Source organism: Mercenaria mercenaria, chromosome 1 (assembly GCF_021730395.1).
Source record: "Mercenaria mercenaria strain notata chromosome 1, MADL_Memer_1, whole genome shotgun sequence".
NCBI classification, from domain to species: domain Eukaryota; kingdom Metazoa; phylum Mollusca; class Bivalvia; order Venerida; family Veneridae; genus Mercenaria; species Mercenaria mercenaria.
In genome coordinates, this window is record NC_069361.1 from 110,215,789 (window position 1) to 110,359,967 (window position 144,179).

At 35.3% G+C, this 144,179-nt stretch overlaps 7 protein-coding genes across 8 annotated transcripts in view; 4 read left to right on the forward strand and 3 right to left on the reverse strand.

The window, feature by feature from the left end:
* The window catches only part of LOC123526752 (uncharacterized), a 2,768-nt gene extending 1,445 nt beyond the window's left edge, over positions 1-1,323 (forward strand). The window contains exons 3-4 of the mRNA XM_053520359.1: positions 43-157; positions 506-1,323. Of these exons, the coding sequence (XP_053376334.1) occupies positions 43-157; positions 506-764 (374 nt within the window). The 3' untranslated portion in view covers positions 765-1,323. The remainder of the gene's footprint in view (positions 1-42; positions 158-505) is intronic.
* Positions 1,324-15,060: 13,737 nt separating this feature from the next.
* LOC123526741 (uncharacterized) lies at positions 15,061-34,713 on the forward strand. The gene is made up of 11 exons (XM_045305993.2): positions 15,061-15,177; positions 19,349-19,523; positions 20,290-21,027; positions 22,236-22,530; positions 22,713-22,823; positions 23,007-23,213; positions 24,122-24,246; positions 25,045-25,171; positions 25,959-26,179; positions 29,183-29,355; positions 30,317-34,713. Exons 3-11 carry the CDS (start codon positions 20,806-20,808, stop codon positions 30,495-30,497), a joined length of 1,662 nt encoding a protein of 553 aa, XP_045161928.2. The 5' UTR covers positions 15,061-15,177; positions 19,349-19,523; positions 20,290-20,805; the 3' UTR covers positions 30,498-34,713.
* Positions 34,714-50,631: 15,918 nt separating this feature from the next.
* On the forward strand, positions 50,632-81,912 carry LOC123526716 (uncharacterized). Its single transcript, XM_045305967.2, has 10 exons — positions 50,632-50,753; positions 58,561-59,185; positions 60,282-60,576; positions 60,769-60,879; positions 61,046-61,252; positions 67,602-67,726; positions 68,260-68,386; positions 69,483-69,703; positions 78,576-78,748; positions 79,665-81,912. Exons 2-10 carry the CDS (start codon positions 58,565-58,567, stop codon positions 79,843-79,845), a joined length of 2,061 nt encoding a protein of 686 aa, XP_045161902.2. The 5' UTR covers positions 50,632-50,753; positions 58,561-58,564; the 3' UTR covers positions 79,846-81,912.
* Positions 81,894-87,243, reverse strand: LOC123526724 (proton-coupled folate transporter-like). Of its 2 annotated transcripts, none has more exons than XM_045305982.2 (4): positions 85,943-87,243; positions 85,675-85,758; positions 84,386-84,487; positions 81,894-84,028 (listed from the first exon to the last, which is right to left on the reverse strand). In XM_045305982.2, exons 1-4 carry the CDS (start codon positions 87,093-87,095, stop codon positions 84,021-84,023), a joined length of 1,347 nt encoding a protein of 448 aa, XP_045161917.2. In that variant the 5' UTR covers positions 87,096-87,243; the 3' UTR covers positions 81,894-84,020. The 2 variants fall into 2 exon arrangements, with proteins under 2 accessions (XP_045161917.2, XP_045161910.2); XM_045305975.2 differs by having other exon boundaries at positions 84,331-84,487; positions 85,943-87,236.
* A 7,968-nt stretch (positions 87,244-95,211) lies between these two features.
* On the reverse strand, positions 95,212-99,147 carry LOC123545306 (solute carrier family 46 member 3-like). Its single transcript, XM_045331640.2, has 4 exons — positions 97,697-99,147; positions 97,220-97,303; positions 96,567-96,723; positions 95,212-96,163 (listed from the first exon to the last, which is right to left on the reverse strand). Exons 1-4 carry the CDS (start codon positions 98,895-98,897, stop codon positions 96,103-96,105), a joined length of 1,503 nt encoding a protein of 500 aa, XP_045187575.2. The 5' UTR covers positions 98,898-99,147; the 3' UTR covers positions 95,212-96,102.
* A 30,373-nt stretch (positions 99,148-129,520) lies between these two features.
* On the forward strand, positions 129,521-137,668 carry LOC123535618 (ABC transporter F family member 4-like). The gene is made up of 3 exons (XM_053520401.1): positions 129,521-129,660; positions 133,381-136,804; positions 137,466-137,668. The coding sequence occupies exons 1-2, from the start codon at positions 129,618-129,620 to the stop codon at positions 136,173-136,175; spliced, it is 2,838 nt and encodes a 945-aa protein (XP_053376376.1). The 5' UTR covers positions 129,521-129,617; the 3' UTR covers positions 136,176-136,804; positions 137,466-137,668.
* Positions 137,669-141,293: 3,625 nt separating this feature from the next.
* LOC123563636 (immunoglobulin superfamily containing leucine-rich repeat protein-like) lies at positions 141,294-143,480 on the reverse strand. The gene is made up of 4 exons (XM_053529006.1): positions 143,189-143,480; positions 142,540-142,947; positions 142,044-142,135; positions 141,294-141,350 (listed from the first exon to the last, which is right to left on the reverse strand). Exons 1-4 carry the CDS (start codon positions 143,403-143,405, stop codon positions 141,294-141,296), a joined length of 774 nt encoding a protein of 257 aa, XP_053384981.1. The 5' UTR covers positions 143,406-143,480.
* Between the last annotated feature and the right edge of the window lie 699 nt (positions 143,481-144,179).

Here is a 144,179-nt window from a genome sequence, read left to right on the forward strand (position 1 = left end):
AAAATTCTGTATTGATAGCTTTATATTATTATATATTTTCAGCGGGGGACTATGGTGACACGGAATATGAAGCTGAAATTCAAGCCGTTAGCCAAACAGTGGCTGTGTATGCTAACAACGTGAACAGAACGGACTGCAGGGCTCAGCTACTTTATCAGTATAATATCTAAATATTGAAGTTATAAAACATTACTACGTAAATGTAGATAATAATATGTAATATGAGAAACACACTAAATTTTTCAACAAAACTGACTGTAAATTCAAATAAGAAATAAAAAAAATCCTTCGTTTCTATGAAATATTGTGTCTGAAGTATTGATAAAAGCAAACCAAGAAAAAACATTCACCTCATATCCAAATGAAAAATACAAAAATACTCATTAGTGAAGTAAACCGTATGCGCTTCATATTCGATTTTAGTTATACTTGATTATAGCTGAGATGGCATGTGAATTAAGAAAATAATGTAATATTTCTGACCTCAACAATATTCTCTTTGTAGGTATAATGGAGCAACTAATACCAGTACAAGCAAAGTAAATGTTTGGATTGCCAATCATTATCTCAAAGTGGCGAATGATAACGGTCTCTGTGAAAGGAATTGTAACAAATGTCTGTATGGTCTCAACGGGCAGTACACTCCTGGAAGTATCAATCAAGACATTCATGTTGCAGCCAATAGAGTGGTAGCTGGAAGTTACAGAAATGGATATGGACTCTGTTTTATGAAAATGAGCTGGGTGGGTGGCCCAGAGGTGTAATATTGTTTTGTAACATAGACTGTACGATTATTGTTTGAATTTGAGAGCTAATTTCATCATACTAAACTGTTTTCTTGCTTTTTTGCATGCCCAGAATCGGTGTAAAAAATCAAATGTTTTATGCAAGAATTCTGCATTATTATCATTTACTGGTTTCGTATGACATTAAGATTTACTGCAGTAACAGCTGCCAAACTTACAAATATCAGACCACAAAAATAGTCACTAAGAAGTATGTTAAAAAATAGAGCATATAGGCACTAAACTTAGGCACCCGTTTATTGTAATTGGCTTGTGCTTACTTTTTAGCTGATAACTAGATATAACCATCCAAGTCTACATGTGTATTTTCAAATCTAGAAAAAATTTACAAGTTTAGATATTTTTTATATAAAAATTAGACATTACTAGTAGGTTCATGAGAAAATATATTTAATAATTGACATTTTTCGTGTATTGAACTCGAAATTCATCTTGTATTGTACATGTACAGCTACCTGTATTTTATAATGTCATAGACCGATACTCTTTGTTCATGCCCTCTGAACTTACTCTGTTTTTTTTTATAGTATGCTTTTTAAAAAGCAAAAACCCTCATGCCATCGTTAAAATGGTGAATTATTAGGAATGTGTACATGTGATTTATGTCTTTAAGTATTTCATTATGACTGTTTCTCTATTATGTTGATAGCATATTTAGACTTTAACATTTAAAAGAAATTGTACCAAAGTATAGTGGTAAAATGACAAACATATCTGTTGATTGGTTTCCTCTCTCAGAAACTTCGTTAAGCTGATCCCCTGTAATTCCTCACGCACGCACACACGAACGCACGCACGTTATAAGATCACATATTACATATTTGCTGGCCTGCTGGCCCGATAAATGTGTATAAATCGGATGTACAGTGTAAAGCGAAACACAATGACATAAGCTGAGGAAATAGGCGATAAACGTTGTCAGTGAACGGAAACTACATCACAGATGTTTCGTGAGGTCACAGATATGAAACTTTCAGCAGGTAATCAAATATGTTGAAATTCATATACAGTGTTTAATAGAATCATAGCGTTTATTTCAAATACACCGGACTGTACGTAGTGTCAAAATTAACATGGTCGCATGTTTGTTTGTTTGTTTTGGGTTTAACGCCATTTTTCAACTGTATTTCAGTCATGTAACGGCGGGGACATGGTCGCATGCAACATCTGTAAAAACTTTTAATTATTTTGTCTGTAGAAAACAGAAACAGAGAGAAATGTGTGTTATTTTTAGCTCACCTGAGCACGAAGTGCTCAAAGGTGAGCTTTTGTGATCGCGTTGTGTCCGTCGTCGTCGTCGTCCGTCCGTAGTCGTGAACAATTTGACTGTTAACACTCTAGAGGTCACAATTTTGGTCCAATCTTAATGAAACTTGGTCAGAATGTTTCCCTCAATAAAATCTTGGATGAGTTTGATACTTGGTCATCTGGGGTCAAAAACTAGGTCACCAGGTTAAATCAAAGGAAAAGCTTGTTAACACACTAGAGGTCACAATTTTGGCCCAATCGTAATGAAACTTGGTCAAAGTGTTCCCCTCAATTAAATCTTGGAAAAGTTTGATATCGGGTTATTTGGCTTCAGAAACTAGGTCACCAGGTCAAATCCAATGAAAAGCTTGTGAACACACTAGAGGTCACAATTTTGACCCAATCTTATTGAAACTTGATCAGAATGTTACTCTCACTTAAATCTTGAAGGAATTTGATACTCGGTCATCTGGTGTCAAAAACTAGGTCACCAGATCAAATCAAAGAAAAAGCTTGTTAACACTCTAGAGGTCACAATTTTGGCCCAATCTTAATGAAACTTGGTCAGAATGTTCTCACAATTAAATCTTGGATGTATTCGATTTTGGGTCATCTGGGGTCAAAAACTAGGTCACCAGGTCAAATCAAAGGAAAAGCTTTTTAACACTCTAGAGGGCATAATATTTGCCCAATCTTACTGAAACTTGTTCAGAATGTTACCCTCAATAAAATCTTAGATAAATTTGATATTGGGTCATCTGGGGTCAAAAACTAGGCCACCAAGTCAAATCAAAGGAAATGCCTCTTAACAAAGTAGAGGCCACATTTAAGACTGTATCTTCATGAATCATGGTCAGAATATTTTTCTTGATGGTCTCAACTTCCATTTTGAATCTGGGTCATGTAGGATCAAAAACTAGGTCACCAGGTCAAATCAAAGAAAAAGCTAGTTAAAACTGTAGAGGACACATTTATGACCATATCTTAATGAAACTTGGTCAGAATGTTAATCCTAATGATCTATAAGTCAAGTTTTAATCTGGGTCAGTTGAGGTTAAAAACTAGGTTACTTGGTCAAATCAAAGGAAAAGTTTGTTAACACTCTAGAGGCCACATTTATAAATTTATCTTCATGAAACTTAGTCAGAATGTTAATCTTGGTGATCTTTAGGTCAAATTCGAATCTGGGTCACGTGGGGTCAAAAACTAGGTCACCGGGTCAAATCAGAGGAAAAGCTAGTTAACACTTTAGAGACAACATTTATGACCATATCTTAATGAACCTTGGACAGTATGTTAATTTTGAAGATCTTTAGGTCAATAGGTCAGGTGAGCAATACAGGGCCTTCATGGCCCTCTTGTTAATTATTTATACTCTGTTTTTTTCACTCGAACTGATTAAATGTCCAAGGTGAGTATGTCTATATGAATTTATACAGTGGCAACATTTAAGTCTATAGTCAACACTTTATTGTATCCTTGGCAAATCATAATTCCATGAGTAGACCTTTCTAACGTAAACGTAAATCGGAAACGGATTACTGAATCCGTAAATGTTATTTGCAAATAATGGTCTAAGGGAGATACTTTTGCATTACTATTGGATGAAATTGTCTCCCCTAGACCACAAATTAGCCTAAAATTTTACGGATTCAGTATTCCGTTTCGTAATTACGTTTACGTTAGAAAGGTCTAATAGCCAGGTTATACTCGTGAAATGGAAAACATCAAAAATGAAGAATATCACCATAACTGACGTCACTGTAGAGAAAAGGACTGCATTTACCTCCTGACTATAAGCCTCTCCTCAGATCTGACCAGATCACATAAACAATAGTCATATTTCAGTGAAGAAGACAGTGAGACATTGTAAGTAAACAACGAAACAAAAGCACATACCTTTTCAACATATTTGTTGTATGCTGAATTCAAAAAAGTATGTTGACCATCTGGTAAATGTCTCTGAAAAGGACAGACGTGGGCAAAACATTTTTTACTCATTATTTTTAGAGATACTTTCAAAAATACGTTCATATTAAGAATATAACTCATGCCCTTCTATTCAAAATAAGTTATAAAGATAATCGAAATTGTACTTTTTTGCAAAACTTGCAGAGAAAGTATACAATATCTTTTGGGGACTGTCCAGTGGTTTCTGATTTCTTGACAAATCTTTTTACAAAACAGTAAGTAAAATTGTCACGCAAAAAAAATTCTTTGGAAAACAGAAACAAATGAAAAAGAACTCAACTTTGTTCTTATTATTGTAAAATGAATGATAAGAAATTGACAGTCATAGATCAGCTTTGACAAACAGGCTTGACCTTTGATAATCATTACAATTTTGAAAAGAATTGGGGTTGAGATGACTCACATGAAACAAACTTTTTATTATTGTTTTCTACATATTAAAAACAGAGCACTGAAACGAAAGAACCTTTATTTATAAGAATTATAGATTTATCTGGCATAAAATTAACTTTGTATGAGTGAGAGCGCGTGTGTTTGTCTTTCTTAATTAATTAAGTAATTTATAAAGTAATATGGCAAAACTTTGATACCTATTTCTATACGGCACAAACTCATTTGCTTTTGTATTTTATTTCATATATGTTGTCTTTGTTTTATATGCTAAATATCATAGAACATCACATAGTAACATAGTTAATGTTGTTATTGGATATCAAAAATTCTTGAATATTAATTGCATTGGATGTAAATGCATGTAAGTGAGTTTGTAAAATCTTTATGTATCGAGAAAGTGAATAAAAGGGGTAACCCCTTTTGGGGGGCCTCAAAAAAGGTACATAACTCCGTAAATATCAATCTATTTAAAAGCAAAACGTATACTTTCGGGGTTCAAAAGGGAAGTTTTAAGACAAAGTGGCTACATACCAATCAAACAAGAACCAAAAATATCGACACACTGCTGTTAAAAGTGTATGCATATATTCGAGAGGCTAGGGAAGTCCCGCACATTTATAATTGTAGATTAGGCTCTTTACTTAGATGTATGGATCTGAAATATCTTATAAAGATATGCATTTCGGTGCGTACTTCCTTTGTTTCATAGATATGACCATGTGCATTATGCACGTTGGGGGAACTGTTAGTCTGACCGATGCACATCAGCAACCTTCAGAAGTTTTGCATGAATTAAAAAATGAAACTTTTTGGTAAAGAGGTCAAACACCAAAATGCATTATTATTCATCATTATTTGTTGAATTTACAATTTAGGGGACGACTTCCTTACATGAGGAGATTTCAACATCCAAGCAAAGTTTAGAATCCACATTGGTTAGGAGCAAGTGATACGATGACCTTTACCACTCGGCCACAGACGAGTTCCTTACATGAGGAGATTTCTACATCCAAGCAAAGTTTAGAATCCACATTGGTTAGGAGCAAGTGATTCGGTGAGCTTTACCACTCGGCCACAGACGAGTTCCTCACATGAGGAGATTTCTACATCCAAGCAAAGTTTAGAATCCACATTGGTTAGGAGCAAGTGATTCGGTGAGCTTTACCACTCGGCCACAGACGAGTTCCTCACATGAGGAGATTTCTACATCCAAGCAAAGTTTAGAATCCACATTGGTTAGGAGCAAGTGATTCGGTGACCTTTACCACTCGGCTACAGACGAGTTCCTCACATGAGGAGATTTCTACATCCAAGCGAAGTTTGAATCCACTTTGGTTAGGAGCAAGTGATTCGGAGTCAGCGACCTTTACTACTCGACCACAGAGGTCCTGCCAGATTTAATCAATTATAATCAATTAGAACCTGATCAAAGCCAGGAATGGTTGAATTCAACGGATAAAAATGTTGAAGAATAATTGGTATATTACGAGAACCCCTACAGCTTTGACTAGATGGTCTCTATCCTAATCCTTAAATCTCACATAAGCCTAATGACCAAGTGTATGTACAATTGCAACTTAGACAGACACGACACGATGAAACATATAAGAACAGACCAACAAGCTGTAATATCAATACTAAACAGTTTTGAAATATTATATGATAATATTATATGACTGATCCAAGTTGACAGTTTGTTGACTGTAGCGACTAAAGACATCACCCCTGGCATCAAAGAAAAACCTCTGCAGTTTGGCCTGGAACAAGATAAAACATGTACCGAAAGTTCGGCTACGTGATAAATTAAAAAAACAATCATTGTGCATCACTGATAAAACATCAAAATGAGTACCTGAAAAGAGCAAATATCAAAAGCAGACCAAAATATCATATCGTGAAGTGACCGCGTGTAAGGCAGGAAGGGCTGAATATATAAAAAAAAAAGATATTAAAGCATGAATTGCTGCCAGTTCAAATTGCATTTCTTCAAACATGGAAGGACATTGAGATTATTGACAAGGAAATGCTGCATACTTTGCGGATGTCTAAAAATATGCTGTGCTGATTTATAAATTATGTTAATACAGTTTATAACAAACAAGAGGGCCACACCGTAACAGTGTAAACATGTTTGACCTAGTGACCCAGTTTTTGACACAACATGACCCAGTTTCAAACTCGTCCGAGGTTTCAAGGAGATAAACATTCTGCCATATTTTCATGAAGATTGGAGCTAGAATGTTAACAAGATTTTTCTTCGATTTGGCCTAGTGACCATGCTTTTTTTATCCATCCGGGTTTAATTTTTTAAACTCATGGAGACAAATATTCTGACCAATTTTCATTAACATTGGACCAAAAAAACTCGAGAAGATTGGAACAAAAACAAGCTTTTCCTTTGATTATACCAAGCGACCTAGTTTTTATCTTTCTATAATCCAGATTCAAAATCATACAAGGCTTTATGATGGCAAACATTTTGACCAAGTTTTATTAATATTTAATAAAAATTGTTGCCTCTAGACTGTAAACAAGCCTTTTCTTTGATTTGACCTGGTGACCTAGTGTTTGACCCGAGTAACCCAGATGAAAACTTATCCGAGAGTTTATTATGACAAATTTTCTTACCAAGTTTCATGCACACTAAATGAAAAATGTAGCCCCTATTGCACACACAAGATTCATTTTTGTTTGACCAGGTGACCTAGTTTTTGACTTAACCCATATTCGGACTTTATCTAGATTTCATCAAGAAGATCATTCTGATCAAATTTACAAAAATAAAATTAATTGAAAAATGAAGTCCCTTTTTACACACACAGTTTTAATTTGACCGGGTGACCTAGTTTTTGGCCCTAGATAACCTATATTCAAACTTGACCTACTAATCAAACAAGCATTCTGACCAAGTCCTATGAGTTCTAAACTTAGAATGTGTTCTCTAGAGTGTTAACAAGATTTTCCTTTGATCTAGCCTAGTGACCTTATTTTTAACCCCGCCTAACCCAGATTCAAACATAGCCTAGAGATCAACAAGATGAACACTCTGAATAAGTTTCATGAAAACAGGGTCATAAATGTGGCCTCTAGAGTAGTAACAAGCTTTTCCTTTGATTTGACCGAGTGACTTAGTTTTTAACCTTTCATGACCCAGGTTCAAAGCTGACTGAGACGTCATCACGGCAAACATTCTGACTAATGCTCATTGGTTTCAAACCTAAAATGTAAACTCTAGAGTGTTAATCAGATTTTTCTTTGATCTAATCTAGTGACCTAGTTTTTAACTACATACAACCTAGTTTCTAACTTGACCTAGAAATTATCAAGACAAACATTCTGACTAAGTTTCATGAAGATTGGTTTACAACTGTGACCTCTAGAGTGTTAACAAGGCAAATGTTGACGGACGACGCACGACGGACGCCGGACGCCGGATAATGACCGGTCTTAATAGCTTACCTTGAGCACTTCGTGCTCTGGTGAACTAAATCAACAACAAACAAGAGGACCAAATGGTCCTAGGTTGCTCGCCAGCTGGAACAAGGTACTTCTTTGATTTGACCGGTTGACCTATTTTTGGACCCAAGATGACCAATATCTAAATATGACCTAGATTTCATCAAAATAATCAGCAGGGTCAAATTGCATGAATATCCAGTCCAAAGTGCAGCCCCTAAAAACAATAATTAGATTTCTCGGAAGCACAGAGTACCAAAAACACAGCCCCAGAGTCACGCATTTGCATAATAGGCCCAGAACAAAAAGAAGCTGTAATAGAAAACTATTTCAGACGGGTTGCTTCAAACATCCAACAAGTACATATGCTATATTATGCTAAATATTGATGGAGGGGAAGGAAATGGTAAAGGGTGAAATGGGGTCGGGGAGGGGGGGGGGACCCGAAGGGGAAAGTTGAACAAGGACGAATATACAAGGGAATTTCATGTTCTTTAAAAACAGTCGTACTTCAACTTAAACCACAATAGCGCAGACACTCATGTACCAAAGATAAATACACAACTACATTCAACTAAATAACATAGGAAAACGAATAAGCAACACATAAGGAAACAGTAGGGCACCGTTATAGACTCACAAGCATATAAACACACCCACACAAGTAGGAAAAAACAATCAAGTACCGTCTTAGGATTCGGCTGCCAAAACAAAGGAGAGCCACGAAAATTTACTAAAAGTAAAGGGGAAGGGGATGCAAAAAGTAGCGTAAATACAAGGGAAAGGAGAGGGCAATAAGGGGAGTGAGGCGGAGGAAAAACGCTTACAACAAACAAGAAAACATACGCAACAGACAATACAAGACAGACAAAACAACTAGTTGAAAATAAGGGCACCGCCTTGGAACGGTCAGTTACCTATATAAAGGAAACTGGGGATTTAAACGCGTTTAGGGCATGCCAACCTCGCACTTACCCTATTTTCAACAAGTTAAACAACACAATGTAAATAAAATCCCCGCTGAGAAAGGCTCTAACATAAGTGCAAAATTAAAAGATAAGAAAAGCAAAACATAAAATTAAGGTAAATTTAAGTTATAATTACACCAATGTACTCAACAACTTGTCTGAAGTCAGAGCAACAAGAGCCTAACTTTTAAGGGCACGACTAAGAAAACTGTAAGACAAAAATCAACTCCCTCCGTCCGTTGTATGTAGGATTTAGGAGGAAAGCATCATGGAGTCCTACACTTTATTAGTCATCGCACCATCAAATAGGAAAGCGTAGCAATTAACTGTAGAGGGGTCAATCACTAAACATGCACTGTGCTTCATGATTTTCGCATCGCATCGTATCCTCTTTTGATTAATTTTTTAACCACTTTTACAAATATTTGATTAAAAAGGGGTTATATTAAATTTTCCGAATTTTATAAACTACATCTCCATAGTATTCCGGGTGTGTAAGTGTTTTAAGGGTCGTATTGTATTTTTCCGACGATCTGTAGTAAAATTTGCTAAAAGCTTTCCGTAGCTTATGATAACGGTAAAACAAAGACAAATATCAAACAGGGAATGCCACGTACCAAACTCGTAGCCTCCCCAAAACGAAACCTACAGCACGCAGACGTGCACACCACAAACACACACACACATACACAAACACGCGCACGCACACAAAGCCAACACACGAGGACAAGACGAACAAATAAAGGAACAGACACACATACACGCGCACACACACAAAGCCTACACAAGAGGACAAAACGAACAAACAAAGGAACACAGTGGGGCACCGCCTTGGAACGGAACCCTGTTTTAACAATTTCTTGGTGATATGAAGAGTTCTGTTACTAAAATCATCTATCTTTGAGCAATCAAGATGGGGAAAGTTGACAATTCAACACTTAAATCGTCCCTTTTATCATATATTTTCGTTTCTAGATTATTATTCACAATTCTTAAATTTAAATCCAGAAATGACGCTTCTAAATCTGAAGTATTAGCCTTGTTAAGCTGTAACTCTTTAGGGGAAATATATTTCACCATTTCTGAAAAATATTGGTTGTCCTTATTTAAAATATCATCAAGATACCCTGAGGTTCCATCAAAAGCTTCAATAATTTCAAATTGTGTCTCAGTGGATAAACTAAGCATGAAATCTCGTTCATAACAGTACAAGAATAAATCAGCAATGAGGATGCGCGCAGTTGGTTCCCATCAGGATACCAACTTGTCTGTAAGTTGTATTGCCAAATTTGATACATATATTATCTAGTAGAAACTTTAGAGCTTCACAAACCTGATCACACCTCCATAGGCTGTATCTCTTAAATGCACTGTTAGAAAAGAATGCTCTAGTTTCATTGCAAACCAGATAATTAACGTTTTCTCTTGAAAATGTTTTCTCAATTAAAGCAACTAGTTTGTCTTTAATAAGATTATGTGGTAAATTAGTATAAAGAGTAGAAAAATCATAAGTACTTACTTTCGAACATTTGATGTGTTTGTTTTTTAGCTTTTTGATAACATCTCCAGAGTTCTTGATGGACCAAAACAGATTAACACCCGAGTTCTCATAAACCTTGGAGCAATACTTCTGTACGTGGTCTTTAAGACTACACAGGGTATTTCTTTTATTTGACCGGTTGACCTAGTTTTTAAATAAAGATTACCCATATTTGAACCTGAGATTTCACCCAGACAGACAATCTGATAAAATGTAATGAATATCCAGTCCAAAATGCAGACACTAAAACAAACACAATGTATTTCTTTGATTTAATCGGGTTACCTAGTTTTTGATCCAAAATGGCCCATATTTGAACCTGCCCTAGATTCCATCAAAAGAAACATTTTGATCAAATTTAATGAATATCTTGCTTAAAATGCAACTACTTTTGCATAGGCAAGTTATTTCTTTGATTTGACCAGGCGACCTAGTTTTTGACCCAGCATAACCCATATTTGAACTCGACCTAACTTTCATCAAGACAAATATTCTGATCAAATTTCATGAAGATCCACTGTAAATGCAGCCCGTATTGCATACACAATGTTATTCTTTGATTTGACCCGCTGATTTCGGGGTAATTGTGATACTATAACATGTTTGTATTGAAAATATCTAAATTTCTTCGGCCATTTACTTTTCCAACATTCTGACCCATAACAAATTATTTGCCAGATGGACAATATTTTTTTTTAAACTGGCTTAACCGGAACCAATCAGATTGCTAGCAAAATGCTGGAATTTACCATATCTAGTAAAATGTGTACTAGACTTTTTTAAAAAAAAAACACGTCTTGCGTAGGGATTTTATTTATAGTTTTGGAATGTCTTGGATAGATATACCGAGCATTATTTTCTTGCTAATCCAGATTAACGTTTTATGTCATGCGGGCGAGTCAAGGAATCATAACTCGAAGAATAACTTCTTTGCCTGTGATCTAAACCGAATTTGTACTTTATTAAGATTGTAGTATTTAGTGAGTGTGCCTCAGAATTACATTAACAACTTTACCATCGTGTGATACAACTTTTTTGAAATCATAAAGTATACTCAACAACTTTTCTAACTCCGCGCTTGTTTTTTTTTTTTTTTTTTTTTTTTTTTTTGTTTGTTTTTTTTTACCTCTGACAGATTTTCACAGCAGTTTAGTACTGCGGCAAGCAGTAGGGATTAAACACTTTTCAATTGGTAGAATGTTTTCTTTTCTAATATCGGATACTGTTCACTCTTATTCTACAAGGGCCAGTATGTACAACTTTGTTCTACCTTAATCATTTGGGAAAGAAAATATAGCTTTCAGTTTTAGTGCAATAAAAGATTGGAATTCACTACCAGACGATCTGAAGAAATTAACTAAATTTAATCAATTCAAACTTTCTGTGAAGAAACATCTTTTAGATTTAGCTGTGAGAAACAGTGTGCATTGTTGACATGGTCCAATACATAGTTTTGAGTTTTAATCACATTAGCTAGTTAATTGTGTTTAGGGTCTACAAATATATTATAGAAACAGTTTTAGTTTCATAGCTTCCAAATCCCAAAGTTTTTTTTAATTTTTGTCTCTGATGTGTTTAAATATGTTTTCATTATAGTAAGCATATTTAGCCAAGGACCCCATTTGAAATAAGTTTTCCAGCTTTCATGGGTCATCCTAGGTTACTACACACTGCTATAATATATACATGTTGCTTCCAATTTGAACTATCTTATTCTAATTAACATTTGTTTCTATAATATAAAGGTACACATAGTATTAATAAGCCTACCTGTGATACAAATTACACTGTGATCTTAGTTAACTAAATAATATGTGTTTTACCTATGTGAAACTATAACGTTTTAATTACCCAACATCAGGATATTTTAGCTTTGAAAATGGTACAGATTGTTTTAATGTGTGATAAATGTTATTCGTAACTTGTATATGTGTGTTTTAACCTGAATAAACATCTATCTATCTATCTACTATTTTGAAAGCTTGCATTAGTAGACTATAAGATATGTTCTGCAAAGGAGATTTGGCGAGATTTGGCGAGATTTTGCGCATAATTGTCTGTGTAAATCTTATCATAATTTTGTTGCATATTGATTCTTACTGCCGTCAAATGACACACATGAGCACAAAAAATCTGCTGTCATTTTAGATTTACTGTGACGTTTTATTTAACAGTAACCTAATTGTAACAGTTCGATTAAATGAATTTACTTCCGATTGTTATTGTTGTTATGTGATATATTATAAACACTCGTCATTAAACGTTGAGTCAAAATTTCATTAAAATCTGTCAAAATTTGGCAGAGATAATAATATTAAAAACATTTATGGCGAGTAAGAAAATTTGCTAATTTCATTCTCTTATTCGGTACTGCAGCGGCGTCCTTGTTCTTATAATATGGTGCCTCATATATTAACGGCATGTGTTAGCTGTTTTCCTTTGAAGACGTGCTAAATATGATTTAAGACAAACTTTCAATGTTTTTTTGCATGCCCTGGTAGATTTAGTGCCAAATGACACGAGGGAGAGATGTGCTGTAATGTAGGTAGACGAATGTCCTTTAGGCTGGGCATATAGATAGAAGTTTTTGTACTATTGGTCCAAAACTTTGGAATGAACTACCGTTGGAACTACGCAAAAGTAAATCACTTGACACATTCAAAAAAATCTTAAGACACTGTATTTTAGAGAGTTTCGCGACATTGTTTTAATTTTTTTGATAACTGTTTATTATGCGAAAACAGCAGGTGATAGTTCTTACATTTTTGTAAATGGGTTTTACATTTCAACATTTGTACTTCAAAGGTTTGTTTAATAAAACGCACTTGTTGGTACGGGTTCTATGGGTAGGATAGTGTGTAGTATTTGTTCCTTAAAAAGTATATGATGGCACCATTAACCTGAGGGTTTGAACCTCTACATGCAACCCGTCAAGGTGTACCATGTGATGCTTTAAGCACTGGTATAGGGGTAAAATGACCTCAAGGGAAGGGATGTGGTCAGGACTGTTTGTTACAATAAGGCTGTTATTATTATTGTTGTCATTATGAATATTATTATCATTATTATTATTATTACTATTATTATTATTATTATTATTATTATGTACAACGCCTTTGAATATGTCATTGTATAAATACAATGTATAGGTTTTAAATCAAATTATTCAGTTTCAGTTTTCATATATTCAGAGATTAAAACTTTCTCCTTGCCCATCATGCCAAACAAGTATTAAAATACTGAGAGCGCTCCATGTCTATAAAGAAACTATATCAACTTGTATAATTTATTTCTTCCGGGTTTGTGAAACATTTACCTCAACCTTGGTATACGCTTTTGATTGACATGTAGTCTTTAGTTCTATTCATATACTCGAAACCATCAATGACTTGTTAAACTAAAGAATGTGCGTTTGTGGATATTCTTATTGGTTATTGTTTATTTAAGGTCATTTGCGCACAGCTATTGATCGTTACTTCTAACAGATAATGAAACTAAACTTTTTCGTAGTAACAGAAAATGATAATTGATTACTAATAAATGTTAAAACTAAAATTTCGTTAGGACTTTATTTTGATTTTGTTTGCTTTTAGGCACAAAGACGACATAAGTTTAATGCTGTTATATATTTTTCAAAAGAACTTGATTACTGAAGGCTATATTATCTAATAACACAAAAGGGTTGACCGATTCGCTTCTTTGTAATACAGTAACGATAACTACCTAGTACATGAATTCTTCACCCTCCACAACCCTGTTCCATGTGTGATTTATTTTCGATCTCTTCAGATCGTTCAGCACGACATTTGTGTTGTGTTAGTGTACCAATTAGTTTGTTTCCAAAACTCCCGTTTTATAGAGCTTTGGGTATTTTTTATCACCCCTTGGATATGGCGCCTGCTTTTAATTGTTTTCCTTTGACAGTTTCTGTGATAGGCAGGGTCCATAACCAGATATCCCCTCTCTAAATTTCAGATTGTTTAGTTCATTGTTTTCTCGCTTAGGGCAAATCCATTGTTCTATCTTGGGATCACACGGCGCTATTCATGGAATTGCACTATGTGCATCATTGAAGGTTCCATGTGCATCGCCGTGTGAATACATCCGCGAATGTCTCTAAATCAAATTTTAGTACATATAACTGCTCAAAACGGAACTAGAGCGCGAGGACAGTAGCTTGCATTTCCACTACCATCCTTAAATACTTATGTAATTGCATCTATTTTTAAAATCTTGAATTAGCATTAAGACTTCATTTTGCTTTAAAGCTTTCAAACATAAAGAAAACGTAGATTCTAAGTTCTTATTCATTTCTTTTCGTTATTCGCTAATGGTTTCTCTAATTGTATTATGCTTTGAAAGCGAAAAGCATGGATCCTGACCAAACTGCGCGGATGCGCAGGCTGGTCTGGACCCATGCTGGTCGCAAAGCTACTATGTTGGTTTTCGCATAACGCGGCTCAAATTTTTTCAACTATCATAACGATACAGAGAAATAACGGACACAGCAAAGGTCAAATATAGACCTTACAAAGGCACACTTCTGCTCCAAACGGCGCACAAACGGTCGACAACACTATATATCTCTGGATGTCATTTTGTCTATCAAAAAATAGAGTTCACATATTTCAGACAATTTACAGTAGGAGCTTTTTCAATATATTTTATCAAACGGGGAATTCGATACCACAAAATAATTGATAATATCGTCAATTTTGAGATATATCATCTTACAGCGAGTGTGATCGGTGTCGTTTTAGTTTATTATTTGGTTTATTCTGTACCCGTTTAAAGCGTGAGTATTTTTTCAATATTTACATTAAAAAGGATCATTTAAATTTAACAATTGCAATTTCCTAAAAGTCTTCGTGGCCATCGTCAAAATGTATTTGTGTTAATTGGCCAAAGGCATTGATTTCTTGATTTGCCCAAATAAAACTGTACATGAACTATATAAGAAATTACGTCATTCTTTTGTATAGTTAGTTATCAAACAAGAATCGTAGATTTTGCAATATGTCTAGCATCGTTATTATGACCCACTTCGAAGAAGGAGGGGTATATTGTTTTGCAGATGTCGGTCGGTAGGTCGGTAGGTCTGCCGGTCGGTCGGTCTTTCGGTATGTACATCAATTGGTTTCCGGATGATAACTCAAGAACGCTTGAGCCTAGGATCATGGAAGTTGATAGAAAGGTTGGTTATGACCAGCAGATGACCCCGATTGATTTTGAGGTAAGTCAGTCAGTCAGTCATAGGTCAAGGTCACAGTGACCTGGAACAGTTAAACGGTTTCTGGATGATAACTCAAGACTGACTGAGCCTAGGATAATGAAAGTTCATAAGGAGATTGATCATGACCAGCAGATAACCTCTACTGATTTTGAGGCCTTTAGGTTAAAGTTTAAGGTCACAGTGACCCGGAACAGTTAAAAGGTTTCCGGATGATAACTCAAGAACGCTTGCGCCTAGGATCATGAATCTTGATAGGAAGGTTGGTCATGACCAGCAGATGATCCCTATTGATTTTGAGGTCAGTAGGTCAAAAGTCAAGGTCAAAATGACCCGGAACAGTTAAACCGTTTCCGGACAATAACTTGAGAATGCTTCGGCCTAGGATCACGAAACTTAATAGGAAGGACCAGCATATGACCCCTATTGATTTTGAGGTCAGTAGGTCAAAGTTCAAGGTCAAAGTGACCCAGAACAGTTAAACAGTTTCCGAACAATGACTTGAGAATGCTTGGGCTTAGGATCAAGAAACTTAATAGGGAGGTTGATCATGACCAGCAAATGACCCCTATTGATCTTGAGGTCAGTTAGTCATAGGTCAAGGTCACAGTGACCTGGAACAGTTAAACGGTCTCTGGATGATAACTCAAGAATGCTTGGGTCTAGGATGATGAAACTTGATAGGGAGATTGGTCATGACCAGCAGATGACCCCTATTGATTTTGAGGCCATTAGGTCAAAGGTCAAAGTCACGGGCGACCCGGAACAGTTAAACAATTTCCGGATGATAACTCAAGAATGCTTGGGACTAGGATCATGAAAGTTGATAGGGAAGTTGATCATGACTAGCAGATGACCCCTATTGATTTTGAGGTCAGTAGGTCAAAGGTCAACGTCAAAGTGACCCAGTATAGTTATACCGTTTCCGGACGATAACTTGAGAATGCTTTGGCTTAGGATCAAGAAACTTAATAGGGAGGTTTATCATTACCAGCAAATGACCCCTATTGATTTTGAGGTCAGTAGGTCAAAGGTCAAGGTCACATTGACCCAGAATAGTAGAATTTTTGTGTACAGTGACCAAATAATTTCTGTTCCGTGTGCAATTACTGAATGCATCAAGGGGGCCATTTCGTGTTCTACGAGCTGTTGTTTCAGTGTCGATTTATATAAACTGATTTTGTTTGTTTATTAAATGCTCCTCGGACAAAGTTTGTTATTATGAGAATTTGAGACGCCTTAAAATTCAAATGATGGGGATTGAAACCCATCTCCCGATTCTGTTAAGCAATTAGAACTAGGGAAGTAATGTCCCTTTTACTCAAGAGTATGTCAGTTGATTCTCCATGCAGTCTAATTGATTAGCACACGATAACATCTAATAACGTTACACTGTGTTTGTGGAGCCCATATTATATAAACATATTCCATTTAAACAATAGAAAAAGGCACTGACGGTATCGATTTCTAGTTTGGCGCTAAAAGTAAACATTGGTTCTAGTGTAACTGATTAAAGAACGTAGCATTCCCTTTTGTATTGAATAATCACCCTTGTTCAACTTTCTCTTTACCCCCTCCCCCTTTACCACCCCTTACCCCTTCCTTCCCCGTTTTTCTTTTTTTACATTTTGCATCAAATTAAAATGTGCTTGTTGGATTTGTGAAGCAACCCGTCTATAACATTTTCCGTTACAGCTTCTTTTTGTTGTGGGCCTACTTTGCAAATGCATGGCTCTGAGGCTGTGTTTGTGGTGCTCTGTGCTTCCGAGAAATCTACTCTTACCTATTATCTTTTATTTGGAGTTATAGGAAATACAATCTATGTGAGAACACTTTGTGATAATGTACACATATAACATTAACATAGCTATGTATTTATGTATTAATGAGAAGAATATGAACTTATAGTTTACTACTTAAAATAGTTGGAATTTTATGTTTCCACACTTCAAATAAAAAGTATCAATATTTGTTTTTCAGTCATTTAATTTGAGAAATGATTTATGGCAAGAGCATTTTTCACACTATTTATACACGATGGGCGCTTATACGTCGGGCAAAATTATTTCGAACGACGTATAACCACCGGGTGTATAAATATAGTTAAACCAAGCTTTTGCTACAAATCATTTCGATTCTAATAGGTCTTTTATTGTAAAATTATGATTAAATATGATAAAACTGTTTCTCCGCATTGCACCAGATGGTAGGTCGTCACGTTTCTTTGTTTATACACGGCAGAGTGGAAATGGTAATACGTCTTGTGGAAGTGTTCGATTTGCGAATTATCCTTCAAAGCGAATAACCAACTCAGTATATGTATTAATTAATCAAGACAGTTGTGCAATGTGACATTTCGTTTTAAATATGCTGTAAAGTGAAATATTTTATCAAATGCCAAGGTTTTACTTCTACATGCATACATATAAATATCGCGTCGACGTGACGTCAACATACTATTATTGTGATGATTTAAGCATTGCTAGTTTACTTCTGACACTTTTAAGATTTTCTTCTGTATAAACAAAAACAAAGAGTTTTACCCTGTATTGTCTTGTCCATTAAAACATAAATGATCAGGGAACTCTTCATTTCAATGTTTCACCTTACACAAAATAGAATATAAAAGCCTGTTTGAACATTCAAATTGTTTATCCTGCATTATTAGGAGAGTATTTGTGTTTATAGACCACCTTTACCACTTCAGTTTAATGGTCTCTTCAGGTAGGGAGGTTGCTTACCGTATTTCGTAACAAATTTGCGGTGTCCTTGGAAGTCGGAAATGAGACATTTAGGATCTTTTAATATTATTTTATGTTGTGCAAAACTCAATCATTCAATATCAACATTCATTTTTTTTTTGAATTCGACAATTTTCACTTGTCAGTTTAAATCATTTAAAATAGTTGCTTTCTAAAAATGTCTAAATTTGTTATGATATATTTCAGTTTCTAAGTCTTTAGCATTTATTTATGTACATATATATTTAAGACATTTTAACTTTCCTATATGTAATAATATGATATTCTTACACTTAGAGCATAATGGGATCTGCATCGTCTATAAAGAGACACATTACGTTAAGAGACCGCTTTTTCAGTTCCTTTCTTTGCTTTTTTTTCAGGACCCGTAATTAAAATTTATTATAAATACTGGAACAAAGTGGTATGGACAGACAGTTTAATTCCATTGAGTTTAATACATATCCATGTGGTTTAGACTTTACACAACAACATGAGTGTGATACAGGATCGATATGAAGCATTGTTTATGTATCAGTATAAAACATACAGAATTTATTTATTGTTATTAATTTCATTTAAGAAATACTAAGTTCCAAAGTGTGGTTTATCGTAGAAAAAACCGTGTTTTGAGTTCTTATGCGTAAGAATATATCACAAAGGCCGTAGACCTGAGTGATATATTTGTTTCGCATAAGAACGAAAAACTAGGGTTATTCTACGATAAATTACACTTGGGAACTTGTTATTTTGATTCTAACACGACATACTAGTATCAAAAGTGTTAGAAAAAAATGGTAATTACTTTTTACGACCGTGCTACGCACCTGGATCGGATGACGTCAGTGCACGCGATGGGTTTATTGCAGAATAACCCGAGATAGATTTTGCTCTACGTGTATGTAGGTTAATTCGCTGGTCGTGTTAGAATTTGTAATTAAAATTCTTTTTACGTAATGTCCACATACTATTTCATCATTCGTCGTTTTTTACAGGAAGCTATGTGCGCGCTGAGCTACACTTACTGCCGATGAATGCCGAACTTTTAATTCAACAATGTAATCGCTAGGAATTTGCCGAGTGACATTACGGGTCCACTAATGGTGGACAAGTTCAAAAATGGTACACTGTATGGAACGTAAATTGGGCAGTCAATAATTTGTAAAAATTGTAAGTAATCTTTCTTAGATAATTTTAACCCAAATGGAAGAGATCATAAGTTTTAGTGGAAGCTTTAATAAAGTTTTGTGATCGTTTATGTCGATTATAGTGACAACATCTTTCAAAAAGATATGTTTTCTGCGCTTTGTAAAAGAAATTTCCGTTTCTTATTGCTGCATTTCACTACAATTGTGATATTAAAGTTATTCTCATTTCTCTGTAATTTGGCATTTTATGTGATTCTAGAAGCAGATTTATTATTTCAGTCATCTTGTTTTTGCAACTGAAATAGGAAAAGTCTTAACACTGCAGACTTATACTCAATGCCGTACATTTTTCACTTTTCTGGGAGCTTTAGGTAAAGTAAAGCTCAAAACGTTAATTCCCAAACTCTATACCCTTTCAATAATACTCGAATATTTAGGACCGTCTGAGAAATACATTGTAGTCTAGTCGTGTCACAATACGCGCGGTTTGCCATTGGCTAAAAAGGTTACCTACCTACAAATTTGCAGTATTCTTTGAAGTCGGAAATGAGACATTTTAAATCTTTGAATATTATTTTATGTTGTGCAAAACTCAATAATTCAATATCAACATTTATTTTTTTTGAATTCGACAATTTTCACTTGTCAGTTTAAGTAACTTAAAATAGTGTCTAAATTTGTTATGATATATTTCATTTTCTAAGTCTTTAGCATTTATTTTTGTACATATATATTCAACAAATTTTAATTTTCCTATATGTAATAAAATAATATTCTAACACTTAAAGCATTATGGGATCTGCATCGTCTGCAGCTTCAACCACTTTTCTGGAGGATGGGGAAGAAAGGAATGCAAAACAGGAAAATATCAATACCACGAAGTCATCTTTAGATGAAACTAACTTAAAAGAAGAACATCACAGCCATGCATGCATATCACGTACGTCCATTGATTCAAATAACTCGGACGTTAATGCAACTATTCTGTCTAAACGTACGTCTGAGGAATCATCATTAGATTCGGACACTGACATTTCCATCGACAGTGACAGCGAGGATGACTTTGTTACGGTTACGGTAGATTACAATGCATTCAAGGAAGAAACTTTTGAGCGTTTAAAAATGTCTGCTAAAGTTCTACACGACACAAGATCTGAAATTTCCGCAAAAGATAACAGGGTTCAAGAGTTGATTTTTATATATAAGCTCTATTTTGATGTAGAAAAAAAGGTTTTGAAAGACCACTTTATGAAAAATATCAAAAAGAACTATGTAATGTTTTGCTGCAACTGGATGTATTGAACATGTTGACAGAAATACTCGAAGGAGTAACAAAAGATGCCGATGTTGATGCCGTAACAAATGAACACATCCAAGTCATGAGACTAGTGATGGGAATTCTCCATAACTGTACAGACATATCAGATGAATTTGCAATTGCAGTTGCTAAGACGAAAGTGCTTGAGATGACCAAAAACATACTTGATACAAACTCCAACAACAACAATCAAAATGACAGGCTGGAGGTAAAAAAAATATGTTTCGTTAAAAACAAACGGAAAAAGGTTCTGAAGCAAATAATTTTGAATTATAGTATTTGGCTATTTTTGAACGATAACATCTATTTTGACGCCTCGCTATGTTTGATCTCAAAATTGGATGATCCACGCCATCAGTTTTTATTAAAATTTCTTCTTTGCAGTTCAAAATAAAATATGACTGAGATTATGTAGTCTGACCTGTTTATGTCGTCTGAACAATGGTCAACAACGGTCAACCATCTTCATGAACTTTGAAATCTGCAGCTAATATGTCATTTGGAAGAGTGCTATATGGGCGATTGAATATGGCTTTTCCTGCTTTGACATTTGTGCTTGTTTTTTTTCTTCTTTTTCTCTGCAAAGACAAATTTAAAGTGCAATTTACAAGGTGCTTGTGACCAATTTCTCACACTTACCTTGAACTCTAGTTTTGTTTTGTTTTGTCAACTTCATAGTATTTGTAACAAAGTTATTGCCTAAAATCAAAGTGGTAAGTCGACGCGATTGAACTTGGGGATACATGTAAAACACAGGTGGTCACCGAAATGTGATGACCATTATTTCTACATTTTTTTTTATATAAAAATATCAATAAAATCGCAAGACGCGTAAGTTATGCAAGACGTGGGAAAGAATATAATTATCAAATTCATCAATTGCTTATGATCTTGATCTTGCAGCTGAAGTCTACGATAAATATTTCATTAAACTTAATTGAAATTAGAGAAAGGTTACAAAATACGACAAGAAAAGAACTACTTTGGAAATTTTAAATTAAACATGACATTGACTTGCAATTTTTTAAATATTGACTGCTTTGGGAAAAAGCATGACGAATTTTCCTCACAACAGTCTGCAACATCTAAGCAGTGCATGTACCAAGTTTAAATAAAAAAATCTAGAACAAAAAGTTGTCCAGGCACAAAATGGCGGGCGGACGTTGATACATTTGACATATCGCAAAGTTTTATAAGTTATCATACGTGTATATCGCAATCGGTGTTTATATAATGATTTTTATTAAGAAAACATGCACCAAAAATGGTAGTATTCGTAAATGTTTTTGGATATTCTTTGAAGATTCAAAATTGTTTTACTAAGTATACCTTACAACTGACACATTAAAGCTATAACAGAAATAAAAAAGACTAGTGAATCCCAGTTGTAAAAGTTATATTTGCGTTCTGATACAGGCTGTTATAACAAACTGCCATGGCATCGCTCATAACGTTTCGATGAGAGAAAAGAATGTGGAGCGTCTAAGAAACCTTGATTTCGTCACTACGGTAGCCCCCTATCTTAAATCTAAGGAAGCAATGATTCGAATATCAGCACTTGCAACATTGGCAAATATTGTCACAGAGAAGGAATGTCTAATCATAGGCAATCATATTCTTGTCGTGGCTCAACTATTGATGCTTTTGAACGAAGGTATGGCAACTGAAAGTCGTAGATGCAACGGCTGGTCATGCAAGGAGTGCGCATTAGGTAACATTAGATTACTTTATTCAAATCAGCAGTTACTGTAATATAGATAAAAGCAAAACGGTTTATCGGGTCAATTTCAGATAATATGCTCTTAATTTTACCAATATTTCAGCTTTTTAAAGTTGTCGAAATTTAGAGTGTTGATTTTAGTTACTCGTTTCTCTGCGACTGTTATTTTTCAGCTATACGGCAGCTTGCTAGAAACGATGCCAATAAACAACTGCTGAATGAGTTGAAAGCACTCCAGTCATTAATTGAATTAGCAAAATCTAAGGATAAAGAGGAACAGATTGGTGAGTATTCTAAACGAATTCTTATATTTCATGACTGATATACATTGTGATAGAAACATAAGTAAACTCTGAAAATGAAATGTTAATTTGATCATTTAAGTAAAGCTACCAGAGGGATTTCATGACATATTTAAAATATCATGAAAATATACTTTAACTCACTTATATCTATATTTTTTCCAGAAAGTCTACTCGCAATTTTAGCTTTGTCTTTTAACGACAACATTCGAGCTGATATGACGAAAACATCAGAACTTGGCGTAGTTGATTTATTATTGGATCTCAAAGAGTCATCTGATGACCAAAAGATTAAAAGTGCCTGCGAAAAGACATTGTGGAATCTAAAGGATGATTTGTTATTGTCTCCAATCCCTTCTTACAAGAAAGCAGGTACTTGCAACACATATAGCAGTAAAAATGAAAAGAAAATACTATAAGTTAATTTTATTTTCATACTTATCTTCGGATCAATTGATTTACCTACAGTCTTAATGGCATCCAAAAAGTATTTGTTGGGGACTACATAAAATTTCTTTTTATTAGAATTACATTTGAATATGACTAAAAAGGGACGTGCGTTTTTAGTATGTTATGTACATGTCCATGGCCTTCACGTTTGACCTGTTAATATACTCTGAACAATGGTCTGTTGTAAAAAGTGTATACCATTTCACGCTAAAATGTCATAGTCACTAAATAATTACAAGACAGTTTAAATACTTTGAAGTTTCAAGCATCGAATCGTCAATTTTTGATAAAAAACGTGAGGCATCTGAGATGACATCTAATTTGTTTAATGAAAACCTTTTATTTATTTATTTATTTATTTATTAAAAATGACTCATAAACAAACCCTTTATCTAAGATATTTCGAGGCAATATATTTTTTACGAAACTCCTTAATTCAGGCCATGTAGTAAGATTATGTGGGTTTGATTCATACTGAGCCGGTTTATCCCGATCACGTGATCAATACACCGAAATGCGCCGTGATGTTTCGATTGGGCTATTCGGTATGACCCGCATGTATACCGAATTGTTGCGCGCGCAACTAGCCCGGCTGAAACGAGTACAAATCAGTGTACCGGATGAAAACGGGGTACACAATAGAGATGGTAAGTCAGGTACTACTGATCATCTTTGAAATAAATGATAATATATCAAAATGATAAGGTAATTTCTTTTAATACGGTTTAAAATAAAACAGGTAAAATCAATGTATAAATACTTTTATCTTGTTTATTTGTCGCTATTTGACTGGTTGTATTATTGCAATTGTTTCTCTATTTAATAAATAGGTGAACGTATGCAAAAGAAGAATGATCCCGATACAAATACAGGACATATTATGATATCATACCAGCGTAATGACAGGAAATTTCTTCTTACTATCAGAGACAAGTTGAAGGACAGTGGGTTTAAGGTAAAATATATCTTTGAAATAATTTTGGTTGCTAGAACGGCAGTATGCATGTAGCGAAAAAACATGAAACAAAATGCTTTGAAATACTAATTAAAAGGGCGACCATGCATTGAATAAACTTTCCCTCCCCTTTTACTATGAGTGAGGTTAGGTGGCCACTATCTTTTGGCCACCGGCAGTCTCTTGTTGGTTCCCACTGAGTTGCTTTTTTTCTTTCTTGTCTGTTTCTTTGCTTCTCTGTGTGCGCGTGCGCGTATGCGTGCGTATCGTGCATGTCCGTGTTTGAGCTGCTGTGGTTTGAGATGTAGGGAGACTGTGGTTTTTGAGCGTGAATTTCTCTGTTGAATATTCATTCTTGCTTTCTTCCTCTCAACCCCCGCTCCCAACACACCAAACTTTCTATCTGTCCCTTACCAGTGTTGTATCTTGCATATAACTAAAGTGTTTACACGTTGGATTTTCGAAGTAAGCCCTCTACTATAACTTTCAATTAAAGTTTCTTTTTGTTCTGGGCTTCCTTTGCAATGCATGGCTCTTTGGCTGTGCAGCTGTGCATGGTGTTCTCTGTGCTTCCGAGAAATCCACCCTCACCATTCATTTTCTAAAACTTACAGACATGCAATATGCTTAGACTATTGATGCATTCACTTTTGTTTGAAAAGACAGCACATTAATCTGTCATGAATTTCCAGGCATTTCATTAATTATTTAACTAAAGAGAGAATAACATAGACAATAAAATTCTACTGCACTTAAATATTTGGACTGAAAGTGTTTCCCATCTAAATACTTTTTAAGGTATGGATGGATGTGGACAAAATGGGTGGATGTGTATACGAAACGATGGCAGATGCTGTAGAAAATGCAAGCATTTTTCTGATGTGCTATTCAAGAAAGTATAAGGAAAGTGATAATTGCCAGTATGGTATGCTTTTTAAATTTGATATCTCCATTCAACTATGTGGCTACGTTTCTATAATCATCAATTTTAACACAGGCAGAAAGTAAGATGTTAAGAGCTATGCCTGATCAGTATTTAAAGGATGTCACTGCAGTTTTCTAAAGACTTAAATATACGTATAGCAAGTCTGACAATGAAAAACTTTAAACACTTCCTTAATAAAAATGTCTTCTTCTTTCTTCCCTTTCTGTTAGTATATGAAGAAGGTCCAAATTAAGATTTTTATGATCTGCCAATTGGGATATATCAATCTGGTTAATTGATTCACTCTGACTTTCAGTCAAAACGCATTATAAAAAGTAAATAAAAATATTATAACTAGAAATGGCCGAAGATTCCTCTAATTTTTTTAACAAGTTCTAAAATTGCCGTAATCTTTAGGTATTCTTTAGCATTCTCGTTGGACAGATAACTTGACGCACGGATTTACAATAGCAAATAGCAAGGCATACTCAGAAACCTTGCTTAAAATTTAAAGGTACACTTAAGTGTTAAAGATTTATATCCGGTCACATCTGTCAGCTCAGCGGGGAAAAATTTACTTTCACTGTCTTACACATCAGGCTGACTTTAGTTTCAGTGAGACAATGTTTAAGTAGTTCATTAACAGGATACATTGTATATCAAATTGTTTTCTGGACTATGGCTCGTAAAATTATTATTATAGAGCCCTGGCTTTATGCGACCAAAATTTCTTTGCTGTAATTATAGAAAGCATCTTTTGTAAACTACATTTTGCATATCTTAATAGAAGCTAAATATGCACACAAGAAAAAGAAAACAGTTATTCCCCTTAAAATGGAAAGAGATTATGATCCAGACGGCTGGCTTGGACTTCTTCTGAAATCGGACTATTTTCTTGAGTTTTCTGGAAAATATGACACTGAAGACAAGTTCAAAGAACTGCTCGCCCGAATCAAGACACTTTGGTCCCATGGACAGGACATAGTTGATACACCTGTGATTGAAAAGGTAAATTGTTTAAGTCTCCATAACAATATTATTGGACAGAAGTAACAAGTCGCCAATCATTTTAATGGACTCATATAAAAGAACCTTTACGTTTTGAAAGATTTAGGAAAGTACCGTGGACATATAAGATCTTATTCTATCAAATAATTCGAAAATATATTACAGAGTTCATCCGCTTAGCTAAATGGGGAAAGAGCAGATCTATGTATCGTGGGGTCGTGAGTCCGATCTCCGGGTGATAAAAAGACATTGTGTCCGATGTTATTTTGTCATCCACCACTTGTTCATGCGGAGATGTTGGCAGTTGCTTGCGGAGTACAAGTTTTACTGCTCGCCGTTACATAACTAACATACTGTAAAAAACGGCGCTTAATTCAAAAGCAGACAAACATAATACATTACAGTGTAATTAATATATTATGTAAAGCTATCTCGTTATATGTATGCTTGAAAAAAAATGTTTACAACAATAGTTGATACGTTAATAACCATTTAAGTGTAGATTGTGTGGATGGTGTTTGTTTCAGCGTGCGACATTTCAAAGATTTAAGTGAGAACCAGACGCAATATTTTCACGATTTGAAGTATAATTGCCACAAACGTAATTGTAATATCTGTTATTCACGGGTGAAATATATGCATGAAAAACAAAAATATTTTCTATTTTCATGTTTTAATGGTTTTAACCTAATTTGACATGTAGGAAATGAAATATTCCGTTTAACACTGGGCGCGGGTATGAGCCTGAAATAATTTTTCTACGGATATCGGAACAACGCCACAAAGTCAATATACTCGTTATATGGCTCTTTAATCATAGAAACGTCAAAATATCTATAACCACAATAAAGTCAGGAACTGTTATCACTGTTATCTGAAATTAACTATAAGCTACTATTAAACGATGGAGAAGAGTTAAGGAAGATTTTTACAGAAAGTATTCAGAAACAGCTTATCAAAACTGCGTTAACTTTATGCAAAACGTTAGATGGTAAACATCTTAACAAATTAAAACAACATTCAAAATATCGTAGAAATGTCGTTTATATAATGTTTCTCCGGCGAAAAAAAGAACTTTCATACAAGTCTCAATTAGCGTAATAAGGAAAGTGCACAACAAACCTTTAAAGAACTTCATAAAACTTCCAATCTCCAACAAAGTGTTAGTTCTCCTTATCGGCACAGTAGACATTGCAATCATGTCTAAATTGGGCTGAATTTTAGCCTGTTGTATGTCTTCATTTCTTCCTTTTGTTGTACATAAGTAGGAAAAGTTGAAACTGGATCCAAAGGCCGATCAACACGACATGATTTAACTTGTATCAAGCTCAGTTTGATTGAGCCTGTTTATGGACTGTAGAAGAAATGCATGCTAAAATCAAAGTCCTTTAGCCTGGGACTGAGCAGAACTCAATATTTGCACCAAAGTACCATTTAGAGGCATCCGCAAATGTGTTCATATGGCGTGTACATGGCACATTTTATTATACGCTAAAGTGCATTTGCACGAAGAGCGGCGTATAGTCCCCAGTGAAATTAATAGACCAGTCTTAAACGGTGAGCAGAAGTAAGCAAACTAAAATAGGGGATCCAAGGTATGGGAAGATAATACTGCGAAAGACAAAATAAAACAAAATCAGTCACCACATCTAAAGGGTGATTAAAAACACCAAAAACTATTAGAACAGTAGTATTGGAAAAACCCAAGCTGAAGTGTTCCAGATGAAAATCTAAACAGTACCACTGATACAACATGAACGTTACAATTACTTGAAAGTGTTTAGAACACAGTCAAAATAAATATCGCTAAAAACTGTCTGTTTTATTTAGTCATTACTACATAATCTTATACCATCACATTCAGTCAATAAGACATAACTTTTCACTAAGGTACGTCCATCTTATTAAGTACCTTATTGTATATTAAACTCGTTTCAGATGCCGCAAAATAATTGGTTTGTTATATTGATAAAGAACTGTGTGTTGCTTTTCGCCACACCCGAAAATCTCACAATTACCTTAGGTTGAAAATTTAAATGCTCAAAATTCAGACGACTCCCACATATTACGTGTATTAATAATGCTTTATTTATCAGCTAATTTAGTAAATTTAACTTTACGTACCGCAGTCTGTTAGCTTATGACCCTTTTTACAACGCCTCTTAAAGTTTTACTTGTAATATTGGGTCATCAACTGTCGCTTAGGTTCGCTCGTTTTTGCTAGCTATGTCTTGACTACACAGTGTGTTTCCTACAAGGGCTCTCCCCTTAACGAATGTTAGGAAGACTTTGAAGTGGTTTCTACATGTTGCAAACAAATCAACCCTACGTTATCTGATAATTTTTCTTATCAAGTTATAAATTCATGAGACGTACATACTACATCGTAAAGTAGTAAGACTATTCAATCATCGACTCCCTTGAACAATATCCTATTAAGCTTATCTCATAAGCAACCTTGGCTTTCGTAAGTTTCTGCACACTAGCCTCACACATTGTCTCTGCACACTAGCGGGCATCGCCTTTAGTCCATTGCCGGCAGAGTTCGGCATCGTTGTGAGGTTTTCTTCAGAGGGGATTGCATCCGCGCTTAACTTACTTTCCTTAACACTTGAAGATCGATCCGATAAATCCCTTTACATTCTTGTCTAAACTAAGCACTGTTTTAGGTAATCCTACACCGACATTGTTATATTCACATGAAGTAATCGAATCTGAGCCCCGCCGATCGTGACATTACGTTTTATATTGTTTTTATTTGAACCGCTGCTGCGTCCCAGCTCTTGACGTTTTTCAATTGAGCCGATAAAAGTTTAGCAGTCAACGATTTCTTTCACACACACACACACACACGCGCGCGCACACACACACGTGCGCGATAGCTTCCAGTTACACTCGGAGATTTTTTCTTTTAGTATTTGATCCCTTTTTGAACACGAATTGACAAGGAGTCAATTTATTTATTTATTTATTTATTTATTTATCTGTTTATTTATGTGTAAGGAGCAACAACCCGTATTAGCTAAGACGATAGACGAAGTAGACGCACCTCCAAAAATAGGACCAAATAAATTTGAAGAAAGACGGAATATTCCTTATTCTGCTAGAATCAACATTATAAAGGGATGGAACCAACAAGATATTAATAAATGGCTTGAAAGCAATAACTTGAAAAAGTAAGCTAAGATTCTTAATATTAGTTATAGCCGAATAGAGAACAAATTATACACTGTAGGGTAACTTCTTATAGATTTTGTCCACATAGCGGGAAAAGATAATTATATCCCGTTCTCTTTCTGTGGAGAAACGACAAGCTACACACGTGAATTGTGACGTCATGACTTACTCGATTTCATAATGTACTACTTAGTAAAGGTCTTTAAAAAAGACGCAAAGGAAAACAAGAAAAATATATCTTACACATCTGCCTATGTCAGACAAGTTTTCACAACCTTACCCCTCAAAGACGGGTATATAAGATCCTTAAGATATGTCGATAGCTATAAACAATACGTCTGGTGCCAGTTTGAAAATAATAGAAGACCACTGACATTACGGAAAACTAAAGCAATGACCACAAATCTCGACACTAACTAGATCTATAAATCTATCCTTTCATCGCTAAATTCTATAAACATAACTTACATGTCAAAATTCTGAGCGTTGCTATTTTAAGATCGTTCAATATTACACAACTTTCAGAAAATATCCAGTTATATTTTCAGTTCAACAAAAACTTTTGACAGTTAGTGTTTTTGCAGACATAGTAGAGCTACATCAGTTGGGTATTAAGAAATAAACGAATACTCGTAAAGACCTTAAGAAACCTTTCTTAGTTGATATTTAATTAATTAAGATTTGGCGTTTTATTGACCATCATATATAATCAATGACTAATAACAAACGGAGAACTACCAGCATGCCAGTATAACTTACCGGTTTCTGTCATACATTTATGATTTCAAGAAAAATATCAAGTAATATTCGTAAATATATGACTGTGCAATATGCATGATATTGTATTTCGGTTATCTTTTTAAATACATATTTTTAAACCAGCTGAATTCATTTAAACTAAGGAAAATGTTACTTTTCATCTCCTTCCTATAAAACAGTAACATATTTTATGTACTTTAGTCAAGGTATAGACAAGATCACAGCTTTGGAAATTTCCTTGATGGCAAGGATGTTGATTGAAGTTCCAGAACAGCTCTATGAATGTTTAAGACAGGACCTGAAGATCAAGACATTATCGACAAAGGCGAAGATCGTGTGGGCTCTAGATGACTTAGTGCACACGGAAGATGATAAACTATAGACAATCATTCTGAAAGTGAATATTTTAAGGCCCACGGCAATGTCCGTGCGATTACGTATTCTTACTAGGCAATTCGGTTTTCTTCGGACTTAAATTTAGCTGAACGCGCACGTGGTTCTCCGTAAAAGACCGGAAAATGCCGAACTCTGATACGGAAATAACGTAATTTGACGATTGTCATTACAGGTCAACTAACATAAGTATTTAGAAATTGTGTTATCTACATCTGAATTAGGTATATATGTATTGTATTTATTTCAGTGTCCATGGGATTATTTTAGTTGATAATTTCAGACGTGAAGTGAACATTTCACTTTTAATATTTAATTTTGTCATTCAGTAGACAGCTGTTGTTGGGACTGGTAGTTTATAAGATGGTTAACGCTCGCTTTGTCTATTTTATTTTTGTAATCATAATTCTAATCCAAGGTTGAAGGGATAGATATCGGCCTATTGCTGTTTGTCTGTTGTTGTTGTTGTTTTTTTTTTTTTGTTTTTTTTGTTTGTTTTTTTTTTTTGTATTTTTTTGCTTCATTACATTATGAGGAAATCAAAAACTTTTGAGTGTAGATATATCTTAACCAATCATTCTGTTTCAATTTACACAATCAGATGTGATACATATTAGTCAGAGCTAGGAAAAATGAACGGGGTCTGTATTACACCCAGTTACATACATTGTTGGGATTAAGAAGACATAGTGTGGTAATTTGTTATATTTACACTGTCTTACATATGATTAATATGTGGTTGAAATCAGTGTCGACATTTTTAACTTGTGTGTTTATTGATGTGATTATTCTATTTACGTTAGTTGTCCACTTTTTCTTAAAAATGTATATTTTTCAGGCCATAATTGAGTGTTGGTTAGTTATCGGAATCATTTGTATGTTAGAAATAGCACTTTGTTTAGTTTATTTGCAATTGGGCCTGCTTTGTTACCACATAGAGTATGGGTATATACCATTAATCCACTGAGTTTTTTTTTGTTTTTGTATTTTTACACATTTTATTCTTTCTTTTTTGACAATAAAAACATAATATTATACAATGCGCATGTATTGCAGATACACAAAACACTTAAAACTGAGACTAACACAAAACACTTAAAACTTGAGAAAGGCATATGCGTTTTACCACAAGTTCATCTAACATCAGCGATTTGGTCCGCCCCCGAAGTTGTATTTGAAACGAAAATTTACCGCTTTTAATCTCAATATTTGTAAAGGAAAAATGAATTTATACGATACAATATATAAAATAAAATAGCATGTACATGCCATTTGTAGAATTATGCTTACATAAATGTCAAGTACATCAATCAACTTCATTTAAAATGCTCTTGACTTCAGCGCAGTTTTATGGATACCCTAAAAATGATATCCCACTCTTTTCTTTTAGTTATAGTTCGTATTTACGATATAATACCTAAAACAAAGATGTTAAATATCATTTTATGGACTCCGTACAATTGAATGGTTGCAATTTTAGTTTTCGATTGCATGTGTTATGTAATAGTTTACGTTTTCTGTTTAATTCATAACCTTGTTTTTCATGGATTTCTTTTCTTTTGATGATAATCGTTTTTGACGAAAAAAAAACTGTTTGTCTTAGGGAAATAAGACTAGAACGAAGAAATTCTTATAGTCTATTGCGCAACATATACACTACGTTTGAACTGGAATTTCTTTCATAACGAATAAAACGAGTAACTCAGATTGGCTCTAAGAATATGCAAAGAAAAAGCTAGTGTATGAATGTTATTATTACAGAGGTCAGTAAAATTAATCATTTCAATCATGTACCAGCTGTTTTCATAAATATCTGCCTGCATGGAACATGAATTTTTGCGTTATACTATGTTAGGTGTACTAACTATAAATACAGTCTTGGATTGTGTTGATCGCGTCTGCATACAGAAGACAAAAGTGTTATAATAATTCATGCAAGTCTCCCGATACTGAAAAATGCTCAAGGAACGCGCTGTACAAATCTTTTTGTTAATATGTATTATAATGCACCATATGAAATTCAAAGAGTGGCTTGCTACAGGAGTAAGTTTCACGGCAGAGGTAATCGCAAAATATGAGAATGGTTGTAAAGGCAATTCCTATCACCAATCCGAATATTCACATAAAAAGATTGTATCCTGTGTGGATGTCTTTTTCAGTTGGTTGAATGAACCAATTACAAAATGGTTTTTATTTTTAGAGAAAAGAGATTACCGTAAATTCAAAGATCCTTGAAGAAAACTTCCAATATAATATAAATCTGGGGTACGTATATTAAAAAGCTGGTGATAATGATTAAATTAGTATACGTGCAAGTAAACCACATCTTTCAATAATTGATTTTATTGAAATTTGTATCATTTATTTATACGAAACTACAGCATATATGTAATGCCTATTTAATAAATCAGAAGTGAATAACATTTCTTCATTTTGAAGTCGAGAAATAAATAAAAACTTCTTAACATAGAGTTTACTTCATTTTTTTTGATTGGGAACGACTAAAGACGTTTATAATTGAGAAATGTTATTTGGTAGTAAAGTGCATGGGGTCTAGACATTTACCTGTCACGCAATGTTATCTCGAGCGCTCGACATCTTGTATCGGGCGTATGACATCTTTTATCGAGGGCAAGACTGCTTATTTTGATGGCACGACGTCTTAACCCAGCCATCATGACTATATCGACCCGATATAGGTATAATGTCGGAATGTCGGCAAAATGTGCCGGTGTAGGGCGACGTTGGGCCGTTGTAGTGCCGCAAAATATTGAAATCGGTAGATCGACATCAATCAGTGTAACTATTTCGTACGTCGGATTGACATCGGGCCGATATTGGATTCTCTAATATGACTATATTTTTCAAAATATTATTGATAAACATGAAAAAGTAATCTAATTGTTTATATGTGCTAAGCAAATATGATGTATGCAAGAATTAATCAAAAAAGATTCCAAACAAAATCTGTAGACGGTATTTATCAAAATTTTATATAATAAAGAGAGGTAATGATTAAGATGCATTTTTATTTTTATGTAAAATGCCGCCATAGACATATTTATATTTACAATATGTTTAAAATGCTAACTGAACAGTTTCAATAGTGTTTAGAATATAAAGAAAGCTTACGTAACTGAATAAAACATGCAGTATATAAATGTGAAAATTATATCAATAAAATCAAATAAGCATCATACACATGATGCGAGACACATCAGTATTCAAGAAAAATACTCTGAGATATAAAGAGTATATTTTAAGAAAACTTTGATAAAGCACTGCGTGTCACACTAATTCACAACCACGATATGATCTGCTAATATCGGGCAAATATCATTTTGATGTTGGCCAAATATCGTTTGCCAATATCGGACAAACGTCATTATGATGTTGGCCCGATACCGTCTGCCGACGTCGGGCCGACATCATTCCTATTTGCAGCTGAAATTGAAGCCGATATCGGGCCGTTATAAACAACGACGTCGGTTTGATATCAGGCCGATATAGAATGCTGGCTGGGTTAACTCGAGCGCATGACACCGTATTACGAGTACACGACATTTTATTTCGATCAAACGACATCTTATTTTGAGAGCACGAGATCTTACTTTGGTCGCACGACATCTTATCACGAGTTTACGAAAATCTTATCTCGAGCGTACGACATCTTACCTCGAGTGCAAGACATCATATCTCAAGTGTACGGAATCTTATCTTGAGCGCACGACTTCTGATTTCGGGAGAACGACGTCTTATTTCGAGCGCACTGCATCTTACTTCCAGAGTACGACATAATGTCGAGTTCGAGATAAGTGCGTTTCCTTAACATACCATCATATTTTCAATGCATATAATTCTGATGGTCAATTAAATATCTATTCCAATCATACTTATATTTTGGGGTACACAAAACCCTTATTTTTCGAAATCAGCTGACGGAGTAATATATAACAAATGAACATTTATAAAGTGGGGCATATTTGTTCTAGTTTTTCAAGTATCTTTTTTCTCTCTAATATACTGTTGACCTCTTTTTTCATATACTTTGTGAGTTTGTCTGTTTGCTGTATTAATTTTGTTGAGTTGTAATCTTTATGCCATAGTTTGTAGCTATTTTTCAACACATATAATACCCATCATTACAAGAAAATTGGCGTAATTTCATTTGTATTTGATTTATTACCTTATAAAATGTGTCTGTATGCGGTATTTGTTGTTTTGAAATCACACATATTAATCCCCTTGTAGTACAATACATGGTTAATATAACGTTAGAGGCAAAAACAATTACACCAGTACTCATTTACAAGCATATGCTTTCATAACGAGTTTGTAACATAGAAACCAGGTCTGTCATTGCGCAAGAAATGTGTTTTTATGTCACCTCGATGACTTAAATACGGACTTTGATATTTTAGTGCAATAACATTGAGCTTTGGCTGCATATAGTTAATGTTACGAAACCGTATATTTATTTCAGCAGAAAATATTCAATATCAGTATACTTTTATTTTTAATTTCCGCGAATGTAGAACATATTATAGATACTACTTTAATAACGTTTTGGATACTATAGTACAACAAGATGTCCTAGGTCGCAGTACACAATATTCTGCATATAATAGGACAGAATGAATAACTAGAGACATGTCTTTCTGTTATATATTGCAATATTTACAGCCCTTATGTGAACTTGTAGAGCCTATGTATACCATTCCCCATGAATCCTGTGACCTCAAAGGCGTATCAGTCTAGAGGCAACGAAATCTATTGGCTACGTCACTATATCCGTTCCCATTCACCCCCGCCCGAGGTAGCCCGTGGGAAGCCGACGTTGTGATGTGACGTTATAACGTTTGCTTTTCCATATGACGAATTTAGCTTTTCAGAAAGTAAGCAGCATTGAATGAACAAAATCAATGTTAAAGAACGATAAACAAAACTACATAATAAAAAAATCGATTAATAATTTTGTTTTATCAGTACTTATTTCACTGATAAACTTACACACACTGATATATCTGCAAACATCTTTGAAAAGAGTTCAGGATGTGTAAATTTGAAAATGAAAACTATGGTGGCATATTTCTGCCAACCATATATCCACTTACTTATGTAGACAGTTTTCTCTAAAAATGTCACATATCCAGTTGTTATCTGGCAAGACATAAAATTGCGTGTTATCCTGATAATTATGTTAACAGGACAAAACTGCCTGTTAGTGCCCACTAATGCCATCCACATATTCACATAAGTAAGTGGTTATTGTGAAAGTTTTCTTAATATCTAGTTAATATTCTTACCGAAATTGGCGATTAACGGTTAGACTTTTCGTCCCCTATACGGAATTGTCATGGTATAGAACTTGAATATTGAAAAAAGGAGAAAATGTGTAGGCGGCCGCATAGCTCTGTCGGTACAGCATTGGAACGGTATTCCGAGGGCCCGGGTTCGAGTCCCGGACTGGCTGCACATTTTTCTCATCATATGATAGAATGAATGAGTGGTACATTTGACGCCCAACGTGGGGTCTTGACGGCATTACACCGGTTAGTCTCCGACGCCTGTAATTGCTTGATTTATAAAGTACCCGCTGAAATTCGAGGACGAATTTCAAAATGGTGGGAAAATATGTCACGGTATGGAACTTGAATATGTATTGAAACGGGGAGAAATTGTATAGGCGGTCGGGTAATTCAGTCCGTAGATTATCGGAACAGTATTCTGAGGCCCGGGGTTCGAGTCTCGGTCTGGCTTCACATTTTTCTAACCCTGTGACAGAATGAATGAGTGTATATCCACCTCCCCCTAATGCTTTGTACCTAGATAGGTTTTGGAATGATAAATTTACATTTATGCCCCTTTATATATTTTCATTCATTCCGTAATGATTGGGGACGGTTACGGGATATTGCCAATCATATCTGACTAATTGACAAAAATCAAGATACCTAGTTAGCGTAAGTGAATATGTGGATGCCAGTAGTGGGCACTAACAGGCAGTTTTGTCCTGTTAAGATTCTTAAGTGGATAACAAGCTGTTTTGTCACTTGCCAGATAATAACTGAATAAGTGACATTTTTACGAAAAATTTCGAGATAAATAAGTAGATATGTTGTTGGCAGAAATATGCCATCATTGAAAATAATAGTATGACGTTGATGTATTACAATTTCTGAGGCGATGTTGTGCTAGTACAAAGAGTGTATTGTAAGAACTGATATAACTGATGAACAAAACAAACGAAAAAAAAAAACGAATTTGCATGGTAACATTTCTATAAATGTGTCTTGTCTATGTAAGATATTTGACGGACTTTTGTCATTTGTTCTCCAAGTTCTTCTTCTTTCTTCCGAGATCCAAATTTCAGGAACCTGTAATGGTAAGATATATATCACAATACATTAATGTTTTCATGAGGCATAAGAGTATATCCCAAACAGTGATTTGCCAATGAATAAAACGACTGCTTGGTAGACGTGACTGTGTAATTTTTATTCAAATTCAAACTGAAATTACTTCAAATTTATTATGTATAAAAGTCACTAAAAGGAAACGTTTCTGCATTGTGTAAACTTTGAAAACCTTATCAGGTGGTATTAGATGTATAGACGTAGTCATTAGTCCAGACCATATATATACACACAATGGTGCAACACTGAACAAGCGAAGGTAACTTACAAAAGCAACAGAAAGCTGGTACAGTTGAAAGAGGCCATTACAAAGAATGTAGCACCGCGTGTTTCTGCCACTGTAGCCCGGTAGATGGCGTTCAACATAACGTTGGAAAATAAGTGACACGATGTTTCCACAACAGATATACTAGCTGCCAGAGCTCCTACAAAGATGATAAATACATAGAAGTAAAATTACTTGTAGTTGCAATGACTGCAAATGATTCTTGCAAACAAGATGTTTTCACCATTGTTTGAGTATTCCATCTTACATCCAGAGTGTAAACCAATTTTCTTGTATTGTCGTATAACGATCGACATTTGAGCCGCGCCGTGGGAAAATCAACATAGTGGCTTTGCGACCAGCATGGATCCAGACCAGCCTGCGCAGTCCGCGCAGTCTGGTCAGGATCCATGCTGTTCGCTAACGGTTTCTCTAATTGCAGTAGGCTTTAAAAGCGAACGGTTCATTTGTGTAAACTGTACGTGTATTTAATTTTACTTTTTACGTATATCCCCCAAATAAAACAAGAATACCTTGATAGTTTCTCTTTGTTCTTTAAAGTATACTCCTCGATTCAAAAATCTATTTCAAGAAGCATATACATGTATAATGTTATTCTGTATACGATGAACTAAACCGGACCTCGAAGTTACTGTGCACCTTTGAAACGTAATGACATATGTAAAGTTCCCTCAGTTTTAACACGTTTCTTCAAGAAAATAGTATAATAAAGTGCCGTAAAGTAACTTCCTTTATACATATATGATATGCAAGAAAAATAGACTCTCTTGTTGTCTGTACAAATGGGAATATCAGGCTCACGGGTAACTGTTTTGGGGGCTCGTTAAAGCTTAAACAATAAACCTCGTGCGTGTAAATCTCGTTTGCACCAACAACCAAAAGAAATAATAATTATTATAATGTTATCTAGTTATAAACGACAGGATATTTCTACAACTGAGTATAAAACAAAAGATTTAAAAAAAAATAAAATGCCTTCTGAATTATCTAGAAAGGTAGAACATAAAGTGTTCAGATTTCTGCGCTTCATCTCAGTGATGACTGTCTAAGATCCTTGGTGGGAAATGTGTCAGTTTTTAGTAATGAACAAGTTAATATTGATACAGAATCCTAACTAGTATGTCTAACACATGTTAAGTTCGTTTAACTAACCATCTTATATAACTGAACTATTGCTGACAAGCGATGTCAAACCCAGCAAAACAAACCAAAGGAAACAGAGTACTAAGATTGTTTTTATATCGTGGAGAAATATGTGAAGTATATGTGTTCGTGCTGTACCTTGTCTGTCCGGACTGGTCATCCGAGACATAATACTACGGATCATTGGAACTGTTAACATTCCCAGGGAACCTACCACTGTGACTGCAATGACAATCGTAATAGAGAAATCAGGTTTGTGGTAATACCTATATACATGTACAAAGTTCAAAATAGGTAAAATTACAGTATTTAGTGACGCAATCCGTGTAGCAATCTATTTGAAATATAACATGTCGAAACAAAAGGCAAAAACACACGGATAAAGATTGTAATAAACAAATAATACCTATATAGATCATAACGTCGTTTTTGGCAAGCCCCTCAATAATAAAACTAGCAGCAAATGAAATACTTCCAATGATAGCTATAGAATCATCATCAAGAAATAACTTGAATAAGGCAATGGAAATCATGTCAACGACTTGAAGCAGTAAGGTCTTTAATGAGCCAAAGAGTCCCAGCTTTTGTGGCGTCCAACAAAACGGCGCATTTAGCTGATGCAAAGTTTCAATGCTTGAGCGACCTAACACTGTCACCATTGTGAAAAAGAAAACAAGAATAGAGATTATATATTTCAGCCGAAGTCCATCATTCCAGGAAGCGTAGTAAAACTCCACTTTTGGCAGTGGTTAACAACTCGTTCTGTATAGAAAACCAGTAACTTCTTATACTACTTTGAACCTTACGGTCAACTTGCTTGGTTCTTGACTTACGACAGACGCAGTTGTCTCAACCCTGATGACACTCAATCGACAGACATAGACTGTGAAGAGGTAACAGATCTGATTTAAAAATTCATAAGATAAACTTATAAGGATCAGTCTACTTTCTACCTTGCCTTTCTATGTTCGCTATTTATTTAGTTTAGTGTTTTCTATGCTTGCAATATTTACAAAAATGAATAAAGCTGTAGATATGTAAGGTTTAGGAAACACATGCAATAAGTGGCAAATATTTATGTAAAATTCATTTGCTGACACCCTGTACGTAGTTTTTTCAATTTTAAATACTTTATCCCCTGTGACCAAGTACCATTTTTGCAGCATGTGTATATAATAATTATTTACAAAGGCATGTGATATATTTTGTTGCGTCACTGGGGGGAAAGATGTTTAAAACGTAGAAATAATTTATGTTCATATTTTAATAGAAAAGAGAATGATAAATGTCTACAAACTCTTCTTTTTTGTTCATAAACTTGTAAAATAAAGTCGCCTTTATCAAGAAATGGTCTTCAGCTATCGTTACTATGCAATTTCAGAAGTCTAGCCCTATGTCACTTTTTCCTTAATTGGATAGGCAATCTGAATAGGAAAATGTCCGAGGTCCTTTACCAAGATTTTGAAACTCATAAATATTTGTAAGCAATTGATCAAAAAACTCCTGAACATTTACATATCTAGACGACCATTGTGGCGGAAGATATATGGCACATACATTGAATGTATTATATGAAGCTTTCTCTTTCAGAGATAAACATAAAATTCCCTCATAACTATCATCTAAAACAGTAACATCATATTTTTTCAACAGCTGCATACGTATTAAAATGCACACACCACCTGATCCTGACCTTGCATTAACATGTAAATGAGTTCTGTTGTTACCATAAAATGAAAAATTTGACAAATTTAATGACTGATTCTTAAACAAATGTGTTTCAGCTACACACACAATATCTAAATTTAAACTCTCTATACATTGTTCTCTAAATTTAGAATTTTCAGATAAAGCATTAACAGACCAACCATTTACATTCCAAAACCCTATCTTTATCTATCTATAGTAATGATTGTCATAGCTATATCTTTCATTTTAATAGTCAGTGTCTCTTCTGTGGGCATTAGAATAATTGTCTTTTCTGTTCCACGAGTTTCCAAAATGGTCTTGCTCTGTGTTTCTATGTCTATTACAATGGGAGCCTCTGCCAGAAGAGTTGTAACTACGTATTTCACCACGTTGATTGTAATTATCAGCACTTCCAGTAGAAAAATGAGAAGAGAAATTACCGTTTCTTCTATATGTAGGATTATGCTTTCTTTGAGAGGATCTTATATAACTATCATTTGTCCTGGGATTATTATGCACAGAACCACTATTATTTCTTTTTCTAGCCCTTCCATGCTGATCAGAATGGACACTATCCCTAGAATCATTATCACTACTATCCTCCACTACCAGACGTGAACCTCGAAGTTTGTGACCGGACACACCCAAAGATGAGATTAGCAGTTTCAGATTACTACTGTTAACCCGTGTTTCTGTGGATTGATCTGGGTTGATTTACACCTTTTCATATTTTGAGCTGTGTCTTAGCTCACGTTTGTTTTTCAATTTTTTCCCTATCATCAATGTTGTTACATGTGACAATAATAACATCCGGCTTGTTGTCATTTCTATGTTTCCTAATAGCCGTCTTAAAACCTACATCTCTTAACTTTAACCCATCCAAGTGTAGATCAGATACCAAGTGATTAACATTTTCATTAGGACTCTGTGGATGATTTCTAACACATATGTTTAAATCTCATGTCTCATTAGTTTGGGGACTTTCATGTCTATGAGGAATTTCATCTATCTGTTGTTGCAGACATTTAATGTCAGTATTAAGTTCATATCTTACCTCCTGAACGTCCACATCCTTTTTACTTTTCGCCATTTCCGCATTGAGACGTTCGTCTAACATATTACTGAATTTATGAGTACTGGTTTCCCAGTAGTTTCCGAACCGAAATCGCAATTTTCTGCCAGTAACTTTCAAACAAAACATAGTAGAAACATAAAATTTTCACAGAAAAAAGCTAGGTTCTTCGTTAACAGCATGCAGAATTCGTATTACACTTGCATTCATAACACAAATGTAGATGAGGCCTCAAACGGGGCAATTAATTCCATTAATATCTCAGTTAGTCCGAGTAGTTTTCCGGACCTTTATTATAAAAGTTATAACCTTTCTGTAAAAGCAAAAATTTCCGATTTCGTTATATATATTCAAAATTAAAAAACATAATTCTAAGGCGTGATGATGATTTGAAAAGTATATTTCAAGAATTTAACAAATACTAGATTTATAATACGCTCATCACAGTTACGTCTAATTACGTTTGAATGACGTTTGCAACGTAACGCTAAAATAACGGGACGTATTTAGCGGACTGGTAATATTACAAAAAAGAAATTAAGAACTTTTAATATAATTAACAACTTTAAAAGAAAAACAAGACCGGTCTCAAAATTTGTAGTCTAACGCCCTGGCCATTCGGGCATGGACACTGCTGCTAAACATTTGATTGATAGACGGTATGATACTATCGTAGGTAAATACCCGTCTATTTTGGTTCCTATTTTAATCGCTAATTTAATGCCGTGGTATAGGGAATAGGTAGATTTTTTCTGACTTTCATTGTTTTGTTTTATTACTATCGGAATGTTTTTACTGTATCGTCTGTAAATGGGAGCATCAATTGACTGATGCTTACCTTCAAGGGGCCTCAATTTCTGCGCATGCGCACTGTAACTGGAATTCCCCTGCAGGTGCAAATTTCTTGTGTAAACATTACGTCAAAGTAAGTTGAAACAACCGGAATATACAAATAATAAATGAGTTCGGTAATGCTAGGTTTTCGTTGCTATGTAAAGGCAACAAAGGTCCAGATGATATGATATTGTTACCCAGATGCTTTACGACGGCGTAAAGTCTATACAGCACGAAATGTAAAAGGTCCGGAAAACTACTTGGGTCCGGAAACTACTGGGAAACCAGTAAGCTTCCTCTCAACATCATCAGCTACTTTGTCAATTTTTTCATTCATATCCTCACGCATTTTTCCCATAGAGGTGGACAACTGCAAATTTATTAAGTACATAAACCAAATCATTATTTTCTAATAGTTGTTCTTTCAAGTCTATATCAGATAGATTAGATTCAGGGACAGGTCTAACTGGTTCAACTACAAGTATTTCACTGTTTGTAGTTTGTTTAGATTTATTCTTTCTTCTCTTTGTTTTAGTTTCATTTTTAGAAGCTGCCATTGCTGATTTGCAACATTTAAGTTTGGATGACACTTTTTTGGGACTAGTAGTGTTTTTATTTTGTTTGTTTGTTTGTTTTGGGTTTAACGCCGTTTTTCAACAGTATTTCAGTCATGTAACGGCGGGCAGTTAACCTAACCAGTGTTCCTGGATTCTGTACCAGTACAAACCTGTTCTCCGCAAGTAACTGCCAACTTCCCCACATGAATCAGAGGCGGAGGACTTATGATTTCAGACACAATGTCGTTTATCAAATCGTCACGGAGAACATACGCCCCGCCCGAGGATCGAACTCACGACCCCGCGATCCGTAGACCGACGCTCTACCTACTGAGCTAAGCGGGCGGGCTTGTAGTGTTTTTGAGAATATTACGTTTCGCTTTCTGTATCTTCCTCCCATTCCCCTTACCTTTGGGGTTCAAATCTTCTGAAATAACACTATCAGTATCATGGACTTTTGTATCAGTTCCTTCAATTTCCCTTCTTATTTTCTTTACCTCACTTTCACTAGGCATTGATAAAGTTCTCTTTCTACTACTTGTCAATTTCACTGGTGTGTTCAGTACCTGAAATACTTCATGTGAGTTACCTATTTTCTCAATAGTTTTCATACTGTTACCTTGTAAGACCACTGGCTGATTATTTCCACTGTTTTCAGCCATGTCGATATGAACAAAAATACACAATGTCTAACCAAGGTAAGCGTTATCTTGCACAAAACTGATAAAAACAAGTCCTCAATAATCTTTCATCGACCAGAATATCAGAGAAAAGGTGGTCGCGAAAATATATGATACAAATTTTCACTCTTGTTGTTGTTGTTGTTGTCATGCGGTGAACCACGGTCCAAGTCGCGAAAACTGCAGACACTGAAGTGTTGGGTTACTTTTATACCACCCTAAACCAAGTGTTATAGCCGTCACCTAGCTATCTTCAAACACACTATAAAGTCTACAAAATGACACCAAAGCCAAACTTCTTGGTTAAATAATGTGCCCACAATTCCGCTTCTTTCCGACAACACTTTTTACACGCATGTACAAATCTGTTTTCCGTAAGTAACTGCCAACTTCCCCACAAGAATCAGAGGTAGAGGACGAATGATTTCAGACACTATGTCTTTTATCAAATCGCCACGGAAAAGCACTACAGCAACGGTACTGGTAGTAATTCCCGGCTTCTGCCTTCTTCAAGTTACAAATCTAAGTTGTGATGGTTATATTCTATGAATTCAATCTTACAAAACTTACGTTTTTAACAACTTTATTAGAAATAATAACTTAAGAACGTAAAACTGGACATTTTGTTTTGATTTTCTTTCTGGGATATTTTTGAAAACAATGACTTTCATAATAAAAGTATGAATGTTCAGTCAGGATTTTTGTCTGTCTATCTATCTTCCTTTATTTTTGTCAATGTCACATACTCTCAATATATTATTTTGAAGTTATTTGAAATAACGTAAGAACAGTGTTTATTATAAAGTTGCAGTAAGCCGTGCAAAACACTCGCACATCTTTTCAAATGGTCAACGTTAGATGAATCATAGGGTCAAATAGGACGACAGGATTACAAATTGTATACATATATCATAGCGTCAGGTAGGACGACAGGATTGCAAATTGTACAACTATATCATAACGTCAGGTAGGACGACAGGATTACAAATTGTACACATATATCATAGCGTTAGGCAGGACGACAGTGATAATGGGTAAGGGTAGATTTTTCGGAAGCACAGAGCACCACAAACAGGGTCTCAGAGCCACGCATTTGCAAAGTAGGCCCACAACAAAAAGAAGCTGTAACGGAAAAATATTACAGACGGGTTGCTTCAAGAAATCCAACAAGTACATTTTAAGTTTATGCAAAAAATAAAAAGAGGGGGGAGGAACGGGTAAGGGGTTCAAAGTGGGGTAGGTGGGTTGAAGTGGGAATGTGAAACAAGGATGAATATTCAAAAGGGAATTCAAAAGGGAATTCTGCATTACCATACAACGCAAACCACAGCAGCGCAGACACTCGTGTACAAAAGACAAACACACACATACACACACACATAACTAACTTACATAGATAAACAGACAAGCAAGATACAACAACACTGCAGAGCACAAGGACACAAACGCACACATAAGCAGGAAAAAACAACAATCGGGCACCGCCTTAGGTTTCCAGCAGCTACAATTAAGGTGGGCATGATAACTTTCTCATGGTAAAAGGGGAGGGGATGCTAAAGCAAGGGAACGCAGCCGCAAGGGTAAAGGAAGGGGGAGATAGGGGGATTGAGGAGAAAGAGGAAAGAAACGCTAACAACAAACAAGACAACATACGCAACACAAAACACAGACAGAAAACAAGTTGAAAATAGGAGCACCGCCTAGGAAAGGTCAGTAACCTATATAAAGGAAACTGGGGGGCTTAAACGCGTTTAGTGCAAGCCAACCTCGCACTTACCATGTTCCCAACAAGTTAGACAAGACAATGCTAATAAAATGCCAGCAACAAACAAGCCTTCATACGCAACTCAAAAATACGAGACAGATAACAAGTTGAAAATAGGGGCACAGCCTTGGAACGGTCAGTAGCCTATATAAAGGATTACAAATTGTACAACAGTATCATAACGTCAGATAGGACGACAGGATTACAAATTGTACAACTATATTATAAAGGCCTTAGGTTGTCATCAGTGCCCCATTCTCATCATATGGCTTGTTATGTAGCACTAGCAATCACCACTTACAAAATATCGTAACAACTGTGGTTCCTTCAGCTTCAGGGCTGTAACTCTTATACTAATGTATTTCTCTTTTCCTCTTTTCTGAGCATCTAAACTGGTTACATATTCTCCCAGACATAAATTTCGCATGCATTTATGGAATATGTAAGTCAGTGAGTTTTGGAACATTTTGTAACACACAGCAACTAAATAGCAGATTTTTGTTTCAAAATTTATATACATGTAGCATTAATTACAGGGCACAGTTTCAAAGTGATAATGACATCGGTACAATGCAGTGTAGATATTCAGCGAAAGAAAAAAATGTTCATTTCTCAATAAAAAGTTTGTGATCTAATTTATAACATACGGTATCTATTGTAAGTATTATATTTAAATTACCGATAATGTTCTATTTAACGAAATGACACACATTAGAAAGCCACAGACAAGTCACGCATACGATAATTGCCACACCATGAGAAAACCAGCATTTGCGACCAGCGTGGATCCAGACCAACCTTTCAAAGCCTATTGCAATTAGAGAAATCGTTAGCGAACAGCATGGATCCTGACCAGACTGCGCGGAAGCGCAGGCTGGTCTGGATCCATGCTGGTCGCAAATGCACTATGTTGAGTTTCTCGTGGCGCGGCTCATATTATGATTTGAACGTTAATTTGTTTCAAATCCGGTGATATCAAGTCAGTCTTATAAAACTGTGTTGCCCATTATTGCAAAAGATATAAAATTAAATCTATATCTATCATGTAACTACCACAACAATTTTATAGCTATTTTTCTGAGCTTAAATTGTAAAACAGTACATACATAAACTACAGTGACATTCTATATATCACATATTTTCAAAGAATATAGGCCCAGTAGCTTTAAAGTCGAAATATTGTTGAAGTTCCTAAAATGTTTGTATATTGTAACGACAGCTTTATGATTAGGTAAATTGACTAAAATTAAATAAGTGATATACTGTTGCTAAACGGAAAAATAATTTAGCAAATAAAAGTGTGGAGTATCTGGAAGAAGCAGAATATCACACGGCTCGCTAGCTGCTGAATTTAACCGCTCCAGGTCTACAGTTGTGTATGTCATGGGTCCTTTCCATTGTAGATCCTATTCTTCGATCCCCTTGTACCGATCATAAAGACACTTAAAAAAGTAACAAAGAAGAGCATTAGATTTTTTCATCTATATTATTTCCATCACATATAAGCATGTTGCCCAAATGTAGAGCATTACTCAAAACATAAGCACGGTTGATTAATCTTATTATAATAAACTCCACAAAAAGTGATATATAAATCAGTGGTTATAGATAAAACTCGTATAACTGATGCATCTGAAAATAATAAGAAAGTTACTAAAATATGACTTATGACTCATTCAAATAGTTTCGCTGATTCGTGCGAAAAGAAAGTAGACGGGCCCTATAAAATACAGAGATTTTGGATGTAATTAACATGGTTTATAAAAAAAGTAGGAAGGCGCTATAGAACTTAGTACTGGTATGATGGATTCGTTAAGATGGTGCTACAAAACTTGGGGGTTACTTACATCATGAGTACCATACTGATCACACTGAATCCAGCAAACAAGATAAATGTAAAACCTCTCAGGATTTTCACAGTGGCGATGTAAACCGAATTGGCAGAGAGTGCTCCGATACAGTTCACAGCCGTTTCAACTGCAGATATGCTTGCGAAAACAGCACCTGTTTGAACAGACAAGTGTTGTAAGCACAAAACAATATATTTTTTTCAAATGCATATGGCGGAAGGAGATATTTTGCAAGGAATTATACTTTGAGAATGTAAATGATTAAATGAAGGACCAAAATAATATCTACTCTTCTGTCTGTGATATTTTGTAATATTTGTTTGTTAAATTTGAGGTTAAAATGTTGATATTCTTAGTGTGACACGACTGCTAAACCCTTATTCCTGTTCCTCTTCAAAAGCAACATTTCTGAATTTTGAACTGATTTTTATATGATTTAATATAATATTAAAAGCTCATTTCGCTTAGCAAACTTAATATATATGTCGCAAAGCCTTTTTATAACAAAACTGTTAAAAATACCATGCTGAAGGCACCGTATCGATATATCCAATTCTAAACAAGTTAAAGTAGGTAATCTTGAATTCTTATAAACTCAAAGGCTCAGACTGTTGTAATCGTGAAAATTTGCGTGGATGGCATTACGTTTAATATTTCAGAATAACGAAGAAATATCAATTTATTTCAACTAACCTTGTTTTTGTGGTGACGTGATTAGGGACAAAATAGAACGAATCATCGGAATAGTTAACATACCAAATATTCCGACAATTGCAACTGAAAAAAAAAGTTATTTTTTGGTATCAAACTGCTAAGACAAAAGAGGTAATTATACATCGCGACGCTTTACTTATATCCATATTGCTTTGATAATCGGATATTATTTAAAACAGTTCTCTTTTCTTCTTCGTTTAAAGATTTTGAAGGAGATAATATCTGTTTGTCTTCCTCAATATTTTCCAAACAAAAAGAAATTGTAAAACTGTATATCTTTTTACAAATACAAGAACAGAAATTATTCAAACTATGCTTTCAGACATTAAAATGATTGTACTTGATAGGCACACATTTTTTATCACTTATGATATATTATTATGTAGATTTTCTCTTCTTAACGGCGTATACACCTATATAAGTTTATCATCTATACTATAGAGACCTTATAATTCTATTTGATACTAAACTATTACCTAGATACATCATTAAATCGTTCGTAGCGTAGGCTTCTAAAACAAATGATGCAGCGTATGAAATACAGCATATTATTATAATCATCTCATCATTCATACCACTCTGATCACTCGAATATATTATGGATTTAGCTTTTGTTTTCTAGTAAACTGGCTTTAAAGTAACATTATGGTACTGCTCACATCAACAGCTTTGTCTTTATAACCAGCATGACTTGTTTAGTAACAGTATTATTTTAAACAGTACATCATAAACAATATATCTGTTATCTTAACTTTGATAAAAGAAACCCGCTTCTATCGGGGTAATTGTGATACTATAACATGTTTGTATTGAAAAATATCTCTACCATTTTGACTCATAACAAATTATTTGTCCAGATGGGCAATATATATTTTTTAAACCCGTTTAAACTAAACAAAAGATACGGAACCAACCTAATACTAACAAAGTGCTGGAACTTACCATATTTATTAAAATGTGTACTAGACTTTTGTAAAAATGCACGTTTTGCGTAGCGATTCTGTTACCGTTTTGGAATATCTTGGATAGATATATCTTCCTTATCCAGATTAACGAACTTCAAAAGGTGCGGGCGGGACAAGGAATCATAACTCGCAGAAAAACTGTCTTGCCTTTGATCTAAACCAAATTAGTACGTGCATTAGTTTAAAGAAAAATACTGTCGTATTTAGTGAGGGTGTCTCAGGTTTAGATCCGTTTTACACAACTTTTACGAAATCATAAAGTATAGTCAACAACTTATCTTAACAACTTAACGCGCTTGATTTTTTTTACCTCTGACAGATTTTGACAGCAGTTTAGTGCTGATCGCCATGCGGCAAGTATATAAATGACCAACATTACACTCTTCAAGTGATAGAATATATACTTATTCTGACATCGGATACTATTTTGTAAGATTACATTTGTAGATTATAAGATTTGTATCGAGAACTATGCAGAGTTCTCTGCAAAGGAGTTTTTTACTGTAAAATGACACACACGAGCACTGAAAGACTGCTGTCATTTGGGATTTACCAGTAATGTGACTCTTTATTTAAGGGTTACAATTATGTAACCGTTTGGCTTAAATGAGTTTACTTCGGGTTGTCGTCGTTGTTATGTTATATTATAAAACTAGTCATTAAACGTTGAGTCACAAGTTTATTAAGATTTGTCAAAATTTGGCAGAGATAAAACAAAAAAAAGCAGTTGTGGCGAGTAAGAAAATTTGTTCATTTCGTTCTCTTATTCGCATGAAGACGATGAGTACTGCAGCCGCGTCCTTGTTCTCATAATATGGTGCCTCATATATAAACGACATGTGTTAGCTGGTTTCCTTTCAAGACGTGCTAAATATGATTTAAGACAAACTTTCAATAATTTTTTGCATGGCTTAATAGATTTAGTGTCAAATGCCACGAGGAAGACATGTGCTGTAAAATATACTATAGGTAGGCGAATGTCTTTTAGAAAGGGCATATATTCAGAGATTAAAACTTTCCCCTGGCCCATCATGACACACGAGTATTACAAAAATATGCTGAAAGCGTTCCATATTGATACTGAAAACAAAATGAATTTGTATAATTTATTTCTTCCGGGTTAGACAATTTATATATAGCTGTGAAACATTTACCTAATATTTGGTATACGATTTTAATTGATATCTATTCATATACCTGAAACCGTTACTGACTTTTTAAACTAAAGAATGTGCTGTTGTGTATATTCTTATAGGTATTCTTTATTCAAGGCTATCGATCATTACTTCAAACAGATAATGAAAATAAAATTTTTCTTCTCAACAGATATTGATTTTTACGTTATTGATCAAATGTTAAAAGTCTTAAATTTTCGTTAGGACTTTATTTTGATTTTAATACTTTTTTAATCACAAAGATGACATAGATTTAATGCATCTTGTTATTACTGTACAGCCCGTTAAATAAACAAACGTGTTTATAAACATGGACGGATCCAAACGGAAGTGGAAGAAGCATTTTGTAGAAATATTTCGATGGCAAAAATACCAAACATATCGTAGCCCTGACCAACCTATAAATCGGGCCAGTGTATTTTATAAGTACAACAACACGGCTAACCCATTTAAACGAGTTGTAGACTATTACGCTGGTGTTGTTTTTACAAGTATCTAATAACACGTACAACAGTGATACCAATTCGGTTCAATTCAGCTCTCATTAACACTATAATGTGTCGCTTGTCTACCTAGTACATGAATTCTTACTCTTCCAAGCATGTGTGACTTACTAAATCATCGGTCAAGACCACTGTTTGAATTTGATTATTTTAAAACAGAATTTATCTGTCTTATTGTTTGCTCAAAACTGCTACTTTTTATCGAATAAAGATCAATAAATAATCAAGAACGAGATTCCGACTGATTAACTAATAACAACGATGCTTTACAGGTTAGATAAAATATCAACAAATATAATCAACTACAAAGAAAATAAAGAACACATGAAAGGTCAAATATTGACTACTGCTTTAAACGGCGTACAAACGGGCGACAACACTATATATCTCTGGATGTCATTTTGATTACCAAAAAGTAAAATTCACGGATTTTCAACAATTTACAGTTGGATCCTTTCCATTTTTTTATCAATGGGGAATTCGAAACCTCACAAAAATGGTAATACCGTCAATTATCTCACTCAAATAATCTTTCAGCAAGTGTAATCAATGTTGTTTTAGTTTATTACCTGGTTTATTATCTACCCGTTTAATGCGTAAGTATCTTTTCAATATTAACATTTAAAAGTATTGTTTAATTTTAATTTTACAACCTGCATTTTCTTTCGGTATATAGAAGTCCAATATGTGACGTAAGAAGTCATCCGGTTGGCTTTGGGTTGAGGTATATATTCTCTAAAGTTATTATGTATTTCAATATCAAAGTATCAATCTTCCTTTTGTAATATCATAGTGAACTTAAATATGATTTTGAGGCTAATCAAAAGTGTCTGTTTTGGATTATCATAAATACCTTTCACTTTGTTGTAAATGTTTGACAAAACATATATGTCTATATTCTATGATATATGACTTGCTGAAGAATCAACATCGTTCTTTTGTATAGCTACTTATCAAATAAAAATCCTAGATTTTGCAATATGCCGGCGTCGATTTATATAAACCGATTTTGCTCGTTAATTATATGCTCCTCGGACAAAGTCGATGGGGATAGGAATCCATCTCCAGGTTCAGTGAAGCAATTAGAACTAGGGAAGTAATGTACCAGCTTCTCATAGATTTGCTTGAAGAACATGTTAGGTGAATCACCATGTAGCGTTAGTGATTAGGACACTACAGTAAATAATAATGTTGAATTGTGTCTGTAAAGACATATTCAATGTAAACAAATGAAGAATGCACTTACTGTACAACGGTGCATTTGTTATTTGTTAGGAGCAGGGGTTATAAAATCAATGTTATGTGTAAATAGAAAATTGAACAAAATACTTGAGAGATATTATAGAATATAGAGATATTTTGAATAAATTTACATCCCTCCCCCCATCCCCCAAACAGCAGAAACCTTAGTAAGCGTTTTTAAGTGATAAAAACAAAAATAATACCGAATTAATATTCGTTGTAGTTTCAGAAAACGGTGATAAATACCGTTTTTTAGCATTTTTGAAATTTATTTGTTCTCGTTGTTAAGTTATTGCTCTTCGTAAATTTCCCGTGAAGAGGTGAAGAGCAATTTATTTGTAAATATGACGGGTATGTTAATCAGTTAACGCGGACGGCTCACGGTATACATGTATAACAAAATCTATAAGAAGATCTTTTGCAACCATAGATGTAGCCATGCAAGTAATAGCAGTTTTTGTTTGTTCGAGTCTAGCATGTGAAACACCCCTTTAGGAACTCTATTATAAAGAAGCGTTGAAACTAAGCCAGTCAATATACCCGAATTGTGCAAAGCAATGTAGAATAAGACATTCATATATATCTAAAATTCTTTGTATAATGAGCAACTCACTATCATATATAAAAGTGTCATAACTCCGTTATAAAGATATTTACCCGTAAAGCTTAATATTTATTAACATTTTCTTGGGAATTCGCTTACCTTTTCTATACATGTAGCGTATTAAAATCTAAAAGGGACAAGATGCATGGACCATTCGCTTTAGATCTGTTTCTCCTTCTCCGATTGCTCCATCCTATTTACTATTGTGTTTTTCAATAACACATGGTACTACAATGTTTGATTAAAGATAGGAAAATCAGTGTATCAAATATCAAACGTATCAAAATATTTGATTACAAAGGTTTCCGCGGTGCTCATGGTGGTAAGGATCAGCGCCGGTCACTGAAATGCATCTTTTTGGACAAAGATTCGAATCTGACCATTTGTCATTTGTTATTTTGATATGATGTTAAGCCTATTTTATTTCAGAAAACATTATATGTATTCTGTTAATGCTACACGCTGGGGTTTCTGAAAAAAAGTCTGCATTGTTTACAAAAGAAACTTAAGACCTAAGAACAATTAAGAAGAATTATTAAAACGCTACAATTGTTTGGGACGACTCCAAATGTGGCATAGTTGAAAAAACTTGAGGTTAAAAAGAGCTATGAAATTTACTATTTGAGACCTACAGCTATATTCATGTATGTCATCCAAAACCTGATGGATCTACCAGTTGCTTGACGTTTCCAATAAACAAATAGTTAATGCATTATTTTGAAATAAGTACATTGGCTGCAAAATCCTTGATGATGATATATAACATTTATCATGAAAGCACAGTTTCATTATACCTATAAGGTTTATTGTTAATAAATACCTGTCATTATATGAAAAGTCAATGCCTTCATAACCTTAAAACTAAATCGTTTAGAAATATATTTAGGTCATGCAAATTGAATGATATAGGATAACTGCATATAATAGTAAAATGACACGTGTACATATGAGATAAAATCAAATTTTTAAGTCACAATGAACGTAAAATAGAAAATGCCTTGAATATAGAGCAGTTTCTATGACACTACACTTTATGAATTGAATGCGCTAATGATAGCTCTCAGATTTACTGAAGTTTTCATTTAAATTTGCGTTCACGTATTTTCATTTTGTTGCAGCTACATGATAAATATCATTGGCACATTTGTAGAATGGTTTTTGTGGCTGATTTATGGCGTTAAGTCTTACCTCCTACATATAAAAACAAATATACTGCACACTGCGTCTTATAGGTATCTTCAGTTGACTTACCTAATTAGTTAACATATAGTTAAAGGCTCTTACATAATTAGCCATCAAAGGCACAATCAAAGGCCAACTCAAACAAATACTACAATATTCCGTCTTCGTTAATTGAAAATATCAAGAATAATATCAATAGCCCAGGCAGAATGATCTCGGTCAGGTAGACTAAAATTGTAAAGCTCTTACTGCAATGACAAACTGTCTTGTGAAGTTGGCTACAGTTTCAAACAATGAAACGGATCCTGTGATGTTCATCCGATTAATACATTTGCATGAATTCTTGCTATTTATCACAAACATCACGAATACAACTACGGAGTCATGGTAACTACAAAAGGAAACTTCAGAATTTACGGATAAAACATATTCTGGAAAAACATGAGGAAGAAATGACCTCCAGCTATATGGAAAGGTGACTGATTGATATGAAATTGCGATGCTCGATGTTTAAAATTATAAAATAGAAGTGTTTCAATAAGAAATTAAACCAGCCTAATAGGCCTAGAATTGGAAGATGAAACCCTCCCCCCATAGGGATTTGTGCAGACCCCATTCTTTTTGAAGCCCTCTGTCTGTAGATCATATTTCTGAATTCTGCCATCTGGCAAGCGGGTTCTCATTGAATTACAGCATGTTATTTACGTTACCGTAACGATTATTTAAAACACGATAAAACTGGAATGTGGTGATTTATATGGTAGTAACAACCAAAATCATTAGCAAGTGGGTTCAGTGATATGCAGAATATGCTTGTTGTGAATGTTTCTGCTTAGTTTTGTTCTCCCAATCGATCATTTCATTTTGTAATTCAACAGTTTTAAGAACAAGTACGTGACCATTATTTTATATATTCTATAATTCACGGTATAATTTTTATTTCTCAGTCAATAGATTGTTTATATAATCCTTAGAATGATGTTTACACTTAGATAATGCGAGTATCTTATCAAGTTTGAACTGGTTTGATATTAAACTACATGTAGCACAGCACTGACATTGTAACCTACGTTACGATACGTTACTGAATGTGTGTTTTAGTAACTGGAAAATAACGCTTACAACTGCTTATCTGCTTAACCAAATCCAATTCAGATAAATCATAATTTAGAAAAACATAAGTTGTAGCATTAATCATTCTTCCGCTACCTTGTAATAAGTAATTTAGTATTTACTACTATGAACAGTTATTTTTAGTTTGGTATTTTCAGTCGCCATAATCACTGTTTGTTTAGTATATAGTGCCACTTATATTGGTCATCTCTACTTCTTCATTGTCATCATCAGAGTCATTCTCGTCAGATGTTATTTTCAACTAGTTCTTGAAGTACTATATTATCGGAACACCATTCATTTTCTAATCCAAATTTCCATACACTTGTTGTTGGTAGAATTGGGTAGTTCTCATGAGCATAAATCCAAATGAACAATTGATAGTTAACATGTGTCATGTGCATTTTAAGTGACAATTGGCACAGTGGCAATAGACTTATGTCCATACCATTTACGTATTCAGAACATTGCCAGAATGTACTTGATACCGTTCAAGAAACATATATAATATATAAGTTTGTTGACGTTATTGTTTTCTTTGTATACATAGATTGCACAGACAATATTTTTGATGCCGTTACAGTGGTCATGTTGTGAACATTTAAAAGGTGTCTCTTGTTGCCTGTTCCTATATCAAATAAAAAAGTATTTCATATTCTTGAAGATATAACCAATAACACAAACACGTTTGTATCTGGTGATCTAACTTTGATTGTCGTCTTTTGTGTAGTAGTGCTAGTAGTACTGATGTCTAATCAGTGAATATTATTCTTGTGTCTGCTTCTTCCTGTGTAGAGTATAGTGGTACATAAGGTCGATCTTGAACGTTGTTCCTATGTTCACTTTAAGTAAATAACACGTTTTACCATTGACAAAATACAGTTATTTTCCCTGCAACTTTTTTTCATTGTTTGAAAATAAGATTGATCAACTGTGTTTTGTTTTCACTATTTGACATGAAAGCGTCCCTGTCACATGATGTTTTGGTATTCGCTCCTGACATTTTGGAGCAGATCCACATTTTCGACACTCATATGATTTGATCAACTGAGGACTGTAAGTGTCAATTACAAAATCGACATGAGCTTTGGTAGTTGGCTCAACACAGTTTCAGCTACGTCTTACAATGTTGCAGGGATGGTTACTAAGCTTGCAGCATTGCGTTATTGTCAAACACCAAAACAATCATCTTTTTGGACAGCTGGTTAGCCTCTACATAGTGAAGTAGATTTGACTTGTCTGTTTTCACTGGCATTTCATCTGCAGTAGCTATAACGGCCAGGGGACAGGTCCTTGAGGAAAAGAAAGAATCAACTCTAGATGTTTGTCATGCTGAACAGCCAAAATACCAACTATTCAGACACGTTACTTTCTGCTCTTATCTGTGGTATTGTGTTTTGAGAATTGGTCACTTTCCTTGTAACTTCAGCTGTGGCAAATGTTTTAAGTTTGCTTCTCTTTATCGGGTAATAGAAAGGAAATGATTTTTCGATCAATCTTCTTTTGATAAATTCATCCATTGTCTTTTCACCTATTTCAGTTGCCTTAAGGTCATAATCGACTTCTGCTTTCGCAGGGATACCAGACAACACACAATATCTTCAGCATTTCGCAATGCTGGTACAGAAGACCTAGATACACTAAATGTATTACACTAAAACCATTACTTCGCAGTAGCTCTTCTGTACATGGATCTATATTCATCAAACGTCAACAGGAAAACGGGGACATATCGGGCCTAATTATTGTAGTCAAATGCAAAGAACAAAGAGCACAGTTTGTACAGAGATGCTATATATCAAAAGCATTAATCTTTGTTGCTTTGATGGACATCGATATCTATATAAATTAATCAAACTTTCTATGCATGGACTTTCAGCCCGTTTCTGTAATATTAGGGATGTGTCTTCTGAAAGTTCAACTCTAGGCTGCAGACCCAATGTATATGCCTTCTTAGCTACATCCAAGGCACATGTGTCTATAGTATATTTCTGGCCAACTTTATTACTTGCATTACGTTTGTAAGATATGATGTACTGTAGTATTACTATTTATTGAATAATTCAAAGTTACCATATAGGAAGCAAGTCTGAGCACTCACTCTGCAAATCATTTAACACATTTGTAATTTATTTATTTATTTAGTTGTTTGTTTGTTTGTTTGTTTGTTTTATTTTGTTTGTTTGTTTGTTTGTTTTTTGTTTGTTTATTTATTTATTTATTTATTTAATTTCGTTTAATTTTTCACTCAATGCAATCAGTATTATTTTACATAAAAAATGATTTTTTGTTAATCTTGATTGTAAGTTCAGTTTTAAGAAAATTATATATCATTGATTAATTAGTAAATTTCATTATATAGATTTATATTTTGTTACATATTTATATGTTTTAAAATATATTATACATATTTATGGAATTTGTACATGTTACATATCTGTTTGAAGAAAATATTTTACCATATCAAAAATATTTTTTTACTTTCCTTTTCAAATCTTAAACTCTAATAGTCAACAATTATTACTTTTATCTTCTTTACTATACATTATCGCTTATTTTTTCGTAATAATAAGAAATATTTTAAAAATGATGTATATCAAACTCTTATCTGTTATAACCACATCTTCTTTTTATAACACTTTTGATATAGACACTTCAAATGAAATATAAAAAACATAGTTATATTTTCTATTTTAATTACAATATTTGGTAATGTACATTTAATAACGTAAAACACATACATATTAGTGGAACTTTTACCTACAAAATATAAATCTTTATATTCTTTCTTTATATATTGACATATTGTGTAGCCAGTAGACCATTTATGGCTAACTGTAGTGCCAGTCAGTATTTTTAAAAAAATATTAATGTAACGTATATAGTAGTCTGTAACGTAAAAAGAACCCGACTGCCAAATGGTAGAATAATTGGAATGATAGCTCTTATTATATGCTTTAAGAAAGTCATAGTGTAAAAATATCCCTGAGGGGTGGAGGGGGTCTTTTGTCAGCTCAAGGTCTATAATTGATTCACTTGTCACTTTAGTTACAAACTATATTAAAGAAAAGGCTTTTCATAAGAAATAAAACAGAGCGTACGCAGTGGTCCAGTGGTAACTCTGTTTGACTGCGAAACCAGGGATCATGAGTTTGAGTCCTCACTTCTCCAACTAAGAACGCTAAAGAGCCAGGGAGGCTTCAGGAATTGGAGCGTCTTCTGTATCTTGCACTATCCTCACGCTAAGATTACTAACAGTCTTCTGGAGGAGTCGCCTATATAGGTTACCGTTGGCGACTAAAAATAAACTTATATACAAACAAACAAGAAATAAAATTAGTTATTTCTTACTTAATTAACATTTACTAAGTAATCATTTGAATCAAGTGACTTTGTAATGATATTTTAATTATTAAAAATACGTTTTATAGTCAAAAGTAATAATAACAATAATAATATTAGCAATAAAATTCATATTTCATTGCATTAAACGCATTTCTAATTTAGGCAGAATATACTTTTTATCAAACAAAAGATTTCGCTAAACAACTTGTTTTTACCATGTTGTAAAGTGTGTGTGTTATTAATACAAAATTGTTTCATTTAAGCTTATTATGTTAAATCAAACATTCAAATACAAATTAACTCAAATGGTTAAATAATTTAAGTGGCATTACATATCTTCGGCACATGACGCTACAACAACAACTTCGCGCTGAATTTAAACTCTTCTTCCAAATTAGTGGAAATAAATCGTAATAAACTATATGTGTTCATCATTTTCTTTTACAAAAAAATATATACATGTATCATTCAAAAGAAGAAGAAAAATCTCTTCACTTGAAATAAAGTAAAAATAAGCACACTCATTTCTAAACTTTATACCCCTTACTATAATACTCGGATATTTAGGACCGTCTACGAAATAGTATAGTCGTTTCACTATACCCGTGGATTGCCATTTAGTCGGAACGCTAGTTACCGTATTTCGAAACAAGTTTGCAATATCTTTAGAAGATTCAAAATGGGATTCGAAAATGAGACATTTAGATTCTCTTAATATTATTTTATGATGTGCAACACTCGATCATTCAATATCAACCTTTTTTGATTTCCACCATCTTCGCTACCCAGTTTTAACTGTTATCTAATAATGTCTAAACATGTTATGCTATATTTCAGTTTCTTAGTCTTAGCATTTATTTATGTAATTATATATTAATGCTCCTACATGTAATTGTATAAATCTTTTACCCCTAAAGCATTATGGGATCTGCACCATCTGCTGCTTCAACCACTTTTCAGGAGAATGGGAAAGAAACCAATGCAATCACTTTATCAAAACGTACGCCTGAGGTATCATCACCAGATTCGGACACTGACATTTACATCGACAGTGACAGCGAAGAGGAGGATCTTGTTACAGTTACGGTATATTACAATGCATTCAAGGAAGAAACCTTCGAACGCTTAAAAAAGTCGGCAAACATTCTGCACGATGCCAGATCTGCAAACGAAGAGTCACGTAAAAAACATCACAGGATTCAAGAGTTAAGTTTTATTTGTAAACTCTATTTCGATGCAGAGAAAAGGGGCTTTGAAAGGCCACTTTATGAAAAATATCAAAAAGAACTATGTGAAGTTTTGTTGCAAATGGATTTATTGAACATGTTTATAGAAATACTTGACGAAGAAACAAAAGATACCGGGGATATTACCGAAGCAAGTGACAACCGAATCATGATACTGGTGATGGGAATTCTCCATAATTGCACAGACATATCAGATAAATTTGCAATTGCAGTTGCTGAGACGAAAGTGCTCGAGATGACCAAAACAATACTTGATACAAACACGAAAAATGACATCCAAAATGAGAGGCTAAAGGTAATGATTATTAAAAACAAACAGAAACAGTTCTATAGCAATGGGTTATTCTTATTTCTGACGACAAAAAAACAACAACAAAAACAATGACTTTCTAGAAGTAAACTTATTATAACCAGCCACACGAAGGTTAATAAACAAACGAATTTTACTAGACTTTGATACTTAGACGATACCGTAGAAACTAAAACTTAATATAGGACTACTGCATATTGCAAAAGAAATCTTTATAAAAAAAAAACATCAAAGAAAAAGACTATGGAGAGGGTTACGGAATACAATTTAATGGTCTATTTTGACGCCCTCAGGATAGGGTGATTAGATTATTCACACACATTAGTGTTGTGAAAAGTACCTTTTACAAGTTTAAATAAAGTAAGAATGAGAAGATACGGATTAAAACCTATTGACTCCACGCCGAAATGTTGTGACAAATATTTGTACATAAAGTACAAAGTCACAATCTAAGTATAAGTAAAGCAATACATGTCCTAGGAAAATCATCGTCAGATCAATCACCTGCTAATGATCTTGATCATTCATAAAGAGTCCAGTTTTCACATTTTCCAAAGCTCAATACAAAATTAGAAAAATGGGTAACAAAAATATGGCACAAACAAGAAAGTAAAACACTTCGGACATTTTTTTAACTAGTCACGGCCTTGGACTGGACGTAAGAGTAAAATACATTACTCACAACATTGTGGTGATAGTTAATTATACTGAGTTTAGATGAAATTTTAAACAAAGATATTGGCCAGAAAAAATGCCAATATTTTAATCGAAGACCCTGTAAAAAGCAAGACAGATTATGCTCACGGCATTCTGCAGTACGTGTACCAAGTTTGAATAAAATTAGAATAGGCCTTTAAAAATCCAGGAGCTAGGAATGTGTCCGGGTACGGAAAGACGGTTGAACGGACAAACAAACAGTGTTGAGGCTGATATATATTGCTTTGATAAATGTGTCATTAATAGCAGTATTCGAAAAGGTTTTTGCATATTCATTACGATTCCAATTTGTTTTTACTAAGCATACCTTACACTTGTATATCTGAATCTCTGTTTTAAAATGTATATTTGCGTTTTTATGCAGCGTGTTATTTCAAGCTGCCATGGAGTCGCTCATAACGTCTCTATGAGAGAAGAGAATGTGGAACGTCTCAGAAGTCTTGATTTCGTGACTACGGTGGCCCCTTATCTTAAATCTCAAGAAGCAATGATTCGAATATCAGCACTTGCAACATTAGCAAATATCGTCACAGAAAAGGAATGTCTCATCATAGGCAATCATATTCTTGTTGTGGCTCAACTTTTGATGCTTTTGAACGAAGGCATGGCAACTGAAAGTCGTAGATGCAACGGCTGGTCATGCAAGGAGTGTGCATTAGGTAACACTAGACTATTATATTAAAATCAGCACTTTCTAATGTATAAATGACAGCAATAAAGTTTATCAGGTCAAGCTCAGTCAGATGAATATGCCCTTAATTGTGCTAAGTATTTCACTTTTTTAAAGTTTAGAGTGTTGAATTTAGTAATCCTTTTCTCTACGTCCCAATAATAGAACTGTTATTTTACAGCTATACGACAGCTTGCTAGAAACGATGCCAACAAAAAACTGCTGAATGAGTTGAAAGCACTCCAGTCATTAATTGAATTAGCAAAATCTGAGGATAAAGAGGAACAGATTGGTGAGAAATTTAAACGAAGTTTTATATTTCATGATATACATTGTGATAGAAACGAAAGTGAATGTTAATTAGATCATTTCAGTAAAGCTACCAGAGAGATTTCATGACATATTTAAAATGTCATGAAAATATCCTTTATACTCACTTCTCATTCTATTTTTTCCAGAAAGTCTACTCGCAATTTTAGCGTTGTCTTTTGACGATAGCATTCGTAGTGATATGACGCAAACATCAGAACTTGGCGTAGTTGATTTATTATTGGATCTCAAAGAATCTTCTGATGACCAAAAGATTAAAAGTGCCTGCGAAAAGACATTGTGGAATGTAAAGGATGATTTGTTATTGTCTCCAATCCCTTCTTACAAGAAAGCAGGTATATGCAACAAATATAGCAGTTTATGTAAAAATCAAAAGAAAGTACTATAAACTTGATTTCGACTAATTTACACATCCAAAAAGTATTCGTTGATGACAAAATAAAATTTCTTTTTATTTGAATTGCATTTGAATATGACTAAAAAGGAACATGTGTTTAGAATGTTATGTACATAATAATGACCTTACCTTTTGACCTGTTTATATAGTCTGAACAATCATCTGTTGTGAAAAGTATATATCATTTCACGCTAATATATCATAGGCTTGATCCACTAAATAACTTGAAACAGTATAAATAATTTGACCGAAGTTTCATATATCAGATCGTCTTTTTTATCAAAAACGTAAGAGGTATCCGAGATGAAATCTAATTTGTTTAATGGAAACCTATTTTATTTATTCATTTATTTATCTGTTTATTTTTGCTTTTAGGGCTGAGTTTGGAAACCCTTATAATAACTCCTAAACAAACCCGTCACTTATCTGAGTTAATATTATATCACGTATCTATTTAGTTTAGACATGTATGTTTTTCTTTGTAATTCTAATTTTAATTTAAACCCAAGTAGATCTGACTGTTTTTGATTTTTGTAGCAATAGAAGTATATCATTATTAGTCCCCCACTGGTTGAAAACCAGTTTCAGCGACTATAGGATTGCGCATTTCCGTCCGTCCTTCCGTCCGTCATTCAGTCTGTCCCCAGTGTCGTGTCTGGTATTCATCGAGCGATTTTAATATTACTTTGCACAAATATTCCCCATAATAAGACAACATGTCAAACGCAAAACCCTGAAGCTTAGCTCAAAGTTCAAATTTGGAGGTCAAAGGTAAACACGGTTTTTTCCCTGTTAGGTCTGTAACTCAAAACTCCATGAAGGGATATTAATATCCCATGATAAGCACAACTTTCAGACCCTTACCTTAAAGGTCAAATTAAAGTCCGATGCAGAGTTTTGCCATTCATTGAGGGATTACAATATTAATTGGCACAAATTTTCCCAATAATCAGATAACGTAGCATGCGCAAACCCCAGACTCCTAGCTTATAGGTCAAGGTCACGCTTGGAGGTCAAATTGGAGGTCAAATGTTAGTATGTTTTTTCCTTGTCCTGTCCCTAATTTGTCATCCATCAAGGGATTACTTGGCACAAATATTTCTCATAATAAGACGATGTGTCATCCACATCTTCAGACCCCTAGAGCTCAGTGGTCAAGGTCATACTTGGAAGTCAAAAGTTAGCAAAGCAGTAACAGTGTCTGTTTTGTGTCCAGTCAAGAACTCCGACTTATCATTCGCAATACACTGACCCCTAGCAAAATTGGAATTAAATATTTCTGTATATTTATAGAAGTTATCAGAATCAGCAACTGTAGTTTTTTATATATATAAATTTTAATCAAAACGATGCGTGTTACACATATTGTATATATAGTACAATATTGTATATACATCAATGACAGGTATAAGATCATAAGGTTATGCTGCAGGCGAGATAATTATAGTCACCTTCCAGTAGCGGACTTGGTATTGCATGGCAATGTTTCATTCACTAGTTTTAATTGTTCTCCAGTTGTGTTTTATTTTATATATACACTCATTTAAAAGAAGCCCGCCCGCTTAGGTCAGTACAGATCGCGGGGTCGCGAGTTCGATCCCCGGGCGGGGCGTATGTTCTCCGTGACGATTTGATAAAAGACATTGTGTCTGAAGTCATTCGTCCTCCACTTCTGATAATTCATGTGGGGAAGTTGGCAGTTACTTGCGGAGAACAGGTTTGTACCGGTACAGAATCCAGGAACACTGGTTAGGTTAACTAGGTTAACTGCCCGCCGTACATGACTGAAATACTGTTGAAAAACGGCGTTAAACCCAAAACAAACAAAACATTTAAAAGAAAGAAATTTAAAATGAAGATCAGAATTTCTTTATACTTTTGAATTTTATTCTTGGTAGACCGTTCTATATATTAAATTATCCAGAGTTAGTAAGAGTGGCGATCTAGACAGGTGTATGGAAATAGTAATACATTAAATCATATTTTCATTCGTTTCTAATATTTAATCACATGTTCAGTGTAAGTACAATATTGCATACCTAAAATAAAATTATTTTTTGTAATTTTGATTGTAACATGATAACTTCTTGAAAATGTAAGTTCAAAAATAAATAAATGACGTGCACAAATAAAAAGCTTTCATACGCAATAACACCATTGTCTTTCATAAAATTAATTCGATGAATTGTGACAACGAACATTTAGTTCAAATCATTTCTTGTAAAGCATGTAACTTAAAGATATAAAGGCACATTTAAACACAAAGAAATATACTGCCAATTTCAGAATAGCTCGCCGTTTCAGTGTTTGCATCATACACTTGTAGTCACTGACTGATATCGATTTTCTTATCGTGAGTGGCTAATTTTGTAACCGTCATTTACTTTAACTCCACCCAAGTCGCGAGTCAAGTTATGTGGGTTTTTCTCATTAATTTGTCTTAACAACACATAAATTGTCAGTCATACAATGTATTTATGGTTTTTAAAACTTGATGATATTACAGTTTAAGCCGTATCTTAGAATCAGTTTCAAATCAAACATTTTTTACAATCTGTGACCGATTACAATTACGTAAAAACTGTCCCGATTAGTGTCGCATTATCTAAAAGTACTTAATTTTTCTGTCACCGATGATAACAATCATTAATCCATTATAGCCTCACTGCAAAATGCAAATTAAGTCAGCGCATAATGTTTATACATGTAAAATTACACATGTGTTTTTACCACTTGGTCAGAGATCTAAGTTTACAATAGTAAATCATAGCCCGATTGGCATCACTTTTCATGTCAAAAAAGTAAAATATTTAATTTAAACATAAAACTCCCTGTTTAAATACGTTACTCAAGCTATAACGACAATAAACAGTTCTGTGAGTTTGAGATTCTACCAAATATTGGCTTGAATTAACTGAAATATAGCCGTGGTACATGGGAAGAACCTCTGCAAGAAACGTCCAAATTTCTCAGATAAAGAGATATGATCGGTAGCAAGGCTCGAACCCATGCCCTCCCCACCCACCCAATTGACCAAATCAGAGATTACAGTGATTTCAAGTTAGCGACTAACCACTTGACTACGGGGATAGTCACATGATGGATGGATACTACAATTCCTAGTATAGAAATCACACGGGCACATTATTGCAATAAAGCAGAAGTCAGCATTGACTTAGGGCGACGAGTTAGACTAACAGCTTATTTTTACATCTATTTTTCCGTTTGACTAAAATGTTCATGACATCACATACTACATGGTTTCTGTATGCAGTAATAATTTGACGGATTTCTATGAAAAATGTATAATTTTTGATATGGAAGACTTTTCCAACGAAATTTCAATCGAAGACAATCCTTTGTTTTAATATTTTACACATCACGCGTATATATACAGAACTTAAGTGTCTCAGAAGTGGACTCGTTTGAGAGAAAATATCGGTAAAAGTGTTTTATCTTTAATTTCATTTAAAATTGTGATAGTAGAATTTGAATTGTAAAAGGCGATCTTGGATAGACTTTATTCACCGTTAAATTGCCTGTCACAAATACTAGAATTTAACGACAGTACCATTTGACAATATGCAGTTAATCAGAGTCACATGTGCTTTTGAAAGTTTAAAATCATAATTATAGTTTTCCTATCATATCTTGTCCAACTTCGACATTATTCTGGGCGTCGAACTTTTGAAAAATCGAAATACATGTAGCATTATAGACACCAGACCCAGATAGACGCATAATTATACTAGTAGTGACCTCATCACATTGTATTTTACCGACATTCGGATTACATCTCATCATATGTAGCTTTTTACCATGTAGGAAAGGAAATACGTTTTAGTTAAAAACATAATTGAGCCGCACCATGAGAAAACCAAAATAGTGCGTTTGCGACCAGCATGAATCCAGATCAACCTGCTCATGATTCTTACTGTTCGCTAATAGTTACTCTAGCTGCAATTGGCGTTGAAAGTGAACAGCATAGATCCTGACCAGACTACAGACGCACTATGCTGGTTTTCTCATGTCGCGGCTCATATTTTTTGTATAAGTAAATGTTTCCGTTGTCATTTAAACAATGAGATTTAATAATGACAGGTTCTTCATGACATTTAATTTGACGGATTGTATATATTTCAATATAAATTAACGGATATCTAAGCTAGTGAAATATAAATATTTATTACTACGTCGTGTGTTTCTGGGAGTGACTGATGAGCTCCGTTAGGCTAGGTTTCGTAATTGAATATTCAAACAGCCTTTTTTGTGTTTTCATCGTTCTTAACAACATGTATTAAAAAAGAACATTTTATATTTTTCCAAAATACCTTGCACAAATATGAACTTCCGCTTTAATATGACACTGTTATCTTACGTTCAAATTAATTAGATATTGAAAATTTATCATCTAAACTAACATTATGAGACCTTGAGAAACACTCAAGGGTCCCCAGGACCTCCCTTCAACAGACACTCACTCTTGCGAGTTGGCTCGACTGTCACTCACCTTTATGAATACAAATGGAATCTTTCCTACCGTTAGGCAATTTATTTGAGTGTACTCAATGAGTGGTGTTGGAGTATTGTATGTATTCTTGATAAGCCCAGGGGTGTTGAAAGATATCAGTAATAAAATTACCTTGGGGCTATATTGCAACCTGTATTTGAAAGTAAACGGTATCGATTGTAAAGAGGTCAACTGCTACATTATCAAAGTTTATTAATAGTCATTTTTACAAATGATTGAAGTGATCGTTTACAAGAACTAGGAAAACAAATGATGAATTGTTTATGTTGGACTATATAAGGAGAGTTGTCATTCTACAATTTCGATACTTGAACTGTGCTTATCATTATGTAATACATTTGGAATGAACATTGAAAATGTTGACACATGATTAGATCTAGTTTTGAACAGACTGAAAACTTTTTACACAAAACTTTGTTTTTTGACGATATAGTGACACTGCTACAGGTATAATTGTAAAGAAATTTTGTTGAAGTATAATACACAATACGAGACTGTACCTACTCAATATATCACAGTGTTTGTTGTTACTTCTCCGAATGATTTGGTTTGAAAGAATCGAACTAAGAAATAATAAGTTTTGTTGTATTTCGTTTAGAGTACAACAGTGTCAATCCTCAGACAGTTCAAATTTTTAATCGAAATAAGTGTCATGCACATGTATACATGTACGCATTATGCAGGATTATCTTGAAATAAATTCCCGCAATATTTTACTTTTGTACCTAACCCTTTACATCGTTTTTTTTTTTTTTTTTTTTGTACATTTTAAACCACTGCGATCGATAGAAATACACTTTTGGGCGGAGCAAACTACACGCATGATCCTCTCACTGATAACTAGAGTGACAGCTACGTCATTTACTACATGCGTTTGATGTAAACGCCCATTCGGCGAGCTTTTCTGAAATTGGCAGTAATAATAATCAAATACTTAACCAAATGTAAAACAGCGACCGTAGAAAAATAACAAAATAACCGTAAGTGTACAAATGTTTATCTAATAAACATGGTCATGAACAGGAAAATATACTAACCCATTTCAATCGTGCATTTCATACCTAAAACGCGCAATTCGGTAAATATATACTGTGGATATTGAACAAGTGGTAATTTATCTTCCATTGTGTACCGATCACTTTTGTTCAATATTTCTTATCTGAGAGAAACAACGCGTAGTTTATAGTTTTTTTCAACGTTACACAAAAAACTTCGCTGAACTTCTCTAGTGAAGTTCCGGTCTAGATTACAAACACATTCTGATTGGCTGATGTGAAAATGTATGTCAGTCGTGGATTAACTACACGTGTTCGCTGATATGTGTATATGTAGCATAAATGTGCAATATGATTTTGATAAACAGAACAGATGTATACCAAAGTATGACCTCACATTCAAAATCATATATAAGATGAATTTCATTCATCATTTAGATTTTAATTGTTAAACTGTGAATATTTTGCATTCTGTTTTTGTTTGTTTACATTTTGCGCGCTACTAGCCGACTGAAACGAGTACAAATTGGGCGGAATCGGTGTACCGGACGAAAACGGGGTACACAATAGAGCCCACTTATTTAGGTACTACTGATCATCATTGAAATAAATGAGAATATATCAAAATGATAAGGTAATTTCTTTTAAAAAGATTTAAAATGAAACAGGTAAAATCAATGTATAAACAGTTAGTCTGTCTATTAGTCGCAATTTTATTTGATCGGGTGTGTTGTTGCAATTGTTTTCTATTTAATAAACAGGTGAACGTATGCAAAAGAAGAATGATCCAGATACAAACACAGGACATGTAATGATATCATACCAGCGTAATGACAGGAAGTTTCTTCTTACTATCAGAGACAAGTTGAAGGACAGTGGCTTTAAGGTTAAATATATCTTTAAATTTTGTGTTGCAGTAACGGCAGTACGCATGTAGCGAAAAGACTAAAAAGATAGTTGATGATTGTTCTTTAGGCTCACAAGTATATCTTTAACAAACATGAAACAACTTTCTTTAAAATAAAAATAATAAAATAGTTCAAAGGGCGACCATGCATTGAATAAACCTTTTCATTCCTTTTACTATGAGTGAGGTTAGGTGCCCGCTATTTTTTTGCCACCGGCCGTCCCTGGTTCGTGCCCCATTGAGTTGCGTTTTTCTTGCTTGTTTGTTTGTTGGCTGTCTCTGTGTTCTGGTGTTCTCTGTACTTCCGAGAAATCCACCCTAACCTTTCATTTTTTTAAAACTTACACATATGCAATATGCTTAGACTATTGATGCATTCACTTTTTTTTGAAAAGACAGCATAAATGTCCTGCATCTCTCGGGAATTATTTAACTAAAGACAGAATAATATAATCAATAAAAATCTACTGAACTTGTTCCCATTCATGTGTCAACAAGAAATACTTTTTAAGGTATGGATGGATGTGGACAAAATGGGTGGATGTGTGTACGAAACGATGGCAGATGCTGTAGAAAATGCAAGCATTTTTCTGATGTGCTATTCAAGGAAGTACAAGGAAAGTGAAAATTGCCAGTACGGTATGCTTAATAAATTTGATATCTTCATACAGCTGTGTGACCCCGTTTCTATAATCATCAGTTTTAACACATGCAGAAAGTAAGATGTTAAGGCCTATGCCTGATAAGTATTGTAGGATGTCAGTGCAGTTTTCTAAAGATTTGAATATACGTATAGCAATTCTGACATGAAAAACTTTAAACACTTCCTTAATAAGGAAGTGTACTTCTTTCTTTTTTTTCTGTTATTATATGAAGAAGGTCCAAATTAAGATTTTTTATGATCTGCCAATTGGGTTATATCAATCTGATTAATTAATTCACTCTGACTTTCAACCAAAACGCAAAGAAAAGTAATTAAAATGTTGTAACTAGGAATGGCCGAAGATTCTTCTAAACTTTTGCTGTAATCTGATCGAAGAAACCATAGGAAAGTAGACAGTCCTGAACAAACAGATCACTTGTAAGTCCATTTTTGCCAGGAAACCAAACCATTTGGACTGTGTCCGTCCTATTTACTGTCATGCCATACATGGATTATGCTCAGACAACTCTGTTTAAACATATAACACTACAATGTGACAAGTACACAAGTTAGATGTCAAAGATTTAGTAGGCAATTTGTTTGTGTTTAGTCTAGATCTTTGTAATAAATGGTCTTTTATGGATATTCAAATAACATGACACAGTAATATATAACTATAACAAGACATTTAGGACGCAGCCTAGCATTAGCATTCTCGTTGCACATTAATTAAGATAACTTGACACACGGATTTACAATGACAAATAATAAGGTATACTCAGAACCCTTACTCAAAATTTAAAGGTACTCTTTTAAAAAATGTCAAAGATTTATATCTAGTCACATCTGTTAGCTCAGCGGAAAAATATTTTACCTTCACTGTCTTACACATCAGGCTGACTTTAGTTTCAGTGTGACGATGTTTAAGTAGTTAATTAACAGAATACATTGTATATCAAATTGTCGTATAAACTATTGCTCGTAAAATTATTGTTATAAATCTCAGGCTTTATTCGACCAAAATCTCTTTCTTGTAATAATAAAAAGCATCTTGGCAGTTTTTTGTAAGCTATATTTTGCATATCTTAACAGAAGCTAAATATGCACACAAGAAAAAGAAAACAGTTATTCCCCTTAAAATGGAAAGAGATTATGATCCGGACGGCTGGTTGGGACTTCTCCTGAAATCGGACTATTTTCTTGAGTTTTCTGGAAAATATGATACTGAAGACAAGTTCAAAGAACTGCTTGCTCGAATCAAGACACTATGGTCCCATGGACAGGACATAGTTGATACACCTGTGATTGAAAAGGTAAATTGTTTAAGTCACCATAACAATATTTTTTGGACAAAAGTAACAAACATTTCACAAATTTAAGAGAGAACCAGATGCAATATTTTCACGAGTTGAAGTTGAGTTGTCACCAATGAAATTGTAATATCTGTTATTCACTAGTGAAATATATTTGATCATGCACGTAAAACAAAAATATTTTCTTTTTTCATGTTTTATGGTTTTAACTAAATTTAACATGAAGGAAATGGACAAAGTTCATTCACGGCCTCATTCCGTTAAACACTGGGCGCGGGTATGAGCCTGAAATAAATTTTCTGGGATTAACAGAACACCGCCACAAAGTCAATTTCTTCGATATACGGCTCTTTAATCATAGAAGCGTCAAAATATTTATAACGACAATTTGTCCCCCGAAATTAACTATAAGCTACTATCAAACGATGGAGAAGAGTTAAAGAAAGTATTTAAAAACGGCTTATTAAAACTGTTTTATCTTGACGCAAAACATTAGATGGAACCCTTCTTTACAAATTAAAGTAATGTTCAATTTTAAGTATCGTAGAAATGTACATTTATATAATTTTTCTCCAGTGAAAAACCAAACAAACTTGGATACAAGTCTAAAATTAGATTCCTGTAATAAGGAGAGTGCAAAGCTAACATTTTAAGAACTTTATAGAACTTCCAATCTCCAACACAATGATGTTACTTCTCCTCAACGGCAGAGTAGTCACTGCCATCATGTTTAAATTGGGCTGAATTTCTTCGTTATGTTGTACATAAGTAGGAAAAGTGGAAACTGGGTCCATAGGTCGATCAACACGACATTATTGAAAATGTAGCAAGCTCAGTTTAATTGAGCCTGTTTATGGACGATAGAAGAAATGTATGCGATAATCAAAGTCTTCTAGCCTCAGGCTGAGCAGAACTCGATACTTGTACCAAAAAACCATTTAGAGGCATCCGCAAATGTGTTCGTATGGCGTGTACATGGAACATTAAATGATACGCTAGAGTGCAATTCCATGAAGAACGGCGTATAGTCCCCATTGAAAATAAAGGACTAGTCCTAAACGATGAGCAGAAATAAACAAACTAAGAGATTTATTAGTCATTACTACATGTTATGTCTTCACCTTCGGTCAATAAGGCATACCTTTCCACTAACGTACGTCCATTTGATTAGTAAACTTAACTTATTGTATGTTTAGCTCGTTTCAGATACCGCAAAACATTTTTTTAGATTTTAATAAAGCATTTTATGGTGCTTTTCGCCACACCCGAAAAACTCACAACTCCTTTAGGACAAAAGTTTACTAAATGTTCAAAATTCACATTAAGTGTTTTAATAATGCTTCATTTTTCTGCTAAATTAGTAAATCTAACTTTGCCGCAGTCTGTTAACTTATGACCCTTTTTACAATGCATACTGAGTCTAGTAGTTTTACATTTAGAAAATGAGTCATGAAGTATCGCTTAGATTTAACCCTCGTTTTTACTCGCTCGTTTTTGCTTGCTAAGTCTTGACCATACAGTGCATTTGCTACAAGGATTCTCCCCTTAACGAATGTAAGGAAGTCTTTGAAGTGGTTTCTTCATGTTGGAAACAAATCAACCCTACTTGTAATCTGATATTTTCTATTGTCATGTTATAAATTCTTGAGACTTACATACTACATCTTGATATGTCTACCATTGATGTGTCTTTCGCGACCTGTGACCTAGCTTCTAAAAGAAGTTTTCCTTATCGGGTCAGTAAGATTCATGAGGTGGTTGTCGTGGAGACATTAAATGAAGACAAAAGTGTTGTCCGTTTACGTTGACTGTTTACTTCATAGACCGGAAGAACAACAAGTGACGTACAGGACGTCATAACAAAACAACAAAAGAGCGCGTTACTTAAACGTGACGCCAAGAATGGCGGGTCATTAAATATACAGGTTACTTAACGTGACCCTCGGGGCCCGCAAAGCTTAAATTCAGACTAAATACATGAATAAAGTAATTACATAGTAAATCTACTTTAAAGCAGTCTCAATAATAATAGTGTATCATATAAAATTTGAAAGTCTAGTACGATTAAATTTAGTAGTCAATTTTGTAATAAATCACAGTTTTGCTAGATAATTACATCCGTTTGAATAAATGAAGTTACAAACATTATTTCACTGCAATCACTGGAAATGTCATTGAATAAATAGTATATGTACATCGCTGAGTAATTTAAGTGTCCATATAATCACATGTCATGGCACGTGAAACGAATCACGTGTATAAAGTTATTTCAACCCGAGTGGATACAGCTTGGCAATGGGTCGCATGGTAACACCTCGTCTGGATCTGATACGGGCTGCTCGGATAAGACCATCTCTACCAGTGACAACGTCCTCTATGACGCCAAGGGACCAGCGATTTCTCGAATGGTTATTGTCATGTATTTGCACTACGTCTCCAACCGTAAGAGTATCGCCATGATTGCCAGACATCCTATGAAACTGTCGCAAAGATGTGAGATATTCATGCTTCCATCTCGACCAAAAGTGTTCAATCGTTGCAGACTTAAACCTGTAAAGTTTGTCTGCAGAATTGTGGGAAATGTCGTCTGCTGTGGCTTCTTGATCGTCTGGGTAAACAGGGAAGGTAACTCTGCGCCCATACAGCAGATGGGAAGGGGTAAGGGGTTCCTCATCAGTGGGGTCTGTAGAAATGTGCGTGAGTGGGCGGTCATTGACGATACATTCTACTTCTGTAACAATAGTTTGCAGAACTTCCAAACTCACCAGTGATTTCCCGAGTACTTTCTTAATGGATGTCTTAGTAACGCCAATGAGCCTCTCCCACCAGCCTCCGTACCATGGGGCATGTTGTGGGATAAACTTCCATGTAATACCGTATGTCCCAAGGATCTCTGTCTTCAGTAGTTTGGCATTGTCCGACATAATGATTTTTGGTTTTGCTTTCCTGCTAAAGAAACGTCGTAGAGCCAAAATAAAAGAGTCTACTGTCATGTTTGGTACAATTTCTAAATGAATAGCCCGTGTATTGGCACACGTGAACAGACAAATGTAAGCCTTTTGTAGATTTCCGTCTGATTCCTTCACAGTTAACGCTCCGGTGAAGTCTATTCCTGTGACTGTAAAAGGTGGCGCATGTTTCACTCTGTCGCTAGGTAACGGTGGGGGATCTGGTACCCGGTATGGTCTACTTGTAACCTTGCGGCACGTGACACACGAGCGAATAATTTTCCGAACATGTTGACGAATGCTTGGAATCCAAAACTTTTGACGAATGAAGGTGACCGTGCTCTCTGTGCCGGAATGTAACTGTGTAATGTGTGCGTCCATTACAATCAGATCTGTAAAGTTATTTCTTGATGGAAGTAGGTACGGGAATTTCGTGCTGTCTAATAGTGGATCATTGGAAATTCTACCGCCACAACGAATCAAATTGTCTTCATCCAGAAATAGATCGAGCTGTCTCACTAGATTTGGTATGGTGGTACACCGTTTTTCTTTCTGGGAAAGGTACTGTTTCACATCGTGGAAATGAATATCCTGTACGTGCTTTATTAACTGTCTGGCTGCTGTGTTGATCTCGTGCGATTCTAGAGGTCCGCGTGACTTCTTCACATTTCGGCAGTTGTTAACAAACCGGATAACGTATGCTGTAACACGTAACAGTTTCCGATACGAGGTAAATCTCTGAATGTCTATAATCTCTAGAACACTTGGATTGGGTAGTTTACTCTGTGTGGATGTTAGTACTGCTGCTTCACTGTTACTGCTTTCACTTTCATTTTCACAACTATCATATACAATGAGTTTGCAATCACCCTGTGGAAATGACGTATCATCTTTCAACCAGATAGGACCATTCATCCACAATCTGTTGTCGCGAAAATAATCGTAAGTAACTCCTCTCGACAGAAAGTCTGCAGGGTTTGAATCTGTTGGGCAATACTGCCACTGAAAACCAGCTGTTAACTCCCGTATTTCTCTGACACGATTGGATATAAACACTGGTTGTGATTTTAAGGAAGATATCCATTTCAACACAATCTGGCTGTCGCTCCATAGATATACTTTTGTACAGTCAATGGTCGATGTAATATGCTGAGCAAGTCTAGATCCTATAAGTGCTGCACATAGTTCAAGTTTCGGTATTGTAAGCTGCTTTACCGGGGTTACTCTATTCTTTGCCATAATGAGTGTGCTCTGGTTACCGGAAACAAGATATGCACATGCGCCGTATGCTTTTGTACTTGCGTCGCTAAAGACATGAAGTGCAACATCTGTGGGAGAGGCATTGGGAAAGTATCGTCTGCAAAACTTCGTTTCGGTTGCTTTCGCTATGTCCCCTCTTATCTTGCACCACTCTCTGATGATGTCATCTGGCAGCACTTCGTCCCACTCAAAATTTCGTTTCCATAGCAACTGCATAAGTATCTTGCCTTTCACGGTAATTGGGCTTAGTAATCCGAGCGGGTCATATATAGAGGACGATTCTTTCAAAATCTCCCGTTTTGTCAGAAGGCAGTCATTCATAGGCATTTTTGATCTTTGTGGAAACAACATTTCGTCAGTTGTAGAATCCCAGCGCATGCCCAACACTTTTGTGAATTTGTCCTTGTCACTGACTCCGTCAGATTCGATTCTAGCACGCAACACTTGGTTATTTGTACTCCAAGACCTCAAATTAAAGGCAGCTTGCTGAAAAAGTCGTCTGCTATTAGTGTAAAATTTTGACAGTGTAGTGTCGTCTGGTAAGCTTGTAATTATGTTATCTACGTATAACCCTTGTTTGATACGTTCTGTTTCGTCACATTGATGTAATTCAAGGTGCTTCATAATGGTGGCGTTTAATATGAATGGCGAGCATGTTGCTCCAAATAGCACCGACTTGAACCGATATGCCTGAAGTGGACTGTCTGGATTGCTTGGATCTGATAGCCAAAAAAATCTTGTGACGTCACGGTCGTCTGGATGCAAACTGATGTTCAAAAACGCCTTCTCAATATCGGTGGAAACTACAAATTTATGGTATCGGAAGCGTAGTAATATTGACGTCAAGTCGTTTAGCTGTGGTGGGGTATTCATCAGGCAATCATTCAAACTTGGGAAATGTTGGGTTGACTTACAACTGCAGTCGTATACAATCCGTATGGGTGTGTGTGGTTGCTGACTCTTTTTTCACAGGGTGGTGGGTAATGTAATGTACTGTTGTACTTGATCTAGATGGGTCATCTACTATCTTCTCTACAAATCCTCTCTGCTCCTGTTCATTAATAATCTCACTATACTTCTGCAGCAGTTCCGGTTCTTTTCTCAGTCTGTTGACTATACTCACTATTCTGCGCCGGCTTATCAGTTCATTACTGGGTAGAGATGGATGATCATCTTTCCAGGGTAATCTTGCGACGTACTGTCCGTTATCGTATGTAATGCATGTGTCTTGGTATTGTCTAGTATATTCGTCGCATCCTTGATATTTAGTCTTCTGTTCCACTCCCATAGATTCTACTTCCCAAAACTTCTCTAAATTCAATTCCTCCTGCACGTGCAAAGTCATTATGTTCATCATGGACACAGGAAGTGGGGAGGGATGGTTTTCTGTATATAACGGTCCTGACAGAAGATATCCTATTCTCGACTGAATGGCTGTGGGTCCATTTCCTCTGATGATTTTATCTTGTACTACGGACCAGTAATGATCAGCGCCAATTAGCATCTCGATCTCAAAATCTTCATCTTCTGATATAGGATGAGCAAGTGTGATCCCCTTCAGGTATGTAAAGTCACTTACATGTTTCTGATAAGTTTTCAGAGGCACGGAAATTTCAGGCACTATAAGGACTTTTATCGGAATTTTGTGCTTTGGGGTTTGTAGATAGACTGTAACTGTATTTAGATGTCGCATGCGTCTTTCTCTGTCTCCGAACCCTGATAGACATAACGTTTCACTTCCGGTTGGCTGCAGCTGAATTTTCTGTGCTAGGGCTTCAGTAACAAAGGAACTCTGGGAACCTTCATCAAACAGGATGTTTGCGGTGGTGGAACTACAAGATGAAGTTACTGTGGAAACTGCTGTCTTCAATAAAACGGGTCCAGAAGAAAATGTGTGCGCTGAATGGAGAACTGATGTGTTGGTTTTCTCCGCGTTGTGAGCTTCAGTAGATTTATCTGTTGGTTTGGCCGTTGATTCTCCTACACACAAACTTGTATGATGTCTACGTGAACATATCTTGCATTTAAATTTGGATTTACACACATTAACTTTGTGACTTCCTAGGCAGTTAAAACACAGCTGCTTTTCCTTTACAATATTTAGTCTATGTTCGCGATCATTAACTTTTAAACAGTCTGTACTAGAGTGTTCTCCCTTACAATACACACATGTCTGTACTTTTGTATATTTCGCACTAGATTTTTCTTTATTCTTTTTCTCCGGTCTGCTGATATCAGATTTGGTCAGAAAGGATGCTGTCGCAAACACTTCTTGCGGGGTATTCAATGCATTTCCGGCGTCTAGAATATTCACTTCGTTCAATATACACCGCATTAAGTCATTTAAACACCAAGACTGTGTTCCGTGCGCACGTGTAATGTTCGTTCTCACTTCCGGTGATAACTTCTGAAGGATGACGGGAGTGAGGAGTGATCCGTATGTACTCTCGTTCTGGCCTAATGAATCAAGTCCCCTGATATAAGTCTCCGTGGTATCATAGAACTTTCTCAGCCTGGTTACTGTATACACAGGGGCTGGAACTTCTAGCAATGCTTTCATATATGTTTGTATAATTTTGTCTCTCTGTCCGTACCTTTCGTGTAACAGAGACACTGCTTTGTCATAGTTAATATTAGTTAAAGAAAAACCTGCTATAATCTGTACAGCTTCTCCTCTTAAGGACGACTTCAGATAATTGAATTTCTGTACACCACTCAGTGACGGGTTCGTGTGAATAGCTGACTCGTACGAATCCCAGAATGACTGCCAGTCAAGGATGTTTCCGTCGAATTTTGGCAAATCTAGCTTAGGTAGTCTGTGGTATATGGAACTGTGTGAGAGGGTAGAGGCAGGGTTAGTGTGAGACAAATTCTCGTGAAGTTCGTGCTCATGGTTCGTCTGGGACGATTCGCCGGAAACGGGCGCATGAAATGTTGGGGAATTTACATTTAAGTTAGACAAAGTTACCTTTTTAAAACTTGATATTTTCTGTATCTTGGTCTGTAATGTGTAGATATACTCATCGTGCTCTAGAATTTCCGTCTCGATCTGTTCACCGTCATCTTCTGAGATTGAATCAAGGATTTTTTCATGGATCTCGATGATCGTCTGCTGTTTCTGTCTCAGTGCATTTTCGATCGTCTGCAGATCTTCGTAATCGACTGCTTCCTGTTGAATTGCCTCGAATTTGGATAGAAGTCGTGTAACTACGCCTTTATGACCCTTCTGGATATATCGTAGTTTAGTTGCCATTGCTCACTTTTTTTGCGTCACGGCACCAAAATGTCGTGGAGACATTAAATGAAGACAAAAGTGTTGTCCGTTTACGTTGACTGTTTACTTCATAGACCGGAAGAACAACAAGTGACGTACAGGACGTCATAACAAAACAACAAAAGAGCGCGTTACTTAAACGTGACGCCAAGAATGGCGGGTCATTAAATATACAGGTTACTTAACGTGTCAGTAAGATTCATGAGGTGGTAAGACTATTCAATCATCGACACTACGTCTAGCATCCCTTGAACAATATTCAGTTAAGCTCATTTGTTATCCTTAACCCTTGACTCAATGTTTCTCTCAAAATTCTTTATAAATTTACAATAGTCAGCACAATTCGCACTTCATGTATGCAAAACCGGGCTTTCGAAAGTTTAAGTCTCTGCACACTAGCGGTCATCCACTTTTATGTTGTGTTATTGGTGCTGTTTAGTTTTTGAGCTTGGACGTTTCGGCTTTGGTGATTTCATTATTTCCGCTTTCATAACATTGTTTATTAGATAGGATGCCTGCTTTTTTAATTTTGTCTTTTGAAGGTTTTTGTGATATGCAGGCTCCGTAACCTCAGATCCCATTTCTAAATTCCATTTTGTTAAATTCTGCCCATTGTTTTATCGTTTAGGGCAAATCCATTATTTCAACTGGGGACCATACTCCATTTTTCATGGAATTACACACTAGTGTATCATTGCCCTATGAACACATCTGCGGATGTCTCTAAATTGTTTTGGTACTTGTAACATGTTTAAATGTTGAGTTCTGCTCAACCAGGGCTAGAGAGTGTGAACGGTAACTAAACCGAGCCTGCAACATTTTCATTTTTGTCATGTTGAGCGACCTGTGGAGTTTTCACTTTTTTCTTTTTTAAGTCCATTGTAGAGTTCTGCATCGTTTTCAGGTTTCCTTTCAAAGGGGATCGCATTCGTCCTTAACTTGGTTCTTTTAATTGAAGATTCATCCGATAAATTCCTCTACATAGCACTGTTTTAGATACTCCTACACCGACACTGTCATTATCAACTAAAGTACTCGAATCTGAGTCACGTCGTTTTGTATTGTTTGTAATTCAAGTTCATGCTTTATTCCGCTGCTGCGTACCAGCTCTTGACGTTTTTCAATTGAGCCGACGTAACTTTAAAATAGCAAGTCGACAATTTCTTTGACATACACACCCACGTGATTGATCCATTTTTAACACGAATTGACCAGGAGTCAAATAGATCTAAGATCTAGTCCGTTTTCAAATGCACGTTTTAGATCGAACTGTTCCTCATTTTGAAATATATTAATGTCGGGGTGTAAACAAATTTAGATCTACATTCAAAATCTGAATAGAGCTAGTTAGATCAATATTTATTTATTTATTTATGTATTTATGTGTAAGGAGCAACAACCAGTATTAGCTAAGACGATAGACGAAGTAGACGCACCTCCAAAAATGTGGCCAAATAAATTTGAAGAAAGACGGATTATTCCTTGCTCAGCTAGAATCAACATTATAAAGGGATGGAACCAACAAGATGTTAATAAATGGCTTGAAAGCAATGATTTGAAAAAGTAAGTTAAGATTCTTAATATTATTTAAAGCCGAAGAAAGTATAAATTATATAGAGCTACCTGTTATAATTTTGCATACCTAGCGGGGAAAGATAATTATATCCCGTTCTCTTTTTGTGGGAAAACGACAAGCTACACACGTGCATTGTGACGTCATGATTTACGCGAGTTCAGCAATTTCATAATGTACTACTTTGTAGATCTTTAAAGCTTTTGCAAAGGAAAGCAAGAAAATTATCTTACACGTCTGCCTGCGTCGGACAGGTATACAAGATCCTTGAAATATTTTGACAGCTATAAACATCATGCCTGGTATCAGTTTGGAAATAATACAAGAACTCTGTTACGGAAAACTCAAGCAATGAACACACATCTCGACATTTACTAGATCTTTAAATCTGTACTTTCATCACTAGATTCTACAAACATAACTGACATATCCAAATTCTGAGGGTTGCTATCTCAAAATCGTTCAGTATTACACAAGTTTCAGAATTTTTTCGGTTCAACAAAGACTTTTGACAGGTAGTTTTTGGCAGTCATAGTAGAGCTGCATCAACTGGATAGGCCTATTAAGAAATAAACGAACACACGTACTAGTCTAAAAACCTTTCTTAGTTTATTTTTTATTTATTAAGTTTGGCGTTTTATTTACCATATGACTAAAAACAAATGGAGAACTACAGACATGCCAGTATATTTTACCGGTTTCTGTCATGCATCTATGATTTCAAGAATAATATGTACAAACAACAAAAAAGTAATATTCTAAAAAATATGACGGTGCAACATGCACGATATTATACTTCGGTTATCTTTTCGAATATATATCTTTAAACCAGCTGAATTCATGAAAACTAAGGAATGTTACTTTTCATCTTCTTCCTATAAAACAGTAACATTTTATGTACTTTAGTCAAGGTATAGACAACATCACAGCGTTGGAAATTTCCTTGATGGTAAGGATGTTGACTGAAGTTCCAGAACAGCTCTATGAATGTTTAAGACAGGATCTGAAGATAAAGACATTATCAACAAAGGCGAAGATCGTATGGGCTCTAGATGACTTAGTACACACGGAAGATGATATTCAATAGACAACTATCCTGGTAGTGAATCTTTTAAGACTCTCGGCAATTTCCGTTTGATTACGTATTCTTATTCGGCTATTCGGCATTCTTCGGACGTAAATTTAGCTGATCACGCACATTGTCTTCCGTAAAAAGGCGGAAAATGCCGAAGTTCCATACAGAGAATACGTAATTTTCTGATTGTTATTACAGGTCAACTAACATAAGTAGTCAGAAATTTTGTTATCTACATCTAAATTACGTATATATGTATTGTATTTATTTCAGTGTTAATAAGCTACAGATAAGGATGATTTTATTTGATGATTTCAGACGTGAAGTGAACATTTCACTTTTAATATTCAATTTTATCATTCAGCAGACAGCTGTTGGCATAAATGATAGTTTATACGATAGTGAGCTAATTTTTGTAAGTATAACTGAATCCCATAAAAGCACTTTTAAGTGTGAAGTGATAGATATCGGTCTGTTACGGATTTTTGCTTCATGGCATGGTGATAGACCGAGAACGTTAGTGTGTAGATATATCTTAACCCATCATTTTGTTCTACTTTACACAATCATATATTATACAGTCATATTAGTCAAGCTGGAGCTAGGCAGAAAGGAACGGAACATGGTCTGTATTACACCCAGATACATGCAATATTAGGATTAAGACATAATGTGGTTATTTACTTTTAAATATTTACACTGTCGTTTCCATGATTAATATGTGGTCGAAATCAGTGCTTATGTTTTTAACTTGTGTGTTTATTTGTGTAATTACTTTATTTGCCTGGGAATCATGTTTTTTTCTTTATAATGTTTTTTCTTGTATAGTTTTCGTGCCCATATCGAGCATCGTTCGTTATTGCAATCATTTTATATGTTAGAAATAGCACTGTGTTAGGTTTATTTGTACTGAAACCGGCTTTATTTAGTGCTTTGAGTATGTCTACTTCTAACCATTTTTATTTTGTTGATCATTATTCATTTCTTGATATTTGACAGGGAAATGCAAAATCTCTATAAAACTGCTTTGCGTTCATCTAAATTTATTACTTGTTCATGACTCATGCCCACGCTATGGAGTGGATGCCCACGCTATGGAGTGGACGCTTACTTTCAGCGCTAGTTAAAACTAGTCGTTACGGGTTTTGACATGTCATTGAATTACATTGTATATGTTAACGCTAAAGTAGTATGTACATAAAATATTCTGGAATTCTTGCACTTTTATTGCGTAAAGTTTAATCTATGAAAAAAGTAGTAAACAGGTAAACGAAAAATGTGATTTGGTTAGTAACTTATCATTATCTATATCTCAAACACCCATACACAAACGAAAACCATTATGCGAGCATAAAAAAGTGTCTCCTGTCCCATTGATGTGATCCACATATTAGATATATTTAAATACCAGATGACTGGTGATACGTATCCACAACATATTGGAGATATGATAAACTTACTGTTAAGGGCATGTACAATTAATTCACGTTTTTTTTTTGTATTAAGATAAATTTTATTTTTTATTTTTTGACAACATATGCAATGTGCATGTATTGCAGATACATAAAACATTTTGAACTAAATAATTACAAAACACTTTAGACCAGAGAAAGGTAAACGGGTTGTAAATCAAGTTCATCTAACATCGGTGATTCAGTCCGTCCCCGAAGATAAAGATGTTGAATATCACCTTATGGACTACGTACAACTGAATGGTTGCAATTAAGGTTTTCGAAAAACAGTTTTGCAATGTACATTCACCAGAAACATTCAGTATGTATTCCGATTGTGCTATATATTGCATGTGTTATGTAATATAGTTTACGTTTTCTGTTTCATTCATATATAATATATTTTATGAATTTCGTTTCTTTTGATTATATTGTCTTCCATTCCTTTTTGGCGGAAAAAATAAAACGGTTTGTCTTAGCGAACGAAGACAGTCTTACAGTCTATGTACACTACTATTGTGATTTCTGGGATTTCTTTCATTACGGATAAAATGAGTAATTTAGCGTGAAAAAAAAGCTATTATATGAATGTTATTATTACAGAGGTCAATAAATCATTTCTATCATGTACCTGTTGTTTTCATAAATTTCTGCCTGTAAAGAACATGAATGTTTGCGTTATGCTATATTTCGTGTACTAAATATAAGTAAAGTCTTAGATTGTGTTGATCGCTTCTGTATACAGAAGACAAGAGTGTTATAATAATTCATACAGTTCTACCAAACCTGTCCTGAAAAATGCTGAAAAAACACGCTGTACAAATGAATTTTGTTAATATGTAATTATAACCCGCGAGATGAAATGCAATTAGTGGCTTAATACAGGAGTAAGTTGTACCTGTCACGCAATGTTATCCCGAGCGCTCGACATCTTGTATCTAGCGCATGACATCTTATTTCGGGTGCAAGACTGCATATTTTGATCGCACGACATCTTAACTCGAGCGCCGCATGACATCTTATCACGAGTACAGGACATTTTATTCTGATCGAACGACATCTTATTTCGAGAGCACGAGATCTTACTTTGATCGCACGCCATCTTATCTCGAGCTTACGACAATCTTATATCGAGAGTACGACATTTTATCTTGAGTGCATGACATGTTATAGTAAGCGTGCGACTTCTGATTTCGGGCGTATGACGTCTTATTTCGAGCGCACATCATCTTATTTCCAGCGTACGACATATTATGTAGAGCGCTTGAGATAATTTAATCTAAAAAATACAAGTACGTGTCGTAAACATACCACCACATTTTCCATGCATATAATCTTGATAGTCAATTAAATTTCCATTCCAACCAAACTTATAATTTGAGGTACACTTCTTGTGCGCAACAAAACCCTTATTTTTTGAATTCATCTGACGGACTAATAAATAACAAATGAACATTTAAGTGGTGTTTATTTGTTCTAGTTATTCAAGTATCTTTGTTCTCTCTAATATACTGTTTACATCTATTTCTGTTTGCGGTATTCATTTTGTTGAATTGTATTTTATGCCATAGTTTGTAGCTATTTTTCAACACATATAATACCCATCAGAAAATGTGGACCACCATGGCGTAATATTTGTTTTGTATTTGATTTATTACTTCATAAAACGCGTTTGTATGCGGTATTTGTTCTTTTAACTCACACATAGTAATCACCTTGATAGAATACATGGTTAATATAACGCTAGAGAGGCAAAAGCAATTACACCAGTACTCATTTACAAGCATATGCTTTCATAGCGTCTTTGTAATATAAATACCAGGTCTGTCGTTGACGTAAATACGGTCTTTAATATTTTAGTGCAATAACATCGTCCTTTGGCAGCATATCTAGTTATTGTTACGAAACCACATATTTATTTTCAGTAGAAAATATTAAAATTTAAACTTATTTTTTAATTTCCGCAATTATATATGACATACTATAAATACTACTTTAATAACGTTTTGAATTCATTAAAATACAACAGGATGTCCTAGGTCGCAGTACACAACCTTCTGCATTTAATAGGACAGAATGAATAACTAGAGACATGTCTTTCTGTTATATATTGCAATATTTACTGTCCTTGTGGTTATTTGTCGAGCTGACGTATATCATTCCCCCCTTAAATGGGCAACAACAATCAATTGACTAAGTGAGTCCCGAGGCTGTCCTTGGGAAGTGTGCGTTGTGATGTGACGTTATAACGTTTACTTTTCCATGTGACGAATTTAACGTTTCAGCAATAAAATATTTTGAAAGTACGCAGCATTGGAAGAACAAAATCAATGCGGAAGACCGATAACACAAAACTGCATAATAATAAAACACGATTAATAATTTTGTTTTATCAGTACATGTACTTATTTCCCTGATAAACTTATACAAACGTATGCAATACACACACTCAGAAATACAAAGATAGGATCTGAAAACATCTTTGAAAAGGGTTCAGGATGTGTAAATTTGATAAAAAATAGTATGAAGTTGATATATTACAATTTCTGAGGCGATGTTGTGTTAGTACGAAGAGTGTATTGTAAGAACTGGTATAATTCATGAAAAAAAAACGAAAAAAACCCAAACGGATTTGTATGTTACATCTCTATAAATTTGTCTTGTCTATGTAAGATATTGGACGGACTTTTGCCATTTGTTCTTCAAGTTCTTCTTCTTTCTTTCGTGATCCAAACTTCAGGAACCTGTAATGGTAAGATAATTTCACAATACATCAATGTTTTCATGAGGCATAAGAGTATATCCCAAACAGTGATTTGCCGTTGAATAAAATGATTGCTTGGAGTTCAGACGTGACTGTGTAATTTTCATTCAAATTCAAATTGAAATTACTTCAAACTTATTATTTATAAAAGTTACTTATAGGAAACGTTTCTGCATAGTGTAAACTATGAAAATCTAATCACGTCGTATTAGATGTATAGACGTAGTCATTAGGCCTGACCATATATATACACACAATGATGCACCAGCGAAAGTAACTTACAAAAGCAAAAGAAAGCTGGTACAGTTGAAAGAGGACATCACAAAGAATGTAGCACCGCGTGTTTCTGCCACTGTAGCCCGGTAAATGGCGTTCAACATAACGTTGGAAAATAAGTGACACGATGTTTCCACAACAGATATACTAGCTGCCAGAGCTCCTACAAAGATGATATATACATAGAAGTAACATTACTTGTAGTTGCAATGACTGCAAATGATTCTTGCAAACAAGATGTTTTCACCATTGTTTGAACATTCCATCTTACATCCAGAGTGTAAACCAATTTTCTTGTATTGCCGTATAACGATCGACATTTGAGCCGCGCCGTGGGAAAATCAACATAGTGGCTTTGCGACCAGCATGGATCCAGACCAGCCTGCGCATTCGCGCAGTCTGGTCAGGATCCATGCTGTTCGCTAACGGTTTCTCTAATTGCAGTAGGCTTTAAAAGCGAACAGCATGGATCCTGACCAGACTGCGCGGATGCGCAGGCTGGTCTGGATCCATGCTGGTGGCAAACCCACTATGTTGGTTTTCTCATGGCACGGTTTGTGTAAACTGTATGTGTATTTAATTTTACTTTTCACGTATATCCCCCAAATAAAACAAGAATACCTTGATAGTTTCTCTTTGTTCTTTAAAGTATACTCCTCGATTCAAAAATCTATTTCAAGAAGCATATATAACGTTATTCTGTATACGATGAACTAAACCGGACCTCGAAGTTACTGTGCACCTTTGAAACGTAATGACATATGTAAAGTTCCCTCGGTTTTTAAACACGTTTCTTCAAGAAAATAGTATAATAAAGTGCCGTAAAGTAACTTCCTTTATACATATATGACATGCAAGAAAAATAAACTCTCTTGTTGTCTGTACAAAGCTCGTTAAAGCTTAAACAATAAACCTCGTGCGTGTAAATCCCGTTTGCACCAACAACCAAAAGAAATAATAATTATTATAATGTTATCTAGTTATAAACGACAAGATATTTCTACAACTGAGTATAAAACAAAAGATTTAAAAAAAATAAAATGCCCTCTGACTTATCTAGAAAGGTAGAACATAAAGTGTTCAGATTCCTGCGCTTCATCTCTGTGATGACTGTCTAAGATCCTTGGTGGGAAATGTGTCAGTTTTTAGTAATGAACAAGTTAATATTGATACAGAATCCTAACTAGTATGTCTAACACATGTAAAGTTCGTTTAACTAACCATCTTATATAACTGAACTATTGTTGACAAGCGATGTCAAACCCAGCAAAACAAACCAAAGAAAACAGAGTACTAAGATTGTTTTTATATCGTGGAGAAATATGTGAAGTATATGTGTTCGTGCTGTACCTTGTCTGTCCGGACTGGTCATCCGAGACATAATACTACGGATCATTGGAACTGTTAACATTCCCAGGGAACCTACCACTGTGACTGCAATGACAATCGTAATAGAGAAATCAGGTTTGTGGTAATACCTATATACATGTACATAGTTCAAAATAGGTAAAATTACAGTATTTAGTGACGCAATCCGTGTAGCAATCTATATGAAATATAACATGTCGAAACAAAAGGCAAAAACACACAGATAAAGATTGTAATAAACAAATAATACCTATATAGATCATAACGTCGTTTTTGGCAAGCCCCTCAGTAATAAAACTAGCAGCAAATGAAATACTTCCAATGATAGCTATAGAATCATCATCAAGAAATAACTTGAATAAGGCAATGGAAATCATGCCAACGACTTGAAGCAGTAAAGTCCTTAATGAGCTAAAGAGTCCCAGCTTTTGTGGCGTCCAACAAAACGGCGCATTTAGCTGATACAAAGTTTCAATGCTTGAGCGACCTAACACTGTCACCATTGTGAAAAAGAAAACAAGAATAGAGATTATATATTTCAGCCGAAGTCCATCATTCCAGGAAGCGTAGTAAAACTCCACCGCTTGCCGCAGATTATTGCATCGCTCTGAAGATACCCGGCGTTTCTCCTTTGGATATGATTCTGGTAACAGAAACACAGTTATCAAGATAGCAACAACAAGAAGACCTGCCGACACCAGTAATGGGCTTTTAAAGCCATAAGCTTGTAGAAAATAACCACCGATTAGAGTCGAAACGGAAATCCCTAGTCCGACGCAAGCTTCATTTAGGACTATGCCTATTGCACGATTTTTCCTGTGTGTTATGTCAGAAACATATGCATAGCTAGCAAGAAGCAATGCAAAGGCCTGACCACAGATGCCTTCGACGCCGAACACAATACCAAAAAGATATAGATTCATAGAAGAATAGACTCCTAGTACACATATTAAAACGCGAAGTAAAGCTCCAGTCATAGCGATAATCATAAGGAATTTTCGACCAAATTTGTCTGTGTAGGATCCAAATATAATATTAACAGCTATAGAAGGGACACATGATATTGTGTTGAAAATCAGATTATAACCGGCTGCGTCCTCCTGCACATGTGCCAAACGTCTACGAGCAGCTAGACTCACATTTGGCGAATTAATACAATATGATATGCCAGTCTCAAAAGTCTTATTAGGATATGTTTCAATCTGAATCCTTCTATAGACGTATTGTCCAATAATAAAAAGTCCCATATTCAATCCAGTGAAGTAAAGAAATACAACAATTCCAAGAAGCCAGTGGCGCCATGTTCGATCCCCCACACTGACTCCCCCAGTAACGTCCATTTGTTTCTCTGAGCTTTTTCCTGGCAATTCACCATTAACATTCTTGAGTTCGAAACCTCCCATTTCAAAAATCAAATTTCATGAAAATTCAACAAAAGTCTATCTACAGTGTAAGTTAGGACTGATCTGCGCCATAACATTTAGTTTATTTCTATTTATCTTAACAAAATAAATCAAATGTCATAAATTAAGACTACTGAAGACGGTGTTTAAAGGTAATATTATCTTTGAGAGTTTTTGATTTTGTGATAAACAGATAAACCGTATCTCGACCTGTCGACGTTATTAACAGGTACGCGAGCCTGGTTTATAAACCTTAAGCGGTAAGGATGTTCTTTTCGCCTATTTATTGCTTAAGCTAGTGATTTTAAAACAAAATTAAAGGTTATTATTGGTTCAGATAATTTTTCATTTTATTTTCTCTTCCTTGGGATCATGGATTCTATTCCATTCAAGGTAACCGTTATACTAATTGAAAAGTCTTAAGTCCTCTCGATGTTTTGCAACCGCTGTGTCATGTTTTATTCATGTTCTTTGCTTGTTTGTTTTGGGTTTACAGTATTTCAGTTCTATAACGGCGGGCAGTTAACCTAACCAGTGTTCCTGGATAAGATAAGATAAGATAAGATATGTTTATTATAGTCTCACGCTGCATGAATACAAATATAATACAGTTACATTTACAAATAAAATATTCATGCAAACCTTTCTTAAAAGAAATATCAGAGACTAGGAGAACAAACATTACAGGATTAAACTTTTAAAAAGTTTCATATTAATATTCTATCACTAAAACTTTTAAAAGGATTTATACAATTCACAGTAAAATCTCCATCTACTAAAAGAACAATATCTTGATATTACACATTATATACACACACATGCCTTTAGCCCTTGGAAACAGACTGACTGTATCAGTGTATCAGGGACAAATTCCTACATGCCTAAAACATATATATTCTTTAAAATCATCTAGGATCTTATCACAAAATACAGGATATCATCATCAAGTAGTATACCATGTTTAAATTCTTAATATAATATAGAGATACTATTAGAACCAGTGCAAAAACATCTATTACAAAGTTTGTGTAGAAAGCTAATAACATAATAATAATTCACCTGGAATTTCATTTACTCTAACAGCTCTATTACCTTTAATATCTAGTACTGCTCGTCTTACTTCAGACAGTGTAAAATCTTGATTAGTATCACTATTCCCTTCATCAGGCTCAACAACAATATTAACCTCAACAGAATCATGATCAATATTATGAACAGAAGTAGGATTATAAAGAGTATTAAAATCATTCTGCCACTTAGCAAAAACATCATCTTTATTCTGTGTTAATTCACATTTATTATTAAGTACTTCCATAGGGATATCATTTACTCTATTATCTTTCATTCCTACTCTACCAATGGACTTCCAAAACTCTTTAGGGTTACTTTTGGCATTGGTTAACAACTCGTTCTGTATAGAAAACCAGTAACTTCTTTTACTACTTTGAACCTTACGATCAACTTGCTTGGTTCTTGACTTACGACAGACGCAGTTGTCTCAATCCTGATGACACTCAATCGACAGACATAGACTGTCAAGTGGTACATATTTGATTGAAAAATTCATAAGATAAACTTATAAGGATCAGTCTACTTTCTAACTTGACTTTCTATGTTCGCTATTTATTTCGCTTGCAATATTTACAAAAATGAATGAAGCTGTAGATATGTAAGGTTTAGGAAACACATGCAATAAGTGGCAAATATTTATGTAAAATTCATTTGCTGACACCTTGTACGTAGTTTTTTTCAATTTTAAATACTTTATCCCCTGTGACCAAGTACCATTTTTGCAGCATGTGTATATAATAATTATTTACAAAGGCATGTGAAATATTCTGTTACGTCACTGGGGGGAAAGATGTTTAAAACGTAGGAATAATTTATATTCATATTTTAATAGAAAAGAGAATGATAAATGTCTACAAACTTCTTTTTTTGTTCATAAACTTGTAAAATAAAGTCGCATTTGTCAAGATATGGTCTTCAACTATCGTTACTATGCAATTTCAGAAGTGTAGCCCTATGTCACTTTTTCCATAATTGGATAGGCAATCTGAATAGGAAAATGTCCGCGGTCCTTTACCAAGATTTTGAAACTCATTAATATTTGTAAGCAATTGATCGAAAAACTCCTGAACATTCACATATCTAGACGACCATTGTGGCGGAAGATATATGGCACATACATTGAATGTATTATATGAAGCTTTCTCTTTTAGTGATAAACATAAAATTCCCTCATAACTATCATCTAAAACAGTAACATCATATTTTTTCAACAGCTGTTTACGTATTAAAATGCACACACCACCTGATCCTGACCTTGCATTAACATGTAAAGGAGTCCTGTTGTTACCATAAAATGAAAAATTTGACAAATTTAATGACTGATTCTTTAACAAATGTGTTTCAGCTACACACACAATTCTCTATACATTGTTCTCTAAATTTAGAATTTTCAGATAAAGCATTAACAGACCAACCATTTACATTCCAAAACACTATCTTTATCTATCTATAGTAATGATTGTCATATCTATCTCTTTTATTATAATAGTCAGTGTCTCTTCAGTGGGCATTAGAATAATTGTCTTTTCTGTTCCACGAGTTTCCAAAATGGTCTTGCTCTGTGTTTCTATGTCAATTACCACTACCTCTGCCAGAAGAGTTGTAACTACGTCTTCCAGCACGTTGATTGTAATTATCAGCACTTCCAGTAGAAAAAATGAGAAGAGAAATTACTGTTTCTTCTATATGTAGGATTATGCTTTCTTTGAGAGGATCTTATATAATTATCATTTGTCCTGGGATTATTATGCCTAGAACCACTATTATTTCTGTTTCTAGCCCTTCCATGCTGATCAGTATGGACACTATCCCTAGAATCATTATCACTACTATCCTCCACTACCAGACGTGAACCTCGAAGTTTGAGACCGGACACTCCCAAAGATGATATTAGCAGTTTCAGATTACTACTGTTAACCCGTGTTCCTGTGGATTGATCTGGGTTGATGTACACCTTTTCATATTTTGAGCTGTGTCTTAGCTCACGTTTGTTTTTCAATTTTTTTTCCCTATCATCAATGTTGTTACATGTGACAATAATAACATCCGGCTTGTTGTCATTTCTATGTTTCCTAATAGCCGTCTTAAAACCTACATCTCTTAACTTCAACCCATCCAAGAGTAGATCAGATACCAAGTGATTAACATTTTCATTAGGAATCTGTGGATGATTTCTAACACATATGTTTAAATCTCTTGTCTCATTAGTTTGGAGACTTTCATGTCTATGAGGGATTTCATCTATCTGTTGTTGCAGACATTTAATGTCAGTATTAAGTTCATCTCTTACCTCCTGAACGTCCACATCCTTTTTACTTTTCGCCCTTTCCGCATTGAGACGTTTGCCTAACATATTATTGAATTTATGAGTACTGGTTTCCCAGTAGTTTCCGAACCGAATTCGCAATTTTCTGCGAGTAACTTTCAAACAAAACATAGTAGAAACATAAAATTTTCACAGAAAAAAGCTAGGTTCTTCGTTAACACCACGCAGAATTCGTATTACACTTGCATTCATAACACAAATGTAGATGAAGCCTCAAACGGGGCAATTAATTCCATTAGTATCTCAGTTAGTCCGAATAGTTTTCCGGACCTTTCATTGTAAAAGTTATAACCTTCCTATAAAAGCAAAAAATTCCGATTTCGTTATATATATTCAAAATTAAAACATAATTCTAAGGCGTGATGATGATTTGAAAAGTATATTTCAAGAATTTAACAAATACTAGATTTATAATACGCTCATCACAGTTACGTCTAATTACGTTTGAATGACGTTTGCAACGTAACGCTAAAATGACGGGACGTATTTAGCGGACTGGTAATATTACAAAAAAGAAATTAAGAACTTTTAATATAATTAACAACTTTAAAAAAAAAAACAAGACCGGTCTCAAAATTTATAGTCTAACGCCCTGGCCATTCGGGCATGGACACTGCTGCTAAAATTTGATTGATAGACGGTATGATACTATCGTAGGTAAATACCCGTCTATATTGGTTCCTATTTTAATCGCTAATTTAATGCCGTAGTATAAGGAATAGGTCGATTTTTTCTGACTTTCATTGTTTTGTTTTATTACTATCGGAATGTTTTTACTGTATCGTCTGAAAATGGGAGCATTAATTGACTGATGCTTACCTTCAAGGGGCCTCAATTTCTGCGCATGCGCACTGTAACTGGAATTCCCCTGCAGGTGCAAATTTCTTGTGTAAACATTACGTCAAAGTAAGTTGAAACAACCGGGATATTCAAATAATAAATGAGTTCGGTAATGCTAGATTTTCGTTGCTATGTAAAGGCAACAAAGGTCCAGATGATATGATATTGTTACCCAGATGCTTTACGACGGCGTAAAGTCTATACAGCACGAAATGTAAAAGGTCCGAAAAACTACTTGGGTCCGGAAACTACTGGAAAACCAGTAAGCTTCCTCTCAACATCATCGGCTACTTTGTCAATTTTTTCATTCATATCCTCACGCATTTTTTCCTTAGAGGTGGACAACTGCAAATTTATTAAGTACATAAACCAAATCATTATTTTCTGATAGTTTTTCTTTCAAGTCTATATCAGATAGATTAGATTCAGGGACAGGTCTAACTGGTTCAACTACAACTATTTCACTGTTTGTAGTTTGTTTAGATTTATTCTTTCTTGTCTTTGTTTTAGTTTCATTTTTAGAAGCTGCCATTGCTGATCTGCAACATTTACGTTTGGATGACACTTTTTTGGGACTAGTAGTGTTTTTGAGAATATTACGTTTCGCTTTCTGTATCTTCCTCCCATTCCCCTTACCTTTGGGGTTCAAATCTTCTGAAATAACACTATCAGTATCATGGACTATTGTATCAGTTCCTTCAATTTCCCTTCTTATTTTCTTTACCTCACTTTCACTAGGCATTGATAAAGTTCTCTTTCTACTACTTGTCAATTTCACTGGTGTGTTCAGTACCTGAAATACTTCAGGTAAGTTACCTATTTTCTCAATAGATTTCATACTGTCACCTTGTAAGACCACTGGCTGATTATTTCCACTGTTTTCAGCCATGTCGATATGAACAAAAATACACAATGTCTAACCAAGGTAAGCGTTATCTTGCACAAAACTGATAAAAACAAGTCCACAATAATCTTTCATCGACCAGAATATCAGAGAAAAGGTGGTCGCGAAAATATATGATACAAATTTTCACTCTTGTTGTTGTTGTTGTCATGCGGTGAACCACGGTCCAAGTCGCGAAAACTGCAGACACTGAAGTTTTGGGTTACTTTTATACCACCCCAAACCAAGTGTTATAGCCGTCACCTAGCCATCTTCAAACACACTATAAAGTCTACAAAATGACACCAAAGCCAAACGTCTTGGTTAAATAATGTGTCCACAGTTCCGCTTCTTTCCGACAACACTTTTTACACGCATGTACAAATCTGTTTTCCGCAAGTAACTGCCAACTTCCCCACAAGAATCAGAGGTAGAGAGCGAATGATTTCAGACAATATGTCTTTTATCAAATCGCCACGGAAAAGCACTATAGCAACGGTACTGGTAGTAATTCCCGGCTTCTGCCTTCTTCAAGTTACACATCTAAGTTGTGATGGTTATTTTCTACGAATTCAATCTTACAAAACTTACGTTTTTAACAACTTTATTAGAAATAATAACTTAAGAACGTAAACTGGACATTTTGTTTTGATTTTCTTTCTGGGATATTTTTGAAAACAATGACTTTCATAATAAAAGTATGAATGTTCAGTTAGGATTTTTGTCTGTCTATCTATCTTCCTTTAAATTTGTCAATGTCACATACTCTCAATATATTATTTTGAAGTTGTTTGAAGTAACGTAAGAACAGTGTTTATTATAAAGTTGCAGTAAGCCGTGCAAAACACTCGCACATCTTTTCAAATGGTCAACGTTAGACGAATCATAGCGTCAGGTAGGACGGCAGGATTACAAATTGTACACATATATCATAGCGTCAGGTAGGACGGCAGGATTACAAATTGTACACATATATCATAGCGTCAGGTAGGACGGCAGGATTACAAATTGTACACATATATCATAGCGTCAGGTAGGACGGCAGGATTACAAATTGTACACATATATCATAGCGTCAGGTAGGACGGCAGGATTACAAATTGTATACATATATCATAGCGTCAGGTAGGACGACAGGATTACAAAGTGTATAAATATATCATGACGTCAGGTAGGACGACAGGATTGCAAATTGTACAACTATATCATAACGTCAGGTAGGACGACAGGATTACAAATTGTACACATATATCATAGCGTCAGGTAGGACGACAGGATTACAAATTGTATACATATATCATAGCGTCAGGTAGGACGACAGGATTGCAAATTGTACAACTATATCATAACGTCAGGTAGGACGACAGGATTACAAATTGTATACATATATCATAGCGTCAGGTAGGACGACAGGATTACAAATTGTATACATATATCATAGCGTCAGGTAGGACGACAGGATTGCAAATTGTATACATATATCATAACGTCAGGTAGGACGACAGGATTGCAAATTGTATACATATATCATAGCGTCAGGTAGGACGACAGGATTGCAAATTGTACAACTATATCATAACGTCAGGTAGGACGACAGGATGACAAATTGTATACATATATCATAGCGTCAGGTAGGACGACAGGATTGAAAATTGTACAACTATATCATAACGTCAGGTAGGACGACAGGATTACAAATTGTACACATATAGCATAGCGTTAGGCAGGACGACAGTGATAATAGGTAAGGGTAGATTTTTCGGAAGCACAGAGCACCACAAAACACGGTCTCAGAGCCACCCATTTACAAAGTAGGCCCACAACAAAAAGAAGCTGTAACGGAAAAATATTACAGACGGGTTGCTTCAAGAAATCCAACACGTACATTTTAAGTTTATGCAAAAAATAAAAAGAGTGGGAGGAAGGGGTAAGGGTTTCAAAGTGGAGTAGGTGGGCTGAAGGGGAATGTGAAACAAGGATGAATATTCAAAAGGGAATTCAAAAGGGAATGCTGCATTACCATACAACGCAAACCACAGCAGCGCAGACACTCGTGTACAAAAGACATACACACACACACACATAACTAACTTACACAGATAAACAGACAAGCAAGATACAACAACACTGCAGGGCATCGGCCAAGACACACAGACGCACAAGGACACAAACGCACACATAAGCAGGAAAACAACAACAATCGGGCACCGCCTTAGGTTTCCAGCAGCTACAATTAAGGTGGGCATAATAACTTTCTCATGGTAAAAGGGGAGGGGATGCTAAAGCAAGGGAACGCAGCCGCAAGGGTAAAGGAAGGGGGAGATAGGGGGATTGAGGAGAAGGAGGAAAGAAACGCTAACAACAAACAAGACAGCATACGCAACACAAAACACAGACAGAAAACAAGTTGAAAATAGGAGCACCGCCTAGAAAAGGTCAGTAAGCTATATAAAGGAAACTGCGGGGTTTAAACGCGTTTAGTGCAAGACAACCTCGCAGCTACCCTGTTCCCAACAAGTTAGACAAGACAATGCTAATAAAATGCCAGCAACAAACAAGACTTCATACGCAACACAAAATACGAGAGACAGAAAACAAGCTGAAAATAGGGGCACCGCCTTGGAACGGTCAGTAGCCTATATAAAGGCTTACAAAATGTACAAATATATCATACCGTCAGACAGGACGACAGGATTGTAATTGTACAACTATATTATAAAGGCCTTAGTTTGTCATCAGTGCCCCCATTCTCATCATATGGCTTGTTATGAAGCTTGTTATGAAGCACTAGCAATCACCACTCACAAAATATCATAACAACTGTGGTTCCTTCAGCTTCAGGGCTGTAAATCTTATACTGATGTATATCTCTTTTCCTCTTTTCCGAGCATCTAAACTGGTTACATCTTCTCCCCCGACATAAATTTCGCATGCATTTATGGAATATGTATAGCAGTAAGTTTTGGAACATTTTGTAACGTACAACAACTAAATAGTAGATTTTTGTTTCAAACTTTATACACATGTAGCATTAATTGCACGGCACAGTTTCAAAGTGATAATGACATCGGTACAATGCAGTGTAGATATTCAGCGAAAGAAAAAATGCTCATTTCTCAACAGAAAGTTTATGTGATCTAATTTATAACATACGGTATCTATTGTAAGTATTATATTTAAATTACCGATAACGTCCTATTTAACGAAATGACACACATTAGGAAGCCACAGACAAGTCACGCATACGATAATTGCCGTACCATGAGAAAACCAGCATTTTCGACCGGCGTGGATCCAGACCAACCTTTCAAAGCCTATTGCAATTAGAGAAACCGTTAGTGAACAGCATGGATCCTGATCAGACTGCGCGGATGCGCAGGCTGGTCTGGATCCATGCTGGTCGCAAATGCACTATGTTGGTTTTCTCGTGGCGCGGCTCATATTATGATTTGAAAGTCAGTTTGTTTCAAATCCGGTGATATCAAGCCAGTCTTATAAAACTGGGTTGCTCATTATTGCAAAAGATATAAAATGAAATCTATATTTATCATGTAACTACCACAACAATTTTATAGCTATTTTTCTGAGCTTAAATTGTAAAACAGTACATACATAAACTACAATGGCATTCTATAGATCACATATTTTCAAAGAATATAGGCCCAGTAGCTTTAAAGTCGAAATATTGTTGAAGTTCCTAAAATGTTTGTATATTGTAACGACAGCTTTATGATTAGGTAAATTGACTAACATTAAATAAGTGATATACTGTTGCTAAACGGAAAAATAATTTAGCAAATAAAAGTGTGGAATATCTGGAAGAAGCAGAATATCACACTGCTCGCTAGCTGCTGAATTTAACCGCTCCAGGTCTACAGTTGTGTATGTCATGGGTCCTTTCCATTGTAGATCCTATTCTTCGATCCCCTTGTACCAATCATAAAGATACTTAAAAAAGTAACAAAGAAGAGCATTAGATTTTTTTCATCTATATTAATTCCATCACATATTAGCATGTTGCCCAAATGTAGTGCATTACTCAAAACATAAGCAAGGTTGATAAACCTCATTATAATAAACTCCACAAAAAAGTGATATATAAATCAGTGATTATATATAAAACTCGTATAACTCATGCATCTGAAAATAATTAGAAAGTTACTAAAATATGATTTACGACTCATTCAGTTTCGCTGATTCGTGCGAAAAGAAAGTTGAAGGGCCCTATAAAATACAGAGATTTTGAATGTAATTAACATGGTTTATAACATATGTAGGAAGGCACTATAGAACTTAGTACTGGTATGATGGATTCGTTAACATGGTGCTACAAAACTTGGGGGTTACTTACATCATGAGTATCATACTGATCACACTGAATCCAGCAAACAAGATAAATGTAAAACCTCTCTGGATCTTCACCGTGGCGATGTAAACCGAATTGGCAGAGAGTGCTCCTATACAGTTCACAGCAGTTTCAACTGCAGATATGCTTGCGAAAACAGCACCTGTTTGAAAAGACAAATTGTTTAAATACAAAACAAATTACAATACATTTTCAAATGCATATGGCGGTTTGACATAATTTTGCAAGGAATTAATGAAAATGATTTAATGAAGGACAAAAATAATATCTACTCATGTCTGTGACATTATGTAATATCTGTTTGTTATTGAGGTTAAAAAGATGATATTCTTAGTTTGACACGACTGCTAAACTCTTATTCCTGTTCCTCTTCAAAAGCAACATTTTTTAATTTTGTACTGCTTCTTATATGATTTAACATAATATTAAAAGCTCATTTCGCTTAGCAAACTTAATATACATGTCGAAAAAACTGTTTAAAACCAATTCCCATTGTAAACAAGTTAAAGTAGGTATAATCTTGAATTGTTCTTATGAAATCCAAGGCTCAGACTGTTGCGATCGTGAAAAATTGCGTTGATGACATTACGTTTAACATTTCAGACGAACGAAGAAATATCAATTATATTGTAACTAACCTTGTTTTTGTGGTGACGTCATTTGGGACAATATGGAACGAATCATCGGAATAGTTAACAAACCAAATGTTCCAACAATTGCAACTGAAAACAGAAAAAGTTATATTTTTTTGTATCAAACCGCTAAAACAGAAGAGGTAATTATATATAGCGACGTTTTACTTATATTTGTATTGCTTTTATTGACGAATGTTCTTGAAAATAATTATCTTTTTCTCGTTTTAAGAGTTTGAAAGAAATAATATCTGTTTGTCTTCATATTTTTTTTTCGCAAACAAAAAGAAATTGTAAAACTGTAAATTTGCACAAGAACAGAAAAGATTCATTCAAAGTATGCTTTAAAATCATTGTGTTTGATAGGCACATATTTTGTACCACACATGATATATTATATGTAGATATTCTCTTATTTTTAACGGCGTATACTTATATATAAGTTTATCATGTATACCATAGAGATTGGTACTAAACTATTACCTAGATACATCATTAAATCGTTCGTAGCGTAGGCTTCTAAAACAAATGATGCAGCGTATGAAATGCAGCCTATTATTATAATCATTTCATCATTCATACATAAATGAAACAGCTTCACACACGCCATTCCGACTATTTGTTGAAACGCCACTCTCATCGATCCAAATACTCCAATTTTGGTCGGATTCCAACAAAGTGGGTAATTCAGGAGAAACAGGCCTTCCATAGCGGTACGTCCAAGTGCATTGTATACGGTAAACGAAAATACTAGTATAGACACTATATACATCCAGCGACGGCCAGAGTTTTTCTTGCTAAAATACAAATCAACTGCATCTTTAAGGTTTTCAAATTTTGAGGTGTATCGTCTTTGACTTCGGATGGCTTTTGGGTATGTCTCTGGTAAAAGAAACATTAAGAATAATGTTAATACTAATATGCCTAAAGAAATGTAAAATGGCACTAAAAATGAATTGGTTTCTTCTAGAATAAAGCCAACGGCTAACGTCGGGGCGACTATGCCAATTCCAATGGCCAGCTCCACAATAATAATTCCAACGGATCGTGATTTGCCATTTTCTGTTATGTCTGCGGCGTAAATATAGGTAATCTGAAATATATTGAATATTTGTCCGGTACACCCTTCGATGAAATATCCAGCTATATAATATGGGAGTGGGAGGTCGTAATATATTCCAACCATTGCCAAAGATGTTCGCACTATCGTACCTATACATGGGAGTATAAATAGAAACTTGCGCCCAAATCGATCCGTGTAGGCTCCCATAATGAAATTGGCAACTATGGACGTAAGTCCCCCGGAAAGGTAAAAATATATACCCCAAGTTGCTGCTTTTTGTTGGACATCTTCCTGAATTTTGAAATTAATCGATGACGTGTTTACCTCACAATAAGCCGTTGTTTTGTTGACACGGATCCCAGGAAAATTCTCATTCTGCAGTTTTATGTATACATATTGCCCAAATGCGGTAAAGGTAAAGTAATACGCTGTCACAAATAAGAAAGCCACGGGCCATACCAGGAAATGACATCTGGTAATAACCTGGTTAGGCGGAAGCATGAGATTGTTTCCAGCGTCACCTTCTATCGGTTTCTTTTCGCTTTCATAAGGCACTGGAATATCCTCATTCGGCTCAATTAAAGGTGAATTTTCACCCAGGTCCAATTTATTTCCTTTCATCTTGTCCACTTCATATCTTACAATGGCATGAAACAAGAACTATGGATGTTCAACTTCAAAAAATATTCAACACTAAATTCGATCACCGCTATCAGAACAGTTTTATAGGCTCCGGACAGTTTTATTGTATAATAATCAACATAAATCCATATGAAACTACATGTACATGCTTTTCAAAACAAACACAAATCGTTATCACTGACTAACAGTATCTAAAGTACAAACGTGCTAAATTTTACCCTGTGTATGTTATTTACTGTATACCCAGGGAAAAGTAGTGTCATACACCTGCAATATAATATATCATACATTCTCTGAACGCGTAATGATATGAATTATAAATAACCGGATTTCTTTCCCAAAATATTAACCAATAAAGTTACAGAAATATATAAATACGTACAGAACATAAAGTTGTGTATTGTATTAAAATGTAAAAGAAATGTAAAAATCTCGTCGTTGAAAGGGAAAACATTTAACGTAAATGTTGCAATTAAATTTACCTAACATACAACATTTCTTTTAAAATTGGAAATAAAATATATTAAAGTGTGAATATATACTAATAAGATCTATCAATTTATATGCAAAGCAACTTGCGTACACTTGCTCCTAGACTATAATACATGTATATCTTTCTTACATTTTTATGATTCAATTTAGTGAACTGACCCAGAAAATCTCTAGAACAGACTGGACTTTGACTCTACGAAATTGAATAAAACAAAAAAAGGAACAAAAATGTAAAGATATCTTTATTTTTATTCTAGCGGCTAGTCTACAATTTACATGATTTTTTTCCTTTAACGACTTAACAACACAGAAAAGAACTGAAAAATGGTGCTAGGGGGCGTGAGAGGTGTTGCACATTTCATTACCTCTCATGAACAGACTCAGTCAAACCGAGTCTGCTATTATTCTTCTTGGTTGCACTCTTTGCTTCCAAAGGATCTTTTTACAGATTTTATTAACTATCACAACAGCAATCTTTAAGTGCCGTGCGGCGGCTGTAAAAAGTCTCCCCATACTTTGATTCCGTGTTGTTATATTTTCTGATCCTTTGGGATCATCGAGTCCATTCAACATGTGTGTAATAGAGTTCCGCTTAAGCCGGTGCTAGGGGGCGTGAGAGGTGTTGCACATTTCATTACCTCACATGAACAGACTCAATCAAACCGAGTCTGCTATTATTCTTCTTGGTTGCATTTTTTCTTCCAAAGGATCTTTTTACAGATTTTATTTTTTACTGGCAGTAGTCTCTTAATAGACGTGGTCACCCGAGAAGTTTAACTGTATGCAAGTATCTAAACTAATTGTTATACGAAGAGTTGAATAACTGGGGTGTATTTAATAAATATATATACGCATTTTGTTTACATTGGTATAACAAGACGATAAATAAATTGTTATCTTTTCAAGGTATTTGCACATGAATAGTATATTAACTTTAATCCCGTTAAAATCTGACCGATTAGTCATAAAATAATTGACGAGTTAATAGATACATTCTTTGTACTCAAACTTAAGTTTTGTTACAAAAACATCACAACATAGACTTTTATAAGTAACCACAGAGGCATCGGCCTTATTTTTTAAGCTGGTGTTGAGTCAGCAATATAAGTGATTTTCCGAAGAAATAAATTTTAAGTGTTTTAAGTGTTCAAGAAATATTTTAAGAAATAAGCCACTGCTGACTCTTTATTCTGATTTTCAATTTTATGTAGGTAAGTGCACGTGTACCACATACAAAGTGTCAACAGAACTGTGGATTGAGCCAGAAGCATTGCATATTTGAGATGGTGGGTAACTGAGGAAACAACGACTGGAAATAATAATATAAAGTTAAATTGTTTGGAGATAAATTGGATCGAGCTAAATAGACATTTTTGGTATTTATAATCCTCTATTTCAAATTCAACATTTTTAGAAAATTTAGTAGGCGAGGTATATTTATGTATTTTTGCAGCAAATAATTGAATAATAAATTAGTCAATAAAGTATTTTATCTTATGATTATTTAGCTCTTGATATTCATCTAACTAAAACAGATGTTGCTTTCTCGTTGTTCTTCAAAGAATACAACTTTTGTAACCTATTTGCTCACGCTATAGAAAGATTTTTGTTTGTTGATTAACACAACCCCTTTACAGACTAATGGGAACAGCCACAATATTAGTACAGAGATTTGCGGTAAAAATTCCTCCGTGATACCCATTTGGCAGATTACATTACTTCCTCGCTTCGGTATATATTGGTTAGTAATCTCCCAGCCTTAAAAAGAACTAACACATGTTGACTTTTGAGCCATCGAATGTGGTGTGATATTCACCAGAAGAAGACAAATTATCGTCGGCATTAATTCTCCCACATTGAGTGTACGCACGCATTGAATATACACTGTTACACCTAACCCTAACTATGGCGGCTGATTTTTGCCAATTTCGTCCGCGACAAAGCGAAAAGGCGAGCTTTTTGGTTTTGGCGCGTTGTCGCCTTTTCGCTTTGTCGCGGAAGGCAAGATTTAGAACACGACAAGCGAAAACCCACAACGCGGAAAGCGAAATAGCGAGATTTTTAACGCGCCGTCAGCGGCGTGTTAGAAATCTCGCTTTTTCTCTTCGTCGCCCGGGAAAAAGCGAAAAGGCGACAACCCGCTAATACCAGAAATCTCGCCTTTTCGCTTGGTCGCCTTCTTGTAGCGCATGCGCTATATAAAATATGCATTCTGTCATATCTCATAACACTACCAGTCTACTTAAATGACCTTATCACACCTTAAGTTAACAAAACAGTGCCATATAATTTTCGTAATAATGACCTTGTGACTTCAGCACGCCGTACAGAAATATTCTCAAAATCTGTAGCTCTATACCAACATCAGTTATGGAATGAATTAGAACATTCAGTTAGAGAATCACCCTCCTTAAGCATATTTAAAGCAAAGTTGAAACAACTGTTTAAGGCTCCCATTGTTCCAAAGTATTTCCTTATAGGAGAAAGAGAAAATGCAGTTTGTCATGTTTTCTTAAGAATTAAATGTAGCATTTTTAACTGAGATCTTACGAAATGGCGCCTTTTGTGAATGCGAAAACGGAGAAGAAAATGCAGAACATTATTTCTTTATTTGTAAAAGATACTCTGAGGAAAGACTTCGATTATTTCGACAATTTCATCCCTTAAAGGCCTAGATTCTCTACTGTCTAACTATATAAGTCTCCGCTTTCCCCCCCCCCCCCCCCCCCCCCCCCCCCACACACACTTCATAAGTTCTTTGTGCTGATAAACAATATTTTTCGAATTTGAAATTGATTTTCTTGTATTCATGTAATCAACATTATTTGAATTTAGAATTATTGCGATCCATCTATACTAAATTTTCATTTTTCAGTATGTGGCCAAAAGTGACTCCTTTTTTCATGCTTTGATTTGTAACTTTGAAATGCACATTCTGTTTTCATTTTTAGACAAATGTTATTTACAGTATTCTGCAAGCTGTAAATGAGTGAAAGTCACATTTTTCTGAAATATCACAATTCTCCAGACAGAATTTGAAAAAATAAAAACGTGCATATTTAGTTTCTCATTATTTCATCATTGTGAAAATAAGTTTCTGATTATTTTATTATTGTGTTTGGTCAACATATATTTTTCTTTACATAGAAATGCCAAAAAAACTAGTACAACTTTATTATTCATTAATTCGAAATAAATTACATTGTTTCCCCTTCTCACTAACTGATACACTTGTAAGGTAGACTGACTCTCCAATAAACAATGACCCTTGTTTATTGGAATCATACTGTAATGGTCATTAGCCCCCAACTGTGCTGGTGAAGACAGAAACCCCTTGGCCCACTGCCAAAATCTAGGCCTTTAAACACAAATATATTACTCTTTGGAAACGAAGATCAAACAGAAGAAGAAAATAGTATAATATGTTTAGCAGTACAAGCTTTTATTCAACAATCAAATTGGTTTAAGTAGTACAATAACAATTCAATAACCTTATTATATATATCTTTCTTTTTATATCTATCTATTATTTTTTATATACATTTTGTTATAAATGAAATTGTCTACTTATGTTCTTATTTGCTTGAACAAAGTATGGATTTATATCAAGTATAGGATTCTTTTGGAACGGTCGGGATGCAGAGGCAGCTTCAAGAAACAATATAGTAGCTCCATTACAGAAATGTATTCTTTGATACGCTTTTTTTTCTCTTGTGTTATTGTACTTTTTTTTTGTCTCAAGTAACTTGCACATATTAAATCTGTTTAGTAGAGTATAACATTCTTTCTATGGGAACTGCTGTATGCTTATGTTGAAATAATTCGTAACCCGACCCTTTTGTTTTTTGTTTTGTGTGAAAAATGTATGTACTATTGTGTGTATCTTTGAAACAGAGAGCAATAAAATATGATTAAACTAAACATCTCATAACAATGGTGTGCGCCTTTTCGCTTTGTCCCGGGCGACAAGGCGACAAAGCGAAATAGCGAGATTTTTTACGCGCCGCTGGCGCGTTAAATATCTCGCTATTTCACCTTGTCGCGCGTTGTAGTGGTTTTTCGCTTGTCCCAGCCAGCATGACTATATCGGCCCGATATAGGTATAATGTCGGAATGACGGCAAAATGTGCCGATGTAGGGCCGACGTCGGGCCGTTGTAGTGCCGCAAAATATTGAAATCGGCAGATCGACATCAATCAGTGTAGCTATTTCGTACGTCGGATTGACATCGAGCCGATACTGGATTCTCTAATATAACTATATTTTTCAAAATATTATTGATAAACGTGAAAAGGTAATCTAATTGTTTATATGTGCTAATTTATTAAGTAAATATGATGTATGCCAGAATTAATCAAACTAGGTTCCAAACAAAATTTGTAGACAATATTTATCAAAATTTTATATGTAATAAAGGGAGGTAATAATTAAGATGCATTTTTATTTTTATGTAAAATACCGCCATAAAAATATTTATTTTTACAAAAAAAATGAAAATATAAATATGTTTAAAATTCTAACTGAACAATTTCAATAGTGTTAAGAATAAACAGAAAGCTTACGTAACTGTATAAAACATGCAGTATATAGTTTTTATCAATAAAATCAAATAATCATCATAAACATGATGCGAGACACATCAGTTCTCAAGAAAATTACTCTGAGAATTTATAAAGTGTATATTTTAAGAAAACTTTGACACAGCATTGCGTGTCACACTATTTCGCAACCACCTCGGGCCGATATCATTTTGATGTTGACCAAATATCGTTTGCCAATATCGGACCAATGTCATTATGATGTTGGCCCGATACCGTCTGTCGACGTCGGGCCGACATAATTACTATTTGCAGCCGAAATTGAAGCCGATATCGGGCCGTTATAGCCAACGACGTCGGTTTGATGTCGGGCCGATATAGAATGTTGGCTGGGGTCGAGTTCTAAATTTCGCCCTTTCGCTCTGGCGCCCTCGACAAAGCGAAAAGACGACAACGCGCCAAAACCTGAAATCTCGCCTTTACGCCCTGGCGCCCGTGACAAAGCGAAAAGGTGACAACGCGCCAAAACCAAAAATCTCGCTTAGACGAAGTTGACAGAAATCAGCCACCATACCTATAATATAACCTTTAGTCTGTATATCGTACACTACGTGCTTATATCCAGCAGGGCGGTTTAATATTGGCGCCAAATATAATGCTCGGTTTTAAACGAACCATAGGTAGCACTGAATAATCGATGGAGTCTCCTTATAGACTATATACCAATAAAAGAAATTGTTCTTTCGTTTCATATAAAATTCAGCTACTTCAGATCAATTTTGATACAGTTTCTAGTGTTTCACTCCGTCGTAGACCTATTTTCCACAAGATATCCATACATTTGCTTCAAGAAAACGAAAAGAAAAAGGGGTGTTGAATAGTATGCAGTGAAATGCAAGCTATATAACACTATTACACTGACAGACACCTGTAATATTCAGTACTTTGTGGATAAGGATGTGGTACTATGAATGAAATAGAAAAACAGAGGTCTTTGAGAAAGTACATTCAACACAAAATATTAAGTTTTTGTATAAGGAAAAAAAAATACCAGTGTTACAAATAATGTTGAAGGGATGAGATTTTCTTTCTAACATGTGCAAGGTCACATCACGATAAAGACTCCAGCAAAGTTTCCTGAATTTACATCTAATACTTTTTGAGCTAGGCACATAATTAGGTGAAAAAGTGCATTTTCTTTTACTATTTCAGGGGCCATAACTTTAAAAATACGGGGTGGAGCCAGCCAAAAAATTAGAGGTGCGCAAGGTTATATCATGATAAAGACTTATGCAAGTATTCAACCATTTATATTAAATACTTTTTGAGCTAGGTGCGTCACAAGGTGAAAATGTAAATTTTCGACTATTTCAGGGGCCACAACTCTAAAAATAGGGGGCGGACCCAAAAGAAAAATAGGAGATGCGCAAGTTTATATCATGATTAAGATTCATGCAAGGTTTCATGAATCTATATCAAATACTTTTTGAGCTAGGCATGCCAAAAGGTGAAAATGTACATTTTTGACTATTTCAGGGGCCATAACTCTGAAAATAGGGGGCGGACCCAAATGAAAAATAGGGGGTGCGCAAGTTCATATCATGATTAAGACTCATGCAAGGTTTCATGAATCTATATCAAATACTTTTTGAGCTAGGCATGTCACAAGGTGAAAATGTACATTTTTGACTATTTCAGGGGCCATAACTCTGTAATTAGGGGGCGGAGCCAGATGAAAAATAGGAGATGCGCAAGTTCATATCATGATTAAGACTCATGCAAGGTTTCATGAATCTATATCAAATTCTTTTTGAGCTAGGCATGTCACAAGGTGAAAATGTGCATTTTTGACTATTTCAAGGGCCATAACTCTGAAACCAGTGGCGGGGCCAGATGAAAAACAGGAGGTGCGCAAGTTCATATCATGACTAAGACTCATGCAAGGTTTCATGAATCTATATCAAATACTTTTTTGAGCTAGGCGTGTCACAAGGTAAAAATGTGCATTTTTGACTATTTCAAGGGCCATAACTCTGAAAATAGGGGTGAAGCCAGACGAAAAATAAGAGGTACGCAAGTTCATATCATGATAAAGACTCATGCAAGGTTTCATCAATTTATATCAAATACTTTTCGAGCTAGGCGCGTCACGAATTTCGGACGGACGGACGGACGTACGGATGCACGGACAAGACCAAATCTATATGCCCCCACCACTCATGGGGTGGGGGGTGGGGGGCACAAAAACATGTCGATGATTATAATTTCTTATCAAATAACGAATCCTATTCAGATATTTGTCTTTAATATCAGAAAATTATTAATTTCTATGGACATTTATCAAAAAATATTACTTACAGTGGACTACTTTGCGCATCAAACTCGTTTCCGCTTCAACTGTGAGGCACTTCCGTTATACTTTTTGACAACAATAACAAAACACAAAATGAATCAATAAATTGGGTCGGGGCTTTGCTCCGACTCAATGGAATTATAGACGGTAAATGAAAATCCACTACACTTTTTAGTGTAAAACGGCAAATAACAAAAACGAGCAGCTATTACAAAGCGCATAAATATCATCAGGACTATTTACGGCTATTTTTATACTAACAGCTATTTTTAGAATGCAGTCGCCAGTGACGTCATCAATATATGTTATGTATACCGCTTGATATACACAACAAACACGATGGCTTCTGAGAAACTATTACCAATAAAAACTTGACGGAAACCGTATTCCAAGGGCGAAGTTTCGCTCAAATGATATAAATGAGCATTCAGTATTGAGCTGAAACTCTGACTTGAATGCCGTGGATTACCTAACCGTGGAGATAAACCGGAAGTTGTAGTAGAAAAGGTTCGTAAAGTATAACGTTCGCCGTTCAGCAACACTTCCGCCTGAATCCGTTACTTATAATTGCAGATTCGAATGCTCGCTTTCATTTTTTACACCTAGCTTATTTTGTTGCATGTACATCTTAAAGACTTAATCAGTTTTAAGACAGGAAAGTGTACAGACTGGAATTATACATGTTTTTCAAAGAGCCTACTGACTATACTGTAATTGAATGGAACTAAAATTTCATTTTCATTTTTTTTTATTGAATGGCTGCATAATGTCTCTAAAGTAGCTACGGAAATCTTCCTTTTTCTTGTAGATTTACAAGTCATATTGACTTTAAAATTAACAAGCAAATTCGATGAATTGGTATCCCCTGCCGAAATGGTTTGTGGTGAGGAATGGCAAAAAAATATATCCGGCAAAAAGTTAAGGATGTTAATAAGAAGCAAATAATTTCATTAGTCAAAATCAATTTAACAGAAAACAAATGTTTAATTAAAGAGTACATAATAAGTGTATGATACTTTGATCCTAACTAAAGAATACTTTGATCCTAACTAAAGAATTTATTTTGAATGGGATATGCTTACTGTAATAAGGTTAGCTTTTAAAATTAAATGCAGTTAATTGAAATGTGAGCTTGAAGTTAAACTGGAATGAAATACTGTCTTTGAGTGGTTTGGCACCAGGTGTTGCTGTTTAACATGTACATTTGAACTTAAAAGAACAGATGTCCTTAAGAGAACACAATCAAATCAGATATCTTGAACATGGCTGAGGGCAAGGTTTGTGCAATCACAACTTCACATGTTGAAGGTTTGAACATTTAAAAAAAGGAATGGAAATATATATATCTATATATATAGATATATGTATATATTTATTCTTTTTAGGGGGTGGGGTTGCGGGGGAACGGGTGAGGAAACAAAATTTCACATGTTGATTATAAATATTGATCAATATTGATGGAAAATTAAAAATTTAAAAAAAATGGATGTAGTGTGGGGGGTGGGGGCCGGGCAGAGGATGCATGATCAGTGGTGGGCATGACTGGGTGGAGGATCGAGGTGAGGGAATGGTACAACTTGCATGTTGATAAATATTCATGAAAAAAATCTAAAATAAGGAATGTTAAAAAAAAAAAAATTTGGTGGGGGCCGGGAGGGGGGTTTGGAGGGGGAGGGGGTGTGACCAAGGCAAGTGGGTGACCAGGTGTGGGTGCGCAACTTCACATGTTGATAATAAATGTTCATAGAAAAGAATGAAAGAAATTTAATGAAATTCTGCCAAATGGTAAGTTTGTTATGTAAAAATATGAGGATTTTTAGACAATTAAAGGGCAATAACTCTAAAGTTACAAAAGAAATCCGTACGAAATTGTGTGTGCACAACCACATTATAGTGCTCTAAATTATGTTTAAGTTTCATTGTTCAAGGTCAAATATGTCAAAAGTTATGATGCAGAAATTGCCATATCTATAGATCTATAGTACCCTATATAGTTAACACTAGAAACTTCTAAGGGCCATAACTCTGGTGTTACTTGGGCAATCTGACTGAAACTTGATGGGCCCCATAACCTCATAGTGGTGAACATGTATATGAAGTTTGTTTGAAAAAAATCTAAAATAAGGAATGATTTTTTTTTCAGTGGAGAGGGGTCGGGAGGGGGAGGGGTGTGATCAAGGTAAGGGGGTGACCAGGTGTGGGTACACAACTTTACATGTTTACAATAAATGTTCATGGAAAAGAATGAAAGAAATTTAATGAAATTCTACCAATGGTAAGTTTGTTATGTACAAATATGTGAATTTTTATACAATTAAAGGGCAATAACTCTTAATTTACATATAAATCCGGACGGAATTGTGTGTACACAACCACATTATGGTGATCTAAATTCTGTTTAAGTTTCGTAGTTCTAGGTCAAATATATCAAAAGTTATCATGCAGAAATTGCCATATTTATAGTACCCTATATAGTTAGCCCTAGAAACTTCTAAGGGCCATAACTCTGGTGTTACTAGGGCAATCTGACTGAAACTTGACGGGCCGCAAGAACTCATAGTGATGAACATGTATATGAAGTTTTATATAAATATTTCCAACCGTTTCCTAGATATGGCTCCGGACGGACGGAAGGACGGACAACGCCAAAACTATATCCCTCCGACTTTCGTCGGGGGATAATAAAATATATGTAACAGAAAAAAAGTTTTGCACGTGTGTTTTGTGTCAAAAGCTAGGACATGAATTTAATACCCTATAAATCTTTATCACTAAATTTTATGGTCAAAAGAACAATCGATTTGTCATTCATTCACATATGTGTAAGTTCTAGTATCGGGTGTCCTAATTAGCACAGTTGGTAGAGCGTTGGCGCATTAACTCGTAGGTCCGAGGTTCGGGTCTAGGCTTGTCAACGTTTGGATGTTCTACTGAGATGTTCACCCTTGGAGCCCATGCGGAGCAAAGCAGTTTGACTGGGGTGTGCATCTGAATTCGGTTAACAGTCTGCGTCAGACATTAGCAAAGAGTGCCAATTATCTTGCAATAAGTGGGAAGGTGTGTAGCGGTTCTCGTACCGATCGGACATTGTAGCTCAATTGGAAGAGCGTAGGCATGGTAAGCCGAAGGTTCGAGTCCCGGTCTAGGCTGTACAATTTTTCTGAGACCGTTTCATGATGATAAATATGACTTTCATCTGTTATCATAACTAACTAAACAGTGGTTGTTGTATGTGTCTGTATATCATGTATAATTTGTTTTCATACTGCAAACCACGTACTTAGTTGTTTGCAAAATATGTTTTAATTAACTACGTTCTTTGTTTGTAAAATATGTTTTTATCTTATGAAAATAGAATTTATGTGCAGCCAGCATGTAAACTTACTTGTGAATTAGTTTCATTACATGCAGGCTAGGGGTCTGGTAATGACAAACGGACCCCTTGCGGTGCGGTAATTAAATTATATACTTGTAGTTGTACTGCTATGTACCATGTTAACAATGTATATGATATTTGCTGTGGAAAAGCTATAATTTATTGTCATAAACATAGTTTTTGTTAAATATTTTATGTAAACAGCTCTCACTTGGTGACATTTGTAACTGTTATAATCTACTCTGTTAGTAGAATCAATTCAGCAATGCAACAATTCCAAGTCTAAAATACTAAAAGCATAAGTTTAACTTTATTATTCTAATCCCTTGTTCCCGGTGGCAATAACAAATACGAAATAAATATTGTTACCGCTTTTGTTACCTGTACATATATTTTTATTTGATGTCAAGCAAAATTGAACTATAAATATTTGACCGAACATGTTATTGATGAAAAAAAAAATGGAGCTCAGTATCTCAGTTAAAATGTACATACTTATACAAGATTCCATAAAAAATAAGTTTCAAATATTGTGACTGATTTCCATGTAAGATTAAAAGTGTAACTTAATCAACTACTTGTCAAGTTTATCATTTCAGGTGTTTGGAGTGTATACCAGTAATAATGTTGGAAGTTTTAAGACAGACATTGTTATTTCTGTTGACAAGGAAACTGGGTACGAGCAGACAGTAAGAGACATTTAATAGACTGTGAGAAAGGAGTTGAACGACCATTCCAGTTCTTCCAATAACAGCCTGGATGATACTCACAAGCGCTTCTGTTATTGAAGTGGAAATGAATGGAAATGTTATTGAATCTGCAAAACAGCACTTTGAAAAAGGATATTGTAAAGGATATTACATAAGTGTCTTTTCATATTGAATTTTTAAACAAGTTTGATAATATAAAGAAATGCGGGGCTCTGCCAAGCATTATTAACGGTATATGTTAGTCAAAAAATCTACTTTCTTTCACTAAAGAAACAAGTCAGTTTGACCAATTCTCATATATATTTTAAACAATATCGACATCAAAACTTTATTACTCTAGTGTATTATCATTTTTATTCATTGGCTTTATTACACTCTCGCGAAGTCAAACATGTGATCAGTTAACATTTCTGAATCTGAAATGTTTTAGCTGTTATCAAAGGAATCCGAAAAAAAAAATAAAAGGAAATAAATGAACAAGAGGGCCAAGATGGCCCTAGGTCGCTCACCTGAGAAACACACCATAACAGTGTAAACATGTTTGACCTCGTGATTTCATGGAAACAAATATTCTGGCCAATTTTCATTTGGATTGGACAAAAAATGTGGTCTCTTAAGTTTAAACAAGTATTTTCTTCGATATGACCTAATGACCTAGATTTTGTCCCAAGATGACCCATATTCGAACTCCTCCTAGATTTCATCAAGGCAGTCATTCTGACCAAATTTCATGAAGATCAATTGAAAAATACAGCCTCTATCGCATACACAAGGTTTTTCTTTGATTTGACCAAGTGACCTAGTTTCTGATTCAAGATGACCCATATTCGAACTCCACCTAGATTTCATCAAGGTAATTATTCTGACCAATTTTCATGAAGATCAACTGAAAAATAAAGCCTCTATCGCATACACACTGTTTTTTCTTCGATTTGGCCTAGTGACCTAGATTTTGATCCCAGATGATCCATATTCAAACTCGAATTAGATTTTATCAAGGTAATTGTTCTGACCAAATCTCATGAAGATCAATTGAAAAACACAGCCTCTATCGCATACACAAAGTTTTTCTTTGATTTGACCTAGTGACCTAGTTTTTGACCCAAGATGACCCATATTCGAATTCGGCCTAGATTTTATCAAGGCAATCATTATGACCAAATTTCATGAAGATCAACTGAAAAGTACAGCCTCTATCGCATACACATTGTTTTTCCTTTGATTTGACCTAGTGACCTAGATTTTGACCCAAGATGGTCTATATTCGAATTTGACCTAGATTTCATCATGGCAATCATTCTGACTAAAATTCATGAAGATCAGTTGAAAAATACAGCCTCTACCGCATACACAATGTTCTTCTTTGATTTGACCTAGTGTTCTAATTTTTAAACCCAGATGACACATTTTCAAACTTGACCTAGATTTCATCAAGGTAATCATTCTGACCAAAATTCTTGAAGATAAATTGAAAAATACAGCCTCTATCGCATACACAAGGTTTTTCCTTGATTTGACCTAGTGACCTAGTTTTTGACCCCAGATGATCCATTTTCAAATCGGCCTAGATTTTATCAAGATAATCATTCTGACCAATTTTCATGAAGATCAGTTGAAAAATACAGCCTCTATTGCATACACAAGGTTTTTTTTTTATTTGACCTAGTGACCTAGTTTTTGACCCAAGATGACCCATATTCAAAATCAGCTTAGATTTTATCAAGCTAATTATTCTGACCAAATTTCATGAAGATCAACTGAAAAATACAGCCTCTATCGCATACACATTGTTTTTTCTTTGATTTGATATAGTGACCTAGTTTTTGATCCAAGGTAATTTGTATTGGAATCTGACCTAGATTTCATCATGGCAATCATTCTGGCTATAATTCATGAAGATCAGTTGAAAAATACAGCCTCTATCGTATACACAATGTTTTTCTTTGATTTGACCTAGTGACCTAGTTTTTAAATCCAGATGACCCATTTTCAAACTCGGCCTAGATTTCATCAAGGTAATTATTCTGACCTAAGTTCATGAAGATCAATTGAAAAATACAGCCTCTATCGCATACACATTGTTTTTCCTTAATTTGACCTAGTGACCTAGTTTTTAATCCCAGATGACCCATATTCAAATTCGGCCTAGACTTCATCAAGGTAATCATTCTGACCAAATTTCATGAAGATCAGTTGAAAAATACAGCCTCTATCGCATACACAAGCTAAATGTTGACGGACGACATTCGACAGACGACAGACGCCAGACGACAGACAGACGACGGACGCCGGACATCGAGCGATCAGAAAAACTCACCTGAGCATTGCTCAGGTGAGCTAAAAAGGAAACAAAATTATCACTAGTTAAATTATCACAGAACGAATTTGTTTAAGTGCAAATGAAGGGTATTCAACAGCATCTACTCTGATGTTGCATGAAATATAATACTGGCATTGCAGGAAAAGAGTGATTGAATTCAAGTTTTTGAACCCTGAAATGTTTTTGGGAAGTTCATGAAGTTGAATATTTGGGGAAATATTTGCATGAACCTTTTGAAGTTTAATATTTATGCTGCTGTTTAGGTGAGTTAGATGCACGCTGTCACAATGGTCATATTCCACATTGTTGTCCTGTTTACCCTTACCCTGCTCAATTTAAATAATCAATATTTCCATCTTTGAATCTGTAAATACTATCATTAATTGTAAAAATAGATGCTAACAAAAAGATACTGACTGAATGGCAAACAGTACAGATCACGATCAGACTGTTCAGATGTACATACTGATTATGATCAGACTGCACAGATGTACATGCTGATTGTGATTTACACTGATTGCAAAGGCAGAATCAAGCATGATATTCAGCATCAAATGGTTTCTGATACATATTTTATTTTCAAATATAAATTTGAGAAGCTTACACTTTATCTTTACCTCTCTTAATACTTAATATTTTTGACACAGATTCAAGCTATTGTGCAATATCTTCATCTACCACTGACATCCAGTGACAGCTCCAGATTCCTCAGATGTGTCCAGTTCCTCTATCTAGCATCGCAATAGTCGGGGGTGCTTTGTCCTGTGACAGTTCTTGATATATCTGTCGTAATGTTCACTGTGAAGCAAGTGAATAGTCTTAATCGAGGACTGGGTTTTCCCAAATCAGTGTAGGTACACATATCGCAAATTTGTTTAAATTAAATATGTGAGTTTAACCTTCAATACACAAAAATTTCTTTGAACTGACAATCCAGACTGATACTATTTACTAAAGACAGATATGTTAAAGTCATTGTGTATAATAGGATTCATACAATAATGTTGAATTTGTGTTCGTTTGTGAGTTTAATATCTTGATATATTTCAAAGCTACAAAGAACAATCTGTTTATAAACTGTTTTGTTTTTACTTGTACCTACACCGCGTGCATGAATCTTTGAAATGCCAGACATAAACAGATTTCTGGCGTAAATCCTAGGGTTCGCACAGGCCTTGGAAAGTGCTTGTAAACGAGCTGCATCTTGAAAAAGTGCTTGAAATGTCGAATCGAATTGTAAAAAAGTAAATTTTACTGATTTCTGTTGTGATTTACTGACAATTGGTTTCAAACTGAGTTGGCCAAAGTATTATAGATGGTGCAGAAAGGAAAATGACGTCCACAAAGCGCATTGCCGAGTTTGTAATAAAACAATTGAAAAATGTGCCAGGGGCGAAGTTATGAATAATGTTTATGGTTTAAATAGTTTGATAAATGTGTTTCAAAGTAACAACACCAATGAAAGACTGTAACAGTCTCAAAAAATGGAGTGCAGTACAAGTCCTTGAAAATGCCAATTTGTCCTTGGACAGTCCTTGAATTCAGTTCCCAGATTTCTGTATGAACCCTGGAGATTATTCTACTATGTTATAAATACAGCTGAATTGCCCCGACCCATCAGTACTCTCAGTGCTTTGATTTACATATAACTATTAATCTAATAATGACAGCGTATCATACCTTGGTAAGTTTTGTATAGTATATGTTTATGCATTATAATAACTAACTGATGCTCTTTGAAATAGCTCAGAAGTATCCATTAAGAAATGCCGGTAAACAGTAAACAAGTTAAAGTAAACATACTTATCCATATATGATTATTAATGCTTAATCCTTTGGGTTGAAAATTTATGAATAAATTGATTATGATTAAATTGAAATATGACCGGTACCGTGCATACAACCGTTATTACTCAACTGTGTTTGCTTTGCAAACGACTTACCGTTACTATAGTATTGTCGCGTAATCCGTCAATGACATTCCACAACATCACGCTTTACTCGTGCTTCACGCATAAATATCCAATTCTCCCAACTATATATAGATAGTTCAGCTGATTTATATGTGACGGTCACTAAATTGTGTATACCACCATATACTGTACAACATGTCATCCAACAGCTGACGGGACAAAAACACCCATATGTTACATTTAATATGTCCCCCACGTTTTGACTAATGATACGGTTGAAATAGAAATTGTTAGCTCGCTTATTCGAAGAATAGTCTAGCTATTCTACTCATCCTGGCGTCGGCATCGGCGTCGGCGTCACACCTTGGTTAAGTTTTTGCATGCAAGTACATACAGCTATCATTTAAAGGCATATAGCTTTGAAACTTATTTTTTTTCTTTTTCTAGGTCAATTACCAACCTCGCTGGGTCAAGTTTCATAACTCTTACATGTATTTTGTGCTAATTATGCCGACTTTTCTGGTTAAAGTTTTACAGGCAAGTTACTATCTCCAAAACTAATGCTGAATTAAAACATTACACGTGTCTTCGGGGTTATAAAACTAGTTGTTAGCACCAAGTCTCATAACTCTGACCTTCATTTTGGCCAAATTATGCCCTCTTTTGGACTTAGAAAATTCTGGTTAAAGTTTTGCGTGCAAGTACATACAGCTATTACTAAAAGGCATATAGATTTGAAACTTATTGTTGTTTTTTTCTAGATAAAACCAACATCACTTGGTCAAGTTCCATAACTCTGACATGTATTTTGTGCAAAGTATGCCCCCTTTTGGACTTAGAAAATCCTGGTTAAAGTTTTACATGCAAGTTACTATCTCCAAAACTAATGCAGATATCGAATTGAAACTTAATATCTGTCTTCGGGGTTATAAAACTAGTTGATAGCATCAAGTCCCATAACTCCGACCTGCATTTTAGCCAAATTATGCCCCCTTTTGGACTTAGAAAATTCTGGTTAAAGTTTTGCGTGCAAGTACAAACAGCTATTACCAAAAGGCATATAGATTTGAAACTTAATTTTTCTTTTTCTAGATCAATTACCAACCTCACTGGGTCAAGTCCCATAACTCTGACATGTATTTTGGGCATATTATGCCCCCTTTAGGACTTAGAAAATCCTAGTTAAAGTTCTAAAGTTTATCTGTCTTCGGGGTTATAACACTAGTTAATAGTATCAAGTCCCATAACTCTGACCTTCATTTTAGCCAAATTATGCCCCCTTTTGAACTTAGAAAATCCTGGTTAAAGTTCTGCGTGCAAGTACATACAGCTATTACTTAAAGGCATATAGATTTGAAACTTATTTTTCGTTTTCTAGATCAATTACCAACCTCACTGGGTCAAGTCCCATAACTTTGACATGTATTTTTGGCAAATTATGCCCCCTTTTGGACTTAGAAAATTCTTGTTAAAGTTTTACATGCAAGTTACTATCTCCAAAACTAATGCGGATATTGAATGGAAACTTCACATGTGTCTTCGGGGTTATAAACTAGTTGATAGCATCAAGTCCCATAACTCTGATATGCATTTTGGTCAAATTATGTCCCCTTTTGAACTTAAAACTCTTTTGATATTTAACATTTTAGGTAATATTTTCCTGCTTCTGGGACAATATTTCGAATAGTCGAACTTGGCTGTCTTACGGGCAGCTCTTGTTTTTGTCTGTGTAACCGTTATCAGCTGCTACATTTCATTATATATAATAAAATTTAGCTCTTAAAAAATAACTCGTATACCAATAGCCGGCTTTTTGCATGTGCCACTTGACCAGTGCTATGTCAAAATCTATAGTATAATACGAGGATTAACTTGTGTTGCCAAGTATTAAGTATTTGTTCCGGGATTTGTCGGTTACTAGTCAAAGCATTTGACCTCTAGGTCGATAGTCTTATCTGTTGACCGGTGTGTCAGTCAGAAATCATATGCTATTACACAGTCTTCGGTTTTATCTATCATTTTAGTGATAAAATTCCGTGTCACGTAGTAACTATTGTTTTTGTGTATCTTTTGTATTTTTGTTTAATAATCGTTTGTGTCTGATTTACCTTCCTTCTTAAACAAAGTAGTATAACTTTTGGATCTGTTCTAGATATGTATAGTATTCTCTATGTTTGTTTATGGGACTATTCACGAGTCTTAGAATTCTTCTCGGAAGGCATTACTGCATGAACTTTTTTTTTGTCTTTCGTTCTAGACCTTTTTGTATCAGTTGCAACTACCTCAGCATAACTTTGTGCAACACAATATCAAATGACAAGTTATTTCTGCTTATATTTGCAGCCTTCATAGTAGTATAATACTAGAATCATCTTCTAATTTTTGAACTACTGTGTAATTCATGTTTTTTACTAAATGTAAGGAATATTCGTCACTTCATAACTTAACATGAACAGCAAATCATTTACGGTAACGCCACATCAGTTCGTATTCATTTATTTAAAATATTTCCTAATGACCAATTTAATGCGACTTTGTTTAATCTGTCCCTCGTAAGATCCCTTTATTTATTTGATACTAATGCTCATCTACTTTTCTTTTTCACTATATTTTCTCTACAGCATCATGATCACACCTGTCTCGTTTTCTCAGCCTAAAACTTGCTGGCAACACCTTCTCTTGCATAATAGTATTCCTGGTTTAGTTGTAATGCTTGCGGCGGCTTCTCTAATCTTCCTACTATTTGGACTGTCATACCTAGTTACATGAATAAAAGATCTTAGAAGATGTCGTCATGCATTCATATAGATTCCAAGGGCGCTTTCCAATGTTCATGCATATTTTGTTTTTGATGCATTTTCTAGTTTACCCGAATATTCGTTCTCACTGTACACGTATATATTATCTTTTCAAACGCAGAAACACAACAAGCATCACATAAGAAAAGTCTCTTTGTACACTAAGAACTTTTATACTAGCCTTCGTTTTACACAATTCCTTTTCAAGGCTTTGTTTGTAGTAAACTTTTACACATGGCTATCTCTGCTTCTGCTTACTGCTGGGGATATTCACTCGAATCCAGGCTCAACAAGTACCTCTTATTCATCGGAGTCTTCACATCAGTAGAAATGATAAACATGCCAAATCATCTCTCTTTTATCCATCTCAATGTTCAAAGTATACAGCACAAACTTGATATCCTTTACTCAGAACTATGCGACTTTGACATTCTCGCCTTTTCAGAAACTTGACTTAACAACTCTGTTCCTACAGAAGATCTGTCATTATCCTCTTTTCATACGCCTGAACGCAGAGATCGGGTGGGTGATACCCACGGCGGAGTTATCTTGTATATTAAAGACAATCTTCACTATCGGAGGAGGTTTGATTTAGAGTTGAATCGTTTGGAATGTATATGAGTGGAATTAACGCTATATAGTAACAGACATATTCTCTTCGGAGTGTTTTATCGTACTCCAAATTCCGATACTATTTATAACAATCTTGTTGAAGATTCTATCGGTCTTGCAATTGATACAAATATATCTGATGTCATAATAACCGGCGACTTCAACTATGATGTATTCAGTCCGGTAACAAATCGCAAAATTACTTCTATCACACAACAATTCAATCTTGAGCAATTAATTGATCAGCCTACTCATTTTACCGAACACTCCGAATCTTTGATTGATCTTATTTTTGTTTCCAACAAGAACAACGTTCTCTATTCTGGTGTTGGCGAACACGTTCCTGACCAAGAACAAAGATATCACACTCCTATATTTGAACTTCTTAAATTTCAAAAACCAAAAGGACACTACTTTGACAGACTTATATGGGAATACGACCGCGGCGACTATGACAGATTGCGAGATGCTGTTAAAAATCAACCATGAGATAACTACATTGATGTAGATATCAACATATATGCCAATAAAGTAATAACAACTATATCTGACCTTGCAAAACAGAACATTCCTAGCAAGACTATTAAAGTTAGACCCCTCGATGTACCCTGGATGACAAACGACGTTAGAAGAAACATACGCAAACGCAAACGTCTATATAGAAAGGCCAGAATAACATCATCACAACACTACTGGCAGAAATTCAGAACAGTTAGAAACGAAACAGTCCTAATGATACGTGAGACCAAATCAAATTATTTTCTTAAACTTTCTGACACACTCAAACGTGGTTCTCTATCGTCTAAGGGCTGGTGGAAAACTCTTAAATCCTTTATTTCTAAACCAAATAAGATAAATATTCCCCCTCTTCAAGACCCTAACTCCAACCAAACAACATACTCTGACCTCGATAAGGCTAATCTTCTTAACGATTACTTTGTTCAACAAACAAATATTGACGATGACAATAGAGAAGCACCTGACCTTGGCCCTCCCAGCTCCTTGTCCTTTCTATCTGATCTGATTCTACACCCAGCCGAAGTTGAAGATGTCTTAAAATCATTACAAGCTGATAAAGCAGCTGGACCAGATGGTATCAGTAACAGACTCCTACGAGAAATTTCGCACGAGCTCTCCTTCCCTCTTTGTAAATTATTCAATGCATCTTTACAATCTTGTACACTGCCGTCTACTTGGAAAGAGGCCCATGTAACTGCTATTCACAAGAAAGGCGGTGCATCACTTCCAAGTAACTATCGGCCAATTTCTCTTTTAAACACAACTGAAAAGGTGCTCTAACGTCTGGTTTTTAAGCACGTCTTTAACCATCTTAAAGATGTTAACTTTCTAACTACAGCTCTGTCGGGTTTCATTCCTGGTGACTCTTCTGTCAATCAACTGATCCTCATTTACGACACACTTTGTAAAGCTCTTGATGGGCTTGAAGTTCGTGTCGTTTTCTTTGACATAAGTAAAGCCTTTGACAAAGTATGGCACAAATGTCTTTTATCCAAACTAGATATGCAGGTATTACTGGACCCTTACTCTCTTGGTTTCAAAGCTACCTATCAGATAGGCGTCAACGGGTTATACTTCCTGGCGCTCAGTCATCATGGGCTCACGTTAAAGCAGGGGTTACCCAGGGTTCATTCTTAAGCCCTCTGTTATTTCTCATCCTTATTAATGATATTGTACACGAAATACGTTCCTGTATAAATCTCTTCGCTGATGACACCAGCCTCTATGTAATAGTAGAACAACCTGATACAGCCGCAACTCTTTTCCAGTCAGACATCCAGACAATCCCGTCCTGGGCTAACAAATGGTTAGTAACATTCAATCCATCTAAATCTGAATCTCTTCTTGTAACCAGAAAACGTAACCGTCTGCAACATCCGCCTTTACACATGTTCAACCAAAAAATACCTGGGGTCCTTGATCATAAACATCTTGGCGTTTTTCTATCCAGTGAGTGTACATGGCATAAACATATCGACTACATCACAGACGACAAGGCATGGAAACGTGTTAACATTATGCGTAAATTAAAGTACTCTCTTGACCGTAAATCCCTAGAAGTTATTTACACATTTTCTATTCGGCCAATATTAGAGTATGCTGACGTTGTTCGAAGTAATTGTGCCCAGTACGAATTCGATCAACTTGATAAAACGAGTGTGCACATATTGCTTCTGGGGCAACAAAACTAATCTCATTGGGAAATCTACACCAGGAAATCAATTGGGAGTCCCTATCGGAAAGGAGACATAAGCACAAACTCGTTTTATTTTATAAAATGCAGGCAAATCAGATCAAATACCTTATTATCTCTCATCTTTGATCCCCGAAGCTGGTAACCCACGATACGCACTAAGAAACTCTGATGACATACATAACATACATGTCAAATCTGCTTTATATTACAACTCCTTTTTACCTTCAGTCATACGTGACTGGAACCAACTACCAGCAGACGTCCGTAACTACTCAACTTTGTCAGCTTTTAAAAGTCAAATTAACAAGAACAAAACAAAAACACCACAGTATTATTACGTTGGTAGCAGAAAACTCCAAATTCTTCACACACGTGTTCGCACTAAATGTAGTTCTCTCAACCAACACCTCCTTATGAAAAACATTTCTCCGTCCCCTTTATGCACGTGTGGAAAAATCGAATCAAACTTCATTACCTTTTCGAATGTAGATTATATAGTGCTTGCCGTAACGTCTTACTACTTAATCTACAAAACTATGATCGATCTCAACACTGCTCTTTGAAAGCCCACTCCTTTCAGACCAGGATGATACTATAATATTCACGCATGTTCAGAATTACATATCTGAGAGTAAGAGATTATCTTGATGCCTTCCCTTTCATTCCGAGATAGACTCCCCTCTACCTTTCTCTGTCTTTTCTTTTCTAATCACTTTAGTCTTTGGTACTTAACGCTGTTGTATTTCCTATTTTTTAATTGTCATTATCATTTTACAATATACAGATACTTGTATCACGACCTATTCCCACTACGAGTATAATATGAAATAATGCTCTTTTGTATTTACATACAAACTTTATTGTCCGCCAAAAGAGAAGAATTCTATAAGACATGTCTTTCATTCTTATCCTTTCCTTTAAATCATGTTAATTTCTTGTTGGAAATATACAAATCTATGTTATGTACTCTTGAGAATAAATATGTTTAAACTAAATATTACATATAATTAAGCATAAACACCCGATCTTACAATATCTTTTGTGGACGGCCTTCATTGTGGTGTGTGGCTCAATTTACACGGCCGTATGAACAAATCTGCGGATGTCTCTAAATATTTAATTTATTTGTAATCCGGTCACCGTTGCCCAGTGGTTAAGGCGTCCGCCTCGGGATCGGGAGGTCGAAGGTTCGAGCCCAATGGGGAGCATTCGTCCGGGGGATGTTTGTCATGGGACTCATTCCGAAGAGGCCGGTCCGTGAGCCGCGAGCTAGTTAAATGAACGGTTACCGACCTCTATTCGCCTGGCGCCTGGCATAATGGTAGGAGTTGGGAGGTAATTGGTACGCACAATAAAGGTGTCTCATAAGCCAAATTGGCTGGCCCTTTCAATAGGTGTGACACTATAATAAACAAAATAATAACCTAAATGGCGGACAAAAACAAAAACAACATTATCCCTTTAAGGTTAACTAATGGCATTTAAGTACGATTTAAAATTAAACTAATTTGCTCCAAAAGAACGTCAATGACGCCTTCCTTATCTTTGAAAATATGTTCCTAATACGATTGGTACGAAAACAAAAACATGATGTTTTGGAACCAAGCAATCTTCGAAAACATATAGTGCAGGACAACTTGGCAGTTGTAAATACAATAAAACTCGACAATAAGAGAACAAGGTAACACGTGGGTTGAATTACTTACTCAGTTCAAAAGAAGTTTTGGTTGTTATCGAATTATGTCATTTTATTCAGTCTTCGTAGACCTTCCAATGCGGCCAGCTTATCACTCAATATCTAGATGTACCTTTAACGTGTGTAAACAACACTGTTTACTACGTGACTGTCCATGCCGTTAGACATGATTATAGGACACAAATAGAACGCAGTCAGCCACGTGCAGGGAAAACCATATTCCAAAAACGCAGCCTCCTCAAAACGAAACACAGCACGCAGATGTACACACTGCCAAACACACTCACATACGAAACAAATACACGAGGACAAAACGAACAAATAAAGGAACACAGTGGGGGCACCGCCTTGGAACGGTCAGTGGCGAAAACACCACTGGGGAGCTTAAACCGGTTTATGGTGCGCACCCATCCTCACCCTTACCCCGTTTATATTCCAAATTCACGGGACAGTGTAAATAAGTAATTCCCAGCAGGTGAATCTCTAACACATGCAAAGGAAACAATAAGAAATGCTTGTAAAACTCAAAAATGCTCCTGTATAATTATCGAAATTGCAACGAGAAATGTAGCATTCTCCCTGGCAAAAGTCTTTTAAATAGGGCAGTTAGTTTGTCATTTACTAAATTATGTGTTAAAGTGGTGTACAGAGTAGAAAGATCGTATGTACTATCTGAAGATACTGTGTAATTATTAATTTTAAACTTATCCAGGATTTCGCCAGAATTTTTACTCGACAAGAGTTTTCGTATACTTTTATCACAGTATCTTTATACGTGTGTTTTACAGCAGTTAGACATAATGTTAATAGCTCTGAAGTATTTGTAGTGGCACAAGAGCTTGGATTAGAATCAAACGAGCTTTATATTGTTGTTTATACTATTTAAGATCCAGTACATGGTTGGAAGTTTAATTTCATGGTCATCTGTACGAACTTTCAAATTAGAAACCTTAGTGATGTGATCAGTGACCAAAGCCAAAGCATGTAATGATGTACAGTGGAGAAAACATGCCGCCACAAGTTATGATGTATATTAGGTCTAGATAATCTACAAACTTTATCGATGATGTACGGCAAGAGGTCGCCACAAGTCATGATGTAAAAGATGATCAAAAGTCAAGACATGTTATACATGTACAGTGCAGTGGAGAAAACATGCCGCCACAAGTTACGATGTAAAATGCCAAAATAGATTATCAAAAGTCAAGGCATGTACTGATGTACAGTGCAGTAGAGAAAACATGCCGCCACAAGTTATGATGTAAAATGCCAAAATAGATGATCAAAAGTCAAGGCATGTAATGATGTACAGTGCAGTGGAGAAAACATGCCGCCACAAGTTATGATGTATAATGCCAAAGTAGATGATCAAAAGTCAAGGCATGTAATGATGTACAGTGCAGTGGAGAAAACATGCCGCCACAAGTTATGATGTATAATGCCAAAGTAGATGATCAAAAGTCAAGGCATGTAATGATGTACAGTGAAGAAAACATGCCGCCACAAGTTATGATGTATAATGCCAAAGTAGATGATCAAAAGTCAAGGCATGTAATGATGTACAGTGGAGAAAACGTGCCGCCACAAGTTATGATGTATAATGCGCAGCCAGACTTAGATTATCGGCAGCCATTTTCAATGATGTATGGCAAGAGGTCGCCACAAGTCAAGGCATGTAATGATGTACAGTGAAGAAAACATGCCACCACAAGCAATGATGTATAACGCACAGCCAGATTCAGATACTCTACAACTTTTGCCACACCAAACAGTCAGCCAAAGCCTTGACATGTAATGATGTACAGTGGAAAAGACATGCTGGCACAAGCAATGATTTATGATGTACAGCCAGATGTAGATAATTTGCAGACATTGTCAGTGGCCCCCGCAAGTCATAATATACAATGCCAGCGTAGAGGAAGACTGAGTGATTCAAAGGTATGTATGCTTAGAAAACTGGGAAAGAAACATAGCAAGCAATATAAACTAAAACTGGCATGGGTGAAAAAGTCAATAAAAACGGTTTAAAGTTTCTAAAAACCTTCAGCAAAAGTGTACCGAGAACTATAGAACTGTATTTCCGACATATCTTTCTTGAACAATACCAAACGTTGAAAATTTCCACTGCCCGCGACAAAATTATCTACAGTTTTAATGACATACAGCTGGTAGATATATTGAATCGTTCATGGTTTCAGGAAATGAGCAAAGAATATGTTGACGCGGTATTTCATTTGTATACACCTGATGAACAAACCGTGAAAAAAGTTGACGCAGCTATGAACCTTATAAGTAATACAGTCATTCGACAATTAGTAGCATGTATTGCATTTTACAAGGCGGATCAACCAGGTTATGCTGGAGGAACTGTCAGCTCGGCTCTTGGCGTTATTTGGCGAGATCCACGTGCCTACAGGGAACAGTCGGTGGCGCATTATGCAGAGCAGATTGTTCACGAGTTTAATCACACATTCTTATTCCTTGCTGACCTAGTTCACAGAACGTTCACTGATTTCAAGTTACTCTCCAAGGCAAAGGTGTATTCTCCCATTCGACACGAACTGCGAGATTAACTTTCCATGCATCTTATGGTTCTATAGGTAAATGCCACTCAATATAATTTCCTTCTATCTATATGTTTAATAAGACTTAGTATTTGTTTATTTTAATGTAACAATTAAGTAAGTTCATATTGCGCCCTCCTGGTTTACAGGGTTCCCTCTGTGAAATATTTTGAATTCAGGCCGAGCAATAAGGTAGAACCATCGATCTCCTGCAGGCCAGCTGGATATTTGACACACATGAAAGTAATATACTACAGTAACACATTCTGCGTGAGATTTTGGAACCTTAGTAGTGAGAAACAAATGCAATTCCCTCAAGACCATTCGGTCTCTTAAGGAGGAAGGTTACCTTTATATTTGTATGTGCGCATGTCCAACCGGAAGCTAACGTGACGATTTACGACGACGTTTACAACAAACTAAATGTGTTTGTATATTCATTCTTCTGAAAACAAATCATAGACCTGTCTTCGATCTGATGCTTTATGGTTTAATAATGCAGAAATAATGAATAAATTGCCGCAGAAACGCTTCAAAACAATTTTGCCATAAAATAACGTCATTGACGTCATGACGTTACGTGTCAGTTACCGCGCAAAATTAATAGCTTTTATCTTGAAAGTACATAATTCTGTGCATTTTCTTCATTCAAACTATTTTCAAATAACCATTATTTGCTGAAATATTTTTTATGAGTCTTTTGCTCTGAATAATAATCAATATTCTGCTTCTTTTATGTAGTTATATTGAAATGTTACGCGGAATGTAAGAAAATGGATGATGGTAACCAATGTTATTTGGAATATAGTTGGGTGATAGGTTACTTGTTACGGCCATTTTCAAATAAAAAATCTAGCAGTTTGATTTGTTATACCTATTTTTCAGGTTCCGTTGATAATTTGTTACTTATATACTAAAACTAAGATCTAAAATTGTTCAAATTTCAGTAGAAAATTGTTGTTTCTTGAATGGAATTGATGTTACCGTGGAAACGAAGCCCGTGACCTATGTATCTAAATGTAAAATTCAAAAGCGTTGACACTAGTCTATTTAAGAAACACAGCTTCGGCTTTTTATTTTCATTTCAACAATATCCATGAGAATAATAGTAGCATGCTGAACGATTTTTCCATGAAAAATGTCAGACGAGGGGTACTGCTGTAAGTATTCTAAGCTTAGAAATTTGTTTGAGTAAATGCAGATAACACGAAAATATAACGTACGTTAGAAATAATATGTTTTAAAGCTACATCAACTAGAAAGATAATCTCATTTAATATTATTTTATAAGAAATTACGACAAAAAGCAAGATATAAGCCATTTTAAACATCTCTGTTGCCATGGTTACTTTAAACTTTAAGAAAAATAGGGTACCATGTATAGTGCTTGGTATTTTGCTAATAATATTACCCAGATATTACATGTTGGTCATTAACAGAATGGCACTGAAGCCGTCGAAAACCCCTATTTTTATACATTGTTGTTTAAAAATGAGAGAAAATGCGTTACCATGGAAACACGAGCCCCGCGACATATACATTTTAAGCTTATATTAGAAAGCTAACGTGCATATTAGTAAAATTATAGATTATGCTGACTTCTACGGATATCAGTGAAACTAAAATACACTGAAAAGTGTTAAATATCCGTATTTTCCTTCTTCTTTCAATATGAAATACCTTTGGAGGGTCATGTTTTTCAAACCTGGATAAAAATTGAACTTGAAGGGACAGAGACAAACGAAACTGAGATTTTAGCAGTTAAAACTTCATATTACACGAAATACAAAAAGATGCTGCGGTTCAACTAATTTGAATTTACCCTTGTAACAAGGTAACCTACCTCCTTAACATTTCTGCTGACTTAATTGGTTTTATTGATTCAGCTCAATTACGACGACGAACAGTTTCTATTTTCAGCTCATATACAAAATGTATTAACAACCGAAGATCGCGCATGCAAAGGTTTTTCTACGCGGTAGAATCATTGTGTTAAAAAGGTATCAAAAATGCAGAAATGTTTCAGCTGTAGAGAAACTTGATTCTTAGAAAGAGATCGCAAGTCAAAATAGTTTGTACTTTTTACATCTCGGAGTCAACAGACAACACAGTGAACTGTCTCTGTAATGTATTGTAACAGCTATTGTTGGTAGCGGAAAGTGTTTAAAATGGTACCATTTAAACTATAGGTGTGTGTGTGTGCGTGTGCGTGTGCGTGTGTGTGTTCGGGGTTTAACGTCTTTTTCAATAAATTTTCAGTCATATAAACGACGGTGTCTACTTGTAGCAGTGAGCACAATGCCCAACTTTATAATGCTGTCTCACTGGAATATCACGCCGTAGACACGTGGCATGATACCCTACCCAGTCACATTATACTGACACCGGGGTGACCAGCCCTAGCACTATCCCCTTAATGCTGAGCGCCAAGCGAGGAAATTGCTAGTACCATTTTTTACGTCTTTGGTATGACGCGGCCAGGGATCGAACTCACGACCTCCCGCACTCGAAGCGGACGCTCTACCACAAGGCTACAGAGGCGGTTTAAACTATAGGTAGATAACATTAAAGTTCAAGAGCCAGTCTACGTATTTATTGAACACCCCTCGTATAGATATTTGCGATTTAGCACCGGCTTTGACTTTGTTACGATTTTAACGCCCGTTTTTCAACAATCTATCAGTTATATACAAGCGGGCAAATTACCTAACTATATTTTCTAGGTTTCTTACCAGTACCAGACCCCTATCCTCCTTATTAAGAAACTGCAACTTTTTCATATAAGGTCTGGATAAACAACCCATTGAGGTAATAACCTACACTTGATTACACTCGGCCACGAAGGTGGATTTATTTGCGAATTAAGACGAAGATGAGTGTGAACTACCGTGCTGTAGGTATTTTAAGGGTTCATCTCAACATAAAGTTAATACAACCGGTATTAATATGCCCCCAAAGTGAATGCCAACGTTCCTAGAGCTATATAAACTGTCTGCTCAATAAGTTCAGGGTGGATAGATAGATTAGTATGTTGGCATGTATAGTAAAGATATGGATTTACGTGTTGCCTAAAGAGTCAATGTCAATGTCATCATTACTAGGCTTTGAGGTATACTTTTACAAATCAAGTCGAAATATGAGAGCTAAACCTACATTGCTGATCCCATACCGGTGTTTAGTTGTACGGTATTTATGGTTTGCCCCATTCCCTTAGTCTGTGCGTCCGTTCTTCAGACAAATCTAATTCTCCTTCCCCGAAAGTTAGGGCATAACTACTATTAAAGACGCACTTTTCCTACCGCAGAAAGTCAAATTATAGTCGTAATGAGCCGATCCCTTTAATATTATCGTGCAGCAGTTCACTGTGGTCTTTAGCTTAATTCGCAGATATCTATTAAGGTCAAACACTTCAAAAACAGGTTGCGGAAGTCTACACCTGGACGGAAGCGTAAATAAGATATATAGCAGAAATGCTATATTTGTTATTCAAAGATAAATCAAAGTGCACTTGCACTTAGGAACTCGATAAGTTACTACCTAAACATTTTATACGCTAGTACACTACAATTAATTTCAGTTTCGATATTTTCTTTTTTCTTACGGTGTAAAATTGAAACAGATCTAACTATTCTAAGCAAAGTAATGATAAATAAAATATTCCATTAAATTGTAACTGTTAAGCTACATACTTGATAAATAGAAAACCACTGAAGAAAAATCTAAAAAAGTAAATTCTGAACAGTAATAATCACAGCTTTGTGCTGCAAAGCTACAATAACTGTTGTTTTACTGCATAGCTTAAATTTATTTATATTTCAACTTTATATTTAAATGATTTTTAAAAAGCTTTCCATTAAAAAACAATTTATTGAAAGCCATTGAAACCTTCATCAAATTATTGAACTGTCTCATTTAGAGAATTTTTTACGTTTTCAGTAAAGTGAACGACATGACTGGATCGACTTGTGTGTAAAGGTTTTGCATTCTTCTAATTAAGTCAACGACATTAGACCACCTTGTTAATAGAATAGAAAAAGCGGAAAACCACAGGTCGCACAACACGACATAAACGAAAATGTGTCAGGCTCGGTTTGATTGAGCCTGTTCATGGACGGTAGTGGAAATGCAAGCTACCGTCCACGCCCTCTAGCCCCGGGTTGAGCAGAATTCATCATTTACACATGTTATAAGTAACAGAAAATAAATTAAGAGACATCCGCAAATGTATTCATACGCCGGTGCACATGGAACCTTCGATTATACACAGAGTGCAATTCCATGAAAAGCGGCGTATGGTACCCCAGTAAAAATAATGGTTTTCCCTCCCCAGAAAACAATGAGCAGAACTAAACAAAACGAAATTTAAAGAGGGTATCTAAAGTTTTGGAGCCTGCATATTACATACACTACAACTTTTGCACTTTTCTAGTAATGTCCGCGGCATTATTACGCCGGCTTATGTGTAGAGCTTTTGCACGTTTCTGGTAATTAGAACATAGAAAATATAAAGTCAACGACATGCCAGAACAGGCATGTGGATCATGCTTTGGAAAGCTTCTAATAATTGAAGCCGACTGTGTTTAAAGCTTATGCACGTTTCGAGTAAATTCAACGACATGACTGGATTAACTTGTGCGTGAAACCTGAGTTTACATCTAGTTATTTGACCGCCTAGTGTGTAAAACTTTTGCATATTTCTGTTTGCGTTTAAACCTTTTACAAATTTCTGTTAAGTTAGACCGGTTTGTGTACCGCTTATAGTCAATTACATCGTTGAACCCGCTTGAGTGTTAAACTTTGGTCATTTAAATAAGTCATTTGGTCAGGTTTGTTTATAAAGCTTTTGTACATTATAATAAAACAAAATTACAACCAAACCTCTGATAACATTTGTGAAAAAGTCGTATGGCATGTAGAAAAACAAATCGACAAAGTGACTTATTTAGGAACAGCCACCGAATGAAACGTCTTTGGCGATAACACTTTCAAAATGTACGTGGTTCTTACGCAGTGACCCTATGCGCAGTTCACAAAACACGGAAGTCGTTCAGGTATTTAAGCGCCAAGGCACAATATGTCTTCTCAATCTGCTTCTGACAGTACATTTGTACAATGAAAACAGTTGTATGTTTAGTCGTTTTGGCTGCGATTAATGGTATGTTTTTTTCCCTTCGTTTTCTTGTTTTTGCATTTAAAAAAAATATTCTAGTTTCTATAGTGTACCAAAAGCAATTGTATTGAACTGATATATTAATTATTAAACGTAATTCATCAATTAGGAGAAAAGGTTTTACGTATCGACGATGCAAACAAAATAAATGCACCTTGATATAAAGCATGACTGAAAATTTATGTGTTGGTTCACAGCACCGAAAGCGGACTCGTGTTGTTTGACATTTTCACAGCTTTCGGATTTTTTTTTCATGTTCAGACATAATAAGGTAACACACGGACATGTGAAAAATGCGTAGAAAAATTATGCATAAAATAAATAATGGCTTATTATTGATGAGTAGCTTCGGTGCGGAAATATTTAGGTGTACGTGTATTCCGTCTTAACATTTAATAGGAGGTGGTATACCTTGCCACCAGGGTAGATTCAAATTAATTGAACCGTTGTACTTAATGTAAATCAATGTTTAAGCTGCTACAATCTCAAGTTCGTTTATCTCTTATGCTTCAAGTACATTTTTGTTCAGGTTTGAAGTACATGACCGTCCAAAGTTATTTTATATCGAAACACGAAGGTTTAGTGTATATATTGTTTTCACTGTTATCCGTAGAAGCGTAGAAGTCTGTGTAGTTGATAATTATATTAGAATCTCTAATACGAGCTCAAAGTGTAAAATGTAAATCTTATGAAAAGGTGAGCAAGACCGAAGACAAATGATGGAACACCACTCTGAATTTCCTGTATTTTATTTTTACTGAATTTCTAACAACTATTACACTGTTTTATTAGAACAGCAATAATAACAATAATAAAGTATAAGTTAACTTAAAACATTTCAACGTGGGCAACCTCTGATCAAATGGAACATTAAAGTTCAGAACAGGTCATGTGTATCTAAAAACATTGAATTATATATGCAACATCAATAATGAGTACTCAAAAGATGTAAAATTATTGGTTGACTGAAAACGTTAAGTGATTGGTCAGTAAGTGACAGTATCTTAGTGTTATCAGTATTAAGGCTAATAGATAATCGAAGTTACATATAACACCTAAGTATAACTTGAAAAGAAAGACTGTAATGAAACTACAACGTAAATGAAAAACAATTATGGTTAGGGGTTAGAGTGTACCTAAATTTTAATCTGATAGATTCTGATGAAGGTAAGAACATATTAAGAAATTATAATCTTTTTCCTTCTTGAGAAAAACATTGCTGCCTTTAGGATATATGTAATTATATTTTGAAAGATGCATGATAATTAAATGTTTCAAATACTTTGGAGGTTTGATGAAATTTTGTCACATAATAACTCTCCCCTGCTTAGTTAAGTTTGGACCCCTAACGTCTTACATATTGATTTAATTGTACAGAGAATAATTGCTTTAAAGTTATCTAAAGTCACTGCTTGAAATCCATTTTTTGTTAAATTTCTACATAACAATGTGAAATGTCCTATGACACTTGATTCCTTGTACATTACAACTGTCTCTTGGGTGGTAATATCCGCATTTCTGACAATGAAACTATTTTAAATTAACATTGGAGGGTTTTCTATGGCCAATTTCTGAAATCTGGGATGAAAGCTGTCTCAACTGCTTTGTAGCTGACATAAAACTGGGTTACGTTTTTAGGCTTTGTCATTTGATTCAGTAGTCACTTTTGTTTTCAGTAATTGGTTGTTTTTTCACAGTATCCTATTTGAAGTTTCAAGTTCATAGATTTGGGTTCTTAAAGATGCAATGTCTTGTTCCAATTTTGATATTACGATTTGTTGTCCACAAAGTCTGCTACGAAGAAGGAAAACTTCATTTCTAGCATATGCAGCAGAACCTCTTTCAGCCTGTAGTTCTTTGTGAGACTTCTCCACTTTCTAAAGCAGAAGGTTTGCATATGTTTGTTTACGACTGAGCTCAGTTGTTCCCTTTTTATAAGTTTTCATTTCGTTGTAATGTTACCTGAAGTATACTTTTCATGTGCATGACTGTTGTCCATCTATTATAGATTGAAGTTGTTTGAACGATTTCTCATAGATGACATGACATTGCGATTTCATTCACAGTAATGAGTTAAAACAGTTTTAACCCCCCATGGTGGGGGTAAGAGTGAGGTTAGGTGCACCATAAACCGGTTTAAGCTCCCCAGTGGTGTTTTTGCCACTGACCGTTCCAAGGCGGTGCCCCACTGTGTTCCTTTGTTTGTTCGTTTCGTCTTATGTGTTGGCTTTGTGTGCGTGTGTGTTGTTCGTTTTGTCCTTATGTGTTGGCTTTGTGTGTGTGTGTGTGTTTGTGTGTGTGTGTGTGTGTGTGTGTGTGTGGTGCACGCGTCTGCGTGCTGGGGGTTTCGTTTTGAGGAGGCTACGTTTTTGGTGCGTGGCATTCCCTGTTTGATATTTTTCTTTGTTTTTTAAGAGCTCTTTTATCTCTATGTCATGGAATGGAAGGTTCTCAGAATCATTCCTGTTGAGGAAAGCTGACATTCTCGTGGAGCCCCGTATTTTCCTTCTTTCAAGGGTTGAGGAGTTCCTACAGTACACATCCTTGAAATTACAGGTTCTGACGAAATGTCCATACTGGTGACTCTTAAAGCACCTTGCAGTTATAGCCACACACATATGTCTGCGATGAATTAGTCCACATTTGTTACATTTAAATTTGTATCAATTGTCACTTTCTGATGGAAAACTTTCCAGAATCTTTTACCTTTGCATACAAAAGTTCCGCGCACAGTTCACAATTTGTAACCTGAGGCACTAGGAAAGTTAGACAAGCTAAAAAGTTTTCTCCTACGAATTCTGTCACCAAATTTTATGAAGCTGCGTGCAAGTCCGAAGACAAATGATGGAAAACCACTCTGAATTTCCAGTATTTTATTTTTACTGAATTTCTGACAATAGTTACACTGTTTATTTTATTGGAATAAGTAACCTTGCACCCTGCTTTATTGCAAATAACATCAGTTACACCATCCATTTTCTTACATTCTGCATGCCATTTCAAAAAAGGTAGCTAAAGACCGCAAAATATTGATTATTATTTAAAGTGAAAGACGGTAAAAATATTTCGGCAAAAAAGTCTGTTTAACAAAATGCTCAGAATTACGTACTTTCAAGATATAGATCAAAGACCACAAATTCAACTACACATATGTAAAGGATTTATGTAGTAAATTATATTCTATTAAAAACGGAATAAAAATCCAATACCTTGACAGTTCCTCTTTGTTCCTGATAGTATAATTCTCGGTTCAAAAAATGTTATTTTATCAAAAATTCATAACGTTACGCTGAAGCTGATCAAGCACGACCGGAACTAAACCATCTTTCCTGTTTACGGACGTTGGTTTCCCGCACTTTGTTTAAATACGCTGCTATAAGAAATAGTTCTAAAAAGAAAGCCGTTCGACTGATCTTATTTTTATTATTATTTCTTGAAAATGGTATGCAAGAAAAAAGGAATTTCGCATCTGCACCTGCAATCAGTGATAGAATCTTATAATATTACCTCCTTAAGTGATACTGTAATATGAAATTATGGTAAGAGAATAAGTGAAACACAATGTTCTGTTTATCTATAAAAGAGGATCCCATGGGAGCATAGAATGCAACCAAGCAAATCTATAGCACGTTCGGTTTTGATTATATACTGATATTGACAATCTTATTACACATGCAAAAATCTCACCTACTTAGTCAATTTCAGATGTTGCAGCATTTTCTTTCCAAAGCCAGCTGGAAAAGAATGTGGAGAGATACAAACACAACAACTTTAGATGGAACATAAGAAACGTTAATAGTGAAGACTTTACATCTCTGAGGAAGTTAGAGGAGAGGAAAGACAAAGAATTCGTGGATTATTTGGAACAGGGCATCAAACGCAATTATGACGACGCTGATAAGGGTAAGAGATCACCGCAAGTCATGATGTACAACGCCCAACAGGAAAACGACGTTCCACAGCCAATGATGTACAGTAATAAGAAGGAGAAGAGATTACCGCAAGTCATGATGTACAACGCGCAACAAGAAAACGACGTTCCGCAGCCAATGATGTACAGTAATAAGAAGGACAAGACATCACCGCAAGTCATGATGTACAACGCCCAACAAGAAAACGACGTTCTGCAGCCAATGATGTACAGTAATAAGAAGGAGAAGAGATCACCGCAAGTCATGATGTACACCGCCCAACAAGAAAACGACGTTCCGCAGCCAGTGATGTACAGTAATAAGAAGGGTAAGAGATCACCGCAAGTCATGATGTACGACGCCCAACAAGAAAACGACGTTCCGCAGCCAATGATGTACAGTAATAAGAATATGAAGAGATCGCCTCAAGTCATGATGTACGACGCCCAACAAGAAAACGATGTTCCGCAGCCAATGATGTACAGTAATAAGAAGGACAAGAGATCACCGCAAGTCATGATGTACAACGCCCAACAAGAAAGCGACGTTCCGCAGCCAATGATGTACAGTAATAAGAAGGGTAAGAGATCACCGCAAGTCATGATGATGTACAACGCCCAACAAGAAAACGACGTTCCGCAGCCAATGATGTACAGTAATAAGAAGGACAAGAGATCACCGCAAGTCATGATGTACAACGCCCATCAAGAAAACGACGTTCCGCAGCCAATGATGTACAGTAATAAGAAGGACAAGAGATCACCGCAAGTCATGATGTACAACGCGCAACAAGAAAACGACGTTCCGCAGCCAATGATGTACAGTAATAAGAAGGACATGAGATCACCGCAAGTCATGATGTACAACGCTCAACAAGAAAACGACGTTCCGCTGCCAATGATTTACAGTAATAAGAAGGGTAAGAGATCACCGCATGTCATGATGTACAACGCCCAACAAGAAAACGACGTTCCGCAGCCAATGATGTACAGTAATAAGAAGGGTAAGAGATCACCGCAAGTCATGATGTACAACGCCCAACAAGAAAGCGACGTTCCGCAGCCAATGATGTACAGTAATAAGAAGGACAAGAGATCACCGCAAGTCATGATGTACAACGCCCAACAAGAAAGCGACGTTCCGCAGCCAATGATGTACAGTAATAAGAAGGACAAGAGATCACCGCAAGTCATGATGTACAACGCCCAACAAGAAAACGACGTTCCGCAGCCAATGATGTACAGTAATAAGAAGGGTAAGAGATCACCGCAAGTCATGATGTACAACGCCCAACAAGAAAGCGACGTTCCGCAGCCAATGATGTACAGTAATAAGAAGGGTAAGAGATCACCGCAAGTCATGATGTACAACGCCCAACAAGAAAACGACGTTCCGCAGCCAATGATGTACAGTAATAAGAAGGACAAGAGATCACCGCAAGTCATGATGTACAACGCCCATCAAGAAAACGACGTTCCGCAGCCAATGATGTACAGTAATAAGAAGGACAAGAGATCACCGCAAGTCATGATGTACAACGCGCAACAAGAAAACGACGTTCCGCAGCCAATGATGTACAGTAATAAGAAGGACATGAGATCACCGCAAGTCATGATGTACAACGCTCAACAAGAAAACGACGTTCCGCTGCCAATGATTTACAGTAATAAGAAGGGTAAGAGATCACCGCATGTCATGATGTACAACGCCCAACAAGAAAACGACGTTCCGCAGCCAATGATGTACAGTAATAAGAAGGGTAAGAGATCACCGCAAGTCATGATGTACAACGCCCAACAAGAAAGCGACGTTCCGCAGCCAATGATGTACAGTAATAAGAAGGACAAGAGATCACCGCAAGTCATGATGTACAACGCCCAACAAGAAAGCGACGTTCCGCAGCCAATGATGTACAGTAATAAGAAGGGTAAGAGATCACCGCATGTCATGATGTACAACGCCCAACAAGAAAGCGACGTTCCGCAGCCAATGATGTACAGTAATAAGAAAGACAAGAGATCACCGCATGTCATGATGTACAACGCCCAACAAGAAAGCGACGTTCCGCAGCTAATGATGTACAGTAATGTTCCGCAGCCAATGATGTACAGTAATAAGAAGGGTAAGAGATCACCGCAAGTCATGATGTACAACGCCCAACAAGAAAACGAAGTTCCCCAGCTGATGCATGTAATGATGTACAGTGATGAAAAATATAAGGAATCACCGCAGCCCATGATGTACAACGGCCCAAAAGACGACATTTCCCAACCTATGCATGTAATGATGTACAGTGGTAAGAATGGTAAGAGATCACCGCACACAAAGATATACAATGCTCAAGAAGATGATAAAAATCGAACATTAAGCAATTCAATTGAATGGTATGTAATTGCTAATGCTGTTATAAAACATGTACCACAGACTGCAGAGGGGCACTTCCTACAATGGAGACAGACTATATCAATTTTTGGAGATGATGATTTAACAAGACAGTTTTACAAAATTAAGTTTCCTGCATTAAAGGTCGGAGGAGTGATAAAAAACATTGCAAAGTGTGAAACTTTTGAAAAGCTATTTCGTTTATGATAACGGTTTTATGAATCAAAAGCTTGGCCTTCTTGGACTTTCTGGAAGGTCAGTGGCTCCAAAACAACAGAAACTCGCATTTTACAATGTTCTTGAAAAATACCAAACGCTGAAAATTCCCACTGAAAGCGACAAAATTTTCTACAGTTTTAATGACACACAGTTGGCTGATGCATTGAATCGTTCTGGACTTCAGGAAATGAGCAAAGAATATGTTGACGCAGGACTTCACTTGTATACTTCTGATGAACAAACCGAAATAATGAAAAAAGTTGACGCAGCTATGAACCTTATAAATAATACGATGCCAGAACTTTACAAAGTCATTCACCAAGTAGTAGCATGCATTGCATTTTACAAATCAGAGCATCCCGGTTATGCTGGAGGAACTGTCAGCTCGGCTCTTGGCATTATTTGGCAAGATCCACGTGCCTACAGGGAACAGTCGGTGGCGCATTATGCCGAGCAGATTGTTCACGAGTTTATTCACACATCCTTATTCCTTGCTGACCTAGTTCACGGAACGTTCACTGATTTCAAGTTACTGTTCATGGCAAAGGTGTATTCTCCCATTCGACACGAACTGCGAGATTTCGATAAGGCTTTTCATGCATCTTACGTTTCTACAGGTAAGTTTTGTTTCTTATTTCTTCGCTCAAAAGAACAAATGCTTTAGCTGCTTGGGTTTAAGAAACAGCAGCAAAATTAAATTCCAGCTTTATGATAGAGAAAAACATTTTTGCCCATCCAGGAACTACTTTTTTCATGAGTTGAGCTGACATAATTTTACACCCTAATTAAGGTTCCGAACCCTACGCGGAAAATGGCATATGATTTACTGCTAGTGGCGTTTGAGTTACTGGTAAATAGATATGTCATGATTTTACATTCAGCCCATTAATCAACATTTGAGCCACACCGGATGCGCTGGCTGGTCTGGATCCATGCTGATCGCAAATTTATGCACTATGTTGGTTTTCTCATGGTGCGGCTCATTTAATGAAATGAAAACAAGCAGACCACGTGAATACGATTCACTATATCGTCAGTTCCTTTAAAAACAACAACAACAAAAAATAAAAAACATACATACTGTTCGCGAACGGCTTGTGTTTACATGGTGGTAAGACCCCTAATGAGGAGATTGCAAGTACAGTTATGCTCCGACGCCGCTACAACGATGCGAGACCGTGTACTCCAGGAGGCATTTATTTTGACGAAGTCAACATAATTTGGTCAGTCGCTGCTATTGATTCTCATAGAATTATTCAAATTCCTGTTTTGTTGCAGGTGTTGCTCTTTTCCATGCGAGGGCCGGAAATTGGGACAAAGCTAGGAAGCTTGCGGAGCCATTAAAAGCCTCTGTTGATGGCCTTATGATGTTAAACAATGAAATTGGCGTGCTAAATGATTCGGGAACAGCTATGCTTCAAGCTATGGACGACTTCCTAACTGTTATTCGTTTGTAATTATGTAATAAAAGAATTGGTTTATATTGTATTATGTCATTATTTCTACAGTTTTGACTAATCTCTTGTTTCGTTTGCTTACATCGTGTAGACCCTTCAAAGTTGAGCATACATTTTGACAATGTTTGAATGTTTCAATATGTAAATACTATAACTGAGGCCCACTGAAAGCTTTTGATGAAACTACTTTTTGATCAAGGATTTTCATCATACAGCAAGCAAATATTTATATTATAGATCACTATTTAAAACTTAAGGATGACACTATATTACTGTCCCCGAAAAAGCAGTTTGATTTATGTTACCGAAAACAATGTTCATATGCACATTTGTTTATGAGACGTCAGTACGGCTTGTCTATTATACCATGACTTTCAAGTGTTTGTATACTTAAGAATAGTTATTCAAAAACATGTACAGACACAAAAGATAATGGCACCAATATTCAAGATAAAAGGCCACCATACAGTGTGTTTTTGGTTTTGAAGTGGCATTCCTCTAGATATGCATAACAATATCAAAATTTGACAGAAAGCAAGGTATATAAAATATTAAAAGTCACTACGAATAAATAAATAATATTCTAATACGTAAACAAAATACACATGTTCATTTAAATACATTCTCATCCACCAGAGGTTCGTCAAAATCCCGAGGCGAACTAGGTAAACCTCTGGTATGCTAGAATGTAAAAACACTGCTATACCGACATTTGTCGCCATAGAGTTCCCAAGTAAAACTGCAACCACGTCTGATCTCATATTTCATATAAAACAAAAAGACGTTTCTAAACAGAAGTGATGTAACAAATATAACTCATATTCTGGATCGATTGTAAGGCACAAGACATCTATGCACTCCTATATTGTTCCGCGGAAAGTGTTATCTCTCATATTCAATGCTATAGTTCACAAAGACAGAAAAACTGCTGTCTTCTCTGCATCAGTGATGCAGAAGACATCATATTGTAAAATTTTTCCCTATTTCATCTATTTTGTTTACATAAAGGACATACTGGAATCACAATAAAGTATAACAGGACCAAATTTTAATATATCTAAACCATCGGATTCGGTTATACGCCCCGTGTAATAACTCACTTTGGCTACGCCTTCGTGAAAATTTTCCACAGTAGTGTTATAACCTCTTCATTTCAGATATATCAAAGCATGGTTTTACTATATATTTTTTTCTCAAATTAAAGTCGATATTCTCTTAGTTTAGTAAAGATTTTACAATATAATGTCTTCTGCATTACTGATGCAGTGAAGATAGCAGTTTGTCTGTCTTTGTGAACTGTGAAGGTGTATTCCTTTGAAACACTTCAGAAAAAAAACCCAGACGTGACCGAAGCGCATGCAAATATGCCGTGAAAAAAAATGAAATGTGTATACGTTGTTGGGTCTACTGTGGTGACAACACTTGCATTTCGTGAATGCATGAGATTTCTAAGGTTCTGATGTAACCCGTGGCTTCTTGTATCTGACGTCATAGAATGGGTGCACTTTTGAATCCCGATGGGTGTGTATCGGCGAGCTGACAAACATACGTTCTGAGGCATCGCTTGTATATGAAGGCGGTCTTTCACCGATCTGTAAATAAAGCTATTTTATATTGCAGTCGCACAAACTTTTACACATAAAAAGTCATTTCGCTCCTTTTCTGCTGAAGATTCCACTTCATAACTCCAAAACCAAAAGCTTCCAAACAATACTTTTGAAATAGATTTCACTCCTCTCCAGCAACTCTATAAATGATCTACTGTAGAAAGCGCATCCCTTTGGATGAAGATAAAGTCAACTTTCAGACAGATAAAAGATGATACTGGTACAAAAAAAATACCAAAGTTGATAAAGTGTTTTAAAATAATATAGCCTTTCTATTTTTATAACATTTTCATCGCGAGAGTACATGCAATGCTTCGGGGATTTTGTTTATATAACATTTCCTTTTCGTTAGTATATTCAGTTTTTTTATAACATTTCCGTTGCGCGAGTACATGTTATGCTTTAGAAAGCTTGTTTCACATAATATTTCCATTGCCGCGATGATTTAGAGGTCTTGTTTTATATAACATTTTTGTTGCGAGTGTACATGCAATGCCTTACAAAGCATGTTTTATAATCCATTTCCGTGTCGAGAGTACATGCTATGATTTAGAAATCTTGTTTTGTGTAACATTTCCCTTGCGAGAGGACATGCAATGCTTTTGATAGCATATGTTTTGTATAACATTTCCGTTGGGAAACTATATGCTATGCTTTAGAGAGCATGTTTTGTACAACATTTCGTTGCGAGACTATATGCTATGCTTTAAAGAGCACGTTTTGTACAACAATTCGTTGCGAGACTACATGCTTCGTTTTAGACAGCATGTTTATATAACATTTCCACTGTACGAGAACATGCTATATGCTTTAAAAAGATTGTTTCATAGAACATTTTCATGGCGCAAATACATCAAATGCTAAACATAGCTTGTTTCATATAACACTTCCATTGCGAGAGTACACGCAATGCTTTACAAACCTTTGATACTAGTATATACATATTTTTGTCTACGGATGTATTACATACAAACAGATACTGCTTTAAGATTAGAATTATGTATTATACATGTAGGCCCCTATACTTAATTTAAAAAAAATAATATAGCGTATCCTGTAACGTTAAAACATTAAAAGTTCTGCGGTGGCGTAGTGGCAAGCATTTAGTTTAAGGATGTTTCAAGTATATATTTTAAAAACCACATTGAAAACTTCTGATACTAATCAAATCTATTACCGTTGAAACGGACGTCTGGCGATTTTGTTTCATATCTAAATTTCTTCTCCTGTGGTCGTTTAAACGGCCATCCTGATCAGAGATTATTTTGTCCAGCCTTTTGCAAACACAACAAAGTGCTATGGATGTCACCAGCGCTAGCAGACCAGCGAAGCCAGCTGTACCAAGAGCAATATATGTTAACGTTTCACTGGTATCTGTATAAAAGAAAAAATATCATAAATCTGTATAAAGAGTATAAACACAGTGATAGAATGTTTAAGATATTTAGACACCGGACTACAAAACCGTGTGTCGTTAGTTCGAGCCCTCACTAATACAGCTAAACTTACTAATTTGCATTTCTACAATAGCGCCGTTTGCGTGCATGCATACGTGTGTGTGTCTGTGTGTGCTTTAGAGCTAGAATGCTAAAGAACAAGAGAAGAATTTAGAATTTTAGTGTCTTATGTAACTTATATCATCCTCCAACTAATTCTGGTGAAATCTGGACATACACTTATATAACAAATATGCAAACAAATATGCAAACACTCTCGGTATATCTCGGCGATATATGACCATTTTGTGTCGATTGGCCGTAAAACCCCAACTCACTCACTCTCGGTATATCCAACTCATATCGCTATCTATTACCTTTCATTGTTGCCATATTCCAATTTATTTATGTTTCAAATATATTTTCATAACTGGTGCATTGGAAACAAGAAATTATTTTGGCATTATAAAAGCTTGTAAAATTCCATGTAAATTTCAAGATGCAGCGCATGGCACCAAGTTAAATTTCCGTAATAATAAACTGGCATGAACTCCAGTGAAAAGAGAAATCAACCCTGTAGAATTAAATCTCGCCACCGGAAGGGAGCTATGAATTACCTGAACCACTACTAGCCGCAACTGTCACTGTCGTGGTCGCTGTTACCTGCAGTGTATATAAAACTCTTACGTTTAGTATAAACTTTTTTTTTTCAGACACAAATAGCTTCAACCTTATTTTGTTGTTACCAGCGTTCCTTGTTAATTAAGATTTTTAAAATACTTAATATATCACGCAGGTCGGTCAAACTTTTGGTGAACTACTTTTTATCTACCATTTTCATGTTAATTTCCTTCCGGTATATATTTCATATAATGCTTACTGGTTTTAGCGTGTCAATACATAATTTTAATAATGTATGCACCTTGTTATGAAAATAATTGTATATGCAATAGATATCATAAAACTAAATGACCTGTTGATTTGTATCCACTGATCAGAATACATGATCGTGGCGACCATTCTTTAAAAAAAAATATAGTCTATAAACCGACTACATGTCAACGAGTTCGAAATGTACCTTTGAACTCCTAGCTCAAACATTGATAGGCTTTAAATAGTTTTAAAGCTTATAAGCCTTCCTATGCCTTTTCAAACCTTTGATCTTGGTTAAGTGACTTGGTCCTTAAAATCACAGCTTTTAGACAAACGTCTTATGATGCAAAATGTCTTCAAGTCAAAGTATCTCAAAATAAACTCAAGATAATGAGTAGAAACTGTTCTAACTGCCAATCTACATTTGCAACGCAATATATCAACTCTTTTGGTGATGATTTCAGCCATGAAAAAAACTCTTACCGCGTTTATGCAGCCGAGAGAGGCAACGACCCTACTTAATGTAACACCAGAGTAGTCAGAAGGTGTTGTGCATGTCACGTCAATAGATACACCTGATGATTAAAAAACAATGAGACAATAATTAAATTATGAAACGTAAAAACTTGCTTCAAAATGCATCTTCCTTTTTTCAAATAAATATGTACAGGCATTTTGACAGATAGTCCTTCCTAACTGTAAGTCGTACTAATTTGTTTTAGCTCGACTTGACGTTTATTTGAATCGCTCTCGGATCGTTCACTTTTTTATTCAACCATTGTTTGTATTTATAATAGGCAGCCTCTATATTGTCAAACATTTTAATTCTTCCGTTATTTTATATGCTCTATTTTTCTTTCATACGACATGTTTTGGTCGGGGCTGCAATAATTCTATATCACTTTATTTCTAACCTTTTGGCTCGAAGCTCGAAAAAGGCAACTAAACCAAAACTAAAATGTGTATTCTGTCAACATACCAGTGTATAAAGCCCATGTTACCAGCCAAGACAAATCGCAGGTGCAGTCCCACGAGTTTGTGCCAAGTTCAACTGTCGACAACGATATAAGCGACGTAAAGAGCCCTTCCGGTAATGTTGTAAGCGAGTTTTCAGAGAGGTCAAGCTTCGTAAGAAGGTCTAAGTTTGTAAACGTGTCTGCCGTTATAGTTGAAATGCCGGCGGATTTCAGATCTATTTCTTCCAGCGAAGTAAGACTTGTAAACAGTCCAGAAGGTATGACTGTGTCGAGAAAATCGGCATTTATTATTATCTTTTTAAGATTTGTTAACCCAGAAAATATGTTCGATGCTAATGGACCGACAATCCCACCATCCACTGTAAACTCTTCAAGACTTGTCAAATTGGAGAGCATGCCGCTAGATATGCCTGTAAATAGTTGTTAAAAGAACAACAATACTTGCAATCAACCGGATATTAAGAACAAGCAATAACATTAAAAAGGTCTGATTTTTTGCAGCTACCAGTAATGAAAGTCTCACAAAAATATGTGTGATGTGTTTTCTTTTTTTTTCTCTCTCTATTCTGAAATACTTTATTTGATTTAAAGATATCGTCATCCTAAATATATACATGTGTATATTTATTATTTATCTGTATACATACGTACCATCTTGTACATAGCAGTCTTTAAATGTAAGAAATTTAATCCAGTTCAAATTTGGAGTAAATACTTCGGGCGAAAGTATGATGTTCTCTAGACTACAGTCAAATTTTATTTTGGTATCTTCTGATGTGTTCTTATCGGAATCTATACCACTAAACGCCTGTAAAATAGACATAACTGTATCAGTGCTTGCTTTATAATTTATTTGCAGTTGATCCATTTATACAAATCTGAAATGTTTCACTTAATTTTTCTCCGTAAGTAAATAATAGTTTTCACGCATACGGGCTTTACATACACCACAATTACTTTGCCTTGATCATGGATCAAAGTTATCATCTTCGATTTGAAATACTAGCCCTATGTTCTCGCTTGAATTAGCTGACAACTAAATTATTCGGACAATTTTTAAATTCAGTGGTTTTCACTTTACATATCTATTGTCTAGAAAAAGAAGAAAAGTTATTTCTTAATATCGTGAACACGAGATAATTTCTTTTATTATATACCTATATAAATTCTGTAAAAAAAATCGGCTTGTATTTTACAATTAAATATGAACAGACAGACCAAAAAGCCGTATTGTACCTTTTAAATTCCGTATTGTATCTTTCGTATTGCATGCTACCGGACTATTCTCATTAATATGCATGACCCGACACATTTCTATAAATAGCGCACATAAAAACTTCACTAAGTTCCATTTAATATCGATAAACATTGAAAATTTCGTTCAAGAACAAAACAAGGATCAAAATGGTAAAGGTATATAATAAAAGGGTCATTATCACAGTAGCTGGATCTGGGACTTTGTATTCGGCTCTCGTGGATTGTGCAAGGTCGGATCACACTCTGCGCTTGCGCGCCTCGTGAGATCCGATCTGGCAAAATCCACTCGAGCCGAATACTGCATCCCAGATCAAGCTACTGTTATAATAACCCTATTGTATTTTTGATATTATTTCTATGTCACGCGTCCATGTGATTGTTTTTT

Coding starts and splice junctions, on each gene's coding strand:
- LOC123526741 (XM_045305993.2), top strand. CDS start 20,806: ATGTTGACAGAAATACTCGAAGGAGTAACAAAAGATGCCGATGTTGAT. Junction 26,180..29,182: donor ATACACCTGTGATTGAAAAG/GTAAATTGTTTA, acceptor TTTATGTGTAAG/GAGCAACAACCCGTATTAGC. Junction 29,356..30,316: donor GAAAGCAATAACTTGAAAAA/GTAAGCTAAGAT, acceptor TATGTACTTTAG/TCAAGGTATAGACAAGATCA.
- LOC123526716 (XM_045305967.2), top strand. CDS start 58,565: ATGGGATCTGCACCATCTGCTGCTTCAACCACTTTTCAGGAGAATGGG. Junction 61,253..67,601: donor CCCTTCTTACAAGAAAGCAG/GTATATGCAACA, acceptor TTTAATAAACAG/GTGAACGTATGCAAAAGAAG. Junction 78,749..79,664: donor GAAAGCAATGATTTGAAAAA/GTAAGTTAAGAT, acceptor TATGTACTTTAG/TCAAGGTATAGACAACATCA.
- LOC123526724 (XM_045305975.2), bottom strand. CDS start 87,095: ATGGGAGGTTTCGAACTCAAGAATGTTAATGGTGAATTGCCAGGAAAA. Junction 84,488..85,674: donor GACCAGTCCGGACAGACAAG/GTACAGCACGAA, acceptor TCATCTTTGTAG/GAGCTCTGGCAGCTAGTATA. Junction 84,029..84,330: donor ACCAGCTTTCTTTTGCTTTT/GTAAGTTACTTT, acceptor TTACCATTACAG/GTTCCTGAAGTTTGGATCAC.
- LOC123545306 (XM_045331640.2), bottom strand. CDS start 98,897: ATGAAAGGAAATAAATTGGACCTGGGTGAAAATTCACCTTTAATTGAG. Junction 96,724..97,219: donor GACGTCACCACAAAAACAAG/GTTAGTTACAAT, acceptor CTTTTCAAACAG/GTGCTGTTTTCGCAAGCATA. Junction 96,164..96,566: donor ATCAGTATGATACTCATGAT/GTAAGTAACCCC, acceptor TACTTTTTTAAG/TATCTTTATGATTGGTACAA.
- LOC123535618 (XM_053520401.1), top strand. CDS start 129,618: ATGAAAACAGTTGTATGTTTAGTCGTTTTGGCTGCGATTAATG. Junction 129,661..133,380: donor CGTTTTGGCTGCGATTAATG/GTATGTTTTTTT, acceptor AGTCAATTTCAG/ATGTTGCAGCATTTTCTTTC.
- LOC123563636 (XM_053529006.1), bottom strand. CDS start 143,405: ATGGATCAACTGCAAATAAATTATAAAGCAAGCACTGATACAGTTATG. Junction 142,948..143,188: donor AGACTGCTATGTACAAGATG/GTACGTATGTAT, acceptor AACTATTTACAG/GCATATCTAGCGGCATGCTC. Junction 141,351..142,043: donor CTCTCGGCTGCATAAACGCG/GTAAGAGTTTTT, acceptor TATACACTGCAG/GTAACAGCGACCACGACAGT.